The sequence below is a fragment of the Leucoraja erinacea genome, chromosome 16, assembly GCF_028641065.1.
Source record: "Leucoraja erinacea ecotype New England chromosome 16, Leri_hhj_1, whole genome shotgun sequence".
NCBI classification, from domain to species: Eukaryota; Metazoa; Chordata; class Chondrichthyes; order Rajiformes; family Rajidae; genus Leucoraja; species Leucoraja erinaceus.
In genome coordinates, this window is record NC_073392.1 from 16,339,690 (window position 1) to 16,458,802 (window position 119,113).

The following is a 119,113-nucleotide window of genomic DNA, read 5'->3' on the forward strand; positions in this document are numbered from 1 at the left end:
GATACTAGTGGAGATTATGGGGACGGCTTTGTGCTATCGTTCCACTCTCCCTCTCCCCCTTCCCCCTCTCCCTCTCCCCCTTGTCCTGTCTGTCCCCCTTCTCCCTCCCCCTTCTCCCTGTCCCCCCCTTTCCCTTCTCCCTCTCCCCCCTCTCCTCTCCCCCTTCTCCCTCTCTTCTCTCGATCTCTCTCTCCCCTCCTCTCGATCTCTTGCTCCCCTCTCTTCTCTCGACTCTCTCTCTCTCTCTCTCTCTCTCTCTCCCCCTCTCTTCGCGATCTCCCCTCCCTCTCTCCCTCCCTTCCTCTCCCTCTCTTACCTCGTTGTGAGAGTTGGCAGCTCTGCTATGCCTTGGGTCCAAAAGAGGATAGATAGAAAATACTAATAAGAAGCTTTTAATAAGTCCATTCTAACCTAAGAATTCAACACCACTTAAGCCAATAAAAAACCTTTCAAGGGAGTGTAATTTATAATTGTCTCTGCTGAATACACCTCCTTCTGGAGTTATGTGCTGGTTTTTTAATGGCCAGCTGATCAAAGTGCAGGATCAGCATGGTCCAGTATAAAGGAGGGATAAGGATGGCAAGATAGAGGGAACTACAGGTGACTGACCAATTGCATTTAAGTGATATATCATCCATTGGTCAGGCAAGTAGCACTAGGTTACAATAAACTTCCTACATATTCCAGGAATGCATCTCATAAAAATGGGTGAGGCTTAAATGCATTGTAAAATCATAAATCGATGTTGACTTGGGAAATCCTTTTACTGCTATCCAAATGCCCGATTATTAATCTTTAATAATTGACTCCCATCTTTCACACCACCAAAGTCAGGCTAACTGGTCTGCTCTCTCGCTCCTTGAAAAGTGGGATAATTAGCTATCCCTCCAATCCCAGGAAGATCGTAAATTTATTGACGTTGGAAAATAATAGAAACATAGAAATTAAGTGCAGGAGTAGGCCATTCGGCCCTTCGAGCCTGCACCGCCATTCAATATGATCATGGCTGATCATCCAACTAAGTATCCCGTACCTGCCTTCTCTCCATACCCCCTGATCCCCTTAGCCACAAGGGCCACATCTAATTCCAATGAACTGGCCTCGACTACCCTCTGCGGCAGAGAGTTCCAGAGATTCACCACTCTCTGTATTCACTCGGTTTTAAAGGAACAGCTGTGACCCCTTGCCCTGGACTTCCCCAACATCGGGAACAATCTTCCTGCATCTAGCCTGTCCAACCCCTTAAGAATTTTGTAAGTTTCTATAAGATCCCCTCTCAATCTCCTAAATTCTAGAGAGTATAAACCAAGTCTATCCAGTCTTTCTTCATAAGACAGTCCTGACATCCCAGGAATCAGTCTGGTGAACCTTCTCCGCACTCCCTCTATGGCAATAATACACCTGCTTTCTTCACTGTATGCCTACTTTCAATGACTCATGACACCCCTGCTCCTGCCAAACATTTGCCCACTCAGCACCAGCCGATCCAAGTCACCTTGCAGTCTCCTAGCATCTTCCTCACAGCATAACACTTGCCCCAGAGGGAGCCCCAAACTTGGAGGAATATCAAATATGCTAGGGTATGTTGAGGGTCTTGAAGAGCATTAAGGTGGATAACTCCCCAGGAGCTGATGGGATCTATCTCTGATTATTGAAGTGCAATAACCTTGGATGTACAATAATACTTGGACATAAATGTAGATGGGTTGGTGAGTAAGTTTGATACCAAATGTGGAGGAATTGCCATGAGGAAGGCAGTCAAGATTCAGTAGGACATAGATCAGCTGCAGATATGGGTGGAGAAATGGAGTGTACTTCGAGCAAAGGTGAGGTGCTGAAATCTGTTAGGGTGATTGGGGAGGGAACTTGGAGTCCAAATTCATAGCTCATTGAAGGTGACAGCACATGTAGATAGGGTGCTAAAGAAGGCGTACAGTATACCATTTCTGGAATATTCAGCATAAGAGTCACAAAATCCTGTCACAGCTCTATAAGACTTGGTTAGGCTTCATTTGGAGTATTGTGTCCAGTTCTGGTTATCCCATTACAGGAAGGATGTGGAGGCTGTGGAGAGGGTTCAGAGGAGTTTTTCCAGAATGCTGCCTGAATTTGAGTGTTTCAGCTATAAGGAGAGGTTGGATTCCATCTCTGGAATGTCCAAGGTTGAGGGGAGACTTGATAGAATCATATAAAATTCTGAGAAGTATAGATGGGATAGACAGTCAGAACCTTTTTTTCCCAGGGTAGAAATGTCCAACACAAGAGAGCATAGCTATAAGGTGATAGGGGGAAAGTTAAATAGAGATGTGCGGGGCAAGTTTTTTTACACAGAGTGGTGGGGACCTGGAATGTATTGCCAGCTGTGGTGGTGGAGGCAGATACAATAGTGGTGTTTAAGAGACATTTAGACGGATACATGGAAGCATAAGAATGCTGAAAGCCATCAGTAAACATCTGTACTGTCCTTGCACATCAGAACTGTTCTGAGTTTGTGATGAGCTGGCTGGGGCTTTGCACATAGCCATAGTATCCAGGAGTTAGGAAAAGGGATAACATCAGCCAGGTAGACAGTCAGAAACCTTTTTTCCCAGGGTAAAATTCCCTATAACTTATTGCTACCAGAGTGCAAGTACATAGAATGTACAGCTGTGGGGCTGCATGAACTTGGTGTTTAAGAGACATTTAGACGGATTGATTGCAGTCATCTGTACTGTCCTTGCACACAAACTGTTCTGAAATGAGCTGGCTGGGGCTTAGCACATAGCCATAGTATCCTTGAAAAGATAATCAGCCAGGTTTCCCTGGACTTATTCTACCAGAGTGCAAGAGGTGTACAGGGGATGAACTTTGTGCTTGATTGTCACTGCCCAAAAGAAAATGAGGTGGTACTCTTGAAAGTAATTGCATCCATGGAATATTCTGCAGAGGTGTGGAGACAAAATTGTGTCAAAAAGAAAATAATAACTCTTTGCAGCACCAATAATGGCCCAATTTGCTGGAGCCAGACGTTGCCGTGGGATACGACACATCATTTACACTTTCTATGGGCAAGATTGAAAGGGATGGTAAAAAATGTATACCTAGTTCAGGAAAATTGAATGATTGTTCCTCACCAGACAACTGCTCAAAATGAAACCTAAAATGCACATTCGATTTAGTTTTAATTAACACCAGGAATTTGAAAAGCTCCTTCTCTGGTTACAAATCAAGTCCAGATGGAACAAAATTCAACACCCACAGGGTTAATTATGAAAACCAATGTCTGGTTTGACTTGTTAAATATTGTATCACCACCTTCCTGACACAAACGTGACTCTAATACATAAATATCTTTTTGTTTGGGACATCTGACAGAATAGACATTACACAGTAAAAAATATAAAAATTCTGAGACTCTAGACCTAGGGTTAATAACCGTAGAAAGAAAGTGAATGGCTGTTAGAAGTCCTACGATCAACTGCGAGGGCAAAGCGTGAATGATGTAGTCAGGCTCAGCCTGCCTGAACCTACCTGATCTAACAGTTGCCAGACACTTTAATTCTCCTTTCCATTCCTACACAGACCTTTCTGTCCTAGGTCTCCATTGTTAGAGTGAGGCTAAATCTCTTCTGGTATCAACTCCATCTCAGATCTTCTCTTTTCCTCTGCCTGCTGCTCCCCCTCCTTTTATCCGTAAAATATCTAATTTCCATAATTCTGATGTATTGACTCATCATGTTTTCTCTCTAGAGGTGGTGCCAACCCTGCTGAGTATTTCCAGCATTTCCTGCTCATATAACCACTTTGTTAAATGTATATATAGAGTTTACCCATTTCACTAAAGTCCTACAGGCCAATTTCCATCAAACGTGCAATAAGAGTCCACAATCCAAACTTTATTGGCCTTGTTCATCGCAGTCAGGTTGGAGAGTTTGTGCTCAGGAGCATGTCTTGTCATGAAGACACATCCTACCACCTAGTGGTACTGTGGGTTGAAACATTACCAAAACCTACAGCATTGGATGTGTAAACAAATCAACAAATTTGATCAAGCTGACCTCCATCACTGGGAGAAAATACCACATTTAAGCTTCCAGGGATCCCAAAGGTCTTTAGATCCATCTAATTTTGCTATGAAACAAGCTAATTGTGCTGAAGAGCCTCTTTGTATTGATTATAATTTGACCTGAATTAACATGAGTAGAGTGCCTTTTCAAATATTATTTGGAACTTAGCATTGGGTACTTTAGAATATAAACATCAAACCTTAAACATAATTCCCAGAATGAGGCAAGACATTGTAAAAATGGGAGCAAGATATAGTACAAAGCCACAGAACAAAATGTAAATGTTTGCTTTTAATTTTTATTTATGTTCTCAAAAGGTAATTACAGAAGTCTACACTTAGACTAGTCATTCACTGCTTCCCAAAATGGGCACATGCAGTCATTAACTTATGCTAATTATATAATTTTCACAAATAGAAGCCTCTTCCCACCTCATAAAAAAATGTTTAACATTTTCCTTCTGTGCTTTGATCTGCGATGATGATGTACAAATGGGTGAGGGACAGAGGTATGCTGAATGCAAATACTGGATCCATTGGCCTTGCTTTGTAGTTGAATGCCCCATCCTAATGTTCCCTTCTTCCTTCACACTCACCCAAGAAGGACAGCATCAGATCTTCTCCCGTATCCCCCACTTCAATGTTAAACTGTTCCACTGTAGACTTGCTTAAGAATAAGCACTGAATTCTAAAATCAGGATGTTAATTTTAATCTAGCCTGCCTATTGGGAACCTAATAACTGGATCATAAGCAAGTCTGGTGCTTAACATTAAAATCACTGCTTGGTCATAATGGGAAGACCATAAAGCTGAAATTGCACCATGCTATTGATTTCTCTGGTGGTTGAGAAGGTCAAAGTAACTCCAAGTAAATGGAGTACGTAGAACAGGATTTTAAAGGAAGGGTACACTTATGGAGCGTGATTAGATTGAAACCACAGTCCACATTTCCCAAACCCCCAGCCCTTGCACTCCAAATGCCCAGTATCTGTTCCCTGCTGGTGAATCTCATTGTTAGCCTTGCAAATTTGTAACATCTACCTTATAGACCTAAACACTACATACATACTTATATACAATGAACAATCAATTCTTTTGAAATTTGAAAACAAAGTTAGTCTTCCGTCAAGCAACAAGATTCTCTACTGCAAATAATCATATAAATGTCAAAAAGCTCAACTTGGTAACCTCCCTCTGCTGCAGAGTATGCGGAATTTGGATAATGCTGAAATAATCAACATGCTATTCATACTTTTGTCCTGATCCTTCAAAACGTTCAAGGAAACAATTGTTACGGAACAACACAAGACATATCTAATCACTAAGTAGTTGCTCAATTGCAGTCATAGATAGACAGTAATGCAGTCATCTGATGCAAGAGGAACATGGATTAGGGGATATTACATTGGCATTTCTGCAGTGTTGTCTTAAATCAGAGCAACTTTACATCAAAGGCAGCAAGTCTTGTCCTTGAAAATCCTCCCTAAAGATATGATACAAATTAAATTACCCGAGAGTTATTTCAACGTCCAAATCTGAAATATCTGCTGTTCTGATATTTTGTAGTCTATTATGACAAAAGATAAATCTTGACTCTACAAGGCCATAACTTTAAATTAGCGCTGAAAACTGATAGCGCTCATGGCCGTATATTTTCTCTTTAGTTGGTGCATTCCAAGGGTGTCGGAGCTTATTCTAGTGCCCAACCAACAGGAGCATCTGAAATTGTCCATCATAATACAGTCCAATGTCACTTTCAACTTGAAAAAGTCCTTTAAGAATGGGGTGTCTGGACAGTGAATTAGCAAGTGAATCTAGCCAACTTCTCCCTCAATGCACATGGGGGTACCAACGTTAATAGAAGCACTTTTGCTGTTATATCAATACCAAAACAGTTCAGTCCCAGGGATTGAGAGGTTTCTGTGGGTTATATATTCACTGTTTGTACCTGCTTGCCAGTTGGGGATCTCTGGAAATGATTTCATTTTCCGTTGAATAATTTAAACTGCAAAACATATTGATGTTGTGGATGGATTTAATTCTAACTTCAAATACTTTGCTATTTATAATCTAAATGCATTTCACCATTACATTAACGCATAGATCTAACAACTTGATAACAACTTGGCTTAAGCTGAAATAAACCCTCACAAAGATGCCATTGCGATAGATCAGATGAACTTCCTTCAATCATGTGCTTATCATGCTACTGTATCCTATAGTCAATAGATAAGCATGACAAAGATTGAAGCATGGTGTCTCAAAAATATGTATGTACTGCAAAAACAATGTCATTTTTTCAATCCTCAAAATAAAACTTAGTGTGAGATTGAAGGCAGGTATACTTCATTGCAATTGGGCACAGGATACCAAATTACAATCTTCTTTCAGTGGATCATTGGAAAATATTGAACCAATAACAAATACATCAATTCAGCCTTTTGAATGAATCTTACATAGTTTTAAAGAATGTCCACTATGTGGGAGTATTTCACTCATGAGGGTTCCTACCAGTTTATGTTAGATTTGCACTCTATGATCTAGCTGACTGAAGTTTAATGGGTTAATTTTTATATGTGGCATGGTCTTGGTTACAGTGAAAGGTTTTCACATTCTCTTGATCCTGTTGCTGCAGGGTGGACAGAGCAGCTTCACCTGGTCCAGCTCGTAGGCCTTTCCCTGCAATGGCTGCTCACACTCCAGGCAGCAGAAGTGTTTCTTGTGCCATGTCAGTCCCTTGCATTCTACGTAGTCTTCTGAGAAAATTAACTGCAACGAAAAAACAGATCGCAATCAAACACGAGTTATTACACGTCTTATCCCCTTCCCTGCCATTCCTTGAAGACTAAACCCCAGATGCCATTTCAATACAGTATCTACAATAAGAAAATGTAAGGGCGGCACGGTGGCGCAGTTGCTTCCTTACAGTGCTAGAGACCCAGGTTCGATCATGACTACGGGTGCTGTCTGGATGGAGTTTGTACATTCTCCCCATGACTTGCATGGGGTTTTTTTCCGGGAGCTCCGGTTTCCTTCTACGTGCCAAAGACGCACAGGTCTGTAGTTTAATTTGCTTGGTAAAATTGTAGATTGTCCCTAGTGTGTGTAGGATAATGTTAGTGTGCGGGGATCGCTGTTTGGCATGGGCTAAAAGGTGGGTTTCCACGCTGTATCTCTGAACTAAACTAAACTAAAACATGCCACAGTATGAAGGTAAAGTTCCACATTATGTCCTGTGTTCTAGAGTAGATCCTCAACTATTGATCTTCCGACTCAGAGATGCAAGTAAACCCACGACATGGGTGACCTCTTTACGATGGTGGAGGAAATTTGGCCTTTTGGATCCACTCCAGCTTCCACCAAGCAATCACATTGGTTCCATTTTCTCCTCCTTATTTCCCCGTAGACTTGCAATTTATTATCTCAGGTGGCCAAGAACTCCCTTTTGACACGAGTTGTAATTCATAGCAGACAATTAACCTTCATAGATATTATTTTTGGATATTAAAGGAATCGAGGGATACATTCATGTTCATATTCAACCCTTTCAACCCATCAAGACTGTACCTGCCCATTTTTTTCTACATAAATGCAACCTACTGAATTTCTGAAAAGGTTTCATTTGCGTCACTTTTTTGTTTCATTGTTCATGGTTATAACTTGTCCACTGACTCTCCATCTTCACAGGCTAATTCTTAACCCCATTTAATTGTGGTCCAGCAAAGAACTTCCAACGAGATCCCAATTTTGTCTTGGGGCTAAAAACATATGAAGACAGAGAGGACTTCTTCTTTCAAGTAAAAACACCACTCATCTTTTCCAACAACTATAAGCTTGATTTTATAAATACTGACACAATCTACTATCCCATTTCCCACCTTAACTTTTGACGTAGATGGAGGCCATTCTATCCATTGAGTCTATGCCAGCATGCAGAACAATTGCAACAATCCCACTCCTCACTAATTCCTTGTAACCTATTCCCTCCCATCAAGTACCTGTCCCCTGCCCTCCTTACCCAACTGATTCTGCTGCCACCATCGGTACCAGGGATAATTTACAGTAGCCAATTAACCTACCATGTCTACTTTTGGAGATCCAACAGTTTATCTCTGCTCTGCGTCTACCCCAAATCAGGCTCTCTGTCAGCTCCAAACTGCTTTTAACACTGTGCAACGCAACCTGTGTGATTTAAAACTTGTTTTAAATGCTGACAAGACAAAGCTCATGCTGTTCACTAAAGCTAAATCAAAGCCCTCGGACCTCCCTCCTATCACCACTTTACAGGGCTCTGTGATTGAATCTGTCTCAATATAAATATCTGGGAATTATAATTGACGATTCTCTCTCTTTTAAACCTCATATCCAGCAACTTGTGAAAAAACTAAAGATAAAATTAGGTTTTTACTTTAGAAACAAATCTTGTTTTTCTTTTGAAGCCAAAAAAAGACTTGTTGCTGCAACGTTTATATCTGTGTTGGACTATGGTGATGTTTTATATATGAATGCATCTTCAAAATGCCTCCAGTCTTTGGACACGGTCTACCACGGAGCACTGAGATTTGTTACTAATTTTAAAACCCTCACGCACCACTGCTCAAGTTGTATGCTCAAGTTGGATGGTTTGCCCTGTCCACCCGCAGACTCCATCATTGGCATATCCTTATTTATAAGACTATCCTCGGTGTTCTTCCTTCATACCTGCAGATGTATGTAATTCGAAAAAGCACAGGAACTTATCAGCTCGCTCTGAGGACTTGTTCTTACTAACTGTACCTAAAGTCCGTACTGAACTGGGGAAGAGGGCATTTAGTTATGCTGCTCCCTTCGCATGGAACCAGCTGCAGAATGAACTGAAACTTAAGGAGCTGGTTTCTATAAACAGATTTAAATCCCTTCTTAATGATGTTGAAGCGGGCTCTTCTGTCTGTACATGCTTTGTTTGATGATGTTCTGACTGTGACTCTATTTATATGTCCTCTGTTGTTTTTAAATTATTGTCTGTAACTGTGAAACTGTGCTGCTGCCTGTCTTGGCCAGGACTCTCTTGTAAATGAGATTTTTAATCTCAATGAGACTTCTCCTGGTTAAATAAAGGTTAAATAAAAAAATTAAAAATCTCCAGTAAGTAGTCTTGATCGATGATTACAGAAACGATTTATGTAATGAAAGGATCTCAGCATTCACTTTGAAAATTATGGTTACATTTTGATACAGCTATTGAGTCCAATTTCTGAGATATTATGAGGCATTGATATCCAATTGAATATGGCATTTATGTGGGAATACAATTCACTATTTAGCCGAGTTTTTATTCTTATGTTTTAAAGCAATATTTGTAGCAATTAGCACGTCAAATCCAAGGTCTGTTTATGTTTCTATTGAATGAAATATAACCTGCGGACAGCTTTTTAAATTTCCTCATTTTTGAGGCAACAATGTAAAGATATTGAATGATTGTTAAAAATAACTATCTCCAGAACACAAAAAGGATTCCTTGGAGGCAATATTATACACAGTGAGAACGGGGCATGTCATATGTTCCTGGGTAGTCACTGCCATGATTGGAAAAAGCAAGTTTAAAATCAGGGAGCACGACGAATGTAACAAAAAGCATCAAAACATAAATCATTCCCTTTAAAAAAATATATATTGACTATGGGGGCTGGGATCAGGTCATCCACTGGAATTGAATCTTCATGTTCTCTGTTAGTCTTTTCTGAAAAAGTGAGTGAAGATTCAAAGCATTTTACAAGAGGGGAATGGAAAAAAAAGCAAAAGGAATGGCATTAGGTTATGACTGATGGGACAAGCACAGCTGGGCATCTTGGTCAGCATGGATGAGATGGGCCGAAGGGTCTGTTTCTGTGCTGTATAACCCACTGATTAACAATAATCTAGACTTTAATTTCATTACATTTTCCTTTTACAGCTCTCTGTGACTAAATGCTCTGCAAAAAAATGCTCCCATTAACTTTAGTTGTATCAATGCATTTCCAAACATAGTACGCACACCTTAACTTTTCAGGTGGTTTGTGTGCACCTACACAATGATTATGATAATCTTTAACATCAGACATTAACATTCATTGCTGACCTAAAACCAATTTTACTTTCACAGCCATTTCCACCAAGAACACATTGTTTCACATGGAACTTTGTGTTTTCATCTTAGTGGATGTGAATTAGCTTCCAGATTAATGCACAATGCATTTGGCATCATCAGAATGTACAAGTATATAGATTATACTCAGAGATGACACAGGATGGTGTTCTTAGGGGCTAACCACTTAAAATTATATTTAAATGGAAAATCCTGCTTGTAATGCAGACGCAAGGCTGGTGGAGAAATAGTCTGCATCGTTCAGATGAGTCGTTCTCCTTGCTGCTTAGATAAGATATCTTAAAGCGGTTAGTTGTTTGTAGTTTTATGATTCTGGGGCAAGTTATTGTAACTTTATAGGGATGTAGTGAGTTCAGTGCTGCTGTGACCATTACAGAGCTTGTTGGCTTCCAGGATGGATGGTGTTATCTTTGACATTCCCAAGGAGTAAACATCACAGTTTAGTTATATTCATTTCAATTCACCGCATCCAGAATGACTTCACCACATCAAGGCTGCAGCCCACCGGTGTCATTAATAAGATGCTGGACACCCAGTTGAATTATTATGCACTGTCACCCAGCCTTTTCTTGGGTTGCGATGCTGACAGCTATGTGCAGGAAGGAGCTGGAGCTGCATATGCTGGTTTATACCGAAGATAGACCCAAAATGCTGGAGTAACTCAGCGGGTCAGGCAGCATCTCTGGAGAAAAAGAATAGGTGACGTTTCGGGTCAGACCCTGAGGTGCTGCCTGACCTGCTGAGTTGCCCCAGCATTTTGTGTCTATCGTTGACAGCAATGCGAATACACATTGCTTCGTGCTTGGGCTTGTAATGCACTGAACATCATTCTCCCACCAACCAAGAGCGGCAAGATAACGCAGCTGGTAGAGCTGCTGCCTCACAGTGCCAGAGACCCTGGTTCGATCCTGACCTCAGGTGCTGTGCTGCCTGTGTGTGGTTTGCACATTCTCCCTGTGCCTGCGTAGGTTTCCTCCGGGTACTCAAATGTCCTCCCACATCGCAAAGACGTGCGGAATTGCCGTCTGTAAATTGCCTCTAGTATGTAGGAAGGGGATACCAAAGTGGGATAACAGAACGAGTGTGAATGGACGATCGATGGTCGGCGTGGACTTGGTGGGCCGAAGGGCATGTTTCCATGCTGTATCTGTAACATAAACTACACTCACCTCATCACAGGCATTGCAGCGAGGTTTCTCACTCTCACAGTAATGGCGCCCACACAACAGCCTGCCGCTCTTCCAGAAATAGATGAGATCCACCAAGGGTTCTTTACACCAGGTGCATAAAAAGCACGCTGGGTGCCAAAGGCGGGCATACCCTGCTCGTTCGCTATATACCACAGGGCACTCACTGCTGACTGTCTGCTTGCAGAGCTCACAATGCTGCCAAGAAAAAAAGAGATCAAAAATCAGATCAGCAGAAAAAATCACACAAGAATGTTTCCATCAGGAAAAAAACAGCGTCAAACCTTGAGGTGTGCCTCGCTCTTGAAACAATACTCTTTGACTTTAAGATGAGGCCAACCCATTTCCAGCATTTCCGTTTCACATGTACTGCATTCAGAAGACTGGACCAATTTTCTATTAAATGGGGAGAGGGTCGGGGGAGGGGGGGGGCTTGTTTGGACTCTGGAATGCTACTAATGGGCTAAGTTCCAAAGGTTGTGCAGCAGTTGACCTCTGAAGTTCACTTCTAATGCAAACATTATAGTCCAAAGCCAAGTAAAAAGGACTCATTATGATCACAGGGTAATTCCACCAAACCACATGTAGCTGAGCAACAATCTAGAAATGTGATATTTTAATGCAGGCCAAGGCTATTTATGAATTGAAAATAAATGTTTAAAGCATGGATAGATTCAAACCCAAAGCTGGAAATATTAGTGCTAACTCACAAACTTGTCGGTGTGGAGCTATATTGGCACTTTTTAAGTTTATGTGCTTTAAATGGAAGGAGAAATTGTGTAGGCAGATGTTGATGTGGCATTTATCCTGCAATTTTAAATAAGGATTTTTTTCTTGCACAGCTAAGGTACAGAATTTCAATATTGCTGATGGGAGGTCTGTATGCATCATCATTTTACACATGACAACAGCTCACTGTTTGGGCAAATTGGCTCCAGACACAACCCCATCCAAAAGCTGCCTGGTGTTTGACTGAAGCTGCAGATTTTGCATTTCAAAGGTGAATATCCCACCTTCAAGAATGAATATTTTCTTCCATTTATTCCATTCCAGTTTATACTCCCCAAGGTGAAATTGTTGTGAGTCTTCTCTATCCAGTCAAACAAAATATAACTCAAAAACACCTTTTTTAAAATCATTTATGCGGCTTTTGTTTAAATCACTTTCTACGGAGTGATGGAAACGTTAACCTCATAGTCAACTAGCTGCGCAAGGTCCAAAGTTCTTGATCTTCTGCTAACATTTTCCATCTACTCTTCACCTTCAGTAATTGAAAAAAAAATTGTGCTTAATAATATGGAATTTCCAGCTGCCTATTGTAGGGTTCCGCACAGCCTGGGCCTGGAGACGGGAATCAAGCAAAATGACCACTGGTGTATAAAATAAAAGGATCCAATGAGAGCAAGAGTAGAGAGAAAAAGAAGCAAGGGAGTACTTAATTTCATTCTTCATGAAGGCACGTGAGATTGCAGATGCTGGAATCTCGAGCAAAACTGGAGCAACTTAGCGGGCGGGCCCAGCAATATTCTTTCTTCATTCCCTTCTACAGATGCTGCCTGATCCACTGAGTTCCTTCAGCTGTTTTTCTTTTGTGTCTCTTAATGACATTGGCTGAGAGAATATTGGACAGGTTTTAGGAGGACTCCCCCTCCCCTCTTCCCAACCCCCACAATCACGTACCTCACAAAACAGTGGCACAAGATCTCATTTTGAGCCAAACAGGGTTTAAGGCCTCTTTAGAAACCAATGAAATACAAACAAGATGGAAGAAATTAACTGGATAGTAGAATTTGTTATGTCTGTATCTTCCACACACCCCAGGCTTTGGAATCAATTCTAGTCCAGTAATACAATTCTTTGAGCTGCCTGAGAGCAGTGATGGGGTGGATGGATGCATTGGGATGTGATGAGAATATAAAATAAATCACAGATTCTATTTTGAAACTTGCTTAATAACCCCAGTCCAAATGTTTCTAATTATCAGCTACCAAATACAACTTAGTTCTAAGAAAAGTGTTATCACCTCAATGCAAATATCACTTCAAACCAAGAGATTCCTACATTCCTTATCATTACAAACATTCCCCTCTGATGCGATCAGTTGGTTGATATGTTCAATGCTGTAATGTCCAATGTGCTAATTCTTTAAACTGATAATAAAGCTCTCAGGAAATACCAAGAGAAAGACGTAGAAATGCATTTTCCCCACCTCCACCCAAATCCCTTGCTTGCAAAGAAGCTCATTAGTCAAATCATTAACCGTTCAGTTCTATCCACTGTCCCCATCTACCCCTGGTCTGCGTGACATTTACTGTTTACAAAAAAGAGCATTTACTTTTGAAACTGGCAGAACCTGACATCATCGCAACCAGATCAAAGTTAAAGAAGTATTAAAAACTTCAACATGCAGCAACAAATCAGCCAACGAAACTCGTGAAATTAGAAGACTTTACAAAACAAACAGAGGGGAAATTAAAAGGTCAGCATTTCCATCAGCAGTGGTAAATAATACTTTAGTTAATCAGCAGGCCACAATCATCAGTGAGGAATGCTCTTCTCCACTATAACAAACTGTTTAGGTTTATTATTGTCACGCAGTTGAGATTTTGTGGATTCTAATAAATACTTTTGACCAGTTTATCAACCTTCTCAAGTACTTACTGAAATCTAGAGGTAAACGAGTGTAGTTTTGTTTAGTTTACAGCATGGAAACAGGCCCTTTGGCCCACCAAGTCCGTGCCGACCAGCGATCATCCCTTACACTAGTTCTAGCCGACACAATAGGGACAATTTATAGCAATCAATTACCCTCCCGACCTTTGGGATGTGGGAGGAAACCGGAGCACCTGGAGAAAACCCACGAGGTCACGGGGAGAACACATAAACTCCGTACAGACAGTAACCGCAGTCAGCATGGAATCTGGGTGTCTGGCATGAAAAGGCAGCAACTCTACCGCTGCGCCACTGTACTGCCTCTACATTGGTAAAGAATAGAATTCATGCAATACTTCTGGCATATTAAACAGAGCAGATATGGTTCAAATCGTGAACTTTTAAAGATAACCTATCGGGAATGTTGACAATGAATAAGTGGATGGTGCAATGATGGGAGAGGCTGGCTCGGATGGGCCTGGAGAGGCAGGTTTTGCAGGCCAGCATGGTTGAAAATCTTGGCATCTGAACTTTACATATTCAAGAGAGTAAAAACAGTTTTTTAAAAAAGTAGTGAAATTAAAAATCTGTCAAAAACATGAACAGGCAAATTGCTTTCACTGGGTTAACCTGACTTTCATCAGCTTTGCTGTTGTCTGGAATTCACTAAATTAAATTCTTGTCCACTCTTTCCAGAAAATGTCACTTTTCTCGAGTATCTTCAACAGTGATATACTTTGGCAAGCAGTGATCTACAGATGGGTCAATTATAAACTACATGCAGACAAATGTCCAGTTAATCTGCTTTGAGCAGTAGACGTTGAGGGAGGATTCAGGAAAGCTCAATGCTTTTCTTTGGAAGAGACCATGGAATCTTTGTTATTCAGTGGGGTCTTCTAGTGGTTGTTTAATGGATCAGACGATGGATCTGATAATTGTTCAATGGATCTGATAATGCATTGCTTTCTGTGTCACAGCTATGAGCCTCTCAGGTTGTGTATTCAAATATCTGAATTTTCAAGATCCAGCTAAATGAATATTTGTGAATTTGAGGGCAGGGCTGTTTTATTCTGATAATGGTGGCCATAGGTACAATAAACCTTTCCAAAACGGCCCATCAGATTTAATAGACAGTTGGAGTAACCCAGTGGATCAGGCAGCATCTCGGGAGAAAAAGGAGAGGTGACACTTTGGGTCGGGACCGTTCTACAGGCAGTCTGAAGAAGTGTCCTGACCTGAAACATCATCTATCCTTTTTCTCCAGAACTCTCGCCTGACCTGCTGAGTTACTCCAGTGCTTTGTGTCTATCTTCAATATAAACCAGCATCTGAAGTTCATTGTTTCTACATTAATGGACAGCTCTTTATTAGCACCAAGAGAGTCAGTCAATCAGCCAATGACACAGGGTTGAGCATCAGGCACTGCAACAATCAATCTGCACCCTATGCTTTCATATCCTCATATCTGATTGTTCCCATTGTTCAAACGAGGCCCTCAATTATGATGAGTACTCACCTTTTACCTTCTTCTGGTGCTGCTGTCATACAAAAAGAAGTGATTGCTTTTCAAAGCATACACCAGATGTAAATAAATTCACACACCAGAGGCCAGGTTCTGGGATACATCAACCAGCTATTAATTTGAACCAGCCCATGTAGCTGGTTTTAATCACGATTGGGGCATCTGTGAACTCTGCTTATCGTGGCTAGCTTTTTTTATATACATGGTCATAATTTTCAACATAATAAGTCAACTAATCTGATTAGAATCAAAACAGAAACTAGGCTGGGGAGTCTTTTTGTACTGCTCTTGGGGAGCTGTAAAACTTCCAAAGGCTGAATAATTGCTATAAGCAGAATCTCTGACTCTTAAAGCTTTCACAAACATTAGCTTTACTTTAAGCAACTGATCTGTCTTTTCCAAGAGGTCAGATAGGTGATTTCTGCTGTTTCTGTGGATGAAACAAATGACCAGCCTGTTACAGACTTCACCCCACTGACACAAGATGGCTTTGAAAGGATCTATATGTTCTCATCGTTGACAAGTGACAGCAAAGATTCATAACTCTGCTCCATTCACAAGGACAAATAATTTGCTGAGTACTTTTCACTAAAGAGCTATCCATTTAAATTCCTGAGCTGAAGTTGGTAAGTCCATAAACTAGAATTTTAGGTGCATTTTTGCTATGTGATACTGAAATACTTACACATTTGCTGGCAATTAATCTTGGTACTATGTGAAAGCACGGATATCTGAGCTCAATGAATTTTAACCCTGGCAGCTCCAATTTTGTAATTAGTGGTACAGAACAGGTGGGGGTCAGATTTTGCTGCCTGATCAGAATGCACTTGCAGCTACTCAGTGCATTAGTTGTAGCTGGATATTCTCAAATTTAAATGTATTCCATTCATCATTATAAGTGTTTTCAAGTAGTTGTTTCAAGTTACTATTATCCTCCCTCTGTAAAACTGTGTAATGTCAACTTCCATTGATGGAGTCATTATGCAGTACTGACATGCTTGCTATCTCAGTAGGGCAAATCAAAGTGTACAAAATGAAGTTACTAGCCTGAAGAGTTTACAAAAACAAAATAGAAGGATATGAACAGACTTAATGATACTTAATAGGTAGACAAAAATGCTGGAGGAACTCAGTGGGCGAGGCAGCATCTATGGAGAGAATGAATAGGCGACGTTTCAGGTCAAGACCCTTCTTCAGACTGATGTCGGGGGGTGGAGGGGGGGGGAAGGATGGAAGAAGTGGAGATGGTAGGCTTGTGGGAGAGCTGGGATGGGGAGGTCAAGGAGGGAGAAAGCACGGACTATCTCAAATTAGAGAACTCAATGTTCATATCGCTGGGGTGTAAACTACCTAAGCAAAATATGAGGTGCTGTTTCTCCAATTTGCGCTGGGCCTCACTCTGGCAATAGAGGAGGCCCAGGACAGAAAGGTCCGATTCGGAATGGGAGGGGGATTAGAAGTGCTGACCGGGAGATCAGGTTGGTTAATGCGAACTGAGCGGAGGTGTTGGGCGAAGCGATCGATCGCCAAGCCTGTGCTAGGTCTCGCCGATGTAGCGAAGTTGACACCTGGAACAGCTGATACAGTAGGTGAGGTTGGAGGAGGTGCAGGTGAACCTCTGCCTCACCTGGAAAGACTGCTTGGGTCCTTGGATGGAGTTGAGGGGGGAGGTAAAGCGACCAGTGTAACATTTCCTGCGGTTGCAAGAGAAAGTCCCCGGGGAGGGGGTGATTTTGGTGGAAAGAGACAAATTGGCCAGGGAGTTACGGAGGGAACGGTCTCTGCGGAAAGCAGAAAGAGCAACCTGGGCATCCAAGGGGAAATCCCAGTTCACTGCCTTCCTCCATTCTATTTGAATTGCTTTCTTAAAAGATACTTTCATGATATGATTATGAAATTCATGGAAGGTGCCTGGTACTGAACTCAGCATACTGTTTAAACCAACTGAAGGAGAAATAAAGTCAATGACCTGTCTTCAACATTAGAGATGCAAAATCCTTAGACCTTGAATTTGATGGTTCTTGATTAAAGAGCTTAACCATGTGCTTCCTGCCATCACAATGCTCATCCTATTGTAAGGTTATCAACCTCACAGACCCGACAGATTCAGTGGCATCTCCACAATGCAAGCACAGCACCTGGAAGCATTAGGACCTTTAAAAACTGAAACCTGCAGGCACATCTACAGCAGTAAATAGTGGGCCTTCCAGCCATTTAAATTAGCAATTTCAAGATTGCCTGATGGGTCCAATGGATTCAGTGCACACGACTCTCCAGAATGACAAAAGCTGGATGCATAGGGGAAACTTTCAGTTGTTAGAGAACATGTTTGCTGAGGAGGTAAGACTGAAGGGTCTGTGTATGAAACCCTCACCCCCTCACCCCTCAAGCAACCTTCCAAACCTATGGGAAATGTGGTATGTCTCCGTATACAAACTTTTACAGCTGTACTGTAGAAACCATCCTGACTGGTTGCGATCTGGTCTGATATTTCAATTCTCACCCACAGGAATGCAAGAGGCTGCAGAGAGTAGTAGAAGCAGTCTGGCACATCAACATCACAGCTCTTCCCTGCATCAAAAGCATCCTTAATAATATAGCATCAATTATTAAGAATCCCCAACATTCAGGCCATGCCCTTTTTTCGCTGCCACCATCGGGCATTAGGTACAGAAGCCCAAAGTTCCCCACCACCATGTTCAGGAACAGCTACTTTCCTTCAACAGTCAAGTTATTGGACCAACCTACACAATCCTAATGTGTAGGATGGAACTGCAGATGCTGGTTTACACTGAAGATATACAGAAAATGCTGGAGTAACTTAGTGGGTCACGCAGCATCTCTGGAGAAAAGGAATCTTATTTTGACAATGGAAAACTACAGCCCACTTCTTCAAGCAGTCCATACCACTATGGACAATTTTTTTTATCCTAAGTATGTTTTTTGTATTAATATCTTGCTTGATTGAGGGGGGATCTTATAGAAACTTACAAAATTCTTAAGGGGTTGGACAGGCTAGATGCAGGAAGATTGTTCCCGATGTTGAGGAAGTCCAGGACAAGGGGTCACAGTTTAAAGATAAGGGGGAAATCCTTTAGGACTGAGATGAGAAAACATTTTTCACACAGAGAGTGGTGAATCTCTGGAATTCTCTGCCACAGAAGATAGTTGAGGCCAGTTCATTGGCTATATTTAAGAGGCAGTTAGATGTGGCCCTTGTGGCTAAAGGGATCAGGGGGTATGGAGAGAAGGCAGGTACAGGATACTGAGTTGGATGATCAACCATGATCATATTGAATGGCGGTGCAGGCTCGAAGGGCCGAATGGCCTACACCTGCACCTATTTTCTATGTTTCTATGTTTTTTTCCCCACAGTCTTATGTTTTTGTCTGAGTCCATGTGACTGTGATGCTGCTGCAGGTAAGATGTTTCATTGTGACAAAACCATACCGTACTCATCCAAATGACAATAAACTTGAATTATTCGAAAATTATCGGGAGACACGGGGAACAGTAGATGCTGGTTTATAAATAATGACACAAAGTGCTGGAGTAACTCGGCTGGTTCGGCAGCATCTCTGGAGAACATGGATAGGTGATGTTTTGGATCAGGGCCCTTCTTCAGACTGGATTACTGAACTTGTTGAATTATTCTAGCACATTGCGTCTTGTTTTTAAAACTATCAGTTTCACTGTCTGAGCATAGATCAGTTAAATAATGCTATTTGTCAATTGTGCAACCGAATAACAAGGCAATATCAAAGTCAAGAATAAATGATGGCCTTTTTGTTATCCTTTGATGACTTTGGCTTACATCTCCTGCAGACTAGGTTATTATCAACATGTCATTTATTGTAGGCAGCAGTGGAAAAAGTCAGAAGGGAAAGAGGAAGAAAAGACGAGAGAAACAAGAGAAAGGCAGATAATTTGATAGGCAGATAAAGGATGAGAAAATACATTTTATAGTCTGTGGTTGCATATTATTTGCATAGAAGATGAAAATCTAAGGAATGAAATATGTAATAATTTGTAATGAATGGCAGGGCTATTTATCTTGCTCTGTCTTGGAGTAATTTCTTACACATATGCCAAGACAAGTATTTTTTTATAAAGTGGAGGTTGAAATAGATTTAAAACAGATATGAAAGTGCATAAGGTCCACACTTATTTTCTTTTGATATAGCTGAGTAAGCTTTTTAGTTAAAAACAAACTATTTGTGTTAACCACTCACATATTTGTCTTCCTGCTGGGACTCTGCCAACGTCCCATTGGGTGCAGCTGGGCTATCCTGGGGTTTTTCCTTTACTATTTTTCCATTGGAAAACTGTCCCTGGGCTTCTGTCGTCTGTCTTTGGTTGATGTTGTCTTTGGTACCGGCTGCTTGGCCGGGCAGCGCCACTTCTCCAACGCCCAGCATGTCAGTCTTGTACTTCCTGATGAATTCCTGCATGCTCTTCATTTCACTCTCTGACAAGGCGTGACATTGAAAGGGGTCCTGGTCGTAGACAGGCAGCTGCCTCATTAGTTGCCTGCGGCGATAATAGGCCCCTTCGGTACCAGCAATTGGTTGCATTTCCTTTGGAATGAAATCCATATAATGAATCGCCTGATGGGGAGAGGGAGAAAGAGAAAAAAAGAACCTCTGTGATCTATAACAACAAACATATGGATTTAATTCCCCTTAAATTACAGCCAGCATTCAACTACAATGTGCATGAGTATAAAACAGCTATTTCATTCATTACCAGCTCTTCGTGTATTATAAGTGTTTTTTGAAATTTTACTATAAATGGTCATAAATTATTTCTAGTGGTGGTGCTTGCAGATTACTCATTCTCACGTATTAATAGATTCTACAAATATTGTGTTATTTGGAACAGTTTGTGCTGATTACATTGTCCATTACGATTAAATGAAAAATCAGTTTCTCTTCTAGCATTCTTGGTTCTTGAGGCATATTTTCTGTAGGTTCTCGCTGATTACACTTGCATAAGCGTCTTGCTGAAAATAAAGATATGCCGTAATAGATCAATTACAAGTAAAAGATTTAAAGATAATTCTTATCATTTTTGCCAGACAGTTCTTTGGCTCCAAGTGAATCATCAGACAGAGAACACATGGTCTGCCCAAGATTTCATGGACTTCAAGTATAGTAAATGGACATGAATTTACTGATACAATATCAGGAAATATCCTTCTTGGCTGCTGTCCAGGCATGTTCACGGAATAACTAAATCAAGCAGCAGAATTCCCATTCCCACATGGGCTTTCCTGGGAAAGGGGAAATAAATCAATCTAGCAGCTCTCTATTCTCCATGAAGATTCTGACCTCCTGGCTTCTTTAGGTGTCATCCGGTGGAAGCACGGAGTTTCTTGCCCAGTGTAGGGGAATCGAGAACCCGAGAACATAGATTTAAGCTGAGGTGGGAAAGATTTAATAGGAAACTGAGATGGTAGGTGTATGGAACGAGCTGCCGGTAGAGGTAGTTGAGGTACCATCGCGATGTCTAAGAAACATTTAGAGGTACATGGATAGGACATGTTTAAAGGGATATGGGCCAAATGCAGGCAGGTGGGACTAGTGTAGCCTGGACATATTGGCTGGTGTGGGCAAATTGGGCCAAAGGGTCTGTTTCCGTGCTGTTAGACTATGACTATGACCTGGCCTCTTCCAAAATGTCTGTCTACATCCTGAGAATGGTGACAGGGTGTAAAAGGATACAGACTCAGAATTGCTTCCAGGAGAATCCGAGTTGCAGGTTCTTAGTGTCACAGGGTAACATGAAGGACAAGTGCGGAAGACAAGGATTAGTATCGGTGTCAGGGGTGATGGGGGGGAATTGGGTTAGGAGGGAGAGATACATCATCCATGATTGAATGGAGGAGCAGACGATGGGCCAAATGGCCTAATTCTGCTCCTATCCCTTATGACCTATGGCAGGTTTAGATTAATTTAGAGATACAGAATGGAAACAGGCCCTTTGGCCCACTGAGTCGATGACGACCATTGTCCATATGCTAGTTATCCCAGTTTCTCATACACTCCCTAAGCACTAGGGGCAATTTACCGAGGCCAATTAACCTACAAATCTGCAGTCTTTGGGATGTGGGAGGAAACCAGAGATCCTAGAGAAAACCGACGTGATCATGGGGAGAACATGCAAACTCCACGCACACAGCACCAAAGTGGGTACAAAAACAGACCAAAATAATTCACACTTTTCTCAATCTCAGTCTCGCATGCAAGGCTGAAGATAAATAGTTTGGGAAGTTTGCAGATAGTGCTTGGATGGGTTTGATGGGGAAACCAGTTTAGTGCAATGGCTCAGTGACCTTCTCTGAGTTTGCAGGTGAGAGAGCTCTTTGTGAAACACAGTCTGGTACTAATCCTCCAGGAGAAGTTATTAAGTATCATCCATAAACTGAAATCCAGTTCCTTCTCACTTCAAATGCTGCTTAAAATGGCATTGCGGGCACTGAGGTTATCAGGGGAAATCTGAACAACTGCATGCCAAGATGTCTTAATTGTTTGTTCTTTTGCTTCTGGGTGCTTTACCCCCTGGAGGTCATTGCAAAGGGGAGGCTTGGCTACAAGTTGACAAGTAAACACTCTGGAGCAGACCAGAGGACCAGGCAAATCTGTTCACTGGCCCTGGCCTTGTTGGGATGGTGGTTCTAAGAATCTGGGCAGTGAAAGGGCAAGTATTGGGAGTAAGACTCGAATTTTGACTGTGAGGAATTATGTGGTGTTTGGATACGGAGTGAAAAAACCCCATTATTGTCCGTAATTAAAGCTATAAAGATGGTTGCGTCAAAGCAACATATTTGGAAGTGGAAAGAGACATTGTGAATAAATTGGCTGCCTATCTTTATCCAATCTCCTGAACATTTATGAGAAAGAAATACTTGGATATTTTGTCCTCGTATTTTATTACTCATGGAAACGTAACTGGAATTTTTTTAATACTTATCCAAATTTTCCTGAACATTGTCAGCATTTCCAGAAAACCTTTGATGAAACTGATTTCCCACATATTAACTCTACCTAACTCCTCTATTGAAAAGAAAAGCACAAATGTGCTGAATTTACAACCATTTCTAAGGGATATGAAATATTATAATTGTGGAATGATTAAAATATGCCAGGTATTTTCTGCTGAATTTTTGTTGGTCATTAAAAAACTTAGCATATACTGTGCATGGGTGTGAAATTGGGCCCGAGATGTTGCTTCATGTTATGATAATAGTATGTTGGTGACGTAATGCTGTCTGTACATATAACACAGGGACAACTTCAATGGAAAGCCAACCACTGGGTGGCGCCGTACGATGGCAGCCTCGCTAACAGTCTCGTCCTTTTTTTTCTTTTGTTGTTTTTATTCTGCTGCTAAATGTATGTTTCAGCGTATCTTTAGTTTTGTATTATGTGGGTGGTGGGGGGGGAAGGGGGGTGTGGGAAACTTTGAAATATCTCTTTCCTCGACGGAGATGCGACTTTTTCTGTATCGTATCTCCGTCCGCGCTGTGGCCTAACGTCGAGGAGCTGGCGGCCTCTTGCTGAGGATCGACTTCGGGATCTCCAACAGCGGGAGCCTGCAGACTGAACATCTTGAAACTCATGGTCCCTTGGTTAAGGACCGACTTCGGGAGCTCCAAGCCGCAGGAGCTTTGACCACCCCGATCACGGGAGCTTCGATCACCCCGATCACCCGACGCCCCGACGCACGAGCTTCCATTGTCGGCTGTGGGAGCTTCGATTGCCCTGAATGCGGATGGTTTGACTGCCCTGTCCTCGGGAGAATAAGGAGGAAAGAAGATAAGACTTTATTGCCTTCCATCACAGTGAGGAATGTGGGGGAGCCGCTGTGGTGGATGTTTATGTTAACCTTTTTGTGATTGTGTGTCTTGTTGCTTTCTTGGTATAACTGTATGACAAATCAAATTCCTTGTATGTTTTTACATACTTGGCTAATAACTTAATTACAATTACAATTCATGGAGCAACGTTATTGTGTTCCATTGTGTAACATTGCACTGACTTTGCTCAATGAAATCATTAGATTGTTAGATTAATTTAGTGCCGTACGCGCCAGGGTGCAAATAAATTTCTCGTTCACATGCAGCTCACCGATAAACATTCCATAATGATAAATACAACCGGAAATACAATGATGAGAGCAATGAAGCAGGATGGTACAAGATCGTAGTGCAAATCTACAGTAGTGCAAAGTATTAAAATATTAAAAAAGAATAATCGAGTGAGGTAGAGTTAAGAGTCAATGTATGGGGCAGCATGTCTAGGAAGTGAGCACAAAAGAGGTGATTAGTTCAGGAGACTGATAGTAGTGGAGAACCCTCCTACTTCAAGTAACCCTTACATCCCCTCTCTCTCAACTCCCACCCTAGTTGTCCTACTAGTTTTACTGTCGGCCTGCTTTGTTTAACTGTTTGTATCACTCTTTCTCACCCTCTCCACAGTCAACGATGGACCATTGTCAGCTCCACCTTTCCTTGATCATCATTGCTGGCTTGATTTGTCCTTTTGCATACCACTCATTCATTTGTTCTCTGAACCTTTTCATATCTCTGGATTCCCTCTCCCTTGACTCTCAGTCCGAAGAAGGGTCTCAATCCTTTTTTCCCTTTCCGCTGAGTTACTCCAGATTTTTGTGTCTATCTTCGGTGTAAACCAGCATCTGCAGTTCCTCCTACGTAAGCTATTTTTAATTTTGCATGTCTGAGCTTTCAACCAACAGAATGCTGAAGAGAGGAAAGGGAATGGCCATGGTGACTGGCATCTTTGGTGATACTTCCAGCCTTTCTGATGCAACAACTGTGATGAACTAAGCAGTGTTTGCCAGTCTGCGCAGGTTCAGACAGTCAAGAGCATTTGCAGTCGCCATACCAGGCTGAGATGCATTTCATTGGAATATTTCCAATGGTGCATCTGTAGAAGTTCGAGAGAGTCCTCGTGAATATGCCAAACCTTCTCATATGCCTAAGAAAGTAATTACACTGATGCACTTTCTTGATCACCACATCAGTGCGAAGGGACCAGATAAGGTTAGTGGTGATGTGGCTACCTAAGAACTTGAAGCTGCAGTTACAAGTTCTCACAGTTTTTAGCGTGAAGCACAGTAGATGCAATCTTTGCAGTCAGCTCTTAATTATACTACAATATTATTTATCTAGCAATAGGAATTATTGAACATTGTTATTCAATGAACAGATGCTACATTGATGGGAGGGAGTTGGGGAGTGTTCTTGGACACTTGGTGAACCACAGATTTCTCTAACTTCAAGTAACCCTCACAACCCCTCTCTCTCCGTTCCCCCCTCCCCCCACCCTAGTCTTTGTACTAGTTTCACTGTCGTCCTGAGGAGTTTTACTCTCTGCATAACTCATGATCACCTACTCCACAGCCTACAATGGACCATTGTAGGCACCACCTTTCCTTGATCATCGTTGCTTTTTGGATATCTCTCATTCATTCGTTCTATTTACCTTCTAGATCTCTTATTTCCCTTTCCCCAGACTCTCGGTCTGAAGAGGAGTCTCGACCCAAAATGTCACCTATTCCTTTTCTCCAGAGATGCTGACTGACCCGCTGAGTTACTCCAGCTTTGTGTGTCTATCTTCAGTCTACACAGGGACATGTTCTTTGTGCATGGGAGTTATTAAGGCTCTTAACGCCTTAGACAGGCAATCCTGGCATGAATTTGCCAGGGGGATATCTTAAAGACATGAACAAAGTCACTTCAGGAGAAACAAATTTAGAAAACCTGATTGTCCTGTGAGGAAATAAGAATTTGTGTTTATTAGACCAGTCTGTTTGAAAATTCAGACTGTGGACAATTCTGTATGTTGCACTGCATCTGGGAAAATTTCATGGTTGATAAAAAGGGCTAGAGGGAACACAAATCTTGTGTTCATAAATCAACATGAATTTCCTTATGGCTGCATGCAGATATACTCATAACATTATTTTTCCTCTGTTGGCCCAATTTCAACTCTACAGCAACTTTCTTTTGAGTAGTGTGAAACTTACAGATTTGTGTGTTTAACCAGGTGACTTTATTACATCATATTCGCACACTTACTTTTTCCATGAATTATACTTAAAGGCACATTAGTTAAGGCAGTAGAATACACATGATGTCTGCTGGAATCTCATTGTGTTGGCATATAGTGATGCCAATCAATGGCCAAAAAAAAAAAATGATATCTGCATTAATAATAAAAATAATACATTTTATTTGTATAGCGCTTTTCAAGGACTCAAAGTCGCTTTACATGGTGAGTCAAGAAAAAAACAAAATAGAGCAGTAAGACAGAGATGCAAAGGGGAGGGGGACATGGGACTAAGGGTATGCAGAGGTGAAGAGATGGGTCTTGAGGCGGGACTGGAAGATGGTGAGGGCATTGACATTTTGGTGCTCAACATTCCCGTAAATGCCCTTGCTTAACCTTGCACACATGAACACGTTAACAAAGAGGAAGGATTTCTCTCCAAAACTACTAAACGGAATCATCAACTGCATAGAAATGATTCAAGTGTTTGGTGCAATCTTTTGCTGCATCACATTGTAGGTGTTGTTCTACGTGTTAGCCTGGTTATCTGCTGCATTGCTGTTCAACCTCATCACAAGGACATAACCCCTGCCACTGGGTATAGGGCAAGCAGCAGAGCAAAATGCATATATGATTGACAAGGCCAATGTTTAAAGGCCATCCCTAGCTTTTCTCAAGTTGCCCCCCTAACCCCTTGCAGTTCTGATAGTAACAGCTCTGTTAGGAAAGAACCTCCAGGATATTTTCATCGTGGTGATGACTCCATCAGGATAGAGTATGTCTCAGAGGAGCTATATGGTAATTAAGTCATTGCACAATGTTCTGTTCTGTTCCATTCACAGCTTTTCATATCATAGCCAGTTTCTATTTGCCTGCTGTAAACTTGTCTGGGAGAGTGCACCTTCAATAACTCTCCAAAGACTCAACGCCACCTTGGATAAAGCAGCCTGGTGATTGACACCTCTTCTATGACTCTGAAAGTTTGCTTCCTCCACAGTTGTGGAGCAACTGGCCTGGGCATTTTTCACCAGTACCTCCAAGATAGTAAATCTCCAACACCTAGCAAGGTCAGTAGAGATATAGAGATATGTGCTGGAATAACTCAGGGTCAGGCAGCATATGGAGAATATGGATAGGTGATGTTACGGGTCGGTACCCTTCTTCTCCCACCATTTATTTATTTAAGATATATATTTCAACACTTAAGGTATATTAAAATTAATATTTAATAATGATTTAATCTCCCACCATTGCTCACAAGAAGGTGTAACGGAACCTCGAAGCATTGGTCAGACTTGGTTCTGGGATTGCTTAGCTTAATCTTGAGTGTACTGCTTCCACTGTTTAGCTCATATAGTTCTGCATTGTCGCGTCCTCTGACTGATATTTCTTTGTTAGCTATGCATGGTGCTTTCCCCCGCATGCTCTGTTGCATTCCTTACTAAACCAGGGTTAGTGTCCTGGCTTAACGACGTGACAGAGGGAAGGTCATGCTGAGGTGAAGGTTACCGATTGTGAGAGAATAACATTACGCCAGTGAAATCCTACAGCGCTTCACAGATACCTGGTTATGCGTTGGCACCATTCCAGTCAGGATATATATTTAGACCAGATCTAGTGGTTCACCTTCAGCAAGACAGTGAGCTGGTTTCGCGACTGCTACAAAGGATAACTATATTGATTAAGGTAAATAGATTTATTGTGCTGGTCCTCTCAGTACTTGCTGGCACCAGCCTAGTAGCTATATCCCTCCAGATTTGGCCACTTTGGTCAGGGTTAATGTTTTGAAGCAAATCTTCATGCTAGGCCATAAACCTCTACACCTGAACACAATCTTGCCACCACTGCTGTTTTTCCCCCAAAATTCAGCATTGGGGATTCTTGACTCATTAGTCGTGTAAAGCAGTAGATTATGATGAATGGTTTCCTTTACCTGATGCAGTGGGGTCTATTATGCTCTGGGATCCATGTTTGGTATTCCCAGGGCCAGTCTCTCCCAACTCATAATTCCTATTTTTGGCACGTCCTGCCAGTGGGATTTGGTATATCCCGGGATCATGATGGAGAAATCTTTCACATTGTGAGCAATTGTGGGCACCATATCTGAGGATGGATGTGCTGGCTCTGGAGAGGGTCCAAAGGAGGTTTACAAGAGTGATCCCAGGAATGAGAAGGTTAACCCATGATGAGCATTTGTTGGCACTGTGCCTGTACTCACTGGAGTTTAGAAGAATGAGGAGGGACCTCATTGAAACATGCAGAATAGTGAAAGGCTTGGATAGAGTGGTTGAGGAGGGGACTAGCGGTCATAAATTCAGAATTAAAGGACGTTCTTTTTGGAAGGAGATGAGGAGAATTTTCTTTAGTCAGAGGTGGTGAATCTGTGGAATTCTTTGATTCAGAAGTCTGTGGAGCCTTGATTAGTACAGATGTCAGAGGTTATGGGGAGAAGGCAGGAGAATGGGGTTAGGAGGGAGAGATAGATCAGCCATGATTGAATGGCAGAGTAGACTTGATGAGTGAATGGCCTAATTCTACTCCTATTCCTTATAACTACATGTACCTCTGATCATGACCGAGTGTAAGGCTGAAGGTTAAATAATGTGTGAAACAGCTTTTCATATTTAGCACAAGGTAGCCGCTGTTCCTACACAGGAGCTTTGCAATATTAACCAGGTGAGAATGAATTTGTCGGTTCTCGATCCAGTGGCTTTGGTGATAGACAATAAGTGCAGGAGTAGGCCATTCGGCCCTTCGAGCCAGCATTTGGGTAATCTGTGATCTGTCTGGTTTTATTCTTATGTTTTGTCTAAGAGTGTGGTGCAACCAAATGACTTTGCCATTTCAGGATTAATCATATTGTTGCTGACCTGGAGGCACATATAAAACAGGTGTCTGGTGAATTTAGTCTGTTTTTTTGACTGACAATGCAATAGTTTGAAGGCAGCATTTAATAGCAATTTTTGTGATTCCATATCTAGCTTATTAGATGAGCTGAATTTCCATTTGCTAATGGTGTGGTGGGATTTGAACAGATGCGTAGCTCCAGACATGTTTGTGAGGACCCCGGTAATATTAGTGCAATAATTAACATAATCTATTCGAGGAATATATCGGGTGAATGCACAGAGTCTTTTACCCAGAGTAGGGGAATTGAGAACAAGGGGACATAGGTTTAATGTGAGGGGGGGAAAGTTTTAATAGGAGCCTGAGGGGTAACTTTTTTATACATAGGGTGGTGGGTATTTAGCATGAACAGCTGTAGGAGGTAATTAAAGCAGGTACTATCATCACTTTTGATCAGCACATAGTGCCTTGTTGGTGAATAGGTTGGCGCCTGCTCTTGGAGATGGCAGCTGTAGGTCTGCTAAGGTGCTGTTTGCATCATAAAATACCTCTGTTAAAGAGGCTAGGGCTTCACCTAATGCCTACTTAAAACCAAGCAGCTGGTTGGGATTAAAAGCAGCATTATATTGTTTCTATAAAATCTGTGTGTCTAATGGTTAATTCTTAATGTTCTGACATTGAATTTTATATGGTTGTCAACCAAATAAGTCAATACAACTTATTTTTCTTAGTCAATGTCTGCAGAAAACCACAGATCCATAGTGTGATATTTAAAGCAAACCTTAACAATGAAGGACATCCTTCCGTCCATCAAATCTATGCCTCCTACTAGCACAGTCCCATTTCTACACTTAGTTCCCTGGTCTACCCCACAAGCCCATCAACTTCCCTCAATTCTTCTATCAGCCAACTACACTGGAGATGATTTACATAACCAATTACCAATTCACAGAATTGGTTACCCATTTCACAGAAACCAGAGCGACATGGTTGCGTAGGATACAGCACCAGAGACCCGGGTTAAATCCTGGCTACGTCTGGTATTTGTATGGAGTTTGTTCATTCTCCCCGTGATCTGCGTGCGTTTTCTCCGGGATCTCCAGTTTCCTTCACACTGCAAAGACGTACAGGTTTGTAGGTTTCTCTATTTCAAAAAAAATTGTCCCTAGTGTTTGTAGGACAGTGTTAGCGTGTGGGGATCGCTGGTCAGCGTGAACTTGCCACAGGGCCTTTTTCCGCGCTGTATCTCTAAACAAAACAATTAACCCACCAACTAGCATGACTGGGATGTGAGAAGAAGCAGGGGGATGCACCCGGGGGAAACCCATGTGGTCACTGAAATGAAATTCAAAATCCACACTGAAAGCACCAGACAAAAGGAGCCGAGACTCAGCACTCACTATACATAACAGTAGCGCCCTTGTAAGTGGTGCGTGTTCAGGCACAACACTGTTTGCCGCAACTCACTTTAAATATCTCACACCCGGGTCTGTGTGCAACGACTGACTAACCAAAATAAGATGTTGGATTGACTTCTTTCAAAGTGTTATGGTTGTGAACCAAAGTCAGAATATACTTGATGCTATCAAGGACCAAACATGCAGACTGTATTGAAAAACAACTCCAACAAACTTCATCCTGGAGGGAATTTTTTTAACTACACATTCTGCAACCACATTGCCCTATTATATGATTCTACTGAGGCATTTCAATCATTCTGCACTATTCCAAAGTCTTCACAGAATCCAAAAGATAAAGAAGCAAAAAGCCCAATGGTGAAATATACTGTAAACTCTCGGTCAGTTAACATCTACTGGAGTGTGTCATTTGTACATTAAAACTTTTTTTAAGCCCTAGGAATTTAAAATAAATCGGATAGAAGTGCTGATAAAGACAATTGTTCTTCATCTTGCCTCTTCCCCTCCAAAAGATAAAACACACTAACATACACCATTTATAAAAGTCAGCACAGAGATCTTGAATTCAGTGGGATATAAAATTGAGGCAACAAGCCATGATTTACAATTCCTGGTGACTTAAGGAAACAAATAAACCATGTGCAAATAATCTCCAAAGGCAAAAAGCAGGAATGAAAATCTCTTCAAGCTGTCTTATCACAGTACTTGGCTTAATTTGTATGGCTGAAAAAAACTCAGATTTACTGTGAAAATCAAAAGAATGAAGGATCTTTGACTTGCAACGTTAGCTATGTTTTTCTTCCCACAGATGCAACCCAACTTCATAAGTCTTTCCAGATTTTATGTTTTATTTCAAAGTTACTATGCATCTTTTATAAAATGTACCAATTTGTTTCACTTCTCCTCTTGAAGAAATTGATACAAGATGCATTGTTAAGCCATTTATTGGACCAAATCACGCTGATGGTTGTGTGGAGAACCTCTAGCCAGCTGCAGTGTGCAGACCAGTGAGCTCCGCACTGCCAACTTGTGCATCAGAGCGTTGTACAGAACTGGCTGGAGGTCAGATGTAGGAAAATCAGGCCTCTTGCTCTACCTCTGAACCTGCACCAAGTCCGGGGGGGGGTCTGCAACTTGCTGAGCCAAGGGCTTGGAATAAAAGCAGAAAATGTAGTAACTCTGGAAGTCCGGCGGTATCTTTGAGAATTGAAAACATATTGAAAAATTAAAACCACCAAGTCAGCTATCTTACCATTCCTTTCAAAACAAAGACAAAGTCCACCAGGATCCAGGGACTGTCAGTCTACAGCTCCAGCAATTTGCTCAGTGCCCCTACCACAGTGATTGCATTTCTTCTTCCCTTCCTTCCAATTCCCAATTTCACCTATTTCTGGCATGTTACTTTATCTTCAAGAGTGAAAATCTTACATAAAGTACCAGTTCAATTAATTTGCTATCTTCTTTATTTCTATTAATTCCTCTGACTATTCCAGAAGGGTCAACTTTGATAACTCTCAAAAATATCATTTAGTGTTTGGTGTTACTTTTCTAGTTAGCTTTTAGCACGGTTTCTTTCTTTATTAATCTTGCAGTCATCCAAAGCTGTTTGCATTATTCCCACTCTTCTGACCTGCCCTACATTTTTGCACAATCATATGTTTTTCTTTTGAGTGTGATGCTATCCTTAAGTTTAATTGAGTTTAATATCATCATGGGTACATATGGACTCTATCTGGGTACATATGGACTCTATCTCTACATATCTACTCTATCTTTTCTTAAAGATCCTCTTTGACATCACCTGATGACTGACTGGTTCTTTAACCTAATTTGTTAGTTCACTATTTTCTTTCCCTGCTGACTGGTTAGCACGCTACAGAAGATTTTCACTGTACCTCGTTACATGTGACACAAAATTAAACTCAACTCGCCTTTTACATCCCCATGATTGCACCAAAAATCTAAAATATTAGTCATGGAGCCATTCCTCTCTCCCTCAAATTGAAGTTAAATCTCAATCATATTATGATTCATTGGTGAGAAGATGCCTTCTCAATGGGAACAATAATTAAACCCATTTTTAATATAATACCAAATGCAGCATTGCTTGCTCTCCAGTTGGCTCCAGAATATGCTGTTACTTACAAGAAACGATACTAGAAACTTTAAATTCTTCATCTAGGCTGTCTGTGCTCATCTGATTTGTCAGTCTACATGTAGTCTAAGTCTAAGATCCCCCATGATTTCTGAAAACATTATGTTATTTATTCCTCTTTGTCCTGCCCTACCTTGAAGTTACTGCACCGAACACCATTCTCACAAAGTATATGCTGCCTTGATCGCTTCTCATCTCCACCCAACATCCTGTTTCCTGAACAAAGGTCACTCCTCTATTGTGTAAAGTCCATTATTAATAACAGAATCCTTCCTGCACCTTTTTCTAGCTTCCTCTCCTTCTCAAACGTCATATAAACATCTACATTCAAATCTCAATCTGTCATCCTACACCCCTATCTCTGTAATGAATAAGAGATCACGCTTATTTTTATTTGCACTCTCAAATCATCATTTTTTTTCTGGTGTTAGGTGTATTTGGATACTGAGCCGTTGGATTGTTTTCTATTGTTTTTATCTGCCGATTTAAAATAAAATGTATATTCTATCCTGTGTATTATTTCTATATTAATAATTATTTTCCTGGCCTTGGCTCGAGTCATGGATTTATCACAACTTTCCAATTTTGGTCTCACAGTTTAGTGTTAATCATCTGGATTCCTAGTCCCCCGCTACTCCCACCCACTGTTGCACTGCTATTTTAATGATCCCATTAAAATGTTTCTTTCCTGGGATAAGCTGAGGTGCACCTGGACCCTTACTCAGGATATCACTGCCACCATGGGCAGTCACTGGACCCAATGCCGAGTGGAACCAACAGTTAGATGTGCCAGTATCTTGGACTACAACCTTTCAACTGTGCATGCACAGAATTCCTGGAGACATTGAGGTATAAATATCTGATGGGGAGCAATTCTGAAGGGAACCATTGGCCATGAGACATCACAATTCTAGTCCTGGTATTCCTAACAGTGTTGCCAATCCCCATAGTTAGCAGTCATTAAGGATAAGTTGTGAGGCCATGATTTGAACCGAGCAGCCTTTGGAAAATTACAGCAACACCCAGGATACAGCAGGTATCGTTCCTGTGAACTGTTCATAACCCGGACAGTTTACAAGTCGGAAATGCAGTCACAAACCAAATTCTGAAATTGCAGAAGACTTCTGCAGTCCTACATCAGTCAGCAACTCCGTCAACTCGGTCTCCCAAAGGCTCATTCATTTGTATGCATTGTACATAAGCCGGGCATTCTTAAGCTGGGGAGGACCTCCGTGATCAGATAACTCAGACCAAATGACACCGTGCATTTTTAACGTGCACGAACTGGAGCTCCTGCAGTATGGGGGCTTGTTGTGTACTCTATCCTAGCAACAGCAATGTAAGCATGTGTAATACACACCATTATTCTCTGCTACTAAGCCAGATGAGTTTCTTTTTAAAAGGATAGCCACAAGGCTATCAAGCTTAATTTCTGTAATTTTCAAAAATACCTTTTGGTGGTTAATTGGAGCTTTCAGGATGGATTGGTCAGAAATGTTTAAATATCTAGCTCCCAAAAGGACTACTTTCTCTTTCTATTGTTTTGACACCTTGAAGGGACGTGAGCAGCATACTGAAATCAATGTGCTTACATATGACGGGATTGAATATGTATCTCCTTTGCAAGCAATTCTAAGTTAAGAAATCATATGCATAAATAACACAAAAAATCTAAATTTCAGTTTAGTTTAGTTTAGAGATACAGCGCGGAAACAGGCCCTTCGGCCCACCGAGTCCGCGCCGACCAGCAATCCCTGCACATTAACACTATCCTACACATACACTAGGGACAATTTATATTTTTATACAAAGCCAATTAATCTACAAACCCGTACATCCTTGGAGTATGGGAGGAAACCGAAGATCTCGGAGTAAACCCACGCAGGTCACAGGGAGAATGTACAAATTCCGTAAGCACCCTTAGTCGGGATAGAACCAGACTCTCTGGCGCTGCAAGGCAGCAACTCTACCCCTGCGACCCCATGCTGCCCTGAGCAAGTGAGTAAATGAGCAAAACTATTCAATTTGTAGAATAAGTTTCCAATGCACTTTGAGAAAGATAAGAAGATTGAAGAGGAACTGTACAAGTTCCTGCCAATCAACAGATGTTATTATATTACAAGTGACATCTCTTTGAGCAAATGACCAGATAAATTAACTTAGCTGGCTAGTCATTTTTGTCATGTCTGAAAATAGCTGGATAACTAGATAATACACAGAATAAAATGTTCTATGATTATTGTCTAGCAGCTAAGTGGGGTGTCAGCTGGGAATCATTACACAAAGCGGAGATACAGATCATCCCCATCACTAAAATAAGCAGCCCAAAATGACTCATAGTGCAGAAACAGACAGCAAACAGCAGGAAAGAAGATGACACACGCACGGTCGATGCAAATTTAAAATGCAAAACCAGAAGTAGCAAGGTAAAGACCGTGGTGAGTCTAGAACTACGAAAGCAAAAGGCTCTATCGTGAGAGAGAAAAAAAATAGAAAAGATGTATGGAACGAGTTGCCAGAGGAGGGAGTTGAGGCAGATACTATAGCAATGTTTAAGAAACATTTAGACAGGTACTTGGATAGGACAGGTTTAGAGGGATGTGGGCCAAATGCAGGCAGATGGGACTAGTGTAGATGGTTTCACACTGTAAGACTATGACTTTATAACCAATAGGGAGAAAGAAAGCATGAGCAAGTGAGAGAATAGAAACGTGAACGAGAGAATAGGAACAAGTGAGAGAATGATGGAGAGAAACTAACAAGAAAGTCGTACAATTAATTGTGCCTGCTTTTCCACTGACTTATTTTTGACAGGAACTATCCAAGTGGTTACTATTAATCTGCCTAGCATACATAATATGGTGATCAGAGCATATAGGCCTCATGGGGCCTCAAACTCGAGCAGGCAACTGCACTGCAAGCTGTGAAAACATAAACTTATCCATGGGAATCACCAGCTATAGCTCAATTTAAAACTTCTGCAGCTCATTTAAGAAGGACGATCCCCATGATCCAAAACTCTGCAATTTTGTCAAATCAGTCACAGAAGGTTCTTACTGATAATGGCACCAGACATTCTATCACTCAGTGTGATCATTTGATTCACTGATACCACTGATCTCTTTCAGAAATTCATGGTAGTATTAGATAGTTATTAATCACGGCAGATTTGATGCGAGCACTGCGGCAGTGATCCTGATAATCTCTCAATAAGCAGAGCAACCACCACAGGGTCTCATAAAAAGCAAAGTCAGATGGCATCTGCCCAACGTGGTGCTTTGAATAAATCTAAAGAAGCTGCAGGCAGTCTTCCTTCATCCAGACGTCAGCTCTTGCACTGACGAGTGGGATCTCAGGACAGCTCCACATCCAGACTTAGCTTCATAAACCGAGCATTCACAAATTAGCTTCAAAGCTGCCCTGTGCCTGTGAGGACAACATGAGCAATAGCTGGAGTAATTCAGCAGGTCAGGCAGCATCTCTGGAGAAAGGGAATAGGTGACATTTCAGGTCGTGACCCTTCTTCAGACACAAAATCTCACTGATACATTTTCTCCAGAGATGCAGCCTGACACGCTGAGTTACTGCAGCTTTTTGCATCTATCATCTGTGTAATCCAGCATCTGCAGTTCCTTCCATGTTCCTTATTGTTCCAAATGCAGTTCTCATTGTTCATGTTGTATCTCTTCACAACAATGAACCCCAATACAAGGCTTGAGGAACAACAACAAAGCACTTTGCTGACCTTGAGACTCAATACTGAACTCAACTATTTCACATAACAATTCATTTTAACTTTTCTTTCCTCTCTCATAATTTGCTGGGTATTTCTTTGTTTTGGCTTTCCAATAACTGATGTGTTTGGCATCTTACAGTCCCAGTACATTCTTTTGTCTTAGAATATAGGACAATACAGCGCAGGAACAGGCCCTTTGGCTCATTATGTCCGTGCTAAATATTATGCCAAGTGAAACTAATTTCCTCTGCCTGCATGCTATCCCTCCATTCACTGCAGGACTATGTGCCAATCTGAAAGCCTCTTATCTGCCTTTGTTGCTATCTGTTGTTTCTGTTCTCAGCTCAGAAAGCGTGTACGACCTAGACCTCCACCCTCTCACAGGTATTCCCATTGTTCTCTCCATTTAGCCGTTCTCTGCAACTTAAAACAAGCCAGTTTTCTCACTGATCCAGTTCTAATGAAGATCCATTGACCCAAATCATTCATTATGTTTCTTTCTTCACAGGTAGAATCTGGCCTGTTAAATATTTATAATCATTCATTTTAATGTATGTTCCATTTAAATTTGTGCTTCAAGCTTTAAGCTCAGCTGTATCACAGAGTTAAATTCTTTAAAATAAATCGTGAGAATAGAGCAGGAAAAGCCTCTAAGCGTGGTTATGTAGACATAATGTTATGGCTTGTGGTGAATTAATGCACAGTCTCTTTTAGTCTAGAACAATGGAGATCAAAAGGCCCCAGACTTTTCCCACCGTCTGTACTAAGTTAGCTGATCGCTTTGAGGAAATGTGGTTGAGGTGTTTCAAACGGTCTCAAAATACTTGGGTTAGGAAAAAGAAAACAAACCCCAATTGCTCCACTCCTCATTGTTATTCATGGACACCATCTGTGGCTATGCCTGTATTTTTGCCTCTAACGGAAAAAAAAGTTTAGTTTCAATTGCCATATCAGAAACTTGAGCACCAAAGCTCAAGGTTAATGTTGCAATGTAGTACTGAGGGCATGCTGCCGTGATAAAGGTACTGTCTTTCATATTGGAAATTAAACCAAATGGTCATCTCTGAGACCTGATGAACACAAATTAAGTTGTATAGTGGAGCATCCTTGGTATCTTAACCAATAGTTATCCCTTTCACGTCCTAAAAAACAAATTATCCATTCTTTATTCCTTTTGTGAACTTTCTATGAATTGACTTCCTTGTTCATTGTTTGAATGCTAAAATGCAAATTCACTAACTATAAAGTATTTGTGATGTCCTGAATTAGGCATGGGGGGTGGGGGGTACCCTGCAAATGCAGGCTTCCTTTGAGCTTAGGAATTATCAAGTATTGCGTAAAAATATAGCAACAAGACTTGATCATGAAGTCCCTCACGACAATCCAATATTCACTTTGAAAACAGACACAAAGTGCTGAAGTAAATGAGGGTGTCATGCAGCATCTCTGGAGAACATTGATAGGCAACTTTTCAGGTTGGGATCCTTCTTTAGACTGAATGTAGTCGGGGATGGGGAAGGGGCGGTGGAGGGAGAAGGCAGAGTGGGAAAATGGTCGTTGAGTATCCACTTGGTCTCACCGATTAAAGAAGGCCACATCAGGAGCACAGAATGCAGCAGATGAGAAAGAGGAAGCACACATGAAGCTCTGTCTCAACTGGCATTGCTGTTGGGGTCCTAGATGGGTGTGAGGGGAGGAAGTATAGGGACAGGCTTTACACCTCCTGCGATTGCAGGGGAACGTACCTGTGAAGGGTGCAGTTTAGGGGAGATGGGATGAGTAAACTAAAGAGGTGCGGAGGGAGTGGTCTTTGGCAGAAAGCAGAATGGGAAGATATGACTGATTGTGGACATGTTAGAGAATGGTATGATGGTGGGACGAAAGGTAAGAACCAGGAGAACAGGAGGACTATTCCTATTCCATCATGGGAGAGGGGGAGCACAAGCAGAACTACAGCACAGAGGCAACATAAAAGTGGATCTATCCATGCCAGAAGTGGAGAAACCAGGTTTACTAAAGAAAGAGGACATTTCAGATGTTCTAGAATGGAGAGCCTCATCTTAGGGGCAGATGCGGTAGAGATGGAGAAATTTAGGGTAGGGAATGGTGTCGTCGCAAGAGGCAGGGTGGAAGGTGGTGTGGTCCAGATAACTGTGGGGGTCAGTGAGTTTATAGTAGATGTTAGTCGATAGTCTTTTCCCTGTGATGGTCAGAGAGATCAAGAATGGGGAGGTGTCAGAGATGTGAATTTGTCCAAGTAAATTAGAAGACAGTGTGGAAGTTAGTGATAAAGTTAATTAAATTAAAAAGTTCGACACGGGAGCAGGAGGCAACTCCAATGTAGACGATGATGTAGTGGAGAAAGTGTTGGGGGATGGTACCAGTGTACGTTTGAAGCAAGCACTGTTTGACATAACCAACAAAAAGGCAGACATAGCTGGGAACCATGGCTAAACTTTTATTTGATGAAAGTGAGAGGTCAAATAGAGAAGTTGTTGAGAGTGAGGACCAGTTTTGCCAGGGTGGATGGGAGCATTAGGAAAGGGTAATTAATTGGCCCTTTGCTCAAGGAAGAACCATTTTGATTGGGAATGGTGGTGTAATGGGACTGGATGTCCATGGTAAAATAAGTCAATGAGGGCCCAGGAATTTAACGTTATTGAGGAGTTAAAGGGTGTCTCAAACATAGGTCAGAAAGGACTGGACAAGAGGGGAGAAGATGGAATTAAGGTATTTAGAGATGTTCTATTGGGTAGGAGCAGATAGAAACAATGGGTCTATAAGGGCAGGCCTGTTTGTGGATTTAGGAAAGGAGATAGAAGCAGGCAGCACAATGTGGTTGGACATTTTTTTTAGTTTTTAACTTTCGTTTTTAGAGATACAGTCCCTTCGGCCCGCCGAGTCCGCGCTGACCAGCGATCCCCACACACTAACACTATCCCACACACACTAGGGACAATTTACAATTTTACCAAGCCAATTAACCTGCAAAGCTGTGCTTCTTTGGAGTGTAGGAGGAAACTGGAGCACCCAGAGAAAACCCATCCAGGTCACGGGGAGAACGTACAAACTCCACACAGACAGTACCCGTAGTCATGATCGAACTCGGGTCTCTGGCACAGTAAAGCAGCAAATCTACCGCTGTGCCACGATGCTACAGCAGAGACTATAGAGGGAAGTTCACCAGCGCTGATAAGATTGGAAACAGTCTGGGAGATGGTAGCCTGGTGTTCGTCTATGCGGTCATGATCAAGGGGTAATTAAGAGGAAATGTCCAGGAGTTAACACCTGTCCTCAGCATGGTGGAGGTGAGCCTTCCAGAGTACAAAAAGTACTGCCCTTGTTGGCAGGTTTGGAAACACTATCTGGATTGTTACTGAGTGAGCGGAGGGCTGTGTGTTCAGAAGGTGTGGGTTTGGAGAGGGCAAGGGGAGTGGAGAAGTAATGATGGCTGATGATGCGCCTTTAGTTGGAAATAAAATGGTCCAGAGAAGGGAGAAGGCAGAATGCCAGCAGCCTGTGGTGTCCATGAGGAAGAGGAGGAGCATTGGAGATGCGAGCAGTGGTCTTCATTGTGAGACGAGGACTCCTTTCCAGAGTAAAAGGGGCGGAGGAGGAGGAATCGTGGGAAGAGCTGAACATCACGATGGGTGGAGAACACATTTTGGTCTGGATGTTGGGGTACACAGCTACGTAAACGCAGTTTCCCCATGCTGTCATGGATGGATCCCTCCCCACGTCTCCTCTGTGACATGCAGGTCTGCTCTCACTCTACCTCCTCCCTCAGATGGAGCAAGGATAGAGTTCCCTTGGCCCTTACCTTCCACCCCACCACCATTCATATTTAATTAATACCAAGGCTCTGCTTGTGCCTTCTAACTGGAGATGGTTGGGAGCAGGGCTTCAGCAGGGCTCTTCTGGATGCATGCCCCATCTGTGTAGTTTAAAGTTGGGAAAGTGAATTGAGAGAGATGAGTGTTGCCTTCAGTTAAAACCCACATTAACTTCCAAAGAAAATCAATGCACAAATAATTGCCAAACAAGACCAGATGATTGCCAGGTCAAAGGCATGGAGCCTCCGGCATCCTTTCCTTTACTGCTGGTAGGTTAAGCTCCCTCTCATTTTACCCCACCTTTGATTCACAGCATCAGATTCAGCAACCTTTCCATCTTCCTAACCTTGCTGTGTGTTCCACAGTAAAGCGGTGCTGGCTCAAAGGGCCAAATGACCTACTCCTGCACCTATTGTCTATTGTCCAGTGATTGATAATAGCCAAGTAAGTGTGAAATGAGTAAAGGGAAGGGAAATAGCAGACCAAAGACAAACACGACTTTGGGTATATAATTAGCCAAGATTATACAATACCTCCTCCTCCCTTTTTCCTTCCTAATGAAATACTGAAACGTGTAAAAGCAGCTAAGTACTACGCCATTCAAGATGGCGGACAGCGGGGGTGATGCGCCGTTGTGTATGGCCGCTCCTCCTGCTGTCCGTCCTTTCACCCTTATTTATTTTTATTTTTAGTCCTGTTCATATCAGGTGTTTATTGGAGGTCTTATTTTATGTGGTGGGTGGGGGAGGGGAAGGGGGAAATTATTTTTAACCCCAGTCCTACCTGGTCGGAGATGCGGTTTTTCTCCGAACCGCATCTTCGTCCTCTCTGTGCGGCCTAGTCGAACTGGAGCAGCGCTGAGCGGCGTTTCCTGCGGGGACTGCAGCTTCGACGGCGGTGTAGATGCTGGGACATCTACAAGGAGCGGGCGATGCCTTACCGGGTCGCCTTGCGGTAATCTCCGGGGCACTGTGACCGTTGACGGCACCGCGGAGCCTGGGATCCGAGATCGCCAGTGTCGGGGGTTCGGCCGGCGCGGCCTGTGAACTTTGGTCGTTGCAGTCTTCGGGGGGGAAGCGGCCGCTTCAGTCCTGGCTGCTGATGGATGTTCACCGACGCCGATGATCCAGCTTCACGGCAAGAGGGCCTGAAGACACCGGGCTGGCTGAGGAGGCCAGATATAGGCCCCGACCTCGGGTGGACTATGAGGGGGAGAACTGGATATTTTTGGTGCCTTCCCTCACAGTGAATTCTGCTGTCGGGGGACGTTTCATGTTGATTTCTATAGTGTACTGTTTCTGTGTCTTTTTTCTTTTTCTCTTTTTTCTCTTTTTTTGATTTGTATGGATTTATTGCATTGATCTGTTCAATTAATTTAATCAATCTCTGTAAAGCACTTTGGTTCAAATACTGGTTTTGTTGAAAAGTGCTATATAAATAAATATTATTATATTATTATTATTCCTTCTCCGCTCCCCACCCCCCATCAGCTGTCTCCTCCCACCCCCCCGGCCTCGGGCTGCTCCTCCTCTCCCTTTTTCCTTCCTTCTCCCCCTCACCCCCCATCAGCCTGAAGAAGGGTTTCGGCCTGAAACGTCACCTATTTCCTTCGCTCCATAGATGCTGCTGCACCCGCTGAGTTTCTCCAGCATTTTTGTGTACCTTCGATCTTCCAGCATCTGCAGTTCCTTCTTGAACACTTATAAAATGCCTTTATTTGATTGATCCAATGATCCTGCAATTGATGAGTGCTTTGTGGGCCATTACATTATTTTAGTAAAGCTTTGCCTGAAGTGCCTTAGACAACCGAAGCAGACAATTTATCTCTGATGTCCCAGAGGAAAACATTTTACTACCAGATAGCATATTCCTAGCCCCATTCCAATCTGCTGAGAGGATTTCAGACCAGCATTTATTCATTTCTAATTGATATACGTGGTACTTAACAGGAAGAAACAAGTTCAAAAGTCAAAACCATGTTTGGTCACATGAACAGACAACAGACATGACTCAAAGTCTAATTGCCTAATGGAATTTGACCCTCCGGTTTTCCAATTTAGAGTCATTAACTATCAAAGTCAAGTGCAAGGTTCAACAACTGTTACATTTGCCTCAAGCTTTATTATTCTAGTTCAGTCTTTTTGCAGTGAACTATTCGGTAGGAGTCATTTGGGCCAATCAAGTATGTGGGTTCTTTCAAAGAGCATTCTAGTTTATCTCAATATTTTTTTCAAACATTTCTGAATTATTTTTCTTCCTCTTTGTTTACCTTTTGAAAGGGCTACTATCAATCGTGCATTTACTGCCTCGTTGAATTTCAAATTCAAATTTGCACAACGGAAAATCATTCCTAATTCTTTTGCCAGTGACATTAAACCTACCTATGTTTATTAACTTTTTAGCTCATGGAAACAGCTTTTTCTTTATCCAAGAACTTCACATTTTAAGTGATTCTTTTCACTTCCAAAGATATTCATTGCTTGTCACATTTGCACTTTAAGTTTTACAGATTAATGAAAAGGACACCCAAGATGAACTCTTCCCAGTCTCACCCCGTTTAAAATGTGCTCTGCCTTTATTTTTAACCCCACACGATCCTTAATGTCCTCACCTATTTTCTTAACCTGCCCAATCCTCCCACCTTTTTCCCACACTGAATCATCAGCAGACATGGATAGATTACATTTGATTCCTCTCTTTCAATGCAAATTGGAATGAATAGTTGGACCCATGCAGCAGCCTACTTCCTCTCAACCCAAACATTACTTTATTCCAAATTTGCATGTTCTGTCAGTTAATCACTCATTCATGACTGGAACATTATACTTTTAGTATCACTTTCTCCAATTTTGCATCATAACCAGCTGCGTGGCACCTTATCAGCTTTCTATCCTTCTCAAAAGACCTCCAAGTTTGATCATTATCAACATTTTTCATTGATTACACACACTAAAAGTAACATTATCTCCTGTGAAGCGCTGAAATTCCTGTTTAGAAATTTTGGATGGAGGTGGAATGGGGAGGAATGTGGATAATCTTTCAGCAGAACTTGCATGCTCCAATACAAGCTGTGAAAGCAAGTTAGGGATTGTTGATGGAAGATGAGGAGTAGTACCTTGTTGGAATGGGAGTCACAGACAGATAATAGTCTGGGTCGGTGATGGAGAATTGAAGTTCCAGGCAAGTGGAAGCTCAGGGCCATCCTTGCAGACTGAACTAACGTGCTCCTCAAAGCAGTCATCTATTCTGCTTTAATTTTCTCTAGTATAAAAGAGACCACACCATGGGCACTGAATTCCATACACTAGAACGGAATAGGCACAAGAGAATCATTGATACAGCCAAAAGGTTCTTCTGAATTTCTGTTTTGTAGGAAAAGAGAAGATCAAATGCCCAATGTTGCATCTCCTGTGGTTGCTTTAGAAAGTGGTGCAGAATGGGCAATGGTGGGTGAAGGTGAAAGATTGGTCCAGGGTTTCGCAAAAGTAAAGGCCACTTAAGAATACTGAAAGGGGAGCGGAGGGAAAGTTGTTCACAGGGAATCCCGTTGAAAGTGGCAGAAAATGCAGAAGGTAATCTGTTGTATGTGGAGGCTGGTGGAGTGGAAAATGAGGATTGGGGAATTTTATTCTTGCTTTAAACAAGTTTTGCAAGAGATACTTTCTCTACCTTTCACTGCTAAGTGTCCCAAATTTTGAATTGCTATTTTAAACATATAACCTCACTCTTCAAAAAAAGAGAACCGAAAAACCCTGGAATATTTCATTTGTGTACAAGTCAGAGTACAGTTTGAGTACAATACAGTTTCTTGTAAAAAAAAAAAATGCATTTCAGCTTGAGAATGAAGCTGAAAACTATCTCTGCCAAAGTTTACCCAATGTGTCAATAATTCATCTTGATATCCAGTCAAGCTTGTTATTTTAATCAGGCTTTTCATTATCCACTGACCTCTACTAGGCTGCAATGTACAGGGATGGGACCTCTGACTCAGGGGTGGAAATCAACTGTGACTCCCTTCCCGCCACTCCAATGAAATCACAGCATGTTTGCAAATTACTTTATAAACAATGATTGTCCAGGCCTGTCGTTTACGAACGGTAACCCCTGTTCTAAATGGGTAAATCAGGATGGGTGATTGCAGTTAGTCCAATCGCAAGCAAACAGCATTAGTCAAGGCCAACCTTTGAGAAACTGCTAATAGTCGAACAACGTGATAAAATGCCCTTCAATCCACCGAGTCTGCTCAACATTGAGCACCCACTTACTCTAATCCCATTTTAATTCTCCCCTTGTATTCCCATCAAGTCCCCCCCAGATTCTACAACTAAGCTACACATACTAGGGACAACGTACAAAGGCCAAGTAACTTACTAATGCACACGTGTTTGGTATGCATTCATGTATTCACGTTATTCAGTGTATCTGTACACCATGGATGGTTCGATTGTAATCATGTATTATCTTTCTGCTGACTGGTTAGTACGCAATGAAAGCTTTTCACTGTACCTCAGTAGAGTGACAATAAACTAAACTAAACTACAGCATGTGGGAAGAAATAACAACACCCAGAAGAAACCCTAAAATAAATCGTTCACAGGGAAAATGTGTAACTTCAACAGATAGCAGCAGAGGTCAAGATTGAACCTGGGTTGGTTGAGCTGTGTAAAAGCAACATTTTGCATTTGTTTGTCTCGAACGATTTTACTTTGATACAATCTTTCTGATTTTTTGGTTGTATTTTCGGAATTTCTCCCTGTGACAAAAACTAATGCGTCTACAGTTCAAGTAAAACACGTTTTGTAAAAGCGCAGGTGGACAAAAATGCTGGAGAAACTCAGCGGGTGAGGCAGCATCTATGGAGCGAAGGAATAGGTGACGTTTCGGGTCGAGACCCTTCTTCAGACTCACCCAGAAACGTCACCTATTCCTTCGCTCCATAGATGCTGCCTCACCCACTGAGTTTCTCCAGCATTTTTGTCTACCTTCGATTTTTCTAGCATCTGCAGTTCTTTCTTAAACATCTTTCTTAAACACATCAGCTCTCCTGGGTAGATCGCCTTACCAGTTTCTGGGTAAGACCCGGTGGAGCCCACTCATATGTGACCGTGTCAAAAGTTGGATCTTTCCTCGACACAATAGGGTTGGTTATGATCATTCTGTTCCTTTTATAAATGCGAACTCCATCTCCTCCCTTCACCCGGGCAGTCAGATTGGAATATTTAGAATCAGTCAAAAGCCGGCCAATTTTCCGATCATCCTCCGCATCAGAGGGCAGGCTGTGATCCTCTTGGTTGCATTTGCATGACTTGCATATCTTTCTGTGTTAAGAGAAAGAATGTAACATTAGACTGCTTGCATTTTCCGGTGAAGGAATGACCATCAGCTGGTAGGGCAGTGAATTAGTCATGCCACAGAATTAGAACACTGGACCTATAAGCATGAATGCATCTGATGGGAAAAGTTGCACTTAGTACAATGAAGACTGCATTATGGAGGACAGACTGTTTAATCTCTATACAATGTCGAGAATGATCCCAAGGATGCTGTGATGTGATGAGCATTTGACAGCACTGGGCCCGTACTTGCTGGAGTTTAGAAGGATGAGGGGGCACCTCATTAAAACTTACAGAATAGTGAAAGGTATAGATAGAGTAGGTGTGGAGACGATGTTTCCACTAATGGGAGAGTCTAGGACCAGAAGCTATAGCCTCAGAATAAAAGGACGTACCTTTAGAAAGGAGATGAGGAAGAACTTCTTCAGTCAGAGGGTGGTGAATCTGTGGAATTCATTGCCACGGACAGCTGTGGAGGAGGCTAGGTCAATCGATATTTTTAAGGTATAGATTGATAGATTCTGGATTGTTACGGGTGTCAGGTGTTACGGGGAGAATGCAGGAGAATGGGGGGTGGAGGAAAAGATAGATCAGCCATTATTGAATGGCGGAGTAGACTTGATGGGCCGAATGACCTAATTCTTCTCCTTATGAACAAATAATTGAGCAATTATTCATTGCTTCAGTAAAGCCTGGGGACTCATTTGGGATTCAAGCCAGAATGAAATGAGCAAAAGGATTTCTCCTTCCCTCCTGGTGTCAAGAGTCACAAGAAATTGGCAAGTTCACAATTCACTTTGCAGACAGAAAGAGCCCATAAGCACAAATGTTCTCTAAACTTGGCATAACATTACATTAGCAATCTGCTAACACCTCTGAGCTCACTATAGTAGTAACTCAAGAACTGCAGTGTCATAAATGGAGCCATTCTGAAGTTGGAGATAACAGCAATGATACTGAGAGAGCAGGGCAGCATCACCCTGTCGACCTGACTGAAAAATGCTTATTGTAGATAAGGCTTCATACGTAAACAAATCATTCAGTTGTTCAACATTAATGTGCCCACACAAATGCCAAAGCTGCAAAGCTATATCACCAAAGGTGAAAGGCAAGAGTGAATTATTCCCTTTCCCTACCTTCCTCCCCATCCAAATGATCCCTCTCCATAATGAATTCTTGCTGGTATCCTCTTTCGCCACTGCCTTCACAATCAGAGTTTGCCCAAAAAACATTGCCAGGGATATCCAGTGTTCCTTTTCTATTCCAAATCATATATTTTTTTGTTTGACTTAGAGATACAGCATGGGAACAGGCCCTTCAGCCCACCAACTCCATGCCGATCAATGTTCGCCCATATACTAGTTCTATCCTACACACAAGGGACAATTTACAGGAGCCAATTAACCTACAAACCTGCATATCTTTGGAATGTGGGAGGAAAACTGAACATCCAGAGAAAACTCACGTGGTCACAGGGAGAACATGCAAACTCCGTACAGACAGCACCCAGGTTAGAATCGAACGTGGGTTTCTGGCGCTGTGAGGCAACAACTCCACCACTGTGTCACTGCCCTGTTTCTTAGGTGCTTTGTCCTCCTTCCCATAGCACTGACCCCTGTCTCTCACTTCTTCTCCTTCCTAAGCTGCCTCTCCCCTCTTTCACCAACCCCCACTCCCCATTTCCCAAATTCAGTTTCCCCTTGCACCAAGTTTTGAGTGAGAAACACAAATCCCTGTGCCCTGGGCATGTTGACTACAGGATCACCTGAAATAGTCACAGATTTGAGAAAGAGGAACCCATCATGTAATAGGAACCTAACTCAGCCCAACCCTATATGGACTGTGTATGCGCATGTGAAGGAGAAAACAGCTTTATTCTAATCCCTGCATCAAATCATGACTCTTATTCCCATGGATCATCCATACCAATGAATTGAGGAACAAACAAATCATATTCCTCGACTTAAAACTAAAACTGAATTTTGGGCATTTGTCCAGCTCATATTTCATTGGCATTATTGGGAATTGTCCATTGCCATTTTAAAAATGATCTTTGACAGGAACACAGCAAGATATACGTGCCTCAACACGAAACAGAATTTTGTTTAGAAACTGACCACAGGAAAGCTGAAGATGGATGTTTAAACTGGAGCATTGTAGGATACTCTCCATAGAGGAGGGCTGTAGAGGCTTTGCAGGACGCTCACTCTGCAAAGCCCTCAACCAGTTGGGCATTACGGGGCTGGCAAAGAAGTTCAATCCACAAGCGAAGCCACAGAGAAAGCCACTAGGTGGCTTTGAATTAAGAGGGCTGATCCGTGGGCGGTTGCTGCTGGGACGCAAGTCGGGGCTTGATCAACCCCGGCTGGGTCGCCTGGGCGAGGGTTCTAATGTTGTGAGACCTGAAACACCCGATGACCCCAGGTCACATCGCTGAGGATGCATCCCAGCACATCTAGAAGATGTATCTTTCACACTTGCATTAATCATTATCCCATGAAACTCTCCACAACCCTGTATTCTTTCTATGAGCCAAGTATCGATTTAAGGCAGTTTGGAATTTAGAAAAAATTACGGCATATAAAGCAGACTATTAATTTCCATGGATTTCAAATACATTGGTTTTTTTCCAAGCATGTGATGCCGTTTGGGAAACAAAATAGAGGTAGGTCATATACAGTAGGGCATTGAAGAACTTGAGAATGTGTCCTGACCTATGAAATCAGTCCGAGGAAGGATCCCAACCCAAAATGACACCTATCCATATCCTCCAGTGATGCTGTCTGACCCACTCAGTCACTCCTGCATCGTGTATCTTTCTTCATAGAATACAAGAGTTAGGACATTAAGTTGCAACATTACAAAATAGTTAAGCCGCACTTGAATAATTGTGTGCATTTCTGGTCATCACACAAACGTAAGGATGTGATAACACTGGAGAGATATTAGAGGAGATTCATTGAATGTATTGGAGAACTTTAGTATTGGGGGGAGAGATTAGATAGATCAAGTTTGTTTTCCCTGAAGTGAAAGAGGCCAAAGGGCAATCTGATAGAGATATAAGTACAACGTCATGAACAGTGTGGAAAGGTTAGATGATTAAAAAATATTTTTCCCATAGTAGGCATATCAAAATCAGAATGGACATAGACATAATGAGATGGAAGAATTTTTAAAAAGAGAATTTGAGGGGTAATTTGCTTTAATTTCCCCCCACATAGAGAGTACAGGCAACCCACATTTTACACTAGACGTCTGAAGAAGGGTTTCGGCCCGAAACGTTACCTATTTCCTTCGCTCCATAGATGCTGCTGCACCCGCTGAGTTTCTCCAGCATTTTTGTGTACCTTCACATTTTACACTTGTTTGAAGTAACACTCTTTTTCAATTAATACTAAAGCCTGATTTACACGCACATATTTTTGGAATAACTCGCTCAAATTTACACTTGGTGGTGCAGTGTATGTGTGTGTACGTATTTTTGAATTACATGCTGTTTTTCAATTATGTAGCCTGCACATAAAATGTGAGGTGCCTGTAGTTCATTTCCAAAACGCGCTGTCAGAGAGGTGGTGAAATGAGATACATTCACATTTAAGAGGCATTTAGACAGACACTTAAATAGCAATGCATAGGAGGATACAACCCCAATGTAGATAAATGGGATTGGAGCAGATGTACAAAAAGATTGGTGTGCACTTTATGAGCCGAAGACACTGTTCCTGTTCTGTACGACTTTATCTAAGCTTAACTTGATGAAAAGGACGCATCACCCAATTTTAATCTGCATAGATTCTTCAAGAAACAGAGTCCCTGGGAGGGTGGGTTGGAGTTTTGATTTTCTGCATACTCCTAACCCCACACCCAGCACAGATGTCAACACACTTGGGACTGGGTGGAAGTATTACTTGAATCTTGCATTGGCCAGCCAGGTTTTCCATACTGCCAACCCCACAGGCCCTTACAATTTAAGAAAACAACCGTGGACTTAGAAAACTTTCTTATTCCCCATCTGGAGCAAGTTAACCAGAAAAACAGAAACCACATTGATAATCAAATCCAAATAATGTATTTCATATAACGATTCCTATTCAATCTGTTAAGGCCTCCCTCCTCAGCGGCATCCACAATCCTCTATTCACAAGAGAAAAGAGAAACTTTCAGCTGCAATAATACTAAATTGATCTTTAAGCATTTAGAATCAGAAAAGAAAGGACAGATGTTGCTTACAAACACAGTGTTAGTGGACCAACATTTTTGAGAAGCAACCCGTGTCTCTCTAGACACTTAATCTTCAACCCTTCCAAAATCACTGGTTTCCTTGTGAATGGGAGAGACAAGGTTTCCAAGTTTCAATGTCACAAGTTCACGAGTTATAGGAGTAGAATTAGGCAATTCGGCTCATCGAGTCTACTCCACCATTCAATCATGGCTGATCTCTGCCTCCTAATCCCATTTTGCTGCCTGCTCCCCATAACTCTTGACACCCGTTCTAAACAAGAATTTGTCTATCCCTGCCTTAAAAAGATCCACCGACTTGGCCTCCACAGCCTTCTGTGGCAATGAATTCCACAGATTCACACCCTCCGACTAAAGAAGTTCCACCTCGTGCAATTGTAATGTTACACATGCTGATCCATGTGTGCATATAATCCACCATGCATTTGTATCTCCTTGTATCTGTTAGTGCTTGCAGTTGAATCTTACACTAATCAGCCGTATGAAAGTAAAATTCAATTAGAATTATTTGTTAATCATTTGGAGCAGGGGTCAGCTATTGAGTTCCTCGAGACAGTTCTGCCTTGCATTTTGGTCATGGTTGATTAGTTTCTCAGCATCATTTATTGTTCTATTGTTCTTTGGCCTAAATTAATTAATACCTTTAAGAATCTGAAAAATAAAACTCAGGCCATTCAGCCCCTCACGCCCGATTCACCATTCAATGATGGATGATCTACCTTAGTACCGTTTTCCTGCTCTAGCCCAAATATTCCTCAGAAAAGTCCTTAGTCTTGAGGAATTCTATTGACCACATGACTGAATTCTGTTTGAGCGGGAATTTCAATTTCCCGCACCCTTTGCTTGCTGTGATTTTTGTGATCCATCACTGGTTGCATGATTCAAACTCATTATTCAGGATTCCCACAAAGTAAACTGCTTCTCACCACCAATCTAAAAGGAAAGTGGAGGCTCCTAGTCTTCAAAATGTAACATTTATGACCTGCACTAGCCAGAATCGATTTGTCTTGCTTTTTTGTAAACTGGACATGCTTGGCCAATTTCTCACATAGTCATCTGATCTCTCGAGGTCATTTCTTGTCAGAGGCCTCCAGTCTGAAAAAACAATCCTCCGTCATGTCAATGGATCCCATGTGATGTCATCTTCTACACCAGCCTACTACATTGGACCTTATTCAAAGTGTTGAGAAAGTCCATGCAGATGCCTAGAGCCTTGCCCTCATCAATCCTCTTGGTCACCTCTTCAACAAACATCAAATTAGTAAATAAAAATTCTCTTGCACAAAGCTTTGCTGACTATCCCTAATCAATTCTAGCCTTTCGAAATGCAGGTAGATTATGTCTCTCAGAATTCCCTCAATTAACTTTCCCTTCACTAATGTTAGACTCACTGCATGTCCTTGCAGCCCTTCTTGAATAAAATGCACTCTATGAGCCACCCTCCAGCCTTCTGGTACCACATCTATGGCTAAGCAAGATGCAAATATTTCTGCCATAACCCATATATTTCTTCCCTTGCTTCCATCAACATGCGAGGATATACTTGGTCAGGCCCTGAGGGTTTTCCCACCTTAATGTGCCTCACATAAAGGGTATTGATGACATTTTCGTTTGAGAAAAACAATAAATTCTTACTATCCAGGTCTCAAACTTAAAAAAAAAATTCAGATGAATGGTATTAAGTTTACTCAAAATGGATTTAAGTGGTTCTATATCTATTTAATAGTCAAACAGTTAAGGCAAACTTGTTTTTTGAAATACATTTCAGTGCATTACATCCCACAAACACTTATTGTTCATACAATGCATCTTATAATGAAATCACAACAATGCAAAGTATTCACTAGGATGTTGAACTATAATCCAACTATAATAAGCAGACACAGAACAATTAAGAACAGGAATGAATATGTATGTTGGTGTGGTATCAAATAATTAATAACGAAATAATGAAAAAAAAACAAAGGCAAATGAATACCTTAAAAATAGTTGTAATTCAGATTAAAATAATTCATATTTAAACTTGCATATGGTTCATGCCAGAGTCTGGCAGACAGAATGAAGCAGGAATTGTCTAAAAGACATCTCATACGTGACTGCAGTCAATAGACAAAGCCTAAATGTCTAAACATTTCTTTATTAATAGGTTACAAAAAATGTGCAATTTTGCCTTGCCAAATAAAAAGGTATTTTATTTTTGGACACCAAAGTGAATAGAAATTTAATTGACTGGGAGTGCTCTGGTATGCTTTTAAATATGACAAATATTCATTCATAAAGTAATGAATTACTTCCTTGAAGAGTGTTTGAGCAAGTATCCTTCCTGCAGGTCACTGGATGAAAAGGTAAAGGAAGCAAATTCATAGTTACGTTCAAACAGAAATTGCATATACAGTAGAGATGAAAAAAGATAAGTCATCTGGGGGACATACAAGGAAAATAGATTTTTATAGTGAAATCATTTTGGGCCAAATGGGTTTCCGTTGACCTGTGAGATTTTATGAACTACTAGACTAAGTGGGACCCGTGGGTCCCATGTTCACACGGGAGGGCTGGCCCCCGACGCAATATTCCACCTCTCCACCAATTACTTCAACCCAAACAACCATTTGCAGTGCATTTTTACTTCAACCCAAACAACCATTTGCAGTGCATTTTTACTTCAAACCAACCATATTTTCATTTTCAAACCACATTAAGGGCACTCACAGTTGAGTAGACATGTGTTCAGTGTTATTCAGAGCTCAGAGGGATGTGACCCTCTGGCTTCCTCCATCTTGCAGAGATTGAGTGAGGCACACCACTTCCTGGTTTTATAGTCCCTCCAGTAGGGGCAGCAGGCGAAAAAAATGGTGAATTATTTAAAAACATTAATATCTCTCTGATTTTTCATCGATGGGAAAAATCCTCGGGTCCTGGAAGGCGGAGGGGGACTCTGGGCGAGGTGGCCAAAAATGACGGCCATAGGGGGCGGCGTTCTCTCGGAAATCACAGCACAGCGAGCCAAAAGCGGTCAAGATCAGACTTTTAGTAATATAGATACATGGATCATTTACCTCCAAGGATGTGGCTCAAATGCCTTACACATCCCTCTGCATCCTAGGCACGGGGTTCCTTTTCCTGCCTGATGGAGAATGGACATCTGTAAAGAAAACACAAGTAATACATGAAACAAGGGAATAAATAATGACAGCATGGCAAGCACATATCTGCCTAACCAATCTCCCGAGAAATACTTCTTCAAAATGTATTCCTATTCTTTAGGCCAAATAACAAATACTAAGATAATTATCCACTTGAATACACATTCAGACTGACATAACTACATAGAATTCACCCCGTTACAAATATAGATACCACATAAGATATTTTTAGTTTGCCCATTATGCTTATATTAGCACGTTGAAAGTGCTTTCCTATTAGCCCCTTTCCCTTCACAAGGTATCAAGACTGATACTTGCATTTGATCAAATAACCATTACATTGAATGGAACTCCAGTCGATATATAAAGTCATAGAGTGATACAGTGTGGAAACAGGCCCTTCAGCCCAACTTGCTCACATTGGCCAACATGTCCCAGTTACACTGGTTTCACCTGCCTGAGATTGGTCCATTTTCTACCAAACTTGTCCTATCCAGAGGACACTTATTTTAGAGCAAATAGACAATTGTTCTACAAAACCAAGACATCAATGCAAAATAATGTTGAGAAAAGGCTGAAAATATGTTCACCATGCTCAATGATTTTATTGCATTTTCCCCAAATCATCAGCAGTTTGAGATCTCTTTCCAATATGGTTTAAAAAGAAAGACTTGCGCAGCTTTTCAATTTCCTGCTGACAATGCATTCAAAAATAAAATGTCTTCAAAATGTTTGAAGAGAATGATGAATAGTTCATATTCCTTGGAGATACAGGTCCTTTACACCCCTCCGAGTCCAACAAAGACGAATATTGTTTTACTTAAAAATTGGCCAGAACCTATTAATCATAATTCCTCTATGCAATTCTTAGCTGCACCCATGACTAGGCTGTTTACAATATTCTATCATTGAAGTCCATAAACTTCAAGCACTCAACATAATGTCCACTAAAGTCCAACGGTATTCTGGAAGTTGCAAAGTCAACAGTTATTTTTATAAAAAAGATAAAACGATAAAATCAGGCAACATTGGCAAAAATAGAGGAAAATAAACTATCGCCTGGGCTGAAAAGTATTTAATTTATTATAAAGATCAAGTTCAGAGAAATAATAGTGTGAAAGCTTGCTATGAGTCGCAAAGGCATTGGTTAGTAATAGTGAAGAAAAATAATGTTGATAACAGCCAACAATCCATAATGGAATGCTCAAACTTGGCTTAGCGCCTCCAATTTTGGCAACCTTCCATGTATCTTGCAGAACGAAGGAAGTCTGCACCAAGGCATCCTTTCAAAGGGGTGAAATGATGAAACGCCAATTACGTCTTGTGTTTAGTTTGAGTGAAACTCAATTTTTAAAAAAAGGATCACCATGGATCATCAATTTTTACCAAATTTTAGTAACTTGAAATGGTTTGGGGAAAGAGTACTAGAAGCATAGAAACATAGAAAAATGAGAACTAGAAGCATAGAAACATATTCAATATGATCATGGCTGATTATCAAAAAATCAGTATACCTCTCCTGCTTTCCCCATGTCCCTTGATTTATTTAGCCCTAAGAGCTAAATTTAACTCTCTCTTGAAAACATCCAGTGAATTGGCCTCCACTGCCTTCTGTGGCTGAGAATTCCATATATTCACAACTCTCTGGGTAAATAAGTTTTTCCTCATCTCAGTCCTAAATGGCCTACCCCTTATTCTTAAACTGTGACCCCTGGTTCTGGACACCCCCAACATTGGGAACGTTTTTTCCTGCATCTAGCCTGCCCAATCCTTTAAGAATTGTTTATGTTTCTATAAGATTCCCTCTCATCCTTCTCACCCAGTCGACCCATTATTTCTTTATATGTCAGTCCCGCCATTCCAGGAATTAACCTGGTGAACCTACGTTGCAGTCCCTCAATAGCAATAAGGTCCTTCCACAAATTAGGAGACCAAAATTGCACACAATACTCCAGGTGCAGTCTCACCAGGGCCCTGTATAACAGCATTAGGACCTCCTTGCTCCTATGTTCAAATCCTCTTGTAATAAAGGCCAACATGCCATTAGCTTTCTTCACTGCCTGCTGTACCTGCATGCTTACTTTCAGTGACTGATGTACAAGCACACCCAGGTCACATTGCACCTCTCCTTTTCCAAATCTGACACCATTCAGATAATAATCTGCCTTCCTCTTGCCACCAAAGTGGATAACCTCACATTTATCCACATTATACAGCATCTGCCATGCATCTGCCCATTCACCCAACCTATCCATGTCACCCTGCAGCCTCATAGCATCCTCATCGCAGCTCACACTGCCACCTAGCTTTGTGTCATCCACAAATTTGGAGACGTCGCATTTCCTATGTCTAAATCATTAATATATATTGTAAATAACTGGGTTCCCAGCACCGAGCCTTGCAACACCCCACTAGTCACTGCCTGCCACTCTGAAAAACACCCACTAATTCATACTCTTTGCTTCCTATCTGCCAACCAGTTCTCTATCCATGTCAGTACCCCACCCCAAATACCATGTACTCTAATTTTGCACACTAATCTCTTGTGTGGGACCTTGTCAAAAGCTTTTTGGAAGTCCAGTTACACCACATCCACTGGCTCTCCCTTATCCATTCCACCACTAGTTACATCCTCAAAAAATTCCAGAAGATTAGACATTCTGTCTCTGCTTTCCAAATGTGCTGCTATAACAACTTTAACAAGCGACTGAAGCATCTTCCCCTCCACCGATGTAAGGCTAACTGGCCTACAATTCCCTGTTTTCTCCCTCTTAAAAAATTGGGTTACATTGGCTACCATCCAGTCCACAGGAACATTGGAAAATGATCACCAATGCATTCACGATTTCTAGGTCCACATCCTTGGGATGCAGACCATCAGGCCCTGGGGATTTATCTGCCTTCAGTCCCAACCGTTTACCTAATACCATTTCCTGACTAATGTGGATTCCCTTCAGTTCATCCCTCCCACTGGATCCTCGGTCCCCTAGTATTTCTGGGGGATTGTATGTCTTCCTTAGTGAAGACAGTACCAAAGTACTCGTTTAACGGTTCTGCCATTTCTTTGTTTCCCATTATAAATTTACCTGTCTCTGATTGTAGGGGACTTATATTTGTCTTCACACTAACAAACCCTCATACTAACTCATTAATCAATGTTCAAAGACATGTTAGCACTATGTGCAAGGCAAGGCTAATGGCAAGGCAGAATGTATTTTTCAATACCATCGATATTCACCGATGTATGCATGCCAACAATGATTATAGAATATAGTTTCACACCATTAACAAATCTAAAAAAATAAATAACCAAGACACAATGAAGATAGAGGAATAAAATAGGCAATTCACAAAGTTAAAGTGGAACATGCTTCAGGTGTGCATTAAACCTCCTACTTTGTCCCAGCATTGTTGCTAAAACTATCCTTAGAAGAATATTCTTCATCAAATTCCCGTTTTATTCTCCACACCTTACAGTTCAATGGTTTTGGATCTTCCCAATTTGCCAATTACTTGTCGTTCCCATTACACTGGGTACAACAGGAATTGCCAGTAAGCCTTTGATTTACAGGACGACCGGAACCATGAGAGCGAGATTCTTTAAAAGTCCTTTCAAATTGGGACTGGGTTCAAACCCTGCACAAAGTAGTAATTGTGTAGTTTTTGTAACTCACTGCAAATTTGCGCAATTATTGCTTGCGAATGACCAGGTTCTAAATCGATAAATATTGGACAGATTGTTGTTTAAAAACACTAAAGGAAATGGAGACCAGAATATAACTGGATTCAAAGTGCAAAAACAGCATGATCCTAGCCAAAATGCTAACTTGATCACCACCTGGCCAGAATCACCTGTTCCCTTCTAAGCTTGTCACAGTGTACAGGGTTTTGTTGTTAACCTTGCCTTAAAAACAGCTATACTTGTTTGAAAAGCCCCATTTCCACCTTTGCCTGCTGTAACACCTAAGAATTTATTTTAAATATATTAGATATTGAAATATTTGAAAAGTCATTAAATCTATCAATTTTAATAATCAAACCAACACTAAAATGCTTATAATTTAGGCATTTCTCAATTTACCATCATTCTATGTATACATTTTCTGCAATAGCGTCTTTGACTGGTTTAAGAGTACATATCCTGTTTGAATCTATTCTTCACTATAATGAAAAGTACACCCCTCACCTCCCAAACACCACACCAAAACACTCGATGGTACAAGATTTATTAACTTTTGCTTAATGAAACATTTTCCAGGAATGTAACAATCATAAATCAAAGAACATTCTGTTATAGAGACCCATAAATAAAATTGAGGTAACTAAAAACAGTTAAGCAACTTACTCTTTGCTTCCCAGTTCTGCAATCCCTATTGAAATCAGCGGGGTCTTCAAATGTGAAAGACCTCGACTTATTACTGTTGTAAGGTCCAACTGCCGGCAGTTCCCAATCTAGTTTATTAAATGATTGAGCAGTTCAAATGCCCAATCCTGTATTTATTTCTTACATTCTTTCTCTGTGCCATTCAGATATCGTACTGCAGCAGACACTGTTTAATTTAAATATACAGGCCAGCCTGCAACTCGTGCTCAATACATTTACCAATTTGAAATATCTACTTTATGATGTACACAAAGAGACCATGGTGCCAAGGCAGACTTGTGGGTCTGAACATATTTACACAGGGCATTAAAATTAGTCCAACTATGTACACCTATTGCCCCCAATTAACATTTCTGACATTTCTACTACATTTCACAAAAGGCTGCATTAAAAACAAAATCACTGCAAATGTGATAAGCCAAACACTAATCACCATTCATTATCAGTATTGCATTGGTCTCAGTTTAAGAAAGTCCTGGAAGTTTCCAACATTGTACAATATTTTGTGTGAGAATACTGTGGAACACTCTCTGCTCATCAATCAGAACTACATTCGAAACAGAAATTATTAAACCGGAAGGATGTCAACAACATCTCAGGAGTCTGTAACTATGCTGGAATTGCATTCAAATCCAAAAATCGGGGGCTTACTCTCCCAAGCACCAGCCAAAAGCAGGTTCACCAGCTTCTATGGGAATGCAGATAGGTATTATTATCAATGTATGTTCTTCTTAAAATAACTAGTAACAAGGTGAGATAGTTGTACTAAATAAAATAAAAAAGGGGAGAAGATAAATAAAATAACCATTTCCCCTTATTTCTTTACCCTATCCCCTCACCTTTTCAGATTGAGCAACTATGATGGTCAATTTTGAAATTATGATGTTTAATTTTCGGAGTTTTTTGCCATTGATAAAGGGCTGAATATTGTGTTTAATATTTTCAATTCTTTTTTCCAGCAAGTAGTTATTGTGCTTTTGATATTTCTATTCAATCTTACAGATTGATTGCTCATGGCAGAGAGGAATAATGTTTTAAACCATGATATTTTAAGAAACTGCTTTTCAAATGGGAGGAATATTTCTCCTTTCAATAGGTCCTTAGATGTTTGCAGAGGTGGGAACACAAAGATTACACAGTCAGAACATATGCAACAAATCACTAGAGGTACTATCTCTGAAATGCATAGTACAAAGAACATCAACACTGCACTGATCAGAAGAGTAACACTGATAAGTGAAGGTTTCAACAGTAAGATAATCACAATTAAACGGCTTTGATATAGGACCCTGTGTTCTTTCCAAAAGCACAGGCATTTCTACATGGAAGAATTCAATCGGTGGTGCAATCGTGCAGTTTTACACAGCTCACAATAACTGCACAGATGCAATAGTCTAGTGCTGATGGAATTGTGTTGATGATGAAAAGAGAAACTGGTTGAAAAGAAATCAGCATTTTTTCCACTCAAAGAAAAATGTGAAATATGAATTAGGTGTCCAATGTTGTCAGTACCAGTTCCAATCTAATCTGTCAACTTTAAAATCCTTCCATCATTCTTCACTTTATGAAGTGTCTTTTAAAAGTATACTCATTGACTGGATGTGGGCACTGGTGGCGAGACTTACATTCCTTCACGAGTCAACACATTCTCAGATCAGAGAACACATGGATTAACTAAAGACTGCTTATTTTCTTCATTGAAGAACATTACTAAACCAGAAGGATTTTTACATACAGTCAGTAACCATTGCACCAGCCTTTATTTTAGAATTTAATTGGAATACTTGAACTTGAATACACCCAAATGCAATGATGGTATTTAAACTTGTGTCTTCAGATCACAAGCTCAGTCCTCCAAACACTTGACTAATAAGCAAGTTCCAGCGTGTATGCTTGCTGTATCTACCACCCCAAAACACTTTAAAAGCAGAAAATGCAGGTAATGCTCAGCAGGTCTAGCCACATGTGCAGAAGGAGAGGCAGTGCTCATGTTTCCCTGACAAAGAATCTTTGACCTGTAACAATTGCTCCGTTTCTCTTCCCACAGTTGTGGCGTGATCTGTTGATCATTTTTAGTATTTACTGATTTTATTTTAGATTTCCAGCATCTTCAGGTTTTGTTTTGATTACCACCTACAGCCATTTGAAGTTTTTTTGATGCAAAGTCACTCATGCAAAAGTGGCAGTCAATTTGTGGACTAACTGGGGGGCTGAAACATTAATAGACAATGGACCATTCGGCCCTTCGAGCCAGCACCTCCATTCAATGTGATCATCCATTGAACAATGTGATCATCCACAATCAGTACCCTGTTCCTGCCTTCTCCCCATATCCCACGACTCTGCTATCTTTAAGAGCCCCATCTAACTCTTTCTTGAAAGTATCCAGAGAACCGGCCTCCACCGCCAGTTCTCACCATAAGGCAGAGAATTCCTCTGTCTTAACCCTAAATTAATAACCCTGTCTCTCTCCACAGATGCTGCCTATGACTGGGTTACTACATCCATAATTTTCTGCATTTAATATTTTTTGCTTTCCATTAATTGCTTTCAATCATCGATGGTCCTCTATTTTCTCATCCGACTCCCTGGTCATATCCCTGTTCTTTAATTCACCCTAGCCTTGAATGTGCTCATTGCCCAGACAGCCACAGCTAAATCCCTGGAGTTGCAACTTTCATGTTGAACTTTCAAAATTCATGTTGAATATTCTGTTTTATTTCAGACAAAATGCGGGACGTTTTCATTTTTAATTTTTCAAAATAAAAGATTTGAAAATGGGATAAACTGTATTTTTCTTCAGGAAGACAAATTATTACATGTCAACTGTTATGATTACAGAGGTTGTTAAGCAGTAATCATAAATGAGTCTGTCATGAAAAACTCAACCATCTCATCCAATAAAATGTAATGTTTTTAGGAGCTTTACAGGGAGAATATTTTATAAGTACCTGACATTTCCATCAGATCACAAATCCACTGGTGGTGTCCAGATTGGGGTGGCACTGAGGGCAAGGCCACAAAGAGTCTCAACCCAAAACAACACCAATTCCTTCGCTCCAGAGATGCTGCCTGTCCCACTGAAATACTCCAGGATTTAGTGTCTATCATTGCAGATGTGGACATCCCCAATCTTCGTCGAAAATACATGCACTTCTTTGAACCAGTTCTATTGCCACCATTTAGAAACTGAAGTAAACATATTTTCTCAAACTCAGTTAAAACGTGCAGGCATTTAAGTGTCTAGGGTAGACATTGGGCATATTTGTTTATGATTATTGTCATGTATGGCAAGACACAGTGGAAAACAAAAACTATGTTCTGCATTCTATCCAGTAAATCAACAAATCACATTTGTGCCTCCTTCCATTTATGGACACTATAAACTCAATAGCTAGCGGACTTAATATCTGATCCAAATAACGTCTGCAGATTGAAAAAACACAAAGATCCCAGCATTGTACAAATAGTTTGTTTTAAGAATTGAACAACGCTCTGTTTATTAGCTGTTAATCTTATATATTATGAATTCAATTAATCTTATCATGATCCGACTGTAAATTAATATTTATGATACATTCATACTCTGATGCAAGACTATTTCAAAGAAAAATAATAATATGGAAAAATGCTCGATTGCTTTAGCAGTTGTATTGGAATCCCATTGTGGTTGGGAGAGACACATGTTTTCATCCTTCTCTGATCAGACAGCGGAATTTGCCTGTGGTCATTGGACTAGACCCACGGACTTTTGGATTATTTCAGTGCAGAATTTTCAAAGAAAGGTTAGTCACAGCTCCCACTTTGTTTTATAAGAGAAGGTCTACAATTAGCAGTTGCAGGCGAGGTGATGCGAATGAGATCAAGTTTATTACAGGTGCTGTGATTTCTGACAGAAATAAATATACTGTCAATGGATCAATATTAACAAACTTCTGCAAAAAGCTATCTTTTCCATCAAACGTCTCCTTAAATCATTGCAATTATTAATATAAGCATTGATTTTCAGGATTGGAGTTAGCAATGTAATTTCACTTCTAAACAGACAACAGATAATTTTGTGAGGAAAAATTGGTCTTTTTAGTGAATCCTGAATGATTTCATTTCAGTGAATCCTGAATGAACGCAGCGGTACGGTGGTGCAGCGGTAGAGTTGCTGCCTTAGAGTGAATCCGGCACCGGAGACCCGTAGTCTATCCTGACCACGGGTGCTGTCTGTGCGGAGTTTGTATGTTCTCCCCGTGACCCGCGTGGGTTTTCCCCGAGATCTTCGGTTTCCTCCCATAAGACCTACAGGTTTGTAGGTTAATTGGCTTGGTAAATGTAAAAACTGTCCCTAGTGGGCGTAGGATAGTGTTAATATGCGGGAATCGCTGGTCAGCGCGGACCCGGTGGGGCGAAGGGCTTTGCTTCCGTGCTTTATCTCTAAACTAAACTAAACTTAAACTCAACTATACTTCTGCCAAAGTGCTTGCAAATGTGAATTCACATTGAGATGTTAGATTATATTGCTTACTTTTTATTGTACCCTGTAAAAAAGCGAAGCTAAGCAAGCAAAATTCAGCAAGAAGCAATACTGTGTTCTCTTTCTGCCCAGTATCCTGCTAATGCTTAGCCACAGCATGAAAATATTTTACATTTGTACAGTAATTTCTTCAAATTCATTTTTGAAGTTTCCCCAACCAAGTGCATATTAAGCATAAGAACAACAACAATGGAGAAAATGGAGAGCAGAGGACAATAGGCAATAGACTGATGGCACCAAAATAGCCAGGTGATCCCTGGAACACTAGTATCTGATATCTCATCACAAGGTTGGAAGTAGCAGGTGACTGCTCTTTAACCTGTGGGTAGGTTGGCCCCATTAGCTATCAGGCTAACTTGTGTTAGCCGTGCAGGGTGCTGAATTCGGCATGTATATTTCTGCTCCCCCTTTTGTACGCTGGCACCTGCACCATTCATTCTCGGCCAAGTGCATAAAGGCTGTGGATTCATCTGTTCACTTGGTTCTATGGCACAGGCACTCATGTTTAAATGATGAACGTATGGTTGTTTATTGCAATACTTCTGTCGCAAGTTGATGTATTGATAGAGCTAACTGTCTACAATATGCTTAACATGTCCTCAGATTTAAATTCCTGCACGTTCTCTTGCAGATTCTGAAGATTACTCTTCAGATGGTTTGGAGCCCTCTTTGTATATCTCTGAAGAAAAACACATTTAATACTGCTGGAACCCATTCATACTTTTGACTTCCCATCATAATTTATTGCAGTGGGTTATTTGATTACTGTAAATTTTTGGCAGTTTTCCCAATTTTCTAATGTTTCCATATTTTTAATCTTCTGTCATTTGATATTTCAATCCTTTGACGTATAGATACATCTTGTCGGATTCAATTTCCACAAACCAAGAAAAAAAAAAAAGGTCTTTCCAAAGAAGCCTCTTCTACAAAATCTAAACCTTTCATATCAACAACCTCTATAACTATCATGTCCAATTGCAATTCACAAAGGAAAAAGCAAATATTTTTTCAAACAGCTGTTCAAAAGTTCATTGTATTCGAGATGGAGGTTTGAACAACATATTTTTTGATTTAACTCTCCCAGACTATTGGAAACACAAACGTAATGGCTTTTCAGAAAAAAAATAGTCCCCAAGTAATTGGCTAGTGTTTCATAAACTGATATTTTGTTACAGTGAATCATTCCGAAAAATCACGTGCAAAAATGACATATTTTTCCTTCCTTTGTCCCCTAGAATTCCTAATTTTAATTAGCAAACACATTAATCTACCTTGAATCAGTATAATGCTACACATATCAAAGTTGGTTATTTTAAAACAGCCTTAACCCACTATTATTCATGAGATGGAGTGTACAGGTCAACATCAGTGAAACTAAAGGGCAGCTCCAATGAGTTTGGATTCATTGGAAATGACACCCCAAACCAAGTTGACTGTAGACTATAGGGAACCATCCTTTATCTGCTTTTCGCCCCTCACCATGTCTAGGACTCACGCACACATCAAATGCAAGAAATAAATCCAATACGAGTTGGAAGCCAGATGCAGGTACATGCAACAACCACTCCATCACTATCTCCACATTAATTGCCATAATGAGCTGTGACTTACTAGAGAAAGAGTTTGGATGCAGGGGGAGACGGGGACATACAAACTCAACACATACAGCAGCTGAGGTCAAGATTGCACATGGATCCTTGGAACTGGAAGACAGTGGCACTAAATGCTATATCACTATGTCATCCAACATGGCAGTGTCAATATTGTTGTTGTATAATGGAACAATCTTGTACAGTTTGAAACTAGACACAAAGCTGGAGTAACTCAGCGGGACAGGTAGCATCTCTGGAGAGAAGGAATGGGTGATGTTTCGGGATGAGTTCCTTCTTCAGACTAGTCAGGTATAGATTGTTTAACATTGCCAACATTAAGTTATAGATTGTTAAAGCAAATTAGTTTGGTTTATTGTCATGTGTACCGAGGTATAGTGAAAAGCTTTTGTTGCATGCTAACCAGTCAGTGGACAGACAATACATGATTACAATTGTGCCATTTACATTGTATAGATACATGCAATGAACAAATGTAACATGCATCTACAAAGATCAAAGTTGAGAAATGATGCATGATGGTAATCAGAGAGCAATGCCAACTGCAAGAGAATGTTCAAAATATAATTCAAATTATATTCCGAACTTGCACACTGTGAAGGGAAGAGTAGTAAATTAAACTGCAATCTTATGTTGGAGGAGAAGAGATAAACAGGGACAGAACAAGATTACATCTATAAAGGACCTTATGAAGTGGGAAACCAGCCAATTAGGGTCAGAATACACTCTAAGAGTTAAGGAGAGAAAATAAAAGTGATTCAAACATCTGTAGGATCACAATATTGAAGCAAAATTATATAGGGATGCGAGTACTTTACCACGTCTCATGAATAAGTAGCTTAAGAGTGTAAGAAAGCAAATGAGGTTCATAAGGAAAGGCTCAATTGCAAAAACAAAGCTTATAGAGAATACCTAATGTATTTTTGAAATGACCAGGGATAAGATAACTCTCACAACTTATGGTTTGGATGCAAATATTAGAGCTAAAGGAATGGAAGTGGGAAAGGGACCAGGCAAAAAGCAGATGTAAACCTGGGTACTTCACTTCAGTGCTTGTCAAACACTGGATACATTAGAATTTCTTAGCCAATGCCTCACGAGCAATCTATCTGGTTGTGTTCGATGAAGTGCACACAAGTATCCTAACTTGCCAGTTCTGCTGCATCCAAATCCTCTCAACCTGCTTGAATGTCTAAATCATGCCAGATGACCATTGCAAACACTAGAGCAAAATTCCCCCAGATATTTTACCCCCTTCCTTTTTAATTAAGGAGTACAATGTTCATTGTTTAATACAGAACACAAATCCAGAACAAGGGGTCACAGTCCAGAACAAGGGGTCACAGTTTAAGGAAAAGGGTGAAGTCTTTTAGGACCGAGATGAGAAAATCATTTTTTACACAGAGTGGTGAATCTGTGGAATTCTCTGCCACAGAAGGTAGTTGAGGCCAGTTCATTGGCTATATTTAAGAGGGAGTTAGATGTGGCCCTTGTGGCTAAAGGGATCAGGGGGTATGGAGAGAAGGCAGGTACAGGATACCGAGTTGGATGATCAACCATGATCATATTGAATGGCAGTGCAGGCTCGAAGGCCCAAATGGCCTACTCCTGCACTTATTTTCTATGTTTCTATGTTTCTATGCATTCAGTTGCTCAATTTGGCAACCCAACACTGAAATAAAAAAGGTTAAAGTAGCTGCACTCCAATCAGGCAATGAACACACGCTGGTATAAACTGTGAATATAAACTTTATATACATGTAATTCTCAGAAATTCCATAAAATTCAGAGATTTTAATGCTTCGGGTAATCCAGTTGTATCATTCTTCTGCTTTTAATGTTGATGTAAAGATGTTCAAAACCAATGATGAGTTTCCGATTAATATCTGATTCACCAAGTGGTTTATCAAGTTAATGATCAGTAGACACTGAAAATGACCAAAGGGTCCTTTAATAATAATGCCAGAATTATCCTATCAAATCATAATTACTAAACAATTTACTCCTCAGGTTCCTTAAAGCCAAAAAACTAATAATGGTAAATGAGTGGAGGATTACAAGATTCAGATGCAGAGAGAAAGTGTTGGTGCAGATCAAGTTTAGTTGCACTCTTAACCTGGAGTTACCTGGTGAGTTACATCACTTTAAAATGCATGCAGAATGAAAGGTATGTGCCCCATCATTCGCCACCATCATGCATTCCTGTCACATTCAATTTCACAGCCAGGAGCTTGCCATAAACAAAAGGTGTGTGTGAGAGAGAGAGAACTACGCTTCACACTGTAATCTCCTCATCTCTTTTCTGCACAATTTGAGTATTGCCACCATATCCTTCCATTCACCCATTTACTCGCATACCTGTACAGAGGGGCAGAGAAAACCCCGTCATGATCTAATAATTTGGCTTTAGTCACCAATAATTGTTGACATTCTACCGTCACAGACTTCCCACCCTCAGTTACACAAGGTTAGTTTTCCTTTGTTTCCCCATAACTCCAATGCAACATATTCTTCTGATCTCCCAGTTGCTAAACACTTTATCTCTCCCTCCCATTCCCATACTGATCTTTCTGTCCGGGGCCTCCTCCACTGTCAGAGTGAAGCCAAATGCAAATTGGAAGAACAGCATCTCATATTTTGCTTAAAACCCAGGTATGAATATTGATTTTTCTAACTTCACATAACCCTTGCTTTCCCTCTCTCTCTCCATCTCTCCCCCACCCTAGTTCTCCAAATATTTTTATTGTCCTCCTGATTAGTTTTGCTATTTGTATGCCTCCTTGTCACCTTCCCCTCAGCCAACAATGAACAATTGTACATTTTCTTTGATCATCGTCGGCTTTGATCTGTCCTCTTCACACCTTACGTGTCCTCTGCACCCTTCCATATCTCTAGTTTCCCTCTCCTCTGACTCAGTCTGAAGAAGGATCTCGACCTGAAACACCACCCATTCCTTCTCTCCAGAGATGCTGCCTGTCCCGCTGAGATAGTCCAGCATTTTGTGCATAACTTCACACATTCTTCCCATTAGTATTTAAATTAAGAACTATTACCTGGTTTTTATATCATTTATTTTTGCTCGGATTGCTACCATTGTTTAGCTTTACAGTCCAAAATTGATTGTTCTTCAATTTCTTAACTTGGTGGATGTTTTTGTTGCCTCTTCAACCTTGACCTTTTAGTTTGATTTATCTTTTATTAAAAAATAAATTCTGTTATGGGTATAAATAGAGATGATAACTACAACAGCTGAATTGAAAGGTGTTGAAAAGAACAAGATGAGTCAACAGCCCTTTCTCATACCAGACTGAAGTGTCCCAAAATATCTATACTTCAACACATGGGTAAAGAGCTGCTACATGATTGAAGCTTAGCTTCTCTGGTTTAAATAAACTCCATATAATTAGTGATTACTCCCTATTCCCCTGCTCAAGCCAAGAATCTCAGAGACCTTACACACTGTGGTGGTGTGCAACTGGTTGAGCTCCTACAACTCAAGTTAATTCCTGACCCCTAATGCTGTGTGCGTAGAGTCTGTGCGTTATCGCCGTGACTGAGTGTTTTTCCTGGTTTGCTGGTCTCCTCCCACTTTCCAAAAATATGCAAATTAGTTGGTTAAGTACCCAATGTAAATTGCAACAATTGTGCAGTTAAGTGATGGAATTGAGGATGGAGCTATGGGAATGAGAAGAGAATAGAGAGATATTAGGAAGTATTAGCATTAAAGCAAAAGGTGTTTGATGATTGATGTGGACTAGGCTGAAAGACCTGTTTCCATGCTATGATTTTTCATAGACCACAAAATAACCACAGATAATGTGGGATCTGTGTACTATCATGTACATTATTTGTTTGCCAGCCAACCAAAGTGTACCCCGCTGGAATTCTATAATCTGCAACTTTCAGGCATGTTTCCAGATTGACAGTAAACATCTGTACCTTCCATTCAGAAAATTATAACTACATTTTAGTGAAATCACTCATTTATTGGATGGGACCTAGCACCCGTTATCAAAACGGCCTGTTTTCTTTAGCCAATCAAAACCAGAGGCAGCTAGAAACATAGAAACATAGAAAATAGGTGCAGGAGTAGGCCATTCGGTCCTTCGAGCCTGCACCACCATTCAATATGATCATGGCTGATCATCCAACTCAGTATCCTGTACAATGGATTGGTTGGAAAGGTTGGAAAAGTGGCACAGCGGTAGAGTTTCTGCATTACAGTGACAGGGGCCATGGTTCGATCCTGACTATTAGTGCTGTCTATATGTGGTTTGTATGGTCTCACTGTGACAGTGTGGGCTTTTCCTGGGTGCTCCAGTTTCCTCCCACATTCCAAAAACATGCAGGTTTGCAGGTTAATTGGCTTCTATAAATTGTCCCTTGTGTGTAGGATAGAACTAGTGTAAGGGTGATTTCTGGTCGGCATACTCAGTGGGCCGAAGGGCCCGTTTCTACGCTATATCTCTAAACTAAACTAAATCATGGATTCAAACTTCCAATTATTTGCATTAAACGAAAAAAAAAGTGAGCACCCAAATAATCAATATCTCCATATCATACTGTATACACACTGTGTTGAAACATGGAAATTGAACTTGTTATTTGTTTTGTAAAAATGAAACCTTTTCTGTGATTATTGGCAACCATGCTAACAAACAGGATCTATTGAGTAGCTGTATTATCAAACATTCTCTCATGTGACCACAGATGATAAAGGATAGTAAACTGTACTCTCATCACTCTCGCCTTGCCTACTTTCCAAGAGGTGGTGTATAGTGGATTATCTTCTTCCAGTAGTTACTTGCTTCTGCTAGCTTGCGTTCTACTTACTCCACAACTTCTTGACCCTGATGATATCAACAACAAAAATCTCTTGTTCAAGCCAACACTGCAACAAATAAATCAAGCGTTTGAAGGTCCATCAGAGTGAAAAGATGGATTTCACAGCTGCTACTGAAGACAAGAGATCAAGAGAGAGTTGAATGTAGCTCTTAGGGCTAATAAAATCAAGGGATATGGGGAAAAAGCAGGAATGGGGTAGTGATTCTCAATGATCAGCCATGATCATATTGAATGGCGGTGCTGGCTCAAAGGGTTGAATAGCCTACTCTTACACCTATTTTCTATTTTTCTAAGGCAGTGGAGCTAGTCAGGTCTTCCCACTGGTGCAGGAAGTGAACCAGATTACCAGCACAGATCAGCAAAATCTTTTTGCATTGAAAGATTCCTACCAATTTTCAATTAATTATTATTGATATATAGCTCAGCATACTATAGCAACTTAGAGAGAACTGCAATTATTCTTGACATGTAGAATATGGAAGTGATTAACGCTGCTTGCTTTTTATGTGCAAATGATGCTTCAGATCAGAAATTGATGCATATTCAAATGCAACAATTCAGAAGGTTTGCTTGTACAGCACAGCAAGTGTCATTTCTTGTCTCGTTTACCATTGAAAGGCATTGTAAATGGCATGCAGGTACTGTATTTGAGCAGAGGATACAAATTAAATCTTACTACAATCACAAATGGGAAATTTTAACTTTCTAAATGTTACAAAAGCATGTGTGCTGATTACACTATTGCGAGTGTGAATTATTTCACGTTTTTATTATTGGTATTTAAAAAAACCCAATTATAACACTTATTTCACTGTATTTACATGATATCACAATCTAGCCAAACTTAATTTATCCATTTTATTTTTCCATATTTCATTTTGCAATGAAGTACAACTAAGGCAGATGATGTTCCATGCCCTGCTGTAACACAATTGGGGCCTGAAGTCCAATCCTATCTGACTACTACATAAAATAATCACTGCAGTACTTCCAATTATTTTGATGACCCGCCTGGAGTTTCGCTACCAGTTTTGGTCCAATCTGAGGAAGGACATTATTGCTGACTGTTCACCAGACTTATTCTGGGATGTATGTCCAACATAGAGCTCTCTAGAATTTAAATGCTTATAGAAACACAAAATATTCAGGAAATTGTTCCCGATGTTAGGGAAGTTGTCAAGGGGGACAGCTTAAGATAAGGGGGAAATCCACACACAACTTTTTTCAATATCTGGTGAAATCTGGGTAGTGTTTTCCTGCCCTGAAATGGCCCTTATTCAGATCAGGGGGGTTACGGGATAGAGTTGATTTCCATGTGATGGCTCTCGAAGGGGAGACTAATGCATTATACTAGGTTTCTCATTGTAAATGGCATGCAGGTACTGAGGCCCATAAACTCATCAAAATCTAAATTGGTTTAATTTAAACAAAATTCTATTAGCTATGTTAGTCAATTTGCTTTTATTAAATCGCAATAATCTTATTCACGATACTCATCAATAAAACATTTCCAAAACTGTCAATTTTATCAGTTATTCCTTTAAATTCGGAATTTAAAAAAAAATCTTGCAACTTCCCAAAAAGGACTGTTTAATTATTCAACATGCTCCTAAAGTGATCTCAAAACAAGGAACAAAAAAACCCTTTCATCTAATAGCGTTTTCCCCCTGAAATAAACAGTCAGATTTGCTTCAAGAGTGATTTCCATGTGACTCTTGGAGATTAAAGATACGGTCTCTGCAATGCGGTCCAGGTTAAATTGGGATTTAAACAAAATTCTGTTAGCATGTGAGCAATGCCATAAATCGAATCTTATCGAGAGCAGATCCAAAAGTCAATTTAATCAGTTATTGCTTTAAATTCGGAATTTAAAAAAAAATCTTGCAACTTCCCAAAAAGGCAAATGGCCTGGATACAAGGGCTTGCATCTAATGTTTTACTTGCTCAGTAACATGGAAACGTGCAATGCGGAAGGTTAATGGGATAACTGTTCATCAATGCCCCGCTCTCGAGAGCACGACTTCAGGAAATGGATAAATCAGTCATTGAAACACGAGTCAACATCAAACTTGTTTTGAAACAAATGACATGGTACGAGAGTAGAGAGACTGGTACGGAGTAGGGAGCCTTTCCATATCAGATTTGATCTTTAATACATTTTGCTACTACTAAAAAGAAATCTGGATCACCGGACCGCTGTAAATAATATGAAACACAAGGAACTACAGATGCTGGCATCTTGTGCAAACACAAAGTGCTGGAGTAGATTCGCAGATTAGGCAGCATCCGTGGAGGGATTGGTCAGGTTGGTCCGTTCTCTCCACGGTTGCTGCCTGACCTGCTGAGTTACTCCAGCACTTTGCGTTTTTTCGTAATTAACACTTGGTCTTGTTCATGGGCTAGTTCTGTCCTGTCGGCGGTAAAACACAGAGAAACCGAACACCTTCTACATTTGAACAACCCCACACATACCCCCTCCCCTCGCTATCAAGCACCTCATGGCAGTGACCGAATGAAACAAAACACTGTGTGTAGGAAGAAAGTGCAGAAGGAGAAGAGCAGAATTGCAGTCTGAAGAAGGGTCTCGACCAGAAACGTCACCCATTCTTTCTCTCCAGAGAAGTGATGCTGCCTGTCCCGCTGAGTTACTCCAGCATTTTATATCTACTCAAGAAAGTGCATGTGATGGTTTACACCGAAGATGCAACATGCTGGTGTAACTCAGTGGGTCGGGCAGGATCGCTGAGAAAAAAAGAATAGCGTTTCGGGTCGCAACCCTCTCTTCAGAAAACAAAGTGTTCTGCATGTGGCGAAGCAGCGACCAACTCCCAGCCAGTTGTCTGACTCGGGAAATAGCGATCGACAGCAAAACTTTCGTTGGAACAATCCCTTGGAGGGGAAAAGAGACCGTGGGCAGCAGCAACTCCTCTTGACGACACGTGGAAGACCAGGGGAGTGCCTTTGACAGAAGACAACAGAGACTCCGGCGCCTCGGTCACTCGCTGCACGCACGGGGTACGAGGATGTTGCCAGGACTAGAGGGTGTGAGCTACAGAGAGAAGTTGAGAAGGCTGGGACTCTATCCCGTGGAGCGCAGGAGTATGGGGGGGGGGGGGGGGGGATCTTGTAAAGGTGTATAAGATCATGATAGGAATACATTGGGTAGATGCACAGAGTCTCTTGCCCAAAGGTCATAGGCTTATGGTGAATGAAGGGGAAAAAATTTAATAGAAATCTGAGGGGTAACTTTTTCCACACAAAGGGTGGTGGAACTGGATGTATGGAACGGGCTGCTGGAGGAGGTAGGGTGAGGCAGGGACTATAGCAACATTTAAGAAGCAGTTAAACGGGCACATGGACAGAGTCTTATATACAGCCTTAACTCCCGCCACACGGAGCCGCCTCGCGGTTATACGGTCGGTAACGGGGAAGCTGCCAAGACCAATAGGGTCAGTACCTCCCCGAGCCCTCTCACACATAGCGGCGGGGAGATGAGTTTGGAGTTGATCAGGTGAGCGGACTCTTTTCGCGATCAAACTTACCTCAGTAATTAACCATTAAAAACATAACTGAAGAGAAAAAACACCCGTCTAAATAAAGTGATCAGAATTTTTTTTCAACCATGCAGTCTTCCCACTAGCAAAATGTATGTAAAATCCTTTCACTGGTGGATGGATTACACCCTGATTACAAGAAACAAGGGTCGGAGATTGCCCCACACACGAATGCCACAGAACTCCCCTCCTATCCACAGATGCTGCCTGTCCCGCTGAGTTACTCCAGCATTTTGTGTCCCCCCTCTCAGTTAAACAGTTTGTTTCAGTTTCTCCTGTACAACCTCGGCTGCTGGCGGCAAACAGCGTTCAACCACCGAGTCTTACCTTCTGCATCTCCGTGCTCAGATCCATGTGGAAGTCTGCAAACGGCACCTATTTAATCGTATTATCAACTTCTGTGGCTCCTCTCACCTCCACGTGTGCTGGTGTAGATAGTGCCTGCCTGGATGTGGCTTTTTGGAGTAGTCACTCCCTGTGTACGTTGCCACGGATCAGTTCAATTCTGCACCAGGAGTGCAGAGGTGGTTTAATTTGAGTGGGAGGGCAGGGCTTCGGAAGCCGGGAGAGCGAATCAGGAGGTGCAGGGGAGTGTGGACCTCCGTCCTCCCCGTGAGATGGGAGGTTCAACTGTTGCCACCCAGCCGGGCAGCGCCCACCCCAGGCAGACCCGACCCGACCCGACCCGACGTCAGGGCGAACCGTCAGCACCACACTGACCCGCTCCAGAAAAATGCTTGATTCACCTCCTTCAAGCCGGGGAAGACTAACTGTTTCCTGCCTCTTATCGTCGCCTCTTCCCTTTCAAGGAAACGACTTGCAGCCATGCTGACGAGACGTAAACACCAATCCTCAGAGTAATTGTTGAATCAATGGGCAGGAGTGAATGTGTATTTGTGAGTCAGATTTAAAAGACCGTCTCCTAAGTGAAATGATCAAACTCACCATTCTTTCTTGCTTAATTCTCTTTACATAGGAAAGGGTGAATCAGTGTACAATTTGTGGTTTTTCACCATGTGGTGGCTTGACCTTATGAGGATTTTCTTTCTCTCTGATTTTAACTCGCAGTGTCATAATGTTTGAGTGTCTTTCGCAGTCCTCCCACTTGTCACAATGTGAAGTTGTGTATGGTGTTTGACCCTGACACCGTGTTCTCTCCATCTCTAAGAGCCCTTCCATAACAATAACATCTATTTCCATAACACCACTCAATAACCTCAACTTTGGGCATTGCCCTTTCCTCGTCAACCTCTTCTGTTCCTCTTCTGAATCAAATTCTAAGTACACATATTAAACCATGTCCTGATTCTTTATCAGTACTCGTTTCTATTCCGTTTTCCTGTAACAATGGATTTATTCCATTCGCTGGCTGGGGTCCAATCTATCTGCATCATATGACTTATGGCTCCAATCCTTACATCCACTTGAACCTCTTCCTTCCACTTTTACAACTTTTGACCCTATCCATGAAGATCCACAATATCTTTCTTCGTGCACATGCCTTCTGCTACATTCCTCAACTCTTCTACTATTCTTCAGTGTTATGCCATCATTGAATGTAGGCATTATATTTCTGCAGGGCATCGAGTATTTAGTGTGTAGGGTTAATTCCCGATATCTATAAGGAATGCTCTACTGTAGCTGATCCTGCAGATCTCAAGTGATTACTTGGGGCTTGTTAAGGAATTACTGAGAAGAAATGAGAAGCAGCATAATTTAAAATGGGCTCTTGATACTAGTATTCTTCAATACTAGTATCAGACAACTGACAGTTCACAATGCACACACATCTAATTGTGAACAAAATAAACACTTTTTGAAAGCCTTGCCTCCAATATTCAAAGAGACAGACCAGACAGGTTAGAGCAATTTGAACTGGTTTTCCGAGTTTCAGAGGTTGTAAAGCGCATTTGGAATATCAAAATCTCAAATTAATTTGATGTTAAGATGACAATGTAGTGGATGAAAATTGCCTCATTTTATGGATGCTTAGAATATTACAAAGCTAAGCAGGTTAGTGTTAATATGGGGCAAAATGGAGAAAACACTAAAATAATTTCAGATATTGGTGATTTAGATCTTTGTTTATGGAGTTGCACAAAGCTGAATTCATTCTGAACTTTCTTAGGACCAGAGTTTACATAAGCAACCTCTGGATTGCCTAATTGTAAGATAGTATTATATGTCTTCTGGGCGATGGTAGTGTCCAATTCTGGGTGAATTTACGCAGTCACATTTGGGTTCTTATTAGGTCTACAGCACAATGGGTAGGTTGATTCAGACACCGCAGGACATAGTGATGGATAAAAATGGCAAAATCACTTACTTTCCTGGGATAGAGGCAAAGCAGCAGTAATTTGAATTTATATTTCACGCAAGCTGAAATGTGCTGTGTCTAAGTGCTGACATACGGTGGATCAAAATGGAAGATATTGTAGCATTAATTACTTGCCTTAAGAAGTAATAGCAGACATTTGACAGTAATGGCAGACATTTGAAAAATACATCAAATTAAGACATTCTGGTGGGACCCCTAAGGACAGGTAAGGACAGACAGCAGCTGTGTAGTATAGTGTCACAAAACCTGCAATGTGTTGATACACTGCAATTTGAGATATACTATGAATTCCAAACTTTGGTTGATTTGGCACTTCATATTCCACTCAGAACTCAGCATATTTACTGCTGAGATTTAAGCGAGGGATTAGAGAGACCAGGGCAAGAGAAGAACTTCCAAATGGAGAAAACCATATACCCAACTTGTAACAGATTACACAATATCCTTGTGCTAACACATTGTCACAGGAATGGACAGCAATTTGGCCAAGGTGCTTGTCTGTGTCTTGGGAGTTAGAATCAAGACATGCAGTGTTGTTTTTTTCCTCCCAACTTCCTGCCTAATGGTTTGTGCAGATCTGTGCTGGAATTCTCTTCTGGGACCATTTCTTCTGCAGAACTGTCAGCAGCTGAGCTTCCTAACAAAGTGAGTTATTGAATGACGGGTGTTCTCATTGGATCCCATCCATGGTTTTGATTCCTATCGCCTTTCCAGCTAAAATATGATTTAATGTAATTGATTTTTTGTTTTTCACTGCGAGTGCCCAGACTGCGAGGGAATATTGTGCTGAGACACTTTCAGACATTCTTTTAAAGGGATTCACAAACCCTATTTGGAAAACATCTTTCATATCCCACAGTAACATTTCCCTGTGCTCACCCCTCTGATACAAATATACTAAAATATACTCACGTATTTCTGCTTTGCTGATTCCAGTCCCCTAACCTAAAGAGTAACTACAACTATGTGATTAGAATACATCTGACTCTTCTGATTTTGTCGGGAAATGCTCTTAACATAGCCTGGCACTATCTATCCTCCCAGAACTGTGGTCCAAGGGCAATCAAAGGAAGGCCATGTGTTTTCACTTAATTTTGAATGATCAACAGCTGGAATAAAATTAGTAATGCTCATTTTAAATTAAAAGGTATTGTTTTTATTAATTTACCCATGGACAGTGTGTCATTGTTAAAACTCTTCTGACTGTAGGAACGAACCCTAAGTAACCAGATCCCCTGAACTTGACCATCAAGGCTATCTTTGCAAATGTGCCCTATTTGACTGATTCTGTTCATTTTACATTTGAATTGTTTTATCCATTGCTATGAAATAAAATGGGAGATTTTGCCAGAAATTTGTTACATTGTAATTTTTATACTGGGAGTCTACTCCGCCATTCAGCCATGGATGATCTATCCTTCCCTTTTAATCCCATTCTCTTGCATTCTCCCCATAACCCTTGACACTTTTCTAATCAAATATCTGGCAATCTCTGCTATAAAAATACTCAATGACTTGGCCTCCACAGCCACCTGTGGCAATGAACTCCAAAGATTCACTACCCTCTGACTAAAGAAATTCCTCCCCATCTCCTTTCTAAAGGTACGTCCTTTTATTCTGAGGTTGTGCCCACTGGTCATAGACTCTCCCACCAGTGGAAACATCCTCTCTACATCCACATCTATTTGGGCCTTCCATTACTCGGTAAGTTTCAATGAAGACCCCTCTCATCCTTATAAGCTCTAGCGACCATAGGCTCTGAACCATAAAATACTCATCACATATTAACCTAATAATCCCCTGGATCAGTCTTGTAAACATCCTCTGGACCCTCTCCAATGCCAGCACATCCCTCCTCAGAGATGGAGCCCAAATGTAGTTCCATTTTTTTGAGAACTCACTCAACGAGTTAGTTTTCAATGAATGCAGGAGAGTTTTCAACTTGACCACCTTATGATCCTCACATGAAATCGGCGAATACTGCATTCAGTTCCATTGCTGAGTCTGGAGGAAGATATCATTTCTTTACCTTTTCAAACCATGTGACACAGAGATTACCTCCACTTGTATGACTGCTGCCAGCTAACCGCATTGAAACTGAACTAGAAACTGTAGATGTCATGGTCATTTGCTGTTGTTTTTAATGGATTAAATTTAATGTTTTTAATGGATTAAAGAACTTGCAGTTATGCTTCTGTAGGTAATCAATGAATCCATAGCCAATTAATTACTTTTGAAATTGATTCATTTTAGAATGTCGAACATTGAAGACAGGGAAGGTTTTGCAAACAACAAATGGATGAACAACCAGATCTGATGCTTTTGCCTGGGAATAAATATTAAGCTTCCTTAATAGAACAGCCCTGAAGAAACTGATGGGGGAGGAGGGGAGGGTACTCTTTGATGTCCATAGGATCATGTGGCACCACATAAGGTAGATTTGGAAATGTGCATCTGAACTTGCAGCTTTCCTAGCACAATGCCTGGTCTTCAAATGTAACGGTGTCATGATAAAACTGAGGATGTGATTAGGGATTACATAATGGTTCAATGGTGCTTTGACCATTGAAGTCAAATCACCGAGGATTTGATTAGGGGTTACAAAACTGTGTTTTCCATATTTTGTCCCTTGTCTGTTGCGTTCCTCACATTCTTCAACATCTTTTAAATTAGTAGAATGAATTAGTGAAATGTACTCCATTTAAAGGCGTTTCTCCGCTGCCTTTAAACCGAGGTCCATTCTATTTGTTACGTGACCATTCCTTAGGGCGATGTAAGTGTGGGGAAATTGTTGTCTTACGTGGATGGAAGGAAATTTGTACAGATGATGGATTCAACTTAATGATGCAGGACAAAACCTTAATCCCCTTGAAATTTCCTCCAAGAGTCTGGAGAAAATAGGGGTAAGGGTAAGGGTAAACCAAAGAGACAAATACCTGCAGACAGAAGAGGGGGTGGCAATAGAAGTACATTGACTGGGAGACAATAAGGCAATAAAGTGGAATGAATAAGGAGGTGAAGGGAGATGTGGGTCAGTCTGGGTGTGAAAGAGAGAAAAGACAGAGCAATAACATCTGAAAGATAAATGAAGGAGACTATGCCAAATGGATGTGGACAATCAAAGCTTTAGACAATTCAACATTTTCCCAGTGCTGGTTGGCAGTAATTCAGTGGTCATGACTGCAATGTTGAAAGAATGAGTAGTAGAAGATTCAACCATGTTGGTGTGTCTGTGTATGTGAGTTTCTGGGTCTGTTTGTGTCTGTGTGTAGGTTTGAAAGACAAGTCAGTCTGGCTGCATGGAGAAATCTCACAAGTTGCATTATGTTTGTTGCACTGGCAGGCAGCAGCAAAAGGCACAGATTTCACACAATCCTTTCCTTTGGCCGCTTTTCTTGCAGGCATTCAATACAGGGCAGAAATGTAGTGAATATCTGTGGCATGACTGGTCCACACGCACACATTCCCAGTTCTTCAACTGCAAGTCAAGTATTTACTTTCCAATAATCATTTTCTTTTGGAAGACAGCTAACTTAAGTATTTTCCCATAGTTTGTCAAGAATATCAAGTGTTGAAGGTGTTTTGATTCTGTGAGCATGGGGTGTGACGGTAAAAGATTGCTGAAACTGCCCCCTGGTGGTATAACAACCATACTTTCAACCGATTGTCATCATCATTTTTCTGAAACCACGGTTGCATGGACTGTGAATCAAAGTGGTGATATAACACACTTTGAAACTGGATATAAATCTGATGTAAATCAGTGTTCGGTGTACAGTTTATTTCTCATTCTCTCCCCCTTGCTCATTTTTAAAGGAATGCATGGGGGAAAAAAACTTGCAACTATTTTTTTCCTGAATACTCAAAATTACATGTATTGCAAGTACATTTCAGCAACAGGCACTTTGGTATAATGTTTGTGCTGAGTATAATGCCAAGATTAACTAATCTCACCTGTCTGATCTATATCCCTTTATTCCCATCTAAAAGCCTCCAAAATACAACTATCTTATCTGCGTCACTGCCACCCTGGCAACGCGTTCTAGGTACCCACCAACCTCAGCATTAAAAAAATGGCCCTGCAGATTTCCTTTAAACTTAGCCCCTCTCACGTTAAAGCTATGCTTTCTAGCCTTGCCATCAACTGTATACTTTCCACTAATATATAACTTCCCAAAGTGCAACATCACCTGTTCAGATTAAACTCCATCTGCCATTTCAAAGCCTATTTCTGTAGCTTATAAATACCCCGTTGTATACTTTGGCAGCCTTCCTCATTGTCCACAAGTCCAGTAATCTTGGTTTCATCTGCAAACTTACTAACTAACCCATCTACAATTACATCCAAGTCATTTATATATGTCACAAACAACATATATAAAATAGAAAAAGTTTTTGAAAACTTTTTACAGTAATTTAATTCATATAACTCCGTTCCATTATTATGCATTTATATTGATGGCCGCACATTCATCAAAGCTATGTATTCCTAAAGAAATACACCAGATTTCTTAGGCTTATCATTTAACAGTAGTGGATTTGACTTTACCAGTATAATTCCTTTATTAATGACATGTTCTGGATGTTCAGTGCATGGCCAAATATTGTCAAAGAAAAGTTCAGGTTAAGTCAAACTAAATCTTATTAATGCTTAATAATTAATGCTAGGATATACATGAGACTGCAGACGCTGGAATCCTACGCAAAAAAAACAACAGCTGGAGGAATTCAGCAGGTCAAGTTGAATCTGTGGAAAGAAACAGATAGATGACGTTTCAGGTAGGGACCTTCTTCACATGGAATCAATAGAATCTCAAATTCTTTTGAGCGATATGTGTTAATATGGTGCTGCGGTAGAGTTGCTGCCTTACAGTGCTTGCAGCGTCAGAGACCTGGGTTCAATCCATACTATGGTTGTTGTCTGTACGGAGTTTGTACGTTCTCCCCGTGACCTGCATGGGTTTTCTCCAAGATATTCGGTTTCCTATGTATACCATTTTGGTTTTCTGAAGATGATTTGTGTAATGCCTCTGCAAGATATTTCTGGACTAAAAACAAAATGCCTCTGCTGATTCATTAATTTTCCGGACCAACCGCAGTTAAGGTTTAGTTTAGTTTAACGATACAGCACGGAAACTGGTCCTTCGGCCCACTGAGTCCGGGCTGACAAGAGATTCCCGCATATTAACACTATACAACATACAGTACAGGTTTGTAGGTTAATTGGCTTGGTAAATGTAAAAATTGTCCCTAGTGTGTATTGTATCGTGTTAATATGTGGGGATCGCTGGTCAGCTTGTAGACCAGAAGAGTCATTACACAAATCATCTTCAGAAAACGAAAATAGTATACGGTCCACTTGAGGTTGTCAATTATAATATCATAAAGATATGAAGGTGGCTCAAAATTGAAATTATTAGTGCATAAAGATGGCCCAAAAATGGAACAATATATTATGATTAGATTCTGAGGCATCAGTGAAACCATGACTTTATAAAATATGAAAATTGGCTCATTCTTGTGGCTGGTTGACTAAATTAATGGAGCTTGGTGCCTGTGCTTGGTACTGACACCAGTGGATGTAACCAGAAACAAAGCCTACTCTGTTCTATGAATCACCACTAAAGTATGCTCCTCCATTGTACAAAACCTGGGATCTAGTACAGAGCATTTCATTAAATCCTTTGCTGTTATATTCAGCACCCCAGAGGGATATTATAAATGTATTGTCTAATAAGGTCATCAGACTGTGTTATTTTTATCTTGCTACATATCATCTACGGTAGGTCAGTGGCTCAATCGTCAGGACCATGCATATTGATTTACAAAGGAAGAACAAATACCAATGCAGCTCATCAACATTGGCTGTTCTCACAATAAGTCATTATCAAGGTGTATTAAGAATTTTTAGCATGGGTGCCAGAAATTCTTGAATCGTGAAAACAGTAGATATGCAACAGCCAAAAGAGGATAGGCAGTGGAATAGGATTCTGCCTTAGAAATTGCAAGTATTTCATAGAACAATTTGGTACACTAATTGTCTCAACCTCCGATTGTGTATAACACAGAAAGAATGAACGATAAATATATTTATTTGGGTTCAATAAAATGTGATGAAAGTGCTTGAATTTTATCGTAAGCAGAAAAGGCCACAGAATTTCAGCCGTTGTCTGCACCACATAATATTTGATACTGAGAGAAGTCAGGAAATTTGAGAGTTGCTATCCTCTGTCATTTTCGTAGCATGGAGAGGAAAGGATAGGAAATTATGAAATATCTAGATTATCACTCCAATGGGCTTTTGGTGCAAATCCAATTATTTAAATCGTGAATTGAAGAAAAATTACCCAAATCATCCAACCTGTTTCTCTCCCCACAGGGGCTGCAGTGCCTTCTGAGTGCTTCCCATCATCTCTATTTTGTTGTAGAGAAGCTGATGGTAGGTTGCCTAACTTGTTGGTGAGCTTTCATGCAAGAAGTGGAATGGTGAAAGAGACAATGTAGACCCTTGTGTATTTTTGGTGCTGAGCCCAGAGAGGCTGAGTCACAAAAGCCATGAAAGAAAGTAATGCGCGGGTTTGCAGCAGAGAAATGTATTCTTTAGATGCAGCTTTGCAATATGTAAATGCGGTCGGGGGGGAGGGAAACTTTGCAATTTGGGGAGAATATAAATGAGATTACTGTCGTATTCATGTAAATAGATGCTTGATGGTTGGCAAAGGACCTGTGTTCAATCAGTATATTACTATGATCTAAATATTAAGGAGGAAATTATGCTGTTTGTTGCTCTTCAGTTTCAGAGTTAGTCATACATCATAGAAATTGGCCCTCAGTCCAACATGTTCATGCTGACCATCGAGCACCCATTTACACTAATCTGAAAGTAATCCCATTATAATCTCCCTTATTTCCATCCACCTCTCCCAGTTGTGAGAAAAAGTGGTTGTTGAGATATTGACTGCATTGATTTTGTACTTCTAGCATTCCATAGAGCCGAGAACACAAACCAAGGTTTGGAAACTAGCAAAAGTATTCCCAAGGTTCAAGAAGCAGTGAGGAGAGAAAATAGGCTCTCGTCCCAAAATTGTGGGCACCTTCAAATGAAGCGTCATGGAGCTATAGAGTCACATAGAAGGGAAATGTTCTCTTTGCCCACCATCTCTGTGCTAACATCAAGTACCTATCTGTACTAATCCCAATCTCGACCACTTGACCTGTGGCCTTCTATGGCCATGTCATTGAGAGTTGCTGATGTTGTGAGAGAACCTGGTGTGACCATCCACTCAGGCAGTAAATTCCAGATTTCATCTGTTCTCTAGGTGTAAGTAATTCTTCCTTGAATCCTTTCAAAATTTCCTGCACCTTAAACTTATGCTTTCTGGTGAAAGACACTAGTGTGAAGGAGAAAGGAATCTCACGCGCACTGCTCCTCAATTTTGAGTACCTCAAACAGGTCCTCCACGGCCTTTCCTGTTCCAAGGAAAACAAAATATTCAGTCTCTTCTCAAAGCTGATATTCTCCATTTCCGAAATCCTGGAGAAATTTCTCATGTCGTTCCTACGGTGTTTGCAACCAAAATGATAAACAGCAATCCAGCTGTGCCTGAGCTAATGATTTACATGCAGTATACTCTCAGCTATCCAGCATCCATGGGGAATGGGTGTGGGGGGGTGTGTGCCAGTTGCATGAGAAATGTTCAAAAAAACATTTCTGTAAATCACACAAATTGCAGAACTGCATGTCTTCTCCTTAGTTAGACACAAAATGTTGGAGTGGCTCAGTGTGTCAGGTAACATCTCTCGAGAAAAGGAATAGGCGACGTTTTGGGTTGGAACCTTTCTTCAACCTTCACCTTACCCTTTTAAATAAATGCAATTCTATATTTTAAGGCTAAACATTATTATTGTAAAATATAGCAAAAACAAATCAAAGTACAGCTTAAGGATAAAGGGGAAATCCTTTAAAACCGAGATGAGAAGAACTTTTTTCACGCAGAGAGTGGTGAATCTCTGGAACTCTCTGCCACAGAGGGAAGTTGAGGCCAGTTCATTGGCTATATTTAAGAGGGAGTTAGATGTGGCCCTTGTGGCTAAGGGGATCAGGGGGTATGGAGAGAAGGCAGGTACGGGATACTGAGTTGGATGATCAGCCATGATCATATTGAATGGCGGTGCAGGCTCGAAGGGCCGAATGGCCTACTCCTGCACCTAATTTCTATGTTTCTATGTTTCTAATGTCTGCACTTGCCATTACATTAAGTAACAAATCTTCAAAGAGGCTGTTGCTTTTAATTGGACTATAACTGTAGTGCCCTCCCTGCTCATCTCCCCCAGCTAGTGAAATCATGTTTATTGCATGATAACCTTGGTTATTGCTTAACCATCTTATCTGCCTGTTGAAGAAACAAGGAACTGCAGATGCTGGTTTACAAAAAAAACTCAGTGGGTCAGGCAGCATCTTTGGAGAACATGGATAGACGTTGTTTTGGGTCAGGACCTTCTTCAGACTGTTCTCCAGAGATGTTGGATCTGGAGAGTTACTGCAGCACGTTGGGGCTTTTTATTAAATCTCCCTGTTGTAATGCCTACATGGATCATTTGAGAAGCACACCATGCTCCTCTGCTCCTACCATTCATTGTATATAGTTTAGCCTTAATGTTTTGAGAACAATGATGATAAGGCTTTGTGTATACATGTGGCAAAACTAACTTTGTAATAATAGCAATATTTAGACAAATTCATTGTTGCACTACATGAACTGGAGACTGTGAAAATGTTACCTTGCTCAAGGTAAATTTGTTAATTGGGCATTTTATTGAACAACTATTAGGAGCCAAAGAGTCCATTTCTATACTGTATGACTTTACAAACTGACTCTATAGTAAAGATGTGTCAAATCTCATTATGTTTATGTTGAGAAATATTCAGGAGTTTAAAAATTATGTGGATGGATACATTAAAATTAAACGCAAATCTCAAAATAGCAAAACACCCCATTTGTGGGTTAACTTGCAAGGATATTTGAAGCCAGTCATTAGGTGTGGGACATTCTAATCAGAACCATTGAGGAAAATAGATGAACGTGTATTTTCAGTACCTCTCATTGAAAACACCAGGATGAGATCTGGAAAACCATTAAGTTGCCATCTTGCGGGTTAACATATCATTAAGATCATATCCCTGCAATTCAGTACATAGTTTATATGGTCATTTAATATTCTCTTGCTTGTAAATCTAGAAAGCCACCCCTCAACATTGGTGTCTGCATTCGTCCTCAGAAGCTTTTAAGCCACCCTTATTAATTTGGATGTCGCAACAAAGGTGTTTGAATATTGAGATGTGTCTTGGCATCTGCAGTGTACTCCCACTGTTTTTGTTGCAAATGAGAGAGAATTACAGGGAAAGATGTGGGGAAATGGGAATGATTGGAATGCTCGGATCCAGCATAGACTTCATAGAAGCTACATGGCTTCCTTCCATGCCAAATATAAATAGCACAAATAATTTGAATGTGATTCTCCACACCAACACTTCAGTTAAAAGCAGAATATCAAGGTTACAGGGAATGAATGAGGAATGGGATTGGCCGTTAGCCTCAGTTGTGTGAAGCCAAAGTGCTGGAGGAACTCAGAGGATCAAACTTCCTGAGAATTAAGAAAGGTCCCAATCTGAAACGTCACCTGTCTATTTTTCCTTCAAAAATACTGTCTAACCCGCCGAGTTTCTCCAGCAATTTGTTTTTTGCTCAAGATTCTGTGGTCTCTTGTTTACCCAATCTGAGTTGCGGTTCCATAAGGTCAATGGTGAGGCCATTGTTTAAGATATTCTTGTCATTCCACTTTGGCTTCCATTGTTTCCTTTGTACATAACAGTACAAGTGCAAGGAATTGTTGCTGGAATTACATGGGACATTAGTGGGACCACATCTGGAGTTGTGTCACTTACCTATTGAAGGATATATTTACTTTCGAGAGATTAAAACATTGTCTTCATTCCTGGAAAGAAAAGATCACCCTGGGAAGGGAGGTTGACTGGCATGTGTCTATAACCTCTGCAAGTTAGGTGAAATCTCACAAAAATGTATTAAAAAAAAAACGAAACTTTTTTAAAGCATCTACCTATAGATTCCTTTTGGCCAAATAACCTAGAATTAAAGGACATAGGGGATAAAGACTTCGACACTTACAATTGAGATGAAATGTCTTCACTTAGAAGGGCAGGACAGGCTGGATGAGTCATATGACACACACATTCTCCTTTGTCTTATGTTCGTAAGTGTTTAAGTTGGAGATACAGTGCGGAAACAGGCCCTTTGGCCCACCAAGTCCGCGCCGACCAGTGATACCCGCACACTAACACTATCCTACACACACTAGGGACAATTTACATTTATAGCAAGCCAATTATCTTACAAATCTGTACGTCTTTAGAGTGTGGGAGGAAACGGAAGATCTCGGAGAAAACCCACGCTAATAACTGATCCCATGTTACTCCAATGGACACTCTTCAAAAAGTACTTCATAGGGGTCTAAAATGCTTTGCAATATTAATGGTTTTGAAGGGCATCCAATATATGCAAGTCTATGTTTTGTATCAATACATGAGCAACTTATTGTCAGTCAGTGAATTAAAATGTTAGATATTCTTTATTAAAGAGCTATATACATTAATATAATCAATTAATCATCTTACTGATCATATGCTACATTTAAGTGTGACTCAATCCACAAAATAGTTTATATTTGAATTATCAGAATCATTAACAATTAAACTTGCATATTCTCAAATAGTTAACCAATTTGTGTTATGTAAAGATTGAGGCAGAGGCAGGGATAGTGAGGGAGGGTTGCAGAATAGGGTGTTCCATAAATCCGAGCATTCACAAATGAGATCAACTGTGAACGCATTTTATTAAAAAATATCACTATATTCTTCTGTTGTTCGAACCTCTGAACTGTAAAGCTGATATTAGTTTGTAAAGTAAACAGTGAACTTGAAATTAAGCTTTACAATGTAGGTATATGATTGCTTACTGTAGTCCAATTTCATTTTTTGTTTTAATTAAGGCATTTTTTCATTTAAAGTAAATAGATTAAACATTGCTGAAATTAATTTCATACAGGTTTCAAACCAATGCTGCACAACATAATTTCAAGCATAATGGTTTTTATAATTGCAGATATATAACTGTTGGCTTTTAAGAGCCGGATGTTAAGTATTTAATTGTAAAGAACTGTTCTGAACAGAACTTGGCATCAGCTCTCCAGAATAACAATGATTTGTAATTGAAAATATCTGAAGGGGATTGTTCTACATGTATGAATTGTTTATAAGGGTGTGACTATTTAGAATCCTGGATCCCAATTATGTAGCTGATGCAGAAATGTTTCAAGTCCTTGTGTTGTAGAGTCAAGAACTAGCTTTACAATTAACTTCTTACACATTTGTATTTCAGTATTTCAATATTACACACTGGCTGTTATTGTTCTGTTATTTATGAGTAGGCTAGTTATTGCAGAATAGCCACCTGTCCCTCTTAACACCTTCCCCTCTCACCAATATGGGCACCACTAACATTGGCTACCCTTTCCCACCAATCGAGCAATAATTTCTCAACAGTTAGTCCCTCTTGGCTCAAGTAGAAGCATCATCTTAGGGATAACAGATGTCAATGTGCATTAAAATTCTCCAATGGGATATTGGCCCAGATTTCATACTTGCAATGATGATAAAACAGTTACGGTTTGCCATCATTCTACAGTACCTTCTGTGGTACACACACACAGTTAAACATGGAAATCTATAAAATGGAGTTAATGATTCTCAGTTCCTTGACGTGCTGCACTGTTCTGCGATTCTTTCCAACATAACCTTCAGAAATCTGCCAAGAACTTCACGAACCAGTCGCAGTGAAAAGGCTGTAAAAATACTGGGGTTGTTGCATGGGGTGGAAGAGCATTTTTAATGGCATGCTGTTATTATTGTGAACCATATCTCTGATTTTAAAATGCTAACTTCATCTGTGTGGATTGTAACATCTTTGGGTCAATATTCCAAAATGTAATTGATTTTCAAGTAATAATATTTAAAATGCGTGCATTGCATCTGTGTGTATTGTGTTTGCAGGCCTGTTACACTGCTGCCTGTTAACCTGTATCATTCTATGACTCTATGACTCTATATTAAAACAAACTCCTCAATGAAAACCAATTGCTGGAAACATTCAAAAGGCCAAGCAGTATCTATGGAAAGATTAAGAAAGTTAATATTTCAGGTCAAGGACTCATCAGAACCTGAATTTCCTGTGCTGGGTAAAGGAGCAGTTAAAAAGTGTTATGAAACCTGATAGAGATGTTGTTGTTTGACATAGCATAGCTTGGTGTTTATACCAGATGGATCCATTCAAGCTTCATGGGCAGGGGGGAAGCTGAATTATGCAGTTTCAAATGAACTTCATTCAAAATGGTTGCTGCAGTGGAGTCAATGGGTGCACATCACCTGCAAGGGAGTGGAGCTTCGACCAAGATCAGAGCAACCATGATCTTATTGAACAACAGAGCAAATTCAAGGGGCTGTAATCTGGTCCTAGTTATCACGTCTGTCTGTCCTCTTACTGAAAGCAATTGGTTTATTCAGTCAATGATAAAGCGATGAAACAAAGCAATGGGTGAGTTACATGAAATGGAGCATCTAACATTGAAAATTGACTCTAGGTTGCAAACATGAAGAACACCAGAAGGATAGGTTCAAAGGGATTAATGCCTTGATGGAGGCTTTCTTCAATATAAACATTTTTTTTAGGTAAGACTCCCAATCACATTTGTTCATGAGTTTCAGTGACATCTAGTGGCAGAAAATGTACCTTGTGCCATTATTTCTATTGTAAAACAAACCCATAATGAAGAACTGCTGAAATGAAATTATATTAAACTGCAAATGAGTATGCTGATTTTCAATAGATTGTTCTGTATTGAGGGATTTACTTTAAGCTTGGCTAGAGGGAACATTGTGCCAATGATGATGTAAAATATTAACCTTTTATGACTTTTATCGCTTGCTATATTTATCGAAAGCTTATCTCCAGGATGTCCTTGATAGCCAGGAAATTGATGTCTTTGGCAGGATTATTACATATAAACATTAATGCAGTATGACTATAATTAAATTGAGAGGCAATTTTCTCTGTACTTGCACATCACGAAAATGTCCTCAAGGTATGGCTACCAGTCAGTGGATTGTGAAACCATAATTTTAGCCATATATGTTTTTACCCACAGACCCAATTCTCACTTGTTTGTATTCAATTTACAGAGATATTAATGTTTTTACAAAATTCCCCATTCTCTCTGCTGCCCCCGCTGGTGGCAGGGGGAGGGACTATAAAACCAGGAAGTGGTGTGCCTCACTCACTCTTCAAGATGGAGGAAGGCAGAGGGTCACGTTTCTCTGAGCTGTTAATAACACTGAACACATGTCTACTCAAATGTAAGTGCCCTTAGTGGTTCTAAAATGCTTGCAGAATGTGTCTATTGGTTCTAAAGCTTGCAAAAAAATATCTATTGGTTCTAAAGCTAGCAAAAAAAATGTCTATTGGGTCTAAAGCTTGCAGAAAATGTCTATTGGTTCTAAAGCTTGCAAAAAAATGTCTATTGGTTCTAAAGCTTGCAAAAAAATGTCTATTGGTTCTAAAACTCGCAAAAAATGTCTATTGGTTCTAAAGCTAGCAAAAAGAGTCTCTATTGGTTCTAAAGCTTGCAAAAAATGTCTCTATTGGTTCTAAGCTGGCAAAAAATGTCTATTGGTTCTAAAGCTTGCAAAAAAATGTCTATTGGTTCTAAAGCTTGCAAAAATATGTCTATTGGTTCTAAAGCTTGCAAAAAAAGGTTCTGCTCTCTATTGTATTATTGTTCTAAAGCTTGGCAAAAATGTCTATTGGTTCTAAAGCTTGCAAAAAAATGTTTATTGGTTCTAAAGCTTGCAAAAAAAATGTCTATTGGTTCTAAAGCTTGCAAAAAATGTCTATTGGTTCAAAAGCTTGCAAAAAAATGTCTATTGGTTCTAAAGCTTGCAAAAAAATGGTGGCTTGGTTGCTTTGGCTTGAAGTTGAAAGGCACTACTTACTGCAAATGACTGCTTGGATGTGGCTTGGTTGTGGGTTGAAGTTGAAAGACACCACTTACTGCAAATGGTGGCATGAAGTTGAAAGGCACTACTTACTGCAAGTGGTGGAATGAAGTTGAAAGATACTACTTACTGCAAATGGTGGCTTGGGTGTTTTGCTTCTTCTTCTTCTTCTTCTTCTTCCTCTTCTTCTTCTTCATTGGAGTTTTACGGCAGCCGGCATCCGCAATGTTGCATTGCTGCCACCTCCTGGCTTCATTCCACAGTACTCATGTCTTTATATTAGATCTTTTTTATAAGCCCAGAGGCCCTCAAGAAATCAAACAACAACTTTATTCCTTTTCCTTTCCCTCCACACTCTAGAATGTTCTTTACTGATATTTCTGTCAATCCAATTTTCCTCATTTCAATGATCATAAATCCTCTTTCTGTCTCATATCTCCTACATGCATCTAGGGCATGCTGAACTGTTTCTGGTTGATGGCATTCCTCACACAGCCCAGTAGGGTGTTTTCCCAATATTTTTAATGTGCTGTTCAGGTGAGTGTGTCCTATCCTCAATCTTCTTAATACTACCTGTTCCCTCCTGTTCCCCCCTCTTCTTGCTGGAATGCCCACTCTGTTTTGTAGCGAATAGAGGTGTCTCCCCTTTGTCTCCTGTTCCCAGTATAGTTGCCATTCCTGATTTATTTTCTTCCACACAATGTGTTTTCCTTCAGATTTGGATAGTTGTAAATTTACCTCTATGTTTCTTTTTTTTACAGCCTCCTTTGCTAATTTATCCACCTTTTCATTCCCTAGAACACCAATGTGTGCTGGGACCCACAACAAAGTCACGTCACTGCCTCTCCTTGTCACTTGGCTTAATAGTAGCAGGATTTCATAAACTAAGTCAGGCCGCCTATGGGATGCACCAGACCCAATACTCTGGATTGCAGATAATGAGTCGCTTCATATTACTACTTTACATGGTTGCACCTGTTCCATCTACCGAACTGCCATCAAAATAGCATGCATCCACCGTATATACTGTCAAATAGTTGTTTGTTCTTTTGTAAAGCTCAACATTCATCCCCTGGACTACCACAGCCGCCCCTGTTGTTTCAGCTACTGGATCCTTTGATCCATCTGTGAAAATGAAGAGGTGTTCCCTGTATCTATTATCTATATGGCTATTATATTCTGTCTTTAGGTCTGAATTTTTGTTCCTCCTTTTTGCCTCCCATATCTCCAGATCAACTTTTGGGATGTTCAGTAACCATATTGGCACAGATGGCCACAATACTGCAGGGCAGAACTCTTTGTCCTCTACTCCCATGTCCCTTGCCACAACTCCTCCAACCCAGCCGAAGCTTCCATACTGAGCCACCCCTCTCTCCCAGCACTCCTGTACTACCTGTTTTGTTGGGTGGTTCTCTCCATGACCCTTAAGATTTTGCCAGTAATTAGCCATTAGTTGTCTGCGGCGCATTCTCAACGGCATCTCCCCAGTTTCCACCTGTAGTGCACATACAGGTGACGTCCGCACACCTCCTATACAGACTTGGTGCTTCCGCTTGGACTTTGTCCAACTCGGACAACACTGACTTAGATGCTGACCCATAAGCTATACTGCCATACTCTAGTCTGGATCTGATCAGTGATACATAAATACGTTTAAGAGATAATACATCTGCTCCCCACTCTAAACCTGTCAAGCATCTCATTACATTGATGGCTTTTTTGCATTTTTCAATTATTTTTGTAATGTGGACCCTCCATGTTAATCTGGAGTCAAAATGAACTCCCAGGAAACGGAAATCTTTTACTCTTTCCAAATTGTTGCCGTATAGTTTTAACTGGACATCCTCTTTAATTTTCTTCCTTGTGCAAACCATTGTCTTTGTCTTCTCTATAGAGAATTTAAAACCCCATTTCCCTCCCCACTCTTCCACCTGGGCTATCCCTTGCTGTACTTTTTCCACAATAAAATCTATATTCCTCCCCCTTCTCCATAAGCTGCCATCATCTGCAAAGAGCGATCGCCCCATCTCTGGTTGAATGTTTGCAAATATATCATTGATCATGACTGAGAATAGTATCGGGCTTATCGCACTTCCCTGGGGAGTTCCATTCTCGACTACACATTTACTAGAGATGTCTGACCCTATTTTAACTTGGATACTTCTACCGTTGAGAAAATCCATTATCCAGTTAAAAATATTTCCTCCTACTCCCATTAAATGCAGCTTTATTAGAAGACCTTCTCTCCACAACATATCGTAAGCCTTCTCTACATCAAAAAATATGGTAACTACAGATTATTTTTTGACTTGTGCGTTCCTTATATCATCTTCCAAGCACAGAACTGGATCATTAGCACCTCTCCCTTTTCTAAAGCCACTCTGATAATTAGCCACTATACCTTTTTCTTCCATTAGATGCATTAATCTTTCATTTACCATTCTTTCCATCAGTTTACACACGTGTGCTGCTAAAGCTATAGGTCTATAATTTACTGGATTACTTGCATCTTTCCCTGGTTTTCTAATAGGCACAATGATTGCTTCCTTCCACCTCTCCGGTATTCGCCCTTCTTCCCACACCTTGTTATATAGTGCAAGTATCTTTTGGAGTCCCTCCTCACTTAGATTCTTTATCATTATGTAACAAATATCATCCTTCCCTGGGGCTGAGTTCTTACACTTGGCCAGAGCTCTCTTTAGCTCCCCCAAATTAAATGTAATATTGTACTTGTCCTCTGTGATACCTTTCCTTTGTAAGGCCTCAACATTTTCCTCTCTTGTTCTTTCCCTACCTCTTCTTCCTTCATCTGATAAATTGTGGGAGTTGTGAACCCTACTAAAAGTGTTAACCATTAGTTCTGCTTTGTCTTTATTTGAGACTACAGTTTGATCTCCATTTGTTACGATAGGATAACTCCACTCCCTTTTATCACCTTCTATTTTTTTTAATCATCCCCCATATCTCCCCTACCTGTGTTGTGCTTCCAATTGAATCACAATACTTCCTCCAATATGCTCTTTTTGTTTGTCTTATAGTCCTCCTTACAATTGCCTGAGCCTGTTTGTAATTAATCATGTGTTGGTAGTTATGAGTTCTTTTTAATAATCTGAATGCTCTGTTTCTATTCACCACCACCTCTTTACACTTATTGTCCCATCACGGCACCGCTTTCCTTTTTGATCTTCCTTTACTTTTAGGTATGGAAACTAATGCTGCTCTTTGATACCTTCTGACAATTTATTCTCAAAGCTTTCTATATCTGTCTCTTCTTGTATCGGTTTTACATATCTATCACTTTCCTCCTTAAATTTCTCCCAATTAGCCTTTCCAAAAACCCATCGTCCACTTCTGTTTCCTTTACTCATAATTAAAGTAACATTTATTTTGCATAGTACAAGATGATGATCACTTTCTATGGTACCCTTTTCATATACTTCCCAGTCACACTTAGCAGCAATACTATTAGAAACAAATGTAAGGTCCAACACAGACTCCTTCCCTGTCCTAACATCTACCCTGGTCTTCTTTCCATCATTTAGACATACTAGATTACCATCAATTAATAATTCCTCAATTACCTGCCCATTATTATCTGACTTTCCACTGCCCCATAATGTATTATGTGCGTTAAAGTCCCCACACCAAATAACATTAGATTTGCTCTGGCCTTCTACTTCCTGTAACTTACTGACCTCTAATCGCTTACATGGATTATAGTAATTTATTACCACTATTTTCCTCCTCTCAGACCATACTTCTATTACCACATATTCCTGTTCCTGCCCAATTCCTAATACCCTGTATGGTATCCCTTTTCTAATGAAAGTGGCGCAACCCCCTCCTCCCCCATTTCCCCTATCACATCTCACTGCAACATAATCATATAGAACAAAATCTAAACTTGGTTTCAACCAGGTTTCCTGGATACATACGACATCTGGTTTTTCCTTCCTACTGTCTATGAATTGCTTAAAGTCTTGCCCATTGGCTAACAAGCTTTGTGCATTCCATTGTAGGATTAACATTAATATTATTAACCCACACATGTTGATTCTTGGCTTGCCTGGATACTGAGACCATCATGTATTTCCTCCCACTTCAATCCTGCCATGCCCAAGTGGTGGACTGCAGCCTTTACAATGATTTGGATCCTTTCTGTTTTGGATTTTACTTCTGCTGTCGCATTTATTACTCCTGCTATAAATATAACCAGGTTTTTCTTTTCTTTCCATATACTTTTTTCTTTTTCTTTTATTGTCTCCATTATGCCCACATCTTGCTCCCTCCTGATCCTTCTTTCATTCATCTGTTTTGTAGGGCCAGCCCTCTTTGCTGCCTCTGCATAGGAGACCTTTTCCTTCACTCTTATGTTTTGTACTTCAGCTTCACGTTTCATCACCTCACAGCCCCAGTAAGCCACACTATGCTCTCCTCCACAATTACAGCACTTTGGTCTGACCCCCTCTCCACACTGACCATATTCATGGTCCCCACTACACCTTGCGCATTTCCTCTCCCCCTTGCATATTTTAGCTATATGCCCAAATTTCTGACATTTGAAGCACCTCATTGGTTTGGGTATGTACTCTCTTACGCTATATCGCATTAATCCAAAATGGACCACTTTTGGAAGGGATTCTGTCTTGAATTCGACCAGGACTGACTCAGTTTCCTCTTTCTTTGCTCCTTTGGTCATTCTTTTGGCATTCATAATTAATTCACATCTCTTCCTGAGTTCCTGAACCAGTTCACTCATATTAACTTTGAGAGGGATTCCATAGATAACCCCTTTACACCCTGCCGTCCTCCGTTCTCCCACTCTCACTACTTTGATTATTTTGGTTTTGTCAATCTTGTTCATTTTCATTGCCTTTTCAACTTGAGCCTCACTGTTGCACCCTATTAGCATGTTTCCATCCTCCAGCACTCTTGCATACTTTACTTCCCCAACCTGGACCCTGACTATTTTTGTCTGCTTCAATGGGTCTATCTTCTTTACTCGTCCTTCTCCTTCAAACCTCACCACTACATTTAACAACATTTCCTTTTCTGGTTCCTTGTCTTCACTCTCCGATCCACCAGTATTGTTTTCCCTTCTTTCACGGCTGCTCTTCCTGGGACTACCCCGTGCTCCCACAGTTTCCCACTCCTTCTTAACACTTTCTTCGTTATCCTCGCTTCCACTGGCCTCCATACCACTAGACCCACTATCTCCCTGCTCTCCTATCATTTTGTAACAGCAGGGAATAGTGCCAGAGCACTGTTTACCGGACCTATACAGGCCGTCGGCCGATACCCCGATACAATATGCCCTCCGCGTCTGCGACGAGCCACCGCTTCCTCTCGCGCTCCTGATCCTCATGCGGCTCCCATCCGCTCCGCCGGCTGCACCTAGAGCCGACCCTTTTTCCACACCAATAAAACCCGGAAATGTGGGTGTGGCTCAGTCTCTGCAAGATGGAGGAGCGAGAGGTCACGACTCGCTGTCTTTAGTAGCTTTGCACCCTACTTCAAATGGTATGAAACTGCACTTGAATTTGGCGGCTTTGCCCCCTGCTAGAAGTGGTAAAAAAACTGCACTTGAATTTGGTGGCCTTATACCCTGCTTGAAATAGAATTTCAAGGATTAGCCGCGAGTCAACTACCAGCCCACAAGCCGTGAGTGATTGAGTTGCCAGCACAACAGGCTTGATTGACTGAGACGCCAACCCAAGAATTCATTTGGAGCACAATTTGCATACTAGCCCTCTGGAAACCAGTCCCTTCAGCTCATAACACCCATACTAGCGCTCCAGAAAGCCCCCCCCCCCCAACTGGCCACCAATATTAGAATTGGTTGAGAGGTGGAATATTGCGTTGGTGACCAGCCCTCCTGTGTGATGCTGGGACCCAACGGGTCCCACTTAGTCTAGTTTATACTATAATAGAAAAAAACAAAGAACAGTGCAGCACTGGAATGTTTGTATCTACTTCCACCATCATCCTGGAATAATGTTGCTGTAATAATGATGGTAATCCTACCATCCTTTGTGTGAAAGACTTCCCTTGCATGATCACCTTTAAGCTTGACCTCTCACACCTGTGACCTCTACTTTTTGATATATTACCGTCCTGGGAAAAAGGATTCATCTGTCCACCCGATCTATTCATCTCAATTTTTATCAAGTCTCCTGCAACCTCCAGCATTCCGGAGAAAACAATCTGTCTAATCTCTCCTTGTAGCTAATACTCTCTAATCCAGGAATCATTTTGTTAAAGATAGACACAAAATGCTGGAGTAACTCAGTGGGTCAGGCAGCATCTTTTGAGAAAAGGAATAGGTGATGTTTTGGGTCAAGGCCCTTCATCAGACTGAGAGCCAGGGAGTAGGAAATTAGAGGTATGGGAAGGTCCAGAACAAAACAGAGCCTGCATCGATGACTCTGGAAACATGGAGCCCACAATGGTCCATTGTTGGCTGGGGATGAGGTGATAATGAAGGGAATACAAATGGTGAAATTAGCACGAGGACTAGGGTGGGTGAGGGACAGAGAGAGAGAAGGAATGGAAAGGTTACTTGAAGTTAGAGAGATCAAAATCACTCAGTTGTAAGCTGCCCAAGCAAAATATGAATATGAAATATAAGGTGCAGCACTGCTGTTATCCTGCTCGTATTCCTCCTTACTGGAATATTCCAGTCCTGAATCTTGATCAATTGGCCTTTAAACAACTACCACATGTCAGATGTTGACCTACCCGATGTAGCAGCCTCTTAAGATCCCGCCTAATAATGTTGTAATTTGCTATACTCAATTTAGTATCTTCTCACTCAATCCAGACATCACTATTCAAAATAACCTTAAAACGTGTGGTTGGTATGTCTCTCCCCAAAATGTTTTAATATTCATGAAGATCTGCTTATTAACCCTGTGTCTGCCAACATCCCCAGGTTTCGCTAAATCTTGGATTCCTGGTTAAATCTCACCTCAATTTAAAAGCTTTCAAGCTTGTTTTCATTTTCTTCAAGATCTCAGTGTCATCTGGTATCAAAATCTCCTGCATGCCTAAGCCATGCCAAAATATGTGCCCTGTTCAAATGCTGATGTCTAAAGTAAATCATCATCGAATCATTCACTGCACCTGCCAAGGCATTAAGCTCTGGCATTTCCTCACTAAACGTTCCACTTCTTTCCTCATGTCTTTAAGCCCATTTTGATAGTTTTAACCCAGTTTTTGATCGTTTGCGTTAACAGCTCCTGCTGTTGTTTTGTTTAATAACACAGATGTGGAGAGCCCTGGGATGACTAGTAACATTAAAAGGTGCTATACAAATATGCTTTATTTTTGTAATTTGGCTATAACTAGATGCAAATGTGAGGATATATGATCAGTTAGGGGAAAATATAAGTGGATACGTTGGAAGAATTTGGGATCACTACTATTGAGCGAGGCACCAGGACTAGGGGAGATGCTAGATTTAGGCAAAACTAATGGTAACTTTAAATCTTACTTTACGAAATAATATCTTGGCTAGTGCAACAGAGCAAACCATGCTTCAATTGTTCTGCCAAAGACAATTCCAGCAATATTTTCTATGACTTTTCTGATTGAGGTGGAGATCCCAAGGACCTATTGGAAAAAGTCCACTGACTGGCAATTGGACCAACTAGAAGCTTTTCATGTTTAAGTTGCTCCCAACAATCATTTTGCACAATTTTTGAAGTATTATGCTCACTTCATGGTTAAGGCACACCTGTTGGGAAATTGGACCAGACATTCAAGCATGGATATAATTTATCCATTTCCATTAGTGCATAATACTATAATCAACATGAAGGAAAAGTAGTTTGTGATTTGCAGCCTTATTTCTTTTTAATGTAAAAATGCAACAAATCACACAGCATGTCAAGATTTCATGTGAATTAAACAGTTCCCCCAGGATATTATCTTTATAAACACCAACACAGTCAATTTTATTTGCTGATTTTTCACAGTGATCACCAGCTCAGATTGCAGCGTCTCTACACTGAATACTGTAGTGCAGGAGATGGGATCACCATCATTATAGTCATTGTATGCAATGCCTTGGGATTACATGCTTATTTGGGTGTGGTGTAACTACAGCCGAAAGTACACATGAACGAGCCCTTTGATTTGTGATGATCATGTCAAACGTGATAGCAAGTTAAACTTAGAGGAGATAGAGGTCTGCATGTACTCCACATCGCTCTATCCCCTACATATCCATGTGCCTATCTGAAATAATCTTAAATCTCACTATTTTATTTGGCTGCACCACATACCCTGATAACATTTCATGCATCATTGGTCCCTGTGTAAAGAAAAAATTGCCCTGAACAAATCTCATTTAAACTTGAACCTCGCCGCCGCACTGGGGCCGACCCACCTCGCCGCCTCACCAGACCTGTTGAACCTCGCCGCCCCACTGACCATCCGCCCACCGGGACCTCCCACGCTTTACCAGCTGACCCTTGCCACTCCACCACCCTCCAGCAGCCCATTGCCATCGCCTTACCTGCAGACTGGACTCGGCACCTGGGCCTGAAGTTTCCACCAAAGATACCCCAAGTTCCCCCAAAATAGCTACATAACCTGTCTAGCTAAACCACTTAAGATGATAATGAGTTCCATATTCCACCGATTGTCTAATTAAAACGTTTCAACTGCATTTTTTCATTTAATTGAATTATAAACAGATGGTATAATTGTCATCAGAAGCAATACAAAATTAATGTTATGCAAATGTGCAATGTTCATATCTTTGTTGCTTACCATGGAACTACAGCTACATCTTAAGGGCTGTAGTCAAATACAATGACCTCTACGACGCTCTGTATCTGGTCTCAAACTTTGGGGAAGACATCTAATGGATAATATTCATTTATCCAACTGCCGGACGCCCGCAGCCCCAGCTCCGCGATGTTGGGAGTCGGCAGCCACAGCGCTCCGGAAGCTTACTGCACGGCGACCCGATAAGGCATTTCCCGCTCTCTGCCTCTCCGACCAGGTAGAGGACTAAGAATTAAAGTTTCCCCCTTCACCCCCCCACCCCCCTTCACATAAAAGCCTTCCAAACTAACTGACTAACATTTAAGCAATGATTTACAGATGTTTAAGTGTCTCCTCGGTCTCCGGGGAGGAGGCAGCCGCTACAGTAGTACAGACCTGGGTTGACCGTGGGTCGTTTCGGGTCAAGTTTGGCGCCAAACACGAGCTTTGTTGTGCAGACGACATCCTGGAAAAAATGTCCGGTTTTCGGAGCTTTACGGTTTCTGGAATTCCGGATAAAAGGTTGTGCACCTGTATAGCCCTGAATATTCGGATGAATTCTTATACTTTCAGCCAGGGGTTCTATCATAAGGGCAAATAGCAGGGGTGATAACGCACATCCCTGCCTATTACCCCTTGATAGTTGAAAATTTTGAGATAACATGTTGCTAGTTAAAATTCTTGCCATCGGTTTATCATACAATAATTTTACCCATGTTATAAAATTCTCTCCCATATTACATTTTTGCAGTACTTTATATAAGTATTGCCACTCTACCTGATCAAATGCTTTCTCTGCATCCAAAGAAATAATTGATATATCTTCTTCCTCTACTTTATGCGAGTACATTATGTTAAACAGGCGTCTCAAATTATTAAATGAGTATCTTTTGGGTATAAACCCCGTTTGATCAGGGTTTATCAATTTACTAATATATTTGCTTAATCTTCTTGCTAAAGTCTTTGCTAAGATTTTCTGATCTGTATTTACAAGTGATATAGCTCTGTATGAGCCCGGATCTTCTAAATCTTTATTTTTTTTGGAATAAGCATAATAGTTGATTCTGTTAGTCTTTCAGATAGTTTGTTTTCTTTAAAAGCATGGTAGTATAAATTAAATAAATAAGGGGTCGTTATCTCATGAAATATTTTATAAAATTCATTACTAAAATCATCTGGTCCCGGTGTCTTACCATTTGTCAACGATTTTATTGTTTCACCTATTTCTTTGATTGTAATTTGAGCTCCAAGTTCCTCTTGTTCCAAAAGGTCCAGTTTTGGAAGATTACAGTTATCTAAAAAAAAATTAATTTTACCATCTTCTATTTTAATTTCAGATGTGTATAAATGTTGGTAAAATTGTGCAAATCTATTATTAATATCTTTAGGTAGTATTAGTACTTCATCTTTCTCTGATTTAATTTTGGTTATAGTATTTTTTTTTCTTGTTTTTTTTCAATTGGCGAGCTAAAAGTTTATGTGGTTTGTCACCAAACTCAAAATGTTCCTGTTTTGTAATTTGGAATAGTCTTATTACTCTTGCCGATAAAATTCGATTAAGTTTAAATTTCAGTAATATTATCTTATTGTGTTTATCTGTCGTGGAATCTTTAGCATTATCTAACTCTTAACTGTCTGATTTCTTGTTCTAACAACATTTGTTCTGTCTTATTCTTTTTATTTTGAAAACTTTGATATGAAATTATAATTCCTCTAATAAATGCCTTAAAAGTTTCCCATAATAAAGAAGGCAAAGTACCTGGTGTATCATTTGTATTAAAAAAAATAATAATTTGTTGTTTTAATATTGATAGCCTTGCAAGTCATTTAAAACATGTGTATTAAACCTCCAAAAAGATTTTTTACCCGGCATTCCCTCAAATTTTACTGAAAATGTCAACGGAGAGTGATCTGAGATATTACAAATGTGGTATGTTGGATTGTTTGTATATGGCATTAATTTCATATCCACTAAAAAATAATCAATTCTTGAATAAGTTTTATGTACCGAAGAGTAAAACGAGTATTCCCTTCCAACTGGATTAGCAGATCTCCATACATCTATTATATTAGTATTTTTTATATATGTATTTAGAAGTTCACTAATCTTCGATTTTAAATTACTCCTCCTTTGTTTTGCTGATTTATCTAGATATGAATCTAAAACACAGTTAAAGTTTCCCCCCCTATTATCACATTTTTGTAATTAAACTCTGATATTATATTTATAATTTTATCAAAAAATTGGGGGTTGTCAACATTCGGAGCGTAAATATTTATCATAGTTAGTGGGGTTGCATAAATTTCTCCCAAAACTATAATACATCTTCCCTCTTTATCTGATATAGTATTCTTTAATTTAAAAATAATACCTTTTCTAATAAGAATAGCCGTACCTCTAGATTTAGAAGTAAATGAGGAGTAGTATGTCTGGCCAATCCACTTCGCCTTTAATCTCATTTGTGTTTGTTGTTTCATGTGCGTTTCCTGCAAAAACATTATGTCGCTTTTCAAAGATTTTAGTTGGGCAAAAACTTTACCCCTCTTAATTGGTTCGTTGGCACCCCTTATATTCCAACTACAGAATGTAATTCCTCCATTCTTTATTTGTCTATCGTCTTGCATTGTAAATCAAGATAATATTCCTGAATCATATGGTGCAACCAAATACCTCAGAATTCTGGGAGTTGGGTGGTCATCCCGAGTTATTAGATTTATATTGCATCTCCTTCTTGTAAAGTGCCTTAGAAAAAGAAAGAAAAAATGTGATATACAATCACTTAGAAAAAAAAAAAAAAAAAAATCTTGATTGTGCTTTAAAAAAAGGTGCTATTAAGGTATCTAAGAAAAGATACCTTAAAGATGGATAGCCATCAATGATGGCAAAAAATTTATAGACCTCCGTGATGTTGTTATACATTGAGCTCCTCCCCCTTGGCAGAGCCCCATAAAAAGTTATATACCGTTTCATATTTTGTCTTTTCTTATATGAATTTATCAAACTAGCGCCAGTGAATGCCGAAAGAAATCAGGAAAAGACATAAGAAGTAAAAAACCAAATATAAAACACAACATATACACGATTATATAAGTATATATGTCTTTCTAATTTATCTAATCTTAATCTAATCTAAACTTTACCATATATATCCACCCAGGATTCTTACATAATATCCCATTCTTTAACTACCATACTAGCAGGTACCAACACCATACAAGCAGGTACCAAAGGGTTAACTACCACACAAGCAGGTACCAAGGGGTTAAACGTTGAGCTTTTCATTCAAGGTGAAATATGGCCATGGCTCTCCAAAAACACGTCCCAGAGAGATAAGCTTTATAATTGTCTGGAAAGCTCGGCCATTTTAACCAGTTCAAAACTCTATCATAAGAATTAAAAAGTTCAATCTTCTTCCTTGTCGACAGCTTCCCCCAATGTTTTCTTAACGATATCCTCTGCATACTTTAAAGCTTTTCCGGGATCTGTAAATGAGCGTTCAGTGCCGTTATAAGACACCTTCATTCTACCGGGAAAAACGACCCCATATCTAACTCCAGGGACATCGTTCAGAGTGTGTCTTGCCGGTGTGAACAATCTCATTCTCCAGACTACCTCGGGTGGGTAATCGCGGAAGATTTGAACATTATCCCCAAGGTATGACAGCTTCTTCCCATGGGTAATCTTTCTCAATATAAATTCCACTGAAGAGATATCACGGAATTTCACAATTGCCTGTCTTGAATAATTTGTTCCTCTTGCAACATACCCAACTCGGTGAGCGACGTCTATTCTTGGTTCTTCCGACAGTTCAAAGACATCTTTGAGTAAATCAGTAACGAAAGTACATGCTTGAGATTTATGTCCCTCTCGTCCTTCCTCTACACCGAGAATCCTCAGATTTTGTCTTCGAGATCTTGCTTCCAGGTCCAGACATTTATCAGTCATTCTTCCAAGTTTTTCCTCTTCAATTTTCTGTGATTTTTTTCAAACTCCTTATTTCCATGACCATCTCTTTTATCTCATTCTCCATCTCTTCCATTATCTCATCCAATTTTCCGATATCATCCTTCACACCTTTAAATTTCTTGTTGTAATCATTTTCAATTCTGACACACTCTGACTTTAGTCTCTTATCAAATTCCTTATATTGCTTCTTCAGTTCTTTTAACTCACTGCAAGTATTATCAATTTTATTGAGAAATTCTTTCCATGCTAGTCTCCATACTCTTCTTATTACTCTCCATATTAGTCTCCAGACTCTGCTTGTTACTCTCCATATGAGACTCCATACTCTGCATCTTCTCCAGTGTAATATTGATTGTAGCAGTCTATCTAAAAGCATTTGTTTTACCTCCTTCTCTTTCTTGTCTCCTTTTGTCACCATTTCAAGCAGAGACCCTTGACTGTAAGATTCTTCTTCGTCTGAACCTTCTTCTGTCATTTGCAGAGTATCCAATACTTTCTCGAGCTGAAGATAGTGTTTTTCTTAGGTGCCCTTGAGCCTTTTTCTTTGCTCATTTAAAACTCCCGATTTTTACTGTTAATCTCCCCGATTTTCACGTCACCTTCTGATGATGTCACCTTTACACGACACCAAGCAGCTCCGGTGAGTTTTTTAAAAAATCGGTGCTGACTTTAAAAAGGCTTTTTTTGCAATTTTTGCAGCAGAGAAGCCTCAATGCCGCACTTTAATGTTCCATGGCGCCACCGGAAGTCCCGCAATTCCAATATTTAATCTCAATATTTTGTATGTGAACAAATGGTTCCATAGAATTATACAGTAACAATGGGAGCACATATTCAGTATCAATACCAACATCGTTGTTGAAATATGGTGTTTACATTAATATTCTAAAACCACAGAGGACAAAATCTAGTCATCCAAAAAACCTTTTTATTACCACAGATTTGTAGGAGGTGGTTCTTTGATACACAAACACCCAAAGTGTTGATTGGCAGAATAAATATTGTTTTGCCCATGATTCATGTTCTGTGTGGCAAAATATTCAGTCTGTAACCTTCCTTGATCTCATTCTGGGATTTAATCTACAGGTCCCCCTTTTATCTATGTCAGAATTGATCAAAACATCTTGGCAATTCAAGATGTCTAACCCCTTGTTCCAAAGCCTCGACCTTTATTGCTTCTCAGTTTCAACAGATGTCACACTTCCTTCTCAGTTTATTTAGCCATTGCATCTGAGAATATCTCATGGCCAATACATATTTGCTATATCTCCATATGTAACAGTCACCTTGATGTACATCTCTTTTGAGACATTAAGTATATTCTTGTCAGTTTACAAAGCATATCAGTTAAGTAGTCTCCTGATGCATGCAAGTATCCACATTTGCTTCTGGAAAATTCTTCATTGTGCAGGGATCGCTAGTTGGTGTGGGCTCAGGAGGCCGAAGGGCCTGATTCCTGTATTACAAAACTAAATGAATTTCAAAACTGATTCTTGCTTGTGAATCACTTTTAGAACTAATTTGGAGTCTGGGTCTTGCTTTGATAATTAAATTAATCAATGGTCACTAAACTATTTAACCTCCGTCTACGGCACGTGACTCACTAACAGTAATTATTGATTTAATGTAAACAAGTAGCTATGTGGACTGAAGAAACTAATTGACTGTGAAATCCTACTTAAGAAACCGAAACACAAAAGTAAAAGTATATTTAACTCAAATTGGGATTTTGCATAAATTCCAGAAAAACACACAACATTCATACATGGTAGAACCACTGTCTTACAGCACCAGAGACCCGGGTTCAGACCTGACTATGGGTGCTGTATGTGTAAAGTTTACATTTTCTCACTGTGGCTGTGGGTTTCCTCTGAGTACCCTGGTATCCTCATCCCAAAGACGTGCAAGAGTAATTGACCTTTGTAAATTACCCTTGTGTCTAGGGAGCCGATACAAAAGTACATAAACAGGGAACTTGTGTGAATCGATGGTCAGTGTGGACTTGGTGGGCCAAAGGTTTTCCAGGCTTTCAATCATTGAATTCACTAAGCCTAAGAAAACGATTTGCTGTTACTTCTGTACTTTATTGTTACTGCCAAATATATAATTCCAAATCCCCACGTCAATGAAAGGTAAACAGATGAAACGCCTAATCCCCATTACCCACATCACACACCAGCTTGTCAGGAACATCCACAGGAAATGTCCAGTATTTAACACCTGAAAGATTAACTGAACTTTGGTGTACTTATCCCTGCATGAATTTTTCCAAACTTCTAATTAGCAAATCTAATCTCCTTTATTTTAGGCTAATACTCCTTTGTTCAGTATTGACAGATAACCTATGTGCATTGTTTTTGCTTATAGTCATTACATCCTCTTGGTTAATGGGTCAAAACAACCTCCCACGGATTCTCCAGGTTCTCCTGTGGAGTCCTGTCAATTTCCCAGATGTGCAATCCAACATTTAGTTTTTTCTCTTAGTCTTGGGTTATCATGAGTGCTAAACACCCAAAAAGAAAACTCTTTCGAATGTTTCAGAAACAGAATGTGGGTAATGTCACCTGGAAACATGCAGCAGGCTAATTTCACAAAGCATTAGGTGCCATTATGCGTTGATCAGAGAATATATGTCTAGAGACCAGAAATGCAATGTGCTCAGGTACAGAGGCAATTTCATTAGGAAATTTGTTGATTGATACTTACAACAACAGAACTTGCTAAAGAGATTGAAGCATGATGTTTACACTGAACGGACTGTTGGAGACAGATGAACAAGTAGCATTTAGGATGGGAGAAGCAGGAGAGGCAGCCAATAAAATATACACCACCAAAATCTCTCCTTTTTATGGCATACTTAATAGAAGCAGGCTAACATTGCCATGGATATGAGAACATACTGGCTTGTGAACAAGTCTTCCATTAACAGCTGTACACTTTGAATTGATGGTACAGCAGAGACTGTTTTGTCATGGCATCGTGCATTTACTCAATTTGGATTCAAGAAAACAGTCTCTCAGAGAGTGCTCTATCGGTTTTGAAAGGAATATTATTAAGAAACGCATTTTTTTGAAATCGCTTGCTTATTCCGAGATCTTCAACAGCAGAAAATACATATCTGTACATTCAGGCTTTAATAAGTTGACATGTTGGTTACCATTAAGTCATAGAACACTACGGCTTGGCAGAACAAATGGCCATATAACACTCACTTGACAAATAATTATCCAATCATCACTCTTTTCCACTCCAAATAGTTCTGTAGTTTTCATCCTTTTCAATTCTCACGCATTCCCCTTTGTAGAGTGTTTAGAGAGTTTAAAGATGCAGTGTGGAAATAGCCCTTTAGCCCACCGAATCCATGCTGGCCATCGATCATCCGTTCATACTAATTCAATGTTATCCCACTTTCACGTCCACTCCCAACATACTTGGGCTAATTTACAGAGGTCAATTAACCTAGAAACCCACAGATGTGAGTTGTGGGAGGAAACTGGACGCACGGAGGAAACCCACGTGATCACAAAGAGAACATGCAAACTTTACACAGATAATACACAACGTCAGGATCAATCTGGGTCTCTGCAACTGTGAGGCTGCAGCACTACCAGCTGTGCCACTGGATCATCTGCGTGTGTTTTGGAATATAAAACAGCTTTTTTTATCTACCCCGTATTACTTTTTGCTAATGATCTTGAATCTGTATTTTCTATTATTAATCTTCTGATGGTGAAAACAGTTTTCATTTACTATTACTAAATTATTTGATGTATTGATAAATCTTCCCTTAATGTTCTCTGCTCTGAGAAATTAATCCATGTTCCCCAAAGTCTCCACGTAACGGAAGTCCATCACCTTTGGTGACTTTTTTCCACATTTTCAAGGCATTGGCATCAAACTTAAGGGCTGTTCCAAAATATATTAAATGGTCTATATAATGCTTGTTCCAATTCAGCATTCACTAATCCCATGGTTATTTGCTGAGATATTTCCAGTGCAGACAGGACGAGACGCTTCCATTTTGGCCTCTGACAGCTCACTGCTTTCAAAGGCCTTTTCAAATGGTTAGTGATATTTGTAAGAAATTTAAATGGATTTATAAATAAACATAAACACCAATATGAGTTTAAAACTCATTCATGCATTCATGTGTTGTCAATTTAAAAGATACCGTGAAATGAAAACAATTTTTCTATTAAGGGTAGAAGCCCTGTTTAAATAATCAGTGTACCATCATTCGTTCAGTCCTAACGCATCTGAACCATCAGTACATTGTATTCCAGAGGTGTTTCTAGACTTGGTGGTGAGCCCAGCAGCGCTGCAGGTCAGATGTTTCTGTACTTCTGTACTGCAGTGCGGATTCAGTAGTCAAGGATATGTAGAAGAGGGATGGGCAGGCATGCACTTGTCTGGAGAAATGTGACTCATCCCAATTCTTCAGCTGAGTCTCACCCACTGATTATTAGAGGATTAACACAAATCCTTGATTTGGTATTGCATGGCTTTGATTGTAAAGCTAAGAATGCAATAAACTGGGTAAACAACATCTAATTTTATTCAAAGTAAGTTACTTTTTCCTTTCTTTAAAGAGACTGCTACTTCCTTGTTTTGCTGAGTTACTTAAAGAATACACGTTCATTACCTGCATCTTTTCAATCTTACTCTGAATTCCACTGACTTTCCGTTACATTTGCGTCAAGCTACACGTACTAGTTCAACAATTGTGGGTGACTTCTTTCCGTCTAACTTAAAACTTAACTCACAGCTGAATGATTTGTTTGGCTGTGCACAAACCCATCCCCATACTTCTCTTCATCTTCCTTCAGTGCTAGGCATAGAGACTGATAGAACGTAATTAAGTATGCTTTGCCCATGAAGTGCAGGTTACACTAATTCCTTTTTTCTTCCTACATTTCCATCAACTCCCTCTGGATTCTGCAACTCAGCTACAGATTGGCCAATTAACCTGCCAAACAGCATCTTTGGGATGTGGAAGAAAACCAGAGCGCTCAGAGGAAACCCATGCAGTCACAGGGAGAATATGCAAATGCTACACAGACAGCACCAGGGGTTAGGATTAAACCTGGTCACTGGAACTGCAGTGACACTACCAGCTGCCCAGTCTCTGCATTCCTGCATATGTCTGAAGAAGGGTCTCGACGCAAAACATCACCCATTCCTTCTCTCCAGAGATGCTGCCTGTCCTGCTGTGTTACTCCAGCATTTTGTGTCTGTCTCCAGTCTAAACCAGCATTTGGTTTATCCAGAATGAGTGGTCGATTAATGTCCATCATGCAGCTCCCATCTCTATCCAGAGGAACAGCCTGGCTGACTGCAGTAACTATAGTTACTCAGCAACTTTCTTAGGTAAATATTTGCTCAGTGCCCAATTAGGTTTATGACCCAGAGCAGGTGTGTTACTCAGTTTTTTCATCGTCTAACTGATTATACTGTCAAGATGTAAGATAGTGAATAGTTATATGTTGTGAAGTTTGAAGTCATTGTAGAGATGGTGAAGTAATTCCAAAGTTTGGTGACAATAGTTGGCCAAGTTTCATAATCATTATTCTTAAGGCACGATGGGTTGCTTTGTCAAGCTGCCTACAACTTTAATACTGTAGTGGTGTTAGCACTGATGGAATGGGGGGGGGGGGGGGGGGGGGGGAGTGGACCAAGATGGGGACCTCCAGAATCAGTTTTAGGCATGGAAAATGGGGGAGTGGTGGAATGTAATGAGGGTATGGCCAGAGTTACAAATTAGATGAGAGGCAGCTAAGTTGGTGTGAAGAAGGGTGTGGTGGGGTAGGAATTTGGGTATTGGGGGCTTGTATTGAATGAGACCGTTCAAGGAATTGTAGCTAGGGACCACAGCCAATTCCCAGCCAAAACACACACACACAAAGTAGTCCTCAAATTCATAGCAAAACCCAACTTCTAAACAAATGGATGGCAAATGAAGTTAATGGAAGTGGCATCTTGATGGACACTGCATGGATAGGCCTATTGTGTCTGACCTGATATATCTGGTTGGTAGCATGTTCTAGCAGCACACTCTTCTTGACTGGGACATTCCACTGTAAAGTACACATGGACATTGTGCCTCCTGGTAAAATAACTCCATCAAAGAAAAACATTGGCACTGTAGTTTGCTTTTAATCAGATTTGATCTCCATATAACCATATAACCATATAACAATTGCAGCACGGAAACAGGCCATCTCGGCCCTACAATCTCCTTGGTGCATGTGTGGAACGACCCCTCAGCTGCTGGAGCTGGTACACAAAGCTACACATCTAGCTACCATATACACAAAGCTAAACACTGATGATAATTCAGGACCTGAAACGTTCAATCCACTTAGCTTTTTTCACAGCTCCTGCCAAAAACTCCAGCATTGTCTGAACTAATTTCAGACTTCTGCCATCCATAACAAATTATTACTGTTCCCAACTTACAACAAGATTTATGTAACCCTTGAGACTTCAAAAACAGTTACATTGTTGTATATAAAAGAATAAAGTATTCTAGCTCAATGAATTGTTAACCTTTCACTGTTTCTTTGGGATAATTTAGGAGCGTGCAAACTGCAACCAGACCAAAATTAATTGTAAGAAAGAAAATAGAGTAAAGGGCCTGTCCCACGAGCATGCAACTGCATGCGGCAAGCGCGACCTAACGTGGTCGCTTGAGCCGTACGGCCTCGCAGGGCACGGTCCCAATTCGATCGCCGGAGCCGTATGCAGTTGTGCGGAGCTGGTCCCGACATCGCGCGGGGTTCCGAAAAACTGACACTGTTCAACAATTCTGCGTGGCAACGGCATTCCGGCCCGCAGCCACATTGAGGCCGTATGCACCGTCTCGACGCCGTACGCAGCGTCTTGACGGCGTACGCCTAGCACGAACTTCCCGCGGACTTCGCTCGAACTTCACGTCAACTCGTACGGGATCACTCTACCTCCGCGCGGCCCCGCTTCCGGTTTGGTCGCGCTTGCCGCATGCAGTCGCATGCTCGTGGGACAGGCCCTTAATTAACTGAATCTGTATTTCTTCCATTGATTTTCACACAAAGACAGATCCATGCCAGGGTCGAGCTCCATTGGCTCCAACTGCCCTCTAATTTGCAAGATCCTTGCATTAATAGGGATGAACACTTGTTCCACACATTCATTCATTAGATACGACCTACCATGCATGCACTGCTTTCGCAAGTTACATCATCCTTGGAATAAATCATGCTGGTGGCCTCCACACCACAGTCCTAATGCAAGCCAGGCCATTACACATGATGCCCAGGCTGCTAAACCCTTTCCTCACCATGAGCAGTGTCCCGATAGCCTTTGACAAATCACTATTCTGTAGCATTTTCACTGTTTGATGATGATTTAAAAACAGGTGGGACAGATTAAAAACGATAACATCTAATAATTTACTTTAAAAAAAACACATTACCATAAAAGTAGGATTATACTGTCAAATAAAGGAAAGTAAATATAAAGTTTGACTAGACTTGTTGTTTTCGTGATAGTCAGTGATCCTATTCTAGTCAATGTGCTTATTGCTTTTCCATCAGCCATAGTTGGATGTTAACCAAGGTGATGAATACTTCAGCATCTGAGCTACAGACAGACTTACACTTCAGTGTTGCAGTAGTGAGATCTGGATGTTGAAGACAACGGATAGTGATACGTGGAGTTTCTCTGTGGAATCTCTGTGTGCAACAAAACATGATCTGGAACACCGTGGGAGGATGCTGACAGTAACTGGGGTATTTTACATCTGTGTCATGATTTTAAACATTTTTCCCAAAAAAAAGAATGAAATGTGCCAGCTGTTCATCTGATAATATCTGGATCCATCTCTAATGGAATGCATTGTGCTCATTTACTTGAATATTTTCTTATCGTTGCATTGAGTATTAGGTGGGCAACAATATGAATACACGTCGATTTGGGTCATGTTGCACATCATGTCATTTTAGTTCTCTTCATAAAGCAAGACAGGCAGGTTTGCATGTAAATGAGCTAAATTTTAATGTTGAATTACTTAAATATCTTTTTAATTCACCTCATTATTTTAATGCATGCACATTCAATATTCATTTTTTGTAAAGGTACAATATAATATTCCAGTTGATCTTTAAAGCATCAGCTATGACTCAGATGGAAGCAATCTCAACTCAGGGCATTGAGAGAGGAAACTGGCATCATTGGAGTTGTAAAGTGCTGGAACAGAAGGTTCACATCAGGACAGATTTTAGTACTGAGATGCCTCATGGAAACCTGTGTTGGAATAGCAATTGCTAAGGAATAGCAATTATTATCAGGAAAGGATAATAAGGCTCAAATTAATCTATGGTTCTCAAAATGACTGATTCTATGTTATTCAATAATATTCAACCTTCATTACACTGCAGCATCACTCTCATGCATCCATTATTCCCCATTTAATATGTAGCAATCAGCTCCTAACACTAGGTATCTCGCCTTGAAAATAATTCTATTGATAATGCTCCTCCCCAGTTATTTGTATATTTATTTTCTCATTCTTCATTATTTGTATTATTATACCCAGAGACATTATTCCCCATTTATATGTAGCAATCAGCTCCTCCTAACTAGGTATCATGCAAATTATTAATGCTCCTCCATTTAATTGTAGCAATTTTACTAACACTAGGTATCTCGCCTTGAAAATAATTCTATTGATAATGCTCCTCCCCAGTTATTTGTATTATTATATTTTACTCATGAGGGAAGAGAACCAGTTTTATTATTTGAGGTTGTTGACATTTTGGTTCCTTAAACTTATTGACCAGAGACATTAATTCCCCTACCTCTACAGCTGCTATCTGACTGCTAAGTATTTCCAACACTTTCTGTTCACTTGTTACTTTTACCAAAGAGTAAAGGAAGTAAGCCTCTGCAACCAGGCTTAGTTAGGACTGAATCCAACTCATCCTACTTTAACACCATTGGAGAAAATCTACATGGCCATGAAATTAAGCACATCAGTGACATTGCAAAATCTCTCTCTACAGCTGCTGCAACCCATTGGAACACCAAGACCAGTTGGGGCGCATTGAAGATTTTGAAGCCAAGGTGGGTCAATGAAACTGAAGAGGAAATTAGCCCTGCATTGGCGTTAAGAGTGTTGAGACTTTAGACTAGATATACAGCGCAGAAACAGGCTCTTCAGCCGACTGAAGTTGTACATTTTACAACTTACTGATGCTAGTTAACCTACAAACATGTACATCTTTGGAGGGTGGTAGGAAACTCGAAACTGTTATATATTTCTATTGAATCTCTCTTCAACCTCCAGCTTGACTTCCCTTTCCACCATTTCATGTTTTATTTCAGAATTCCAACATCTGCACTATTTTGCTTCTGGAACAAAAGACACAGACATTGCATTTACATGTCACCTTTCACTTCCCCACACAAAATGTTCCAAATAGCTTTATGAATGCAACTATGTTTCAAAAGTTCTTTATTGGCTGTGGTGCAGTAACAGGACAACCAGTTGGGGTAGAGCCAGCTCCCAGAAGTAGCAGTATGGTAACAATCAGAATCTGCTTTTAAAGATGTTGGATCATTAAAATGTATTAAGCATGACACCTGGGAAAACTCTACAGCCCTTCTTTAAATATCACTCTGCACTATTTTAAGAGAACAGCTGAAGCCTCAATGTAACTTCCCATCTGAGAGCCTTTACCTTCGGCCATGCAGCAATACCTCAGCATCAGTACAACACTAAGTGTCTTAACCTGGTCTCTGGAGTGTGACTTGAAACCTACTGACTGCAAGTTTGAGAGTGCTACCATCTGAGTCATAGCTGACACTACAAAGATCAACTGGAATATCATATTGTACTTTAACAAAAGTTAACATTTAATATGCAAACTTTATCATGATGGACTGAATTAAAAAGATACGGGTAACTTTATCAGTCATTGCATGCTCATTTGAAAACAAACCTGTCGATCTTACTTTAGGAAGAAAACTAAAATATCACCGTTTGCAACATGACCCAAATCAACTGGCTTATTGCAAACAGTTACCCATCTAACACTTAATGCAAAGATAAGAAAATATTCAAGTAAATGAAACATAATGTATCAGCAGAGATGAAGCAAGGTGTTACCTGGTGAACAGCTGGCAATTTACATTCTTTTTTTTAAAGAAACATGTCTGAAATCACAAACCCGAAGTAAAATACCCCAGTTACTGGAAGTTAACAGTAATACCAAAAATAATCACCAGGCCAGTCTTAGTCTGTGTGGGGAACAGGAGTACTATTTTCAATGGTTGTCAATGGTTTTTCTCAGAATTTGAAAAAGTTAGCGTAGGCAGCAGCTTATGAGGGATGCGGCTGCAATGAAAAGTGGTAGAGAACAGAACTAAAGGAGGGGCCTGCCCTGGGATGTAGAGACAGAGACAAATAAACCATGATGGTGCAGAGCAAAAGAAGATGTGAAAGGGGCAAGAAATGTTAGACCATTCCTCAACCAAGACCCGCACTTCCTCTCTTCCCTCCCCACAGCCTCCTCATATGCAGCAACTGGAAATGCCACACTTACCATTTTATCTCCTACCATTTCCACTATTCAGAATGCTAAAATACTCGTTCCAGCCGAATAGCAAACTGCTTTAATTTATTTTATTTTATTAAACAGCTTTTTGTTTCCTTACTTGTTCCTTTTGTTTTGCACTTCATATGTTACTAACTTGCTAACCATTTCCAGAATTTTCTCTTATTGTAGATTCTACACACCAAAACTGTTCTCAACTCCTTATAAATATATCACTAGCTTTATTTCATCTTAAAAATAGACTATTACATTGTAACTTGATTTTCCTGTGACCTAGAAATAAAGTTAGCATTGCATCTTTTTACAGTACTTGTATTTAACCTACTTAAACAAGTTTCTTATTTGCAGCATCTATTTTCCCAAATGTAATTAAAATTCCTTTGAGTAAGATAGAACAACATCGGTTGACAGTTTAAAATTGGAGCCACCTACCGCCTAATAAATGATGCATATTTTAAAGAGGTCAGTCTATAAGTAACAATCTGATCTACATTTAAATTCTTATCTACTGCTGAAGCTTTCAGAATTAATCAGCTTCTATTATGTTAAACTATGAAAAAACTACCCTGGTGGGTAGTACCACAAACAATTGGAAATCCAAAGGAATAAAATGTTGCTGTGTTGGACCACTTGGAATCATAACATTTAAAATTTGATTCAAGTTGTATGCTTTCTGATCTAGAATTCTAGCAGCAGTTTACTCAACCTGTATCTCTCTTCTGCTTTAAAAAAATAGTTGTTTGACCATCCTGATCTGTAACTGCCCTTATTTAGACTCACAGTGAGTCACACAACATGGAAACAGGCCCTCAAGCCCAACATGTTCATGCCAACCAACATGATACATTTACACTCATCCCACCTGCCAGTTTTGGGCCATATCCCTCTAAACTTATCCTATCCATGTACCTGTCCAAATGTGGGTAGGATGGTGTCCGCTGTTGCTGAATGTCTACTAAACTGTAACTGAGTGAGAGAGTAAAGTTTAACCCAAGGCTGGGAGGGACGAAACGTATGTTTTTTTTTTTAACGGGGTGGTTTAAACAAGCAGGAATTCACAGGCCAGGGAGCCACCGAGACCATGGCCCCACACACGGTGCACCAAGGATGGGTCTGGTACTCAAAACACCCTCATGCTGCTCCCACAACCAGATGTATGTCATGTAACATCATCTTATTGGGTAACTGGTGGAAGTGGATAGGTGGTGCAACGGGATCCTTGCTCTGCTATAACTAAAATCCGCTATACAGAAGTTCGTTAGTAGACAATAGGTGCAGGAGTAGGCCATTCGGCCCTTCGAGCCAGCACTGTCATTCAAAACATGGGAGGGACATAATTTGGGGGGGACACAATTTATTGCATGTGCGCACACACACACACATGCGAGGACTCGGAGGCTTTGGCTGTGCGCCCTGTGGACGGTAACATTGGGAGCTGACCTGGTTGGTGACCGACCACAAACTCCAGCAACAGCAGCTTCATTTGCCCCGAATCGTGGAGCTTGAATCGGCCCATTTGCGGGGCCTTTCATCGCCTGGCACGTCTTAAAATTGGCCAGTGGAGGATTCAACATCGGGAGCCTTGATCGCCTCGATGCAGCAGTTTGATTTTAAGCCGCGCTGGGCAATGAAAGACCCCGCGAACGGGCTGATTCAGACCTTAGAAAGTGTCTGATACCTACTTGAATCTTTCAAAAGCTACAATGTGATAAATATCACTTGAACAAATAAAACGGAAGCAAATAAAGGCAAACAGAAAAACCAACCTAGGAAGGGGGAGAGAGAGAAGGAGATGGAAAAAAATACTAACGTGAGTGACCGTGAATGAGGGACTTACCTGCAAGCTGGCCAGGAAACCCTTTCGACCGGAGCCCTTAATGACCTGACCTGTTTAAATCCAATACCTGTTTAAATCTTTCCCATCCACCAATATATCCAATGTTCAAATGATAATTATACCCGCATCAGACAGCTTTAAGAAATTCTCTGTGAATACCTTCAGTAATATTTGAAGGTCAAAACACAATTGGTGACACATCATGTTAATACGATGTTAATAGAGACATTTAACAAGCGCTTAATGGTAATTTTTTTTCCACCAAATTTCAAAACCCAGATTACAAAACATGGGGGGGGGGATTGTCCCCACCTCTCACTACATGGGCGTGAGGTGTCCCCCTTTATCCCGTCAGATAAAGCATATAAAGATGTTTAATTTGATACCTAATTCACTTTCACATCTTCAGTATTAAAAAAGTTATGGTCATTTTCATACTCAGAAATTAGCTGGGTCATACTCTGGATAACCGCTTTAGATGTGATGGTTTGAAGTACAGGACTGTTTGGAGTCTGTAGACTGGGCAATGTTCAAGGACTCGACAACGGACTTGAACGAATATGCCACAGTCGTTACAGACTTCATAAAGAAATGTGTGGAGGACTGCATCCCTACAAAAACCTTCCGAGTGTTTCCCAATCAGAAACCTTGGATGAACTTTGAGATCCGCACTCTCCTGAAGTCCAGACACAGGGCATTCACCTCCAACGATACAGTGGCCTGCATGAAGACCAGATACGATTTTGGTAAGGCCATCAAAAAGGCCAAAAGGGACTTCTGCTCCAAACTGGAGGACGAGACAGATGTTCGGCAGCTGTGGCAGGGTCTGAATGCAATCACCTCCTACAAGGCAAAACCAGGAGGCAGCTCGAATGCCAGTGTAACATCACTCCCTGACGAGCTCAATGCGTTTTACGCACGCTTTGACAGGGAGAATACTGATGTGCCTTCCCGATCCCCCATTCGCTGTGATGGCATTTCAGTCTCAGTCACAGAGGCCGATGTCAGGAAATCCTTCAGAGGGGTGAACCCCCGAAAAGCACCTGGTCCTGATGGTATACCCGGTCGTGTTCTAAATACCTGTGCGGACCAACTGGCGGGAGTTTTTACGGACATTTTCAACCTCTCACTTCTGAGGTCTGAGGTCCCCACCTGCTTTAAAAGGGTATCAATTATACCGGTGCCCAAGAAGAGTAAGGTGACGTGCCTCAATGACTATTGACCAGTGGCACTAACGCCGGTGGTGATGAAGTGCTTTGAGAGGTTGATCATGGAGCAAATCAATTCCTACCTAGACAAAAACATGGACCCACTGCAGTTCGCTTACTGCCACAACAGATCAATGGTGGATGCGATCTCCCTGGCCCTCCACTCCGCACTGGACCACTTGGACAACAAAACTCATATGTCAGGCTGTTATTCATCGATTACAGCTCGGCATTTAATACAATCATCCCCTCCAAACTGGTTACCAAACTCGCAGAACTGGGTCTCTGCGCATCCCTCTGCAACTGGATCCTCGACTTCCTCATCCACAGACCACCGTCTGTTCGTATTGGTGGAAATGTGTCAGCCTCGATAACAATCAGCACGGGAGCACCTCAAGGCTGCGTGCTCAGCCCCCTGCTGTACTCACTCTATACCCATGACTGCGTAGCGAACCACAGTGCGAACTCCATCATCAAGTTCGCTGACGACACCACTATTGTGGGGCGTATCACTGATGGGGATGAGTCAGAGTACAGAAGAGAGATCGAGCAACTGTCCATATGGTGCCAGCGCAATAACCTGGCCCTCAACACCAGCAAAACCAAGGAACTGATTGTGGACTTTGGAAGGAGTAGGAAGGGGACCCACAGCCCCATTTATATCAACGGGTCGATGGTTGAAAGGGTCAAGAACTTCAAATTCCTGGGCGTGCACATCTCTGAAGATCTTTCCTGGTCCGAGAACATTAACGCAATTATCAAAAAAGCACATCAGCGCCTCTACTTCCTGAGAAGATTACGGAGAGTCGGATTGTCAAGGAAGACTCTCTCTAACTTCTACAGGTGCACAGTCGAGAGCATGCTGACCAGTTGCATCGTGGCTTGGTTCGGCAATTTGAGCGCCCTGGAGAGGAAAAGTCTACAAAAAAGTAGTAAACACTGCCCAGTCCATCATCGGCTCTGACCTTCCTTCCATCGAGGGGATTTATCGCAGTCGCTGCCTCAAAAAGGCTGGCAGTATCATCAAAGACCCACACCATCCTGGCCACACACTCATCTCCCTGCTACCTTCAGGTAGAAGGTACAGGAGCCTGAAGACTGCAACAACCAGGTTCAGGAATAGCTACTTCCCCTCAGCCATCAGGCTATTAAACCTGGCTCGGACAAAACTCTGATTATTAACAACCACTTTCTGTTATTTGAACTTTACCAGTTATTTATTCATGTGTGTATATATTTAGATCAGGGTATATGGACACATTTATCTGTTTTGTAGTAAATGCCTACTATTTTCTGTGTGTTTCAGCAAAGCAAGAATTTCATTGTCCTATACAGGGACACATGACAATAAACTCACTTGAACTTGAACTTGAACTATTTTTAACCTGGGCATAACGTTGTTCAGTATCAGTATAAGAATTATATGCAAGAAGCATATGAAACAGGCTTCCAGTTTTTGATGGGTCTGGTCTGAGACCATCACTTGTGAAAACATGTCCGACATATGTAACATCCGGGTCTCGAAACTTGCACTTCATGGGATTGAGTTTGAGCTGAATGTCTTTGGCACGAATCTCCATGTGAGCAAGAAATTTTGTTGTGAGTATTCTGAATGTAGTTAGTGTTTTGCGAATTCCGTATTGGTGCATTTCGATTTTCTGAAACAACATAACGTTGTACATCAGCAATTGAGAATTCAAATGTGTAGTGGAAATCTAATAAGCGTATTGTGAATGGGGCTAGTTTACATGTAGAATTATTTTTTAAATTGTAGCTAGTTCTGTCCAAACCATCAGTAACATCTATGTAAATTGGAAGAATGCATTCCCAGCACAAAAATAGGATATGGGTAAATTATCAGACCTTGAATGCTAAAATATTTATGCTTCGGATCTAAATGAGTTTTTTCTTCATGATTTAGCAAGAGTTATCCAAAGTTCAAGGCTGATGGGTTTCTTTGAGAGATATTCAGGAAGATCATTTTTTTGTGGGGAATAAACTTGGAAAATGCATCCATAGTTGTTGAATTTTAAAATTAAATATTTAAGATGTTTTAAATAAAACATAGGATCTCTTTGAAAGAGAACTGTGTGGAATATAGATATCAGGTTTTACCCAATGGGCTGCAAGTCTGATTTCTGAGCCATTATTGGCAATATTGATTCAAGAGTATCCAAACTCATTTCACTCAAATCATCCATAGTCGGATACTATGGCTTTTTAAGTGGTCAGACAGCTGAAATAAATGAATAGCCTCAAAAAGGTGACTATCATAATTGTAAATTAGTTCAACTACAGGACTAGCCATATGCTAGGTAGTTCATGGTCTGGCTTACAAGTCAATTATACATTCCTCAGGCTGGCAATTTCACTAAAATAAAAATTACAAATGATATATGCTTGGTAAAATGTATATCTTCAATGGCCAGTATTTATCAAAAATATTTTTATTAAAATGGACTTCAAATGAAGCGTTTTTATTATTCACTGGATCCCAATGAATTGTGTCCTTGGAAATGGATGGGCAAGCAGGATAGACACAAAGTGCTGGAGTAACTTAGCAGCTAAGGCAGCATCTCTGGAGAAAGGGGATAGGTGATGTTTTGGGTTGGGACTCTTCTTCAGACTGAAAGTAAAGGATGGGGGTGGGTGGATTTGAAGAACTGGAGGTGAGAAAAGACCAGGATCAAGCAGGGCTGGGTTGGCAACAAATGACCTCTGGCAGGGTGGTCCCGCGGATTGTCAGCTGCAGGTTTGCATAAGTAGTTAGACAAGTGAAGCATAAATATCAGCTCAGAAACCCAGATAATAGCTGATTAACAGTCTCCAAAGAACTAATCATTCCAAGACAATGCTATGCTTTGGCTTTGGAAAGCTTGCAAACAAGGAATTGAAATGAAAGTCCAGTGAATTTATGACCCCTGTGGTGAGAATATGATGAGTGTTTAAAGTAAATTGTAACTGCAATGTTTTATTTGCTTTCAAACAAAGGAATTAATGCCATAGTGTTGAAATAAGAACTGCAGATGCTGATTAAAACACAAAAGGACACAAAGTACTGCGGTAACTCAGGTCAGGCAGCATCTCTGGAGAACAGACTGGTGATGTTTTGGGTTGAGCCCCTACCTTCCTTGTCTGTTCTCCTTGCCTCTGGCAGTTTCTACAATTGGCCTTCAATTTTTCTGTCCAGGGTTCCCTCTTCAACCAATTTGACATGCTCTAATAGGCTCAAGTCCTACTTTTTAATCTTAGCTCACTGGACTTGCACTATCACTAATAATTGTAGAGAAACAAAGACCAACTTTTCTTCCAAATGCTAACAAAATGACAAAAGGGTTGAAACATTCACTTGAAACTGTCAAAAAGCTTGCAGTTCCTCCACAATGTGCAAAAGTTTGGAACAAACTTCCATCATGTGGCTCCGGGTACTTATGAAAAATGAGACAATAATAATGAAAGACATTGCCACCAGTGCAATTGTAAACATTACCCATTACTTCTTATATTAAAGGATGTGAAACACATGCAGCAAAAAGTAGTGCAAGCACAGATGATTATGACCTCATTGAATGGTGAAATAGACCCCAAAGTTGAATGGCCTTCTCTTCAGCCTATCCTCAAAAACAAAACCGAATAATACCTTTGTAGAGAAAACAATGGTCTTGGTTTCTCTTTTTTTGGCAGAGTTTTATTGCAAGTTCCAACAGGCACAAGTGGCATTGGAAACTTGCCCAGAGATCGGGTGATTTTGGAACAGTTATCGTTTGCTTGCAGAAATTGTAGCTTTGCACATTGTTTTTTAAAAAAAATCAAAAAGGCAAGTCACAGTCCAACAAATGAATTGTAAATAATTCTCACTGTGGTTCTTCAAACTGCCTCAATGCTTGATTTTTTTTTTTACTTAACTGAAACATGGGTCATGACACACATAGCAATAAAGCTAGGTCATCCTTCCACTACCTTTTATTCCTATGAGTGACTGCAAGTTCACAGAAAATGTATGTCTTCTTGTACTTATTGAAATGCGAGGTGATGTATTTGCATACCAAACCATTCAACATAATAAGTGAGTTCATGTTCTAACTCATTCACCGTTCTCATGGTAACAGTAAGAGAGGAAAAGAATAGAAACCACATAAGGCATCTTATGTACAGCCAACTCTAAATCTTCCCTTGTCCTGAGTTGTTGAGGTTGAAACATGGCCAGGCTCATAGGGCAGGCAAAAATCTTTGTGTCTCAATCCAAACAAGATAGATGGGGACCAATCCTCTCTCTGTAACCTCTGCAAATAATAAGGGACTTGCTCTTACATAGCATAGTTCCCAATCACTTCATAGCTAATGAAATTCTTTAGAGGGCAGTCGTGGTTGTAACTATGCAATTTCACACAATTTCATTTTATGCATTACTGGTCTGCAACATCATTGTCCACAGTTCAGGAGAGATGGGCTACCATATACAGAAAGGCCACAGCATTAGTTAGCCCTCATCACAATCCTAACTTATTCATTCCTTCCACTCTCAAGACACCGTGGCTGCAGTGTGCATCACCTACAAGGCTACTCCAAAAACACTTAATTAGCATAAAAGAGTAAGTTCCCCTCCAGTGCACACACCACTGACTCAGAAGTTTAAATTCATAAATGTCTTCCCCACAGTAGAACCAGCATTTCAAAGTGGCTCACCATCACCTTTTTATTAGAAATCAGGAAAGGTAATATTTATTAGCCTTGGCAGTGATACAGACCCTGGGGAGGTGCGGTGGGGGAGTAAGTAGGGAGATTGAAGTAACAGACTGAGGCAGTGGGGATTTTTTCAAAGCTTGAACCAAGGGACTGATGTTAACCAAATTCTGAGTGTTATTTATTCACTAAACGTGTTGACAGAAAATAAGAACAATTACACACTATGTTTCACTTCAGTCTCATTATACTGAACTAGAATTGAAATTGAGTCAAAATTAAACCAGCATCTGAACTGAAATAATCTATTGTGTTTACACAATCCAGACCAGTCTGGAAAGTCAGAAGTGAACAGGTCACAGAACA

General features: G+C 40.6%; 1 protein-coding gene across 1 annotated transcript; it reads right to left on the reverse strand.

Annotated features, from left to right (window-relative positions):
- Positions 1-4,326: 4,326 nt before the first annotated feature.
- On the reverse strand, positions 4,327-71,894 carry lmcd1 (LIM and cysteine-rich domains 1). Its single transcript, XM_055647730.1, has 6 exons — positions 71,553-71,894; positions 52,221-52,306; positions 44,655-44,910; positions 19,763-20,137; positions 11,339-11,554; positions 4,327-6,814 (listed from the first exon to the last, which is right to left on the reverse strand). The coding sequence occupies exons 1-6, from the start codon at positions 71,577-71,579 to the stop codon at positions 6,653-6,655; spliced, it is 1,122 nt and encodes a 373-aa protein (XP_055503705.1). The 5' UTR covers positions 71,580-71,894; the 3' UTR covers positions 4,327-6,652.
- Positions 71,895-119,113: the final 47,219 nt, after the last annotated feature.

Bases quoted from the DNA above. Each gene is read 5' to 3' on its own strand.
- lmcd1 (XM_055647730.1), bottom strand. From the start codon at position 71,579: ATGGATCTGAGCACGGAGATGCAGAAG. The intron at 44,911-52,220 runs GTAAATGATCCA...CTCTTAACACAG, and splicing joins TTTGAGCCACATCCTTGGAG to AAAGATATGCAAGTCATGCA. The intron at 20,138-44,654 runs GTAAGGCGATCT...TCTCCCCATCAG, and splicing joins CGGGTCTTACCCAGAAACTG to GCGATTCATTATATGGATTT.